Raw genomic sequence first — 144,179 nt, 5'->3', positions numbered from 1 at the left:
AAAAAATAAATTTAAAAAATTAGAATCAAAATACAAACTCATAGAAACACAGAAAAAAATGAACAAAACAAAGAGTGCCCTAAGAGAAATAGAAGGTGAAAATAAGGAATTTTTTTAATCGAAAAAATAGAACAAATGTCAGAAATAGTAAATATTTGAGCAAATATAGACTGGACTTCACCTCTTAGGTTGTTTAAAATATGCTTTACAGCTAATAGCAAAAATCACAGTATTGTCTTGTGGAATTTTCGGTGAATGATACATAAGGCAACTGAAACATAAAATAGAGAAAGTAAAGGGATCTATGAGGTGGTGAAATTTCTACATAAAACATTAATTCAAATAGACTGAGAACTCTATTATTATTAGGCATATTTTAATCCCTAGAGCAATTGGTAAAACAGCCATATATATATATATATATATATATATATATATATATATATATATGTATATCTAGGGAGACATTGTAAACTATACAATTGATAAATTAGAAGGGAAGGTTTTTAAACGTTCACATATCACAGAAGAAAGGAAAGAGAAAAGGGGGAAAAATAAGTAAAAAGAAAGCAAACGGTGAAAGGGTACACCTATATCCAAATATGTCAATCATTATATTACATGTATATAATCTAGAGACAATAATTAAAGACAGAGATTGTCAGAATTAATTTGAAAATGACACAGCTATGTTATGAGTGTACAAGAAGCTCACTTCTATAACATAGGAACATTAAAAATTAAAAAATTAAAAGCATGGATAAATAATACAGGCTTTGCAAATATAAATCAGAAAAAGGCTGGAGTGGCCGTGTTAATATTAGACAAAGTATACCTTAGAGCAAAAATTATTAGCAGGGTTAAAGAGGGACATTGCATGTTAATAAAAGATTAATTCACCAAGAAAACATAACAAAGTTAAATGTTTATGCATGTAACAACAGAACTTTAAAAATACATGAGGCAAAAACTGAAAGAACTGAAAAAAGAAATAAATAAATCCACAATTAATGTTGGAAGCATCAACACTCCTCTCTCACTGATATGTAGAACTAGTAGAGAGAAAATCAGCAAGAAAATAGAAGAAATAAACAACACTGTCATAAAATGAGATCTAATTTACACATATAGAACTTTCTAATCCATAACCACAGAATACACATTATTTTCAGGGCACACAGAACATTCAGCCAGATCATATCTGGGTTATTAAACAAACCTCAACAAATTTAAAATAATTAAAATTATACATAGTATGGTCTCTAAATATAATGGAATGACATCAGAAATTAACAGCAGGAAAATAAAGGAAAAATCTCTAAATACTTGAAAATTAACACATTTTGACATAATCTGTGGATCAAAGAAGACATTTCAGGAGAACAATAGAAAATGTTTTTAACTGAGAAAATATAAAATCTAACACATCAAAATTTGTAGGATGCAGGTAAAACTGTGCTTACTTGGAAGTAATGCTTACATTAGAATTAAAAAATGGCCTCAAATCAAGAATTTAAGCTTTCACTTTAAGAAACTAGAAAAAGAAGAGTAAAATACACACCAAGAAGGTGGAAGGAAGGAAATAGTAAAAATAATAAGTGGAAAAGATAAAAATGAATTTAAGAGAAAGGGACAATGGTAACGATAGTCAGAGAGTGTTCAATAAACAGATAATGAGAGTTCCCCCCAAAAAAAAAATCAAAGCAAAATGCAAAACAAATAATAAAAACCATAAATCAAAAAAACTTTTTTATGAACTTAAAAAAATTTGAAGATACGTATTGCGAGAACACACTATGTGTTTAAGAGTTGATCCATTGGAAGCCATTATTCTTAGCAAACTAACACAGGAACATTAAACCAAATACCTCATGTTCTCACTTATAAGTGGGAGCTAAATGATGAGAACACATGGATATGTAGAGGGGAAAAACAGACACTGGGGCCTGTCAGAGGGCGGTGGGTGATAGGATGGAGAGGATCAGGAAAAATAATTAATAAGCACTAGGGTTAATACCTGAGTGATGAAATAACCTGTACAACACACTTCCATGGCACGGGTTTACCTATGTAACAGACCTGGGCATGTACCCAATAACTTAAAAGTTTAAAAAAAAAAAAAAAAAGAATATTGACCCAGAATGACCACAATAAAGACATATTCTAATAAAATTACCACATTTTAAAAAACAGTCACTTTTCTTCCAAGGGCTGAACACAGAATTACCATATGCTCTGTAGGAGTACAAAACAACAGTGAGGCAAAGAATAGATGATCTGACTGTTAACAGCAATAATTTATGCCGGAATAAAATGGAATAATATACATGAGGAACTCAAAGAAAAAAATGTGAGCTAAAGATTTTATATCTAGCAAATACGACTTTTAAGTATAAAGGGCATAGATCATCTGCTGTCAAATTGCAAGAACTCCAGGAATTTTGTTCCCATGATTTCTTCTTGAGTAATCAAGAAACCAGCTTTATTTTTTTTCTTATATTTATGTATTTATTTATTTGAGACTGAGTCTCACTCTGTCATCCAGACTGGAGTGCAGTGGCGAGATCTCGGCTCACTGCAACCTCTGCCTCCTGGGTTCAAGCAATCCTCCTGCCTCTGCCTCCAGAGTAGCTGGCATTACAGGCGCACACCGCCACGCCCAGCTTAGTTTTGTATTTTTAGTAGAGAGGGGGTTTCACCATGTTGGCCAGGCTGGTCTTGAACTTCTGACCTCAAGTGATCCACCCGCCTCAGCCTCACAAAGTGCTGGGATTACAGGCGTGAGCCACTGTACCAGGCCAGAAAACCAGCTTTAGACAACCGAAATGACTCAGGTCGCATGGGAATAGGGACTGGGGCATAAACATGTAGTTACTAGTAGAACTAAGAGTTAAAGGGGTTACATTATAGAATGTATATTACGTAATAGATTTATAAATTAAGAATAAAATTAATTTTTAAAATTTATCAAATATTTATAAATTGTTTCAAATTTTATTCAATTCTTTTCAAAAACTGGGAAAGAATATTGAGATTATGGACAAAACCAACTTTTTAAACTATTCTCAAAAACTATAATGGATGGCTATGATATATTGTTATACTGAGGCTTTCGTCTATGTAATGTGTAATAAGGTAAATTAATCATTATGGATATTCCAATTCTATGATCCCCTGTGTCCTTAAGAACCATGATTCTCAGTGTTGAAGAAAGAAGGTAGCCACACAATACAAACAAAAATCTTGTTTAAAAAGCCTGTACTTGTAAATTTGGATTGTAAATATTGGTATGAATTTATGGGATGTTTTATTTTACGTGTGCTCTATGTGTATTTTCTAGTTTTATTTACTGAAGAGATCTAGAAACAATGACCAATCAAGGAATAGAGAACATCCCTAGAGTCCACATACAGGTCTTGAAATATTATTTTCTATTAAAAGAAATCAAGGTTTTTTGTTTGGTTGGTTTTTATCTTTTTAGAAACAGCTGATCCACATCTGTGGCAGGAAATGTATGGGATTACCCTGGAATATCTTTCACACCAAATGTGTGGGTACTATCCCAAACTACAAGATTCATGTAGAAAAGGAAGCGGAAGCTAATTTGAAGACATTTTCACAAGTCAAAAGTGAACAATTTGAGCTTTGATAACAATTGCAATGGCTTGAAACCCATCAAAAATTTAAATCCTTGAACTCATATTTTTAAAAACCTAATAAATCACCTGTGGAGATGAGTAGGGAATATATTAATCATTTAAAACTGGTAAATCAAGGAAAAGAACCTAGCATTTATTTTGTCTTTTCTGTATGAACTTTCACTTAAGGTGTCCAGTGGTAGATGAGGAGTAGTACCTATTTGTAAGTGTTTTCCACTAATAAATTACAAATAAATAATAGAATATTACTATTTTGCAATCCCATTGAATTAATGAATCTAAGTTGTAAGCATCAAGAGTTGCTCAACATCATAAAAAAGGGACTGAGATACCATGTTCCTCCTGATAAAAGAGCCCAGCTCCACTTCCAGTCTTACCATAGGGATCAGGCTAATCCAGTCCCAGTCTAACGGACAACAACATGCAGGAACTCCAGAGGGTAGAGGGCATGATGAGCTGCCCCACAGGAGTGCAAAATCAGAAAAATCCAGACTGCGGGAAATTGCACAGGTCCAACAGCCTGGGTTCTTCAACAATAAATCGTAAGGGAAGAAGGGAATGAAAATCTGTGTAGTAAAAGAGATTTAGAAGACATATCTTTTTTTTTTAATGGGCAATACTAAACTCTTGTGTCTTGAGTTGAGCATGTGGGTGATAAAACTGTAAAGTAACACAAGGAAGGAAATAATGATATAAAAATTAGGATAGGAGTTACTTTGTGGGGAAAAAGAAGGGGCCTAAGATTAAGATGGGGCATACGGAGGGGCTTCTGGTATGGGCGGCAAAGTTAAATTTCTATACATGGGTGGTGGTTAAAAGGATATTCACCTTACAAGCTTTATATTCATCTGTTTGGTTTTTTTTTTTTTTGGTATTTATGTTTTATTTTACTGTAAAAATGGGTTGGAAATACCATTATTTTTCTTGTAGACCTTGCCAATTGTGGCTCACTTTGAAGATCTCCCTGAATACAAGAATTAATAAGTATTTACTTATATATTCTTCAGCACACTTTAAACGAGTAATTTCATATTTAAACTATTTAATATATGTTTTACTTTTTAAATTTTTATTCTTACAGATTTAGTGGTACACATGTAGTTTTGTTATGGATCTATTGCATACTGGTGAAGTCTGGAATTTTCATGTATCCATCACCCAAACATTGAACATTGTACCCAATAGATAGTATTACATCTCTCACTCCCCTCCCACCCTCCTCCAATGTCTATTATTCCACTCTATATGTCACTTACAAGCTGAAGCCACCCATTGTTTAGCTCCAACTTGTAAGTGAGAACATGCTATATTTGCCTTTCTGTCTCTGAGTTATTTCACTTAGGATAATGATCTCCAGTTCCATCCATGTTGCTACAAAAGACACAATTTCCTTCTTTTTTATGGCCAAGTAGTATTACCACATTTTTAAAAATCCAATCATCCGTTGTAGGACACTCACATTGACTCCATATCTTTGCTATTGTAAAGAGTGATGTGATATACATGTGAACACAGAAGTCTTTCTGATAAAATGATTTATTTTCTTTTGCGTAAATACCAGCAGTAGGATTACTAGAGGGTAGTTCTATTTTTAGTTGTTTCAGAAAGTTCCATACAATTTTCCATAGAGGTCTCCATACAGGTTGTGCTAATTTACATTATCACCAACAGTGTATAAGCATCCTCACCAGCATCTGCTATTTATTTTTTGACTCTGTAATATTAAAGAGGCTGACTGGTATAAGAAGGCATCTCACTGTGGTTTTAGTTTGCATTTATCTGATGACTAGTGATGTTGAACTTCTTTTTTTCTATATGTTTCTTGGCCATTTTTATGCCTTCTTTTGAAAAAATATTGTTCTGTCTGTTGATGTCCTTTGCCCACTTTTTAATGAGATTTTTTTTTCTTGTTGTTTCAGTTCCTTATAGATTCTGGATATTAGCCTATTGTCAGATGCAGTTTGCAAATATTTTCTCTCTTTCTGTAGGTTGTCTGTTTACTCTGTCAATTATTTATTTTTCTGTGCAGAAGCTTTTTAGTTTAATTAAATCCCATTTTTCTATTTTTGTTTTTGTTGCATTTCCTTTTGAGGACTTAGTCATAAATTCTTTGCCTAGATGAATGTCCAGAAGAGTTTTTTCTAGGTTTTCTTCTAGGATTTTTATCTTTTCAGGTCTTACTTTTTTAACCCATCTTGACATAATTTTTCTATATGGTGAGAGATAGGGGTCCAGATTCATTCTTTTGCACATGGCTATTCATTTGTCTCAGCACCATTTACTGAAGAGGCTATCTTTTTCCCAGGTGTATATTTTTGCTGTTGTTGTCAAAGGTCAGTTGGTTGTAGGTATATGACTTTATTTCTGGGTTATCCATTCCGTTTTATTGATCTTTATGTCTATTTTTCATATTAGTATCATGCTGTTTTGGTTATTATAGCCTTGTAGTATAATTTGAAGTTAGGTAATGTGACACTTTCAGTTTATTCTTTTTGCTTAAGATTGCTTTGGCTATTTGGGCTTTTTTGTTGATTCCATATAAATTTTAGGATTGTTTTTTATAATTATGTAAAGATTGACATTGGTAATTTGATAGGAATTGTGTTGAATCTACAGATTGCTTTGGGTAGTATAAATTATTAATCTATCTGGAATGTATGCTTAGTATATGGTGTGATGTAGGGATTTTATTTTACATTATTTCACTCTCCATAAATATTTTCAAGTTGTTTTTTACTACTGAAAAAATAATGTATGCACATGGAGGAAAACCATAAATGAAGCACAAGAGAAAAGAAACCCTTCCTTCCATTTATAGCTTTATCTGTCTTACCAAAGACAACCAGTCTTCCTATTTTTTGTTATTGTTGCTGTTGTTGTTTTGCACTACAGTAAGTAATTTTTTTTTTTTTTTTTTTTTTTTTGAGACGGAGTCTTTCTCTGTCCCCCAGGCTCTAGTGCAGTGGCGCGATCTCGGCTCACTGCAAGCTCCACCTCCCAGGTTCACGCCATTCTCCTGCCTCAGCCTCCCGAGTAGCTGGGACTACAGGCGCCCGCCAACACGCCCGGCTAAGTTTTTGTATTTTTAGTAGAGATGGGGTTTCACCGTGTTAGCCAGGATGGTCTCAATCTCCTGACCTCGTGATCCGCCCGCCTCGGCCTCCCAAAGTGCTGGGATTACAGGCTTGAGCCACCGCGCCCAGCCTGCACTACAGTAAATAATTATGTTTTCCATGCAGTGTCTTTAATAATTTAGCTTTGCATAAAGCATCCCACTTTAACTCAGTTCATGTAATTTTTGTGGATCTGATTTTAACCCAAAGTTGATATGGTTCTCTAGTCCAGAAATTGCATCAGGAAAGGGAATAGGATATATAAGTCAGGCCAACAAGAGCCAACAATACTCAATTTTAGGAGTTTTATCTCAACTACTGAGCAAGAAAAAAAAAACAACACTTTAAATTTGCTATAGTCAAGATGTCATCTGGAGCTGTTAGAAATCACACCATGTAGAGCCCAAGAATAAAACCAACAAACAATGCAGAGCCAAGATATGGAGGGAATCAGAGACTGATAGTATGGTTTTGAACCCTGCCCAGTTACATTTGAAGTCTAATTTTATACTTTTCAGTTTATAAGAGATAAGGAATTCCCTGGTTGCAAACTTGGATTGAATTTTTTTCCCTTGCAATCAGAATCTAGCTGATAGTATATTCTCCTGAGAATTAATTATATCTGTATAAACACATACACTTACGTGTACACACACAAGACTGTCATGGTCAGAACTTGGAATCCAAATAGATCTAAGTTGTGTTTTATAAATCCTCTGATTTTCTTCTATCTGAAACTCAGAAATAAAATAGATTTGAGTAATATAGAATCTCATATGTGTTCTCTGAACTCTTACTGTTTGAACTGGTGTGTGTGTGTGTGTGTGTGTGTGTGTGTGTGAGAGAGAGAGAGGCAGAGAGAGAGGGGAGAGTGGGAGAGAAAAGAGAGGGGGGCATTTTATATACTGTCTTGGAGATCTTTCACATCAGCTCATAGACATTAAGTGGCTATAAATTTTTTTCTATGTAGCGTGTGCTTAACCAACATGTATCCCATTGAAAGATATATGTTTGTGTACAATTCCTTGCTATTCCAAACATATATATTTTATCATGAATGTATATGAATATATCAAACAATAAGTTCTTAAGAGTAGAATTGTTGATCCAAAGGATATGAACAACTTAGCTTTTTATAAGAGAAAATTAAGAGTTTGGTTTGGACTTGTTAAGAGTACTGGAATAGGAGCAGGTCTTGGAGAAAACATCTTTATTATATTAAAGATGTATCCTAATGTTTATGTATAAATGTCTTATTTTACCAACAAAAAAGCCTTTAAAATTTTTATGGAGTCCTCAACTTTTTAACCTATTTGAATGATTAATTATATTAAAAGTTTTCCAGATATTGAACCATCTTTGCATTACTAGAAAAAGCCTATCTTGGGCTTGATGTGCTACACTTTTGAAATACTCTGAGATATTTAATTATACTTTTGAGGATTTTTACAATTTTTAAAATATGTATCTACTTTTCTGTTGCATCTTTTTCAGGTTTCTGCAGTCGTCTGAAGTAGGATGATAATCTTAATAGCTTTTGATATCAAGTGAAACAATTTATATAGCATGAGAATTATTTATGATGTAAACGTTTGCGCATAAATTTTTTTGAGCCAAGGATCTCATTTGCAGATAGTTCTGTAGAAGAAATTAAATAAACTGCCGTTGCCACTAATTTAGTACAGTTTTTCAATTTTTGAGTCAGTTTTGGTCACTAATCTGCAAAATATCTATTTGAAATAGAATTTTTATTAGTATATATAAATTTTTCAAAATTTTATATTGTACATTTTTTGTTAAATATTTCTTATATTCGTATCATTATATATTCTTGATTAGATATGACAAATTTTTGTCACTTTTTCATGATACGTCAAAGAATAAGTTCTGAATTGATAAATTCTATTACTCTGTCTTCTAATTCGTTACTTTTTTTTGTTTTCACTTTTCTTCTTTACTTCATTGACCTAGTTTTGGTAATGAATATGTTTACTTTTTTTCTTTTTATTTTAATAAAATTACAAGGCAATGAAATTGCCTCTGACTAAATGTTTGGTTGTTTTATGAAATATTTTTTCAAGTCGTGTTTGTTGCTATTTTTTTCTGAGTGGCTCATTATTTCTAATTTAATTTCCTTTTATCCAGGATAAATTTGAGACATATTTGTGTTTCTTTCTTGTAGTTTGAAATTGCAAACAAATTTATACACATTTAAAAATGTGACAAGTAGTATAAGTTTTTGTTGTTGTTTTGAGCTGGAGTCTTGCTCTGTCATCCAAGCGAGAGTGCAGTGGCACGATCTCGGCTCACTGCAAGCTCCGCCTCTCGGGTTCACACATTCTCCTGCTTCAGCCTCCCGAGTAGCTGAGGCTACAGGCGCCTGCCACCACGCTCGGCTAATATTTGTATTTTTAGTAGAGGTGGGGTTTCACTGTGTTAGCCAAGATGGTCTCAATCTCCTGACCTCGTGGTCCACCCACCTCGGCCTCCCAAAGTGCTGGGATTACAGGCGTGAGCCACTGCACCCGGTCATAAGTTTTGAATTATGTTATACTCTATCAGCTAATAGGCTAGACAAATTTTATTATTTATAAATTAATGGATTAATATGCACTCAAATTTTATAACTATTTTATTAAAAACCAATCAAGAATAAACTGTGAATATGGTGCAACATTCCCTGCTGTGAGATGCTTGGTTAAGGAATTCTGTTTGTCTTGTGTGGCATCCATTTGAGGAAACATTCTGCCCATGAGAGTCAAGTGGGCTACAACCCATACATGCTCCTTTACTTGCCTTTCTCCCTTTAGGGTGACACAGGCTTAAACTGAGACAATCCAGCATGGAACTTGCAGGAAGTACTGGGAAAGTGCATTTTCTTTCTATGAGGGTTGCCAAACTGGTAGCATGTTAGCTGAAGCTACCTGTAGTCATTTTGTGGCCACATTGGGTGAGATGGTCTGAGAAAGCAAGCCAACTGAAGCAGAGCAGAGAAGATATTCTACCAACCTAGTTGGAGCCCTGGTTCCAGCCTTGCCTGAAGCTAAATGCACCTCTATGCTTCCATTTTACTGACCCAATAAATTTCCCTATTTGTTTAGACAAGCTTGATACGAATTTTTTTCACCCAGAGACTCTTGATTCATTTTTTTCTTAATTATGTGGCCTCTCACAAAGATGAATACTGATGAAGTATACTGCCAGCCAAGAAGCTCAGGGCTCTGATTTGTAGTCTGAAGACATGTGGCATACATGAAAGAGTAAAGATCTCCACTGGAAGCTTTGCTCTGTTAGCTTATTGAGTTTTTGTTGCTTAAAGGGAGAAGAAGCTTGCTGAGTTTTCTAGAATAGCACAGTGTATTGTTTGAATACCTATCTTTGACATGGCACATATTGCAACATGATCCCAATTCACAGCAAAATCAATGGTGCCAAGGTTATCATTGTCTCAATATCATTGGACCTCAGAAATTTCACAGGGGCCCTAGAGCTTTCAGAGTAAAAACATCAATCATCCATGCAGTGATGCAGGATTAATTCACATGTTCAAAAGCATCTGGTCATAACAAAGTTGTGCCTTCAGAGGAAGACTTGTTGTTTGAAGCTCATCCTCCAGCAAGATCAATAAATGTCCCAAACGCTGAGGACTCACTCTTCTCTTTTATGTTTTCCTTTGCATAATGACAAAAACAAATCTAGGGACATTTGGAGCAGTTGTCTGTACTTAGAAATAGTCCTTTGGGGCTCCATGGGTAAATGCCTTAAATAATAAGCTTTAAATATAATGGATACTTCTTGTTCAGAAGAAGAAATAATGTTCTTTTTAAGCATCAGCTGCAAAAAGGGGGAATCAAAGAAAGAAAACTTCATTGAACTTAAAAGAGAACATTGGGAGAAAAAAATCACCAACTATGGAACCACTATAACTTCTAACAATGTGGCATGAATATGTCTAAGTTTTCACAAAATAACACATTTAAGAATTTTAACTAGTCAAAATACAAAATCAGTCAACTTATTGTTTGAAATGCCTTGTTATTGAACTTAACTGACCATATAATTCAACCAGACACATACTTACTATGTGTACATGTGCCTGCACACCTGCATGCGTTTGCAGATCAATAATCTGAAGATAGTTTGCAAAACCTTGAAAAGTTTACAGAATCCCTTTGAAGCATTGAGTAAATCTTTATTTAGTTTTGGAGTCGTTTGGAGCCGTGGTTCACTTTATTCACATCAGACTTTTGCTTTAGCAACAACAAAAAATGGACAATTTTCTACCAAAAGAAAAAAATAAATAATTTTTTTGAAAAATGTAGTTTTATTTGCTCATGGGAGTTCACCAGGAGCAGAAATATGAACTCCTTGAAAGTCAGTCTATCTGTGAGGTATTAGGGAACCACTTCTTAACCTTCAACCCTATGCTGTAAACTTTACTTTTTTGTAATAAGGTTAAAAGAGTGACACTAATGGAAGTCTCTGAAAATAACCTACAGCCTCTGCAAAGACTGGGTGTGTTTGCATAATCTAAACTGAGCAAACCTTAGAAGAAATGTATGAGCACACATTCGAACACCTTCAATTAAGTTCTGTTAAACTTCCAGAGACTATATATCTTCTATAAATGGCGAGGAAAGTAGTTGATTCAGACAGGCTACAGTGTTGGAAATGGACTAGTCACTGTATTTAATCTTTTGAGGGTTTTATTGTTTCAAGCTAGTTAGACTTTGAGCTCGAGCCTCTAAACTCTTCAAGAAGTATAGAAAGAAGTATCTGAACTCTTACATAAGATACATTCTATATGCAAAATACCAGACAGCTATCACGACTTTCTCCAAAATCAGAGAAAACTGGAAATAAAGGGGAGGGTGTTTTTGTTTGTTTGGTTTGGGTTTATTTTTTGCAGGGTGCTGTGTTGGTGGTGGTGTTTGGATCTCTGAGTTTTCTGAAACCCCAACCCTCTGCCTCACCCATGACTGGCAGCGTGTCTCAGAGACTTGCTCATTATGCACCATGAATAGCAACGTCCCCTGGTTATTGCAATCAGTGTCCATCAGTTGGAGAACCATGCAGATGTAATGGCTGATGAATCACATTTTATGATGCAAATGGCCCTGGGAGGAATTGTGTTCCCTGTATCCCAGATCCTTTCTCCTTTTAAAAATCTCATTTTCAATGTCTTGCATGTAACATTTTAAAAGTTATTTTTATTGTTTTTGTTTCCGTAGAGAAAAGCCTTATTGTAGAAGTTACAAAGCTTGCATGACCAAATCACAAAAGAAATTTAGTTCTAAAAAGTAACAAAATGAGGGAATCTTTTAATTTTCTTTTTTTTTTTTAAGTTTACCATTGGCTTTGGGGAGAAAAATCACAAAAGATTTCATTAGGCTACATGGTCTGGAAGCCTTCAAAGAGAAAAAACAGTTCTTTTAATACAGGTCTAGTAACTAATATTTTGAAATTTTATAATGTGTATAACATCCAGCTATTGCAAGAAATATTTATTGTGAGCCTCTCTGAACTTGACAATATAGTGGAGAATGTTAGAGCAAAATGACTTTTCTTTCCACTTAAAATAACATGAAGACTATTTCTTTTCTATTTTGTCAAATTATCTTGATGCTATAGATTCTTGATAAGAATCAGGAATTCTTATGCTCTCAGAATTTGCATATCTCAATGCACAATTTAGGGTAAGCATCCTTGGGCACCAAGCATTTTACATTGTCCCAAAAGTCTCAGCAAGTCCTCAGCAAAGTCCTCTTATCTCTGTCTAGCTGCCTCTTCCTACACCCCAACTCCCCTGCCCTTGATTCTGTCTTCCATTTCATCTCTCCTTCTCTTTTTCTCATGTTCCCAGTAGATTCGAACGTTTGGAGGTTTCTTTTCCTACACCCTCATTCTCCTGTCTTTGTTGTCTTACAAACATATGTGAACCCCTCATTGTTATTAAACTTTTTCCCTCCCTAACCTCACTTTCTCATGTGACAAACCATCCTGTCATCAGTTTTAAGTACCTTCTGTCTGTCATAAAATAGGCCACTCTGAAATTTTTTTTAAATGCCCATTTGTCTTCTGACTACATGAGCAGCAAAGGTTCAACATCTATCCCTACGTTCTTCCAGAATTTGTTACACTATATTTATTTCCATCCATTCTCTCTCTTTACATATAAATAACAGAGATTGGTCTGTTTGTAGTATCTGAGGTTTTCTGTGTAAGATACACACGTCCTGTCCATTTCAGGACTCTCCTGTCTCTTGCCTGATGTTTGACTGAAACACCTAGCACCTCTCAGGACTAGGTGCACATCCTCTTAGGATACAGTCTTCTTAATAGGGGACTGAGCTCTGATAATGTCCACTACTGTTGTAACTAGAAATCCTTTTCTGTGATTTCACTGTCAATGCTATGAGCTCATTCAATTCCAAATGTCCCATAATTTGGATTGTTTATAGTCTAGTCAGGAATGAGCCTTGCCACACCCACTCCACTTATCAGCAACTGGAGGAGCAAATGCATATCTCAGAACTGTGAGGTCATTTGATGCCAGACTTTCTTTGGTGTCACCAAGTTGAGGTTTTATGTGCATTTTTTATCTAAACTATGGAGTCTGACTGCAGCTGCCCTCATTAGCTTTGTTCTGGAGGACAGGGCCTGTCTTTCTTCTGCACTGACTCTTCAATGTGCATCTAGGTCATCTATTTGGTTCTATTTTTTTCTTTTAAAGGATTCAACTGTTTACATTTTCCTTGAGCTGCTTCCATTATTTCATAAAGTAGACCTTACCTTTGTAGTCCTACAAATTCTAATTATTAGATAATCATAATCATGGGATTGGATGTCTAAAATTTTTTTTCCATAAATACCTCCTGATTTCAGTGTGCATATCCTAAACGGAGACAGCCGATGTTACACAGCTTTTTGTAGGCAGTAGTCCCTAGCACAGCTCTTCGGACACAGCAGACAGTGATACTGTTTTAATTTTAAATGGGGGCATTGGTTTTTATTCATTACGGGTTTCTACTAGCTTCAGGCCAAAGCCTAAGGGCCTATTTTGTCTAAGCAAAAATCGCCACTGTCATTTCCTGAATGCTGAGTCAAAACTACTCTGTACGCAAGAGATGGAGGGCATCACTTACATAATGTAAGGGGAGGGGAACTTGAATGCTTTTCTTCCACTCTATTTTTTTCCACTATCCTGCTATGCTTTGGTTTCCCAAAAGATACACTTTCATTAAGCCCCTCCTGAAATGCACGTGTGAACTAGAAACAGAAGAAAATCCTTGGTACTTGTCTTCTACCATTTACAAAATCAGCCATCATCAAGATCTGCATAGTCTGGGGATTACTGTGGGTAACAGAGAAAAGCTATGTTATTTCAAACATAAATTTATATTGGGTCATCCTATAGGTGGACAAAATGACACTAAATGATAATAAATACTGTGGATTCTGTCCAGGCCAAAGTGAATGTAAGGAGGCTGAGGAGAAGGACAAGACAAGAGAAGCACCAAGAAGGTGGGAAAAGAAGATCCCAAAGAAGACAGGCTTATAAAATTTGAGCCAGGAGGGAAGAGGACAGAGGAGACACAAGTTCAAGACTAGAACCCATCTGGTGTGTGTGATAGAGATCAGTGGGGCCAAGAATCTTGCAAGCCTCAAGTGATCCAACGTGAGAAGACTTAAAAGGATGAAGTCTCAGATGGCCTCAGAGAACCCATTTTTAAATTAAATTCAGTGTATCTCACTCCAATCATAAAGTTTCTTAATCCCTCCCTCTCCTCAGGACTATAAGCTGACAGAAAAAGACCAGATTGTATAGGGTTGAAGGAATGAAGCAAATTCTGATTGAGAAACAATCATAGGTATTGAGCTGAGCAAAGAAAGACAATGTGGTCTCCACGCCAAGTCTCTTAATTTTTCTACCTGGATATGAATTATAACCTGAGTTGAGGCACCATAAGAATAATACAATACTCTATGCATTCTAACTGGTGACTGAAGTGCAAAATGGATGAATGAACAGGTTTTGGAGAGTATGAAAATCTAGGTCATCATTTCACTGTCTAAAAAATTATCCTTTTTATGTCTTGAGTTTCACAACAAAAACTGTAGAGACTTTGTGGCCAACATGGATTAGGTGATGAGGTTAGCAATTTTTTACCTGAGGATCAATCATGAGGCACAGACACATCTTGATATGTGTTAAGGATGAGAATGAAAAGATTATACAAGTAAACAAGCTGAAGAAAGAAGGCTCAGGTGGGTCTCCACTGGGCGTCAGGTGAGCTTTTAACACAAAGACGAGTTCAGGGGAAGATGGCGTTAGACAAAAGTTCCCTGAAGTCACTGTCACAAGCACTAGGTTACATTCTGGTTACACATCCATGGATTCTGTCCATGGTTTTATTTTGTGAACACAAATGCTTTTTATCTGTGGCACATTTTTTGAGAAGACAAACTTTGATTGCTATTAAACACAGAGCTAAAGGCAAGTAAGAGGCGATTCTCCAAAAGCATTTCCTCAGCAAACAGCATGTCTGTTGTGTATGGGTTCTTTAATTGGCTGAGAACTGAATTTCACCTTTGGCATTAAAGAGAAGTGTTTATTTTTACTGTCTTCACTGTTTTAATGTTTAAACGAAATCTAAATACTGAGGTGAACTCTATCATAAAACAAGTGAAACGGCAACATAGGTTGATCCAGAAAGAAGCAAATTCCAGCATGGTGGGCACTATATGTTTCAGCTCATCAGACAGTTATCTGAATCTTATGGCTCTAAAGATGGATGGATGAGAATACATAGGCAGAAGCTTCCTGGTGAGGCTGGTATAACTCTGTTGTCCTCATATCTTCAACACTACCCTTCTACCTTCAGGGTTGCTGTTGAAGGTTTTATTTCTTTGGCTTCTGTTGCCAGTAATGGAAAAGGACCACATGGAAGACTGTATTTATGTACATCGTGTCCAAATAAAATGTCCTATGATAGTGAATCTTGGAAGAAAGCTTGAGAGATGTGGCCGAGCACGGTGGCTCACGCCTGTAATCCCAGCACTTTGGGAGACTGAGGTGGGCGGATCACGAGGTCAGGAGTTCGAGATCAGCCTGACCAACATGGTGAAACCCCGTCTCTACTAAAAAGACAAAAATTAGCCAGGCGTGGCGGTGCGCGCCTGTAATCCCAGCTACCCAGGAGACTGAGGCAGGAGAATTGCTTGAACCCAGGAGGTGGAGGTTGCAGTGAGCCGAGATCATGCCACTGCACTCCAGCCCTCCAGCCTGGACAACAGAGCAAGACTCTGTCTCAGAAAATAAAAAATAAAATAAAAAAAAAAACAGTTTGAGAGATGTATATGAGGACTGATTACCGAAAGCGAAAGGGTTTAGTACATCTCATGATAACAGAGCAGTCACAAGTGACATAAACCACTCCCTTGGAAATTTGTAATCTATCAACTTCTTTATTTAAAGAGAATGGTAGGTTTACTGTGAAACAGAATCATAAGACAGATTTCCAGAAAACATAACAATTCAGAGCATGTATTTAATTCCTCCTCAATCCAGATCCTTGTTGAAACAATGAAAGAGTACAATATACTGCCATGAAAAGTACTGAGAAAAGTCTACAGGTGGTGACATGGAAGAATAGAAAAAATATATTAAATGGATCAAACTAGTTATATAATTTATATCTCATTTCTGTAAAGTAAATTTAACATTTATAAGCGTATAACTTTGTTCTCACATTGCTATAATAAAATACCTGAGACTGGGTAATTAAAAAAAAAGAGAGATTTAATTGGCACACAGTTGTATAGGCTGTACAGAAAACAGTGGCTTCTGCTTCTGGGGAGGCTTCAGGAAACTTCCAATCATGATGGAAGGCGAAGAGGAAGCAGACACATTTTACATGGCCAGAGCAGGAACACGAGTGTGAAGGGAAGTGTCTGTTCATATTCTTCACTCACTTTTTAATGGGTTTGGTTTTTGTTTTCTTATAAATTTAAGTTCCTTGTAGATTCTGGATATTAGGCCTTTGTCAGATGGATAGATTGCAAAAATGTTCTCCCATTCTGTAGGTTGCCTGTTCACTCTGATGATAGTTTCTTTTGCTGAGCAGAAGCTCTTCAGTTTAATTTTGCAAGGACATGGATGAAGCTGGAAACCATTATCTTCAGTAAGCTAACACAGGAACAGAAAACCAAAAACAAACAAACAAAAGCGTGAAGATGGAGGTGTCACCCATGTGAGAACTCACTATTGTGATGACAACACCAAGGGGAATGGTGTTAAACCATGATCCAATCACCTCCCACCAGGCCCCACCTCCAACACTGGATATTACAATTCAACAAGAGATTTGGGCAGGGACACAGATCCAAACCATATCAGTAAGTATAATAAACATATGTTAATAAATATGTAAATATATGCATACAAGTTAACAAATGAACCAGTTGGTATGGAAGTATGTATAGAAAGGACCATAGCAGTTACATTGGAAATTAAGACTTTCATTAAGTTTTGTATATTTATTTTCAGTTTCATAGGTATAAAGATTTTATAAAACTTAAGCAATGTAAGGTCACACAATAAAACATCTAAGTCTTTATTTATCTCTTACCCTTTCAACTCGACATCCATTTTCTAGATTACACATTTTGGAAATGTTTGGATTGTTTGCAACAACCATTTTTCTCTTTTTTTCTGATTTTTTCTAATCAGAAAAATAAATATTAAAAATAATATATAAGCCAAGAAATATAACTACCAGATAAGTTTTCTATCAGAATTAGAAACTATGGAAGAGTTCTATCCATATGTAGAAATTCAAAAGTATTTCTGCTCTCTGTATTATGAATAAGACCAAGCCAAGGAAAGATTTGGCCAACTGGCAATTCACCACATACGAAGAAATAACTCTCCTGGGAAGTAAGGGGGAGAAAAAAACCACTGGACAAGTTCTCCTTAACATTTCCTAAGAGCAGTGGCTGGTAGTGAGGGCTCTGTGGGAGGCAGGCAGTGAGTGATGACCAGTGACCTAGGAAATGGACCTGCCATTGGGATTCATACATCCTGCTGGGTGGATTTCCTCCTGCCATTTAGTTCTGCCAGCTCTCCTCGACAAAATGGCCAGTTAGAAGTAGCCACCAAGGTGAAAGTGGGGTAGAAATAATTTTTAATGTGTTTATTGATCGTGAGCATTTCTTCTGTGAATTTTCTGGAGATAATTGAATCTCCCTACTGCAGTTAGCTTGGACCAATGCATCTTTTGTATTTGGGCTACATGTTCAGCCCTGGAAAGCTGCTGAAGCTCTGACCTTGTTGAAGAAAACAGAAATCAAACTAGAGGCTTCACTTCTCATGCAGACCTGAAAAACTCACATGGGGCCTATAGGATCCATGAGAGAACCCATCTCAGCTTCCAACATTGGACAAGCATAGACTTCCCTCCCCAAATCTGAACATTTGGGACATAGGAAGCAACTGAAATGGGGACAAATCTAAGACATCTGATCAAATTCCCCTTGACAGAACCTCTCATTTATCAAAAGGTTGTAACATTTTTGAAAGTAAAACAAGTCATCTGGATGTAGGGATGACCTCATGAGGTGCTCATTCAATATTCCATGTACTCCCCAGGTTGGAGCTCAGGACTAGCTCTGGCCAGCCAGCTGAAGTCATATGCTCCAGGACTGAAGAAGCAGCGGAAGGTCTCTGGATTCTCACTTCATCCTCTACAGCCACCATAGAAGTCACATGTTAAGATAGTAGAACTACAAAATAGAAGCAATCTTAGATCTGTCAATCTTTGCTATGAAGGGAATCACCTGAAAGATCTGAATACACCAGACTTCACTTGTGCAAGAAATAAAACTTAAGCCACTAAATGTTGAAGTTTGTATAACTGCAGCATGGCTTAGCTATAACAGTAAAAGTGATCTGAGATTATTTATATATTTTATAGCATATATTTATCAAAATAGAGAAAATACCAGAAGAAGTAATAGAGAATGAATTAAAGAAAATTCTTTTAAGTTCAGAGGATTCACTAATTGCCAGATAGAAGTAACAGACCCTAATTCAGCCACATTCCCGTACAAATATTTTTCTAATTCCAAAGATAAAACAAATGATTGTGTGTGTGTGTGTGTGTACGTGTGTGTGTATGTACTGAGGAGAGACACCAGCAATAAAATTCACGTAAAATCAGATTGTCTTTTAAAAGAAGAAAAAATTGGTTTGGCATGAAAGCTCTCTTTTACAATACTAGTGGATAATGTCCCATATTTTGAGAAAAAGAAAATATGACTGAGAACTTTATAATCAGTCAAACTATAATTTGTAGGAGAACAATAGAAATACAGTCTTGGACATATAACACAAGTTAAAGAAAAAGCTTTAAACAAAATAAATTTAACAGACTTTCTTTGATCAAAGAAAGATTCATGAATGGGCGTCACTCAGAACTGGAAGAGGTTCCAAGAGCTCTGCTGCAATCGCGTAAGCAGTGAGCTTTTACAGGCTGATGTGGAAGTAAGAGAAAGAAAACCTACTTGATTGGTTAGAGTGAAAAGACCCTAGTTAGAGGCTAGTTGCTGTTTTCTGATTGGTAAAGTCCCTTGTTTCATTTCACTGTTTACACTGAGCTTCAGTTTGCTTACTTGAAGCACTGGAGCTACCCAGCCTAATGACCTCCTAAATTAAAAAAAAATAATAATAATGAATAGAACATATGACACATAGTTCTTACCGTTCCTGAAAATTTCATTCCACATGTAAGAATCCTAAATTTCAAATACGATACCCATTCATTTAATATACAATAACCATTGTATGTATGGAAATTAATCCTATCCATTACTGTAATCCCAGAGCCTGCCTCAATACTTGGCTCATATTAAATTCTTATTGGATATTTGCTTAATCATACGTTAAAATTATTGAGAAATACATTGGAACTAAGAAATTAACAGATAAAACAGGGTATAAAAGAAGTGATGGGGAGCAATAAAATAGGTGAAAATTATAAAACTGAATGTATCTGGGATTTGTGTGATATGGCTTTTATTTGAAAATTTTCTTGATCAGAACATTCCAGAATTATTTATTGAAACTAGGAAGTGATAGGATAATGAGTGAGAGGTAATGAATAAGGTATTCCACATCTCATCTTTTATAAGGTGAAGTAAGTAGTTACCATCTGTCTTTATATTGGTATGTAGGAGGAAATTGTTATGAATAACAATAAAATAAAATCATAAGGTAAAATTTTAAGACCACTAAAGAAAAATGATCAAGTAAACTTGGTCCATATAACAAAACCAGGGGAAGCTACTTCAATAAAACATAAATAAATAAATGAATAAGTAAGTAAATAAAACCAAATTCAAAACAAAATGAATGAGGACCTAAAAATTTGTTATAACAAATGAGAATGAATTAAACACTTATTAAAATACAGCTTTATTGATGTATAATTTACATAACAAACAGTTGATTTTTTAAAAATGTACAGAATTGTGTAATTTTAGGACATTTGCATCATTCACACAAGACCTGTCATGCCCATTCCAGTTATTCACTACCCATTCCCATCCTAGCCCCAGGCAACGAAGAATCTACTTTGTCTATATATATTTGCTTTTTCTGGACATTTTAGTTAAATTCTTTAATAAGATAATCTGATTTTTCTAAAAAAGAAAGATGGCTCTAGTTGAAAATAAAGGTACCATGATACCAGGAAAATGTAAACTGAAAAGAAATCAGATGTAGACAAACATAACGTAAAACATGGAATTCAAGGCCATTGAATGGTTTAGGAGTGAAATATGATCCAGTTCCTACTTGAAGCAAATACTCTTGAAGATCTAGACATTTTTTTCTTCATGGATAAAAAGATACAGGGAAATAATATGGATTTCATGTTTCCTTTCTCAGTCATATCATGTTCAGTTCACATGTGATACTTGGAACTGTGAACAGCTATATTAAGAACACAAGGGGGATTTTAGTACAGAAGGCAAAATGAAAAAAACAGAATCTGAATCTGTGGTTAATTGTTAAATTATTGAATTAATCTTGGAGCCAAGGTACTTATTTAAAGGTATATTTTCAATATTATTGCATCCATTTGAGTCAAGATTTTCTGATAGGTGCAGTCAAAATAATCCCAACTGAAGTATGAACTTAAGCAAAGTACTCTTTGCTATTATTTGCATGGATTCTCTGTATTTCTTTTTTGTGTGTTTGCGTGGCTGACCGACTTTTCTTATGGTCATGTTCTGTCTATAAATATGTTATGCAATATTTCCCTGCTGGAGCACCACTGAACATGCGGTGCCAGCTCTCCCTCCCATTACCAGCACTATAGACACCACTCCAGGAGCATCTTCTAACCATTGACCCTCACAATAGTAACCACCACCTGATGTCTTGCACCCTAGAATAGTTTTGTCTGCTTTTGAAATGTGTATAAATTAGATAAGTGTGTATGCTTTTCTGTTCATCTTATTTCTGTCAACATTAGCTTTGTGAGATTCATCCACACTATTGTATGCAGTTGAAGTTAATTTGTTTTTGGGCAGGAGCTCACGAAGAGATCAAACATTATTTGAAGAGTACTGACTTGTCATTTTCGCAAGAGCGTCGTTTGTTCTGGCAGCATGTCTGAGAGCAAGCTGTCCTTTTTGCATTTGTGTAATTTATACCTCCTTAACAAAATATATATTTTTTCACTCTACTGGGCTTTGAAGGTATGCAAGAGAAAGAGATTAACTACAGCTTCTCTTAGAAGGAAGTCCTAAATTGAGTTTCACATTTTTGCTCCTCTTCCACAACCCCTCTCTCCTACTACACCTCTCTTTTATGCCTTCCCCCACCATACACACACATTGTGGAAAGGAAGTTCAATAGGTTTGCCATTTCCTCTGGGAGCCCATAAAATAAGGAAGATGAAAGCAAATTAGGGACGTACATCAGGGAAGATGGCAAAGTAGGGTGCTCAAAGAATGGTCCGTCCACTGAAATGGCCATAGTTGGCAAAAAAAATAACAATCAACTTTTTTTAGAATTCTGGATTCTAATAAAAGAATGGCAACAACCAGGAGAGTCCTTGGAAAAATATAAAAAAAAAAAAGTAAGTGAATTTTAATGAAGAGTACTGTGGCATCATTGCTTGCCTGCTTACCATTCTTAGTTCCCTAGTACTGTGGCAGCAGTCATGATGATTACAACTCACATTCCTGATGTGTCTTGGTGGTGTCAAGAAGATAATATTGACCTACTCTTTAAATTTCAGTGGTTATGCACTTTTACCTGTTTGGCAGTCCTGTTTTGACACACTTCCTCAGGCTGCATCTGGCTTTTGGGAGGCATCAGCAATGGTCTCTGCAGAAAGATTTAAAACATACACTACCAATGCCCACCTGGATCAATGGATGACAAAGCACGCAGCAGGCAAATGCAAGAGCACACAGGAAGGAGAAGGCTAATGAGGGAGGTTCTTGAGAGAACACAGATTTAGAAAAGCCTTTGAGTGTACTGAGGAAGATACAGTGCATCATGTAAGGCCAGGACTGGACACATACTCAGATAAAATCTGAGAAGATCTTGACTTGCACTTCTGACAAATTATGAGCTTCCTGCAAGCAGGAGGTGAAGGGTAAGGTAGAGTTGTAGGAAGCCTGACTAAACAGTGAAGGAGTGCCTCAGCCTAAGAGTCAAAATATAAAGATTGAGAGAGCAATAACTTTTTTTTCTTTTTGGCTCTAGATAATCAAATTTCTATAAAGTCATTGGTTGATTGCTGGGATAATTTAACAGCCACCTCAGTGAACACATGTGACAAGAATTACAGTCTTCAGAAAAAATGGTTTGAAAAACGACCAGATGGCCATAGCCCTTAACAAATCAACATCAGAAAACCATGGGGAAAATGGAGAATTTGAATCACAGGGTCACTACATTATAATATTAAACATTTCCATTTTTCAACAAAAACAAATTACAAGGCACACAAAGAAGCAAGAAAATATGGTCCATTCAGATGAAAAACCAAATTGATAGATGCTTTCCCTGAGGAAGCCCAGACATTGAACTTGTTAGACAAAGACTCATTGATCAAATTGTCTTAAATATATTCAACGTACTACAGGAAAGCATGGGCAAACAAAGAAAACCAGGAAAATGATGTATTAAAAAATAGAGTATCAGTAAATAGATAAAGAAGAAAGATTAAATAAAGGTAAATAAGGATTATGAAGAGATACAGAGTGTAAGAATGAATCTGTAACTGAAAGGCACAGTAACTAAAATGAAAAATTCACTAGAAGGGTTTTATAGCAGATTTGAGAAAACAGGAGAAAGAATGCAAAAACTAGGAAAAAAGACAACTGGATTTGTGTTCAGAAGCAGAAAGAAAAACTAATTTAAAAAATGAACAGAATGTAAGTGGCCAGTGGAACACTTATCAAGCATACTAAGATATGCACTATGAAAGTCCCAGAGAAGAAAGATACAAAGGTGAAGAAAAATAATGGCAGGAAACCTTCTCAAATTTGGTGAAATACATAAAGCAACACATTCAATAAGCTCAATGAACTCTTAAGTAAAATAAACTCAAAGAAGTCTATACCAGAACGCATTGTAATTAAACTGTCAAAGCTAAACACAAAAAGACAATCTTAGAAGTGAATTGTCACATATAAAGGATCCTCAATACAATCAATAGACAATTTTACAGTAGAAGCCATGGAGGCAAGATGGCAGTGGATAAAATACTGAAAGTACTGAAAGAAAAAATTAACCAAGGATTCTTTACTGGCAAAACTGTCCTTTTAAAAATGATGGAGAAATTAAAACATTCCCAGATAAACGAAAGCTGAGGAAGTTAGTCAACTAGCAGACCTGCCTTATTAAAAAATGCTGAAGTTCTTCAGGTTGAACTGAAAAGACTCTAGTAACTTGAACTCATCTAAAGAAATAACTCTGGTAAAGCTAACTACATAGGTAAATGTAAAAATTAATACTATTATTAGCTTGTAACTCCTCTTTTTGTTTCCTATGTGTTTTAAAAGAAAAATAAATTCAACAGAATATTGAGGATTCTATGCCATGACCAAGAAGAGTTTACACCAAGAAAACAAGAGTAGTTCAAAAAGGAAATTAGTCAATACAATACACCACATTAATAGAACAAAAAAATTAGTCTCAACTGATGTAGTAAGAGCATTTAATTAAAACTAATGCCCTCTATAATTAAAAAAAATCAGAAAACTACAGATAGAAGGGACTTTGTTTAATATGATAGAGTATTTATCAAAACCTGATGGCTAACATCATATTCAGTGATGAAAGACTGAAATTTCCTCCTAAGATCAAGAACAATAAAAAGATTCCCACTTTCACCACTGTCATTCAACAGGTACTAGAAGTTCTAGCCAGAACAATTAAGCAATAAAAATAATAATGAGCTATTCAAATTAGAAAATGAGAAGTGAAACTATCTCTATTCTCAAATGACGTGATTTATATAAAGAAAATACAAATGAATTCACACACACACGAACTACAAGAACTAACAAGCAAATTCAGCAAAAAGCTTCAGGCTACAGGATCAACACACAAAATCAATTGTGTTTCTATACACCAGCAATGAATAATGGAAAAGTAGAATTCTTTAAAATCTAATTACAACATCACCCAAAAGAATAAAATTCTCTTGAATAAATTAAGCAAAGGTGTAAAAGACTTATAAATACTACAAAATTTTGTTAATAGAAAGTAAAGAAGATCTAACTAGTGGAAAAATGTCATGTGTTCATGGATTAGAAAAGTAAATACTCTTAAAATGAGAATATTACCAAAAGTAATCTACAGATTTACCAGAATCATCATCTTTTTTTTTTTTTTTTTTTTGAAATGTAGTCTTGCTCTGTCACCCAGGCTGGAGTGCAATGGTGTAATCTTGGCTTACGGCAACCTCTGCCTCCTGGGTTCAAGCGATTCTCCTGCCTTAGCCTCCCAAGTAGCTGGGATTACAGGCACACACCACCACATCCAGCTAATTTTTGCATTTTTAGTAGAGATGGGGTTTCACAATGTTGGCCAGGCTGGTCTCGAGCTCCTGACCTCAGGTGATCCACCAGCCTCGGCCTCCCAAAGTGCTGGGATTACAGGTGTGAGCCACCACCCCCAGCCTTTTTTTGAGACATGGTCTTGCTCTGTTGCCCAAACTGGAGGGTAGTGGTGCAATCTGGGCTCAGGTGATCCACCTGCCTTGGCGTCAAAGTGCTGAGATTACAGACGTGAGCCACTGCACATGGCCGATTTACCAGAATCTTTATCAAAATTCCAGTGGTCTTTTTTTCAGACATGGAAAACCTAATCCTCAAATTTATAGGCAATTGAAAAGCATCTCAAATAGTCAAAACAATCTTGACAAAGAAAAACAAATTTGGAGGACTCATACTTCTCAATTTCAAAACTTACTACAAAGCTATAGCAATCAAACAGTGAAATAGTATACAGCCTTTGCAAAGAAGGAAATTCTATCACTCACGAAAACTGGATGAAACTGGAAGACATCATGCTAAGTGAAATAAGCCAGGCATAGAAAGACAGTGTGTAATCCCCTTATATGTAGAATCCAAAAGAGTCAGTCTCATAGAAACATAGTAAAAAGGTGGTTACCAGAGGCTGGGGACAGAGTGGCAGGGGGTGGGTGACTAAGGAAAAAAGAGATGCTGAACAAAGGGTGCAAAGTTTTAGTTAGACTGTAGGAGTAAGTTTTAGTGATCTGTTGCTCTGCACGGTGACCACAGTTAATAATGACTTAATATCTATTTCAAATCGCTGAAAGAATAGATTTTTAATGTCCTCACCACAAAAATGATAAGTTGAGGTGTTAGATATGTTAATTAGCTTGATTGCATCTTTTCACAATGTATGCATAGATCAAAACATCACATTGTACCCCATAAATATGCACAACTATTTGTAAATTGAAAATAAATTACAAAAAACAGTGTGCTGCTTGCATAAGAATAGACGTAGAAACCAATGGAATAGAATTCAGATTCCAGAAATAGACTCATATGACTATGGCCAATGGATTTTTTACAAAAATGCTAAGACCATTGACTGAGAAAAGAATAGTCTCTTCAGCAAATGGTGCTGGGACAATTGGACATCCACATGCAAAAGAATAAAGTTAGACTTTGCTCTTGAATTGTTTCTTAACACATGTGAAAATTTACTCAAAATGGAACAATGACTTAAATACAAAGACTAGAACCATCAAACCCTTAGGATAACGTAAGGATAAATCTTCATAGCATTGGGTTTAGCCATGGATTCTTATATATGACACCAAAAGCACAGGCAATGAAAGAAAAAAATAGATAAGTTTGACTTTATCAAATTAAAAAATATTTGCTAGATAAGGGTCTAATATCCAGAATTCATAAGGTATTTTTATAGCTCAACAATGTAAAAACAAACAGCTTAATTTAAAAATGGGCCAATGACTTAAATAAGCATTCTCCAAAGAAGGTGTACAAATGGCCAGAAATCACATGAAAAGATGCTCAACACTACTAGTAGTTAAAAAGATGAATATGAGAACTATACTGAGATGCCACTAGGATGTACAATACATTTAGGTGCCATACCCATGAGGATATAACAAAAAAAGGAAAATAACATGTTGGCAAAGATGGAGAAAAATAGGAACCCTCATACATTGCAGTGGGAAGGTAAAATGGTTCAGCAACTGTGGGAAATAATTTGGCAATTCTTCGAGAAGTTAAACACAGAATTACTGTATGACCCAGCAATTCCACTCCTAGATATATTACCAAAAGAACTAAAGACGGGCCAGGTGTGGTGGCTCACACCTGTAATCCCAGCACTTTGGGAGGCCGAGGCAGGCAGATCTCTTGAAGCCAGGAGTTTGAGACCAGCCTGGGCAATATGGCAAAAGCCCACCTCTACTAAAAATACAAAAAAAAAATTTAGCTGGGCATGGTGGTGCACACCTGTGACCCCAGCTACTCAGGAGGCTGACTCGTGAGAGTCTTTTGAACCAGGGAGGTAGAGGTTGCAGTAAGCCGAGATCACGCCACTGCACTCCAGCCTGGATGACAGACCAAGACTCCATCTCAAAATAAATAAACCCAAATAAATACTTACACAGGAATGACACTATGAAGTGTCACTGTTCACAGTAGTGGAAAACAATAGCCAAAAGTTGAAAACAATCTAAATGCCCATCAAGAGAAGAATGAATACATAAACTATGGTATATACAAGGGAATATTATTTGGCCATATAAATAAATGAAATGCAGATAAATTCTACAACATGGATGAAACTCAAAAACACTATGTTATGTGACAGAAGCCAGATACCGAAGGTCACACGTTTTATAACTTTATTTATAGGAAATATCCAGAATAGATGAATACATTCTAGAAATCAGATTGGTGATTGCCAAGATCTTAGAGTGAGGAAGCAGTGGAGATAAACTCCTTCATGGGTATGAGACCGTATCTGGGGGTGATGAAAATATTTTAGGATTAGATAGAGGTGATGATTGCATAATATTGTCAAAGTACTAATTGTCTCTGACTCATTCTCTTTAAAATGGTTAAATTTATGTTACATGAATTTCCTCTAGATTAAACAACAACAAAATAATCTCCGTTCATCAGGATGTCAAATATCACAAGGGTTCTCACCATTGTTCCCCATCTTCAGAGGCGATTCCTAGGGTCAAAGGGCTGTGGGAGCCAATGCATGATGGGAAATTAAAGTGAGTCTTCCCCGGCTCAAGTGTGAATGCTAATGAAATAAAGCATGTATTGGCCTATTTTTTTTCCCCTCATGGAGACGTGGAAAAACACAAATGTACCCTCAGAGTTCTTTATCTGCTTTACTTGTACTCAAGGGAGCGTTCTCATTACGTTGGGTTTGAAGAGATAAAACTAATAACAAAGAAAAATGAGAAGAGGCTGGCTAGGAAAGACTCTTCTTTGAAGTAAGCCAATCTATCCTAAATTCATAGGCAATTTCTATTCCTGGTGGGTGAGTGGCAGAGAAGAATTTGATAATTAAAAGATGAGGAAAAACATAAAACAAAATATTTTTTCACAGCCAGTGATGTCATTCTTCCTTGAAATACTGCCTCCACAGATCAAAGATAAACAAACAGCCCAGGGGTGGGAAGGAGGCACGGGCAGAAACCAGGAATAAAATGCACCCTGAAAGCCAAAAGTATCTTTTCTCTCCTCCTCCTAAAAGCCAGAGCCTTCCATTTGGAATATAAATGTTTTTTAAAACTCTTGATAATTACAAATGTAAAGAAGAGAAAAGAGCTTTCTTCGCAGTGGGGTTTCTTATCTACACTGACCTCTAGTTCCTTCGGATGGGGATGTGGGCCCCAATTCTCAGGATTTTAGAAAAGAATGTGTTAAAATGGGGGTGGGTGTGGGTGAGAGGAAGCTGAAATGTGTGCGGATGGTTTAACATGCAAATGTCCTTACTTTCTTTTAGGTGGAGGATCAAGGTTTGGCTATTTTCAACTTCTTTTCCACTCCCCCTCTCTTCCCATCCCAGTTTAGTTGCAAGAGAACTGTGAATGTGACAAGGGCTTTGTGTAGGGAATTCAGGCGAATGAAAGGACCAAGGAGACCCAGTTGAGGGAACAAACTTTTGAGGGTCAGTGGGGTCAGCTTAGAATAAATGTGTGGCATTGTTGGTATTAAGGACATACTCTCAGCAGGGTGTCCTGAGCCGGGCACACAACGTGCAGGCCTGTTTATTCAACACTGAAATACCTACGGATGGGTCTTGGGGAGAAAAGGGAAACTTCAGCAGCAAAAGCCTGCACCTTTCAGTGTCAGAGCATTCCCCAGAAGCACAAAGTCCTGCTTTTTTTTTCCCTTCTAATTACAGAGAAGAAAGTGCCTGTGCATAACCCAAAATTAATTGATTAATTAACCAATGCATTAAAAGAAGAGATTCCCGTAGCAATTTTTTTCTTTCTTTCTTTCTCTCTCTCACTTTTTTTCCCTCTTCCACACATGGACAATCCAGGTCATTGAAAGCCTAAGATAGAAACAGTTTCTTAACAGTGTTTGAAAACAGCCTTTGTTTCCGTGGAAGTGGCACAGGCCCTCTGTGGTTTCTTTCCAGAAAACATTTACCTACCTCAGAGGGGTTTTTTGTGAGGATTAAATGAGAGAAAGTGCTTAACACAGTCTGAGTACATCGTTAGAGCTAAATAAATATTAGTTGTTGTTCGAATGTATTGCTCTTACGTGGCTCAGTCATGAAGAGGTCAGGAAGGAAGATGGGAGGATGCAAGTTGAGCTGTCCCAGCTGAGGCGGAATCAGAATCAGATTAGAGAGGACGCGGAGGGGGAGAGGCTGGGCTCACTCGCGAGGATGCAACCCTTAGGCAATTCAAAGGTGGAGGGAGACTTGTCCAAAACCAGAGTGAAAGAGTGACTCAAAAGATTAAGGAATAAATTCACCTGAAAACTCTCTCTAAGGAATTTTTTCAAAGGCGTATGAATTTGCCTAGATCTGGCTTGGGGCAACAAGACTAAAATACATGAAATATTAAAGACGTGAATGCTAAATTATTTTTTGCAGACCTCCTGAATTTTAGGATAGCAGAGGAGAAGATGGACAAGATTAACACATGAAAATTATTTCAAAGCTAGTAAGAGTGAAATAAAGACACGATGTTGACAGGAGTTTAATGAAAGGAGAAATTAACATTGGCAGACATGGACAGAAGTAGCACCTGAGAGAAGGTGGTTTGTGATGGAGGCAGTCGCATGGGCAGGAAGAGATGGGCTAACACCATGGGAGACATTAAGTATTGACTTTGAATTACAGAAAGCAAGATTTCAGGAAGTTGAATTTGGGGGTAGAGCACAGGATGCTTTAGCATTTCAAGAGTGTGCCAGCAGGGAGATCAGCTAAAAATCTATGAAGGTACCCAAGATACATGGTCTGTATGTAAGGCAGTGTGGTGGTAGTGGTCAGGTGTGTGCATTCGCATGAGTGTTTATGGACTGAAGAGATTACAGTAGTGCTGGAGAAAGAGGTTAGAGAAAGAATGTTCAAGAAAATATTCAACACAGGTGACTAACTGAAAAAGGGGGATAGGGAAAAAAAGAAACAAGATAACTCCAAGTTTTCTGTCATAGGAAACTATAGAATAGGGACATCATTGGAAGAAATGTGAAATTTGGAGAAAGTCCCTGTATTAAAGATGAAGTTCATTTTAACTCGTGGAATTAGAGGTGATAAATATTGGATAAGTAGTATTGGGAAGAGGAGGAATCCATTATATTGCAGGAGGGAAAAAATACCCAGGTTTGGGAAGTGGGAATAAAATATATTATTGGTAAATTGAAGGAGGTTGGTACAGGTTATTAGTAAGACCTCTTGGAAAAACCAGAGGAGGAAGCTGCAAAATGTTTCTATTCTTAAAACTTTGGTGTGAATGCAATGACTCAAGAATGGAGACAAAATGCAAATATTTGTCACCAAGAGCCCACCTTGCATGCATTATCTTGGGTACCTTCAACACGGCCCCTTCTAATAATGATGGGAGGAGCCCCATGCAAATGACATAAAGAGTCATGAAAGAAATTACAGTCCAGCTTATTCCACCTTGGGGAGACATTATGTGGGGATTAGAGATTGTACCACATACTAAAAATGAGACTATGAGGAGAATTTGAATTTTGTGTACAGAAGGAAAAATCGGTCCTGTTTATTTAGATATATGATAGGTTTTACTGGCCTATTATATTCCTATTGACCTTGGCTATGGCCACTCCAAATAAATAAACTCATGTACATTTTTATATCTATATTGCCTCATCTGATGCCATCATTACAATGAAAAAAGCCCTAGAAAGGAAGATGAGCAAGTCAACCCAAAGGCATTAGGTTATTAGAAGTGCTACTAGGGGGCATGAGTCAACAGTTAGGTTTAATGCCTCCTGAGGGCAGATACTGAGTCTGAGGCATTCTAGTGCTCATAACAGTGCTTGACAAAAAGAATGTGCTCATTAAATAAGTGAGCGGAAGTTTAGAAACAGCACTGGCTCCAAAATGACCAATACAAGAGAGAAGCATGCTGTCAGGCCATCATTTCTACTATAACTGGTGCAGTCATACAAGCGATAGTCTACAGTATCCATGTGGCTAAATAAGAACCTAGTGTCAAATGGTTTCCAGTCCATAGAAAGATGATGGACAGTGGACTACATTCATCACCTTGGCTGTTGGGGCTAAGGTAGGGTAGAGAAGTATGGAGGTATAAGATAGAAGGATAGCTAGGACCTGATGTTGAGTGTGTACATTGTAGACACTCTTTCCAGCATGCAGGGTCAAACAAATGAATTACTTGTGCCAATGAATAAATAAATAAACCCTGTGTTACCTACATTGCTTACCATCAACTCTGCCCCTGTGATTCCCTTACCTTGGCATCCATTAGTTCAGCTATTTAGCAAATATTAATGGCACTTCTGTGTAGCAGGAATGTGTTGTTAGTGATGCAATACAAATAAAATGCAGAATTGTGCCTGTTGAGAGATACAAACAAGTAGATAGTGTGGCAAGTGCTCTAATCTAAAGAATCACAGGATGTCATGGCACCCATAGAACAGGCAGTTATGCCAGACATAGCCTTCCTGTCCCTCCTCTCACCATTTTTATCTCTGTATCTGTTGCTGTAGAGGAAGCAATGACGGCTGTTTTATTGTCAGTGTGGTAAGAAAAATCGAGAGACACAGATCTTACAAGTGTCTCCATCAGAGGAAAGGTAAAAGCAAAAAACTGTAGGACTAAAAAGTCCTCTCTTCGAATGTCCTCCCTAAAACCTTGCCAGCAAACGAAGCTTTTGCTGCAAACCCAGGAAGAAAAGCAGCATCACAATTTGCAGGGCAACCTTCTGCTAACAATACAGCTGCTGGGGCTCAGCCAAGTCCCAGAGTGGCTGCCCAGCCAAGTCCATGATTAATGATGTCATAGCAAGCGAGATGAGGCCTCAGTTGAATGGGCCTTGGCTTTTAACAAAAGCCTTGACTAAGCAGTAAACTGACCAGAGGGATAACCAACTGTGGAGTGCCCCAAATATCACTGACATGGAGTGTAAACAGGAATCAAAAAAGAATACCAATCCAGGGTTGTAGGCAGATGCAGAATTTGATGGGAGAGAAATGGCACCATTATTTGGGGATGTCTAAGTTTGTGTCTTTTATTGTATATGGAGAGTACATAGCCAGGGTAGTCTCATTTTTCAGATGCAGAAAACTGAGGCCCAGGTATTAAGAGAAATATTCTTGAACACAGTAAGTTGGTGATAAAACCAAGATTGGATCCAGGGCTCTACTATGCCACACCGTTATCATAAAGCTCGGCAAGGTCTTATATCCAAGCAACACTATTTGCTTCCTAAGTCTGGAAACTAACTCCTCAGAGGCATGAGTAACTTTCAGCTTTTTCATTCATCATTGGTTGCTAAATTTCATCAAGTAAAATTTGTTTTTGTTTTTTTTTTCAAGGAGGAGTCATGGGTACAATACTTCCTAAGTTGTTTTGCATTTGAGAATGACTGCATGCTACCTACACTCCTGAACAACTTAGCTGGGTATAATAGTGTTGGGTCATGCTTCCTTCTCTTAGACTTGTAGACACTACTCCATTTTCTTACAGCGTTGGAATGACCTTTGTGGAGAAACCTGAGACCTACATGATAATTTTCTGCTTTAAAGAAGGCAGTTTTTTTTTCTAGTTTTTCTTTAGCCTTGACTTTCATTAGCATAACCTGAATATATCTACTGTTGGTAGCATTTGTCACTATTTCCCTGAAAGTGATTTATTCAACCTGGAGATTCAGTTCTTGATTTTAATGAAATTTCCATTTTTTAATTTTGATCTATATTTTCTATTCTATTCTAGGGCTCTTCAAGAAAAGCAATGATCTCTTCCAGCTCTGAGGCCCTATGAAGAATAGAATCAATGTGGGCCTGGTCATTAGTCTTTGGTAAAGGGTGGCCAGTAGGGCTGGGTAAGTAATCCACCTGCCTTCCTTTCTGTCAGAGGCCACCCCATAGTGGAACCTTTTATTATAAATGCACATCTTGTAAGTGATACCAAAAAACAAGTTGATGAAGAGAAGGGCCAGAACCAAAGTGACAACAGAATTCGTTTCTTACTAACTTTTGCTAAGGATGAAACAGTTTTCTGGCAAGTTAAAGGAAATTTAGACAATGTGAGTTACGATTTTTTTTTCTTTTCCTTCAATGAGAATTTTAAACTGTAAGTTATTTCAGAGAATGAAGCAATGTTGACCTTCTCTACTACTCTATAACCAATGCTCACCATTGGTCTTGACAGTTTAAGCACCTAATATTTGCTAAATAAATATACAAAGGTAGTAAACTTGAACTGATGAGTGTTCAAGCTTGAAAATAAAGAAATGCAATATCTTCTATCACCATGAAGTCTCTATGTAACCAACATGCACACTTCAGTCTGAATGACTCATGTGTTTTGGTTTAACTGTGAGATCACTAGTGACCCCTTAAGATTCTTTGGCTTCTGTAAATCCCTAAAGAGTCAGTGCTTGTAGAAAGAGACATTCTGGTGGCTCACAGTCTTGTAGTATGGGGAAAGGCTGTGAAGTAGTAGAGGGCACTAGGACCACATTTGAATCACGACTTTACCATCTAAGTGGCCTGAGATAGGAGCCCTAAATTTCCTTGAGCCTTGGTGTTCTTATCTGCAAAATGGAAAACTAATTCCTCGTAAGACTGTTGTGAGAATTAGATAAAACCAGTTAATGGGAAGCATCTAGAATGGCACCTAGCACAGAACAAGTATTCAGTCAATGGTGTCTATTAGTCCTAATTATTAGGAATAATAATATTATCATTAGACACCATTGATACCCAAGTCCAGAAATAATATTCAGCTTACTGAGTATTCAATTGTACCTCTGCTTCTTGACATGGGTTGGAGAGAGAGAGGGCAGAAATCATGATGGCTGTACAGTTATGTGCAGTGGAATTCCTTCCTTTTTGACCCTCCCAAACTCCTCTTAACACCTAATTTCCCCCCACCAATTGTAGCATAAGTCTGAGATATGGAGCAGAGAGAAGGGCCTCACTCATTCTTCCAAAAGAAACATTAGGTTTTATTTTAAGAGAGACAAAGGAAATGTATTAAACTTGTCCTCCCAGAGGATCTAATAACTTTAATGAGTGGGCAGACCTCATCACATACCTTGGGCATCCCAAGATGTTTCACAGTCCCATGAGACTAATTGATTAAGTTGCTTTTGCTCGTCCCTTTAAAGTCAATTTCCAGATAATATCCTAACTCATCACCCACAACTCGTCTATGCCCTCCATGTGACTCTGCTCCATAGAGTTTTATGGCAGAAATAACCTTAGTGAGGGACTTCTGGAGTCCCAAGGGAGAGTCAGCAAAGGCAGGTGATTTGTGCTTATTACGCAGCCAGACCAAATTTGTCTACATGTTGAGGAGGAGGCAGGTACACCCCAAAGCCATTCAAACCTTAGAGTTAGCAACAACTGCAGCCTGCAGCTCACTCAAAGAAAAGAAACGTCCAAAGGCGATGAAGACATTGAACTCCCTCTGAAGAGAAAGTGGCTTGCGGATGCTGTATGACAACAGGCTTAAGGAAAGGTTCCCTACGCACAGTTCAGAGGAACATTTCTCTGTAGCCTGACTTGAGTACCTGTTATGAGTTAAAGACCGTTCAGAGGGTTGGAGAGAAAATAGTGAAAAAGGAAGATGAGGTCCCTGCTTTCATGAAATACACATTCTAGTCATGGGAGTGGTTTGAAAGACAAAAGTAAATACAAAATTGAAAAAATTACCAGTAAGTTACAAGGGCGATGTAAAGAAATAACACAAGCTGATGGAGTAAAGCATCGGTGGGTGACCACCTAGTTCCACTGGTCAGGGATGGCATCATGGAGGAAGAGCTGATATTTGGAGGGGAAAGACCCAGCCATGAGAAGATCTGAGGCAAGAAAACTGCAGGCAAAGGGAACAGCTTGTGTAAAGGTTTTACGGCAGGGATGAGCTTACAGTGCCAATGAAGGGCACTAGTTCAGGCGGTGAAAGTACAGGCAGAATTTGGCGCAGATCAGTCAGTAGCTAGGGGTTAGATCATGCAGGATTTTGTGTATCTTGGTAACAGGTATGACTTTCCCTTTAAAACCTTGTCTCCTAGAGGTGGTCTAGGGTAGAGAAAAGTGGAAAATATTAGCTCAGAAGAACAAAGGCGTGCCTGAGAAGCAAGAAGGCAAAATGGGCTACATAAGTGAGAGCCAGTCTAAACCCCAGTACTAAAGCCAATCTATGTGTATGCATTTGAGTTAAACCCTCTGAAAAATCTTCATAAATTAATCTCATTGCTCCAGTGGCTCTGATGTTATGATCTGGGTTCCCACAGGTACTGGTTACAGGGGATTTCCTACTCAGAAGTGTTAAATGCGTTTCCCATCCAAAGGATTAAATAAGTGGTTTTGGGTGTGTGGTCAGCAGTGGGTTTTGGTACCCAATGTTCTTTTAACTAACTGGGGAATCCTGGCCAAGACCTTTGCATCCGCTGGCATCAGTCTACTCATCTGTATACTGACCAGTGTCTACTAATGATCACCGTAGTCCCTGCTAACAGTCTGAGGTTGTATAATTCATTGACATCTGGCATAAGTTCATAGGGATGTGTTAAAAAAAATTAAACACATTTGGCATAGTCACATACGAGGCCTTACAAATAGCTGAGAAAGCCGCATGCCAGTCGCCAAATTGCGATGGATGAACCAGGCAAACAGTGCCAGAATTAATAACGTTTTGCTTATAATTTATTCCAATTTTCTATGTGAAGGGGAAGCTGTGTTTTCCTCTCTTACACAGCCCCCCAAATCCCCACCACCACCTCTAGGCCCCGCAGGCAGCCATTTTCATTTACACAATGCGAGACAATTGCAAAATGAAGAGAAAAATGGGTTTGCCTATTCTGTTAATTGGCAGCTTGAAAAAGTACAAGATAATAAATTTGGTACCTCAGAGCATGGAGGGAAGTTTCTGAGAAGACTGCTGATGGTTAGGCGCCCTCTACTGGTAGACTCGACAGAAAACCACTAAATGCTGAAAGATTTTTTTACAATCCTGGGATCCTTGCTCTTCCTGAAATGACCTAGAATGCAGGTGTTTGTCTTCAGGGATTTACAAATGGCAAACAAGCTCAAATCAGGCCATACCTCATTGAAGAGAACTCTTTTCATGTCTTTACAAATCCTGGAAGGTGTCTTTAAAAAATTGTAATAGAAGTGAGCACAGAGTACCCTGGTCTCAGAGATGGCAAACACTGTTTTTAGAAGCTTTTCAGACGGAATGTTCGCATCCACTAAAAATGAAATCTTTTTAGAATTTAAGGATATTTATAGAAAATTGAAATAAATTATAAGCAAAACGTTATTAATTCTGGCACTGTTTGCCTGGTTCATCCATCGCAATTTGGCGACTGGCATGCGGCTTTCTCAGCTATTTGTAAGGCCTTGTATGTGACTATGCCAAATGTGTTTAATTTTTTTTAACACATCCCTATGAACTTATGCCAGATGTCAATGAATTATACAATTTATGTTTAAAATTACAGACTTTGAGGTTGTATGGAAGAAAAAATGTTAGCACCCCCATGATAAAAATGGAAAACATCTTAGAGACCCAAGCAGCATGCTAATGCATTGCCACCTGTTTTTTGGCCTCGAATTGAGCCTGGAATGTGGTGGATGAGGGCACAAGATTTACAGTTATACCTGGCTTTGAACCCTAATTCTTTCACTTACTGGAGAAGCTACTTAAAGCCCCTAACTTTCCTTTATATAACTCTCTGTTAAGTATTTCAACACAGCATACGGATTAAGTTCATGAAATTCAATCTCCCTCCATCAGCATCATTGTACCTATTCAACATGAACACAGAAAAAATGTAAAAATACTAGAGTGAATTGCAGAGTTTATTTATTCTCTCTGTATTTATGGAGTGGCCTCTCATAAGAACACTGGATTGGGAACTGGGGACAATGAATTTCACATAGACTCTGCCCTCAAAGAGCAAAAACAGTCTAGTAGAAAAGATAAGATGCATAGACAAATAGCTATGATAAGTCAGAAAGGTTCAGGACGGTGAGAGATACAGTCAAGGGGAATTCTCAAAGGAGAAATTATTTCCAGTTCTGAGAAATCAGGAAAGGCTTTCTTTCCAGTATTATGCCACTCCAATGACTTCTGAGCTTTCCCTAGCACCAATTCTTGACCATAAGGAAAAATAAAAATTAGTAGTTTAATAATTGCATTACATATTTGGGGAAGTATTAGTAATAATGATATAAAAAACAAAAAAATGTTAAAAAAGACAATTACAAATTTGCAAGGGGAAAAACATTACATAAGAAGACAAATATGGCCGGGCGCAGTGTCTCGCACCTGTAATCCCAGCACTTTGGGAGGCTGAGGCGGGCGGATCACGAGGTCAGGAGATCGAGACCATCCTGGCTAACACGGTGAAACCCCAACTCTACTAAAAATACAAAAAATTAGCTGGGCATAGTGGCAGGCGCCTGTAGTCCCAGCTACTCGGGAGGCTGAGGCAGGAGAATGGCGTGAATCCGGGAGGTGGAGCTGGCAATGAGCCAAGATCGCGCCACTGCACTCTGGCCTGGGCGACAGAGCGAGATTCCGTCTCAAAAAAAAAAAAAAAAGACAAATATGTTTATTTACAGTATACCACATGGCTTAGTAATGAATACTACACTATCACAATATTAATAACATAAGGACAAACTTCTGAATTTGCCAATGAGCATGATTTAGCTATACTGAGAGGAGAGAAGGGACAATAAGCATATGTGAGTATGTAAAAGAATTGGATGTTCACTTTCAATTAAAAATTTAATAATGTCTACAATTATATTAAGAAATACAGCAGTGCCAATATAGTGTTTGGTAATATGGAGGTTTAGACTAGAAAAATTGGCTAAAAGTTGAAAGCAGTTGTCTTAGGGAGCAGGGTACACGGAAGGAATAAGACTTGGGACTGCTGATTTTCATTATGACTACTGTAATGCTGTTTAAGTTTTTAAAGCATGTATGTAGGTATCATTACATAAATTTTTAATGAACAAGAAGAGAGGATGATGTAGTGAACACGTTTCTTTATTTGTTCAGTTATTTGTTGTTGGTTGGTTGTTTGTTTTTTCTGTCCATTTTCTCCCCATGATTATTCTAAAAATGCAAACATTTCTTTTTCAGTAAATTTTATTCCTCCACTTTAAACACATGGTTTCTATGGAGGGTTACATTTTTTAAGTTAAGCTTATTCCTTGGCTACAATTGATTGATCCAGAATTGGGAGGGAGAGAGGAAGAGAGAGAAGAACAGGAGAGAGGAGACAGAGAGAGAGACAGAGAGAATGAAATGTCACATAAAGATAGGGAATGATGAAGAAGAGTTGTAGCAATGTTGAAGTCCCTGGTTCCATTTATTCCTGAGGATCAGCATCACCCTTGCCTTTCCAGTAACTTGGTTTTTAAGTTTTACTTCCTATGGGATACCTCCTACATCCTTCATACTTTTCTTCACAGCTAGTTTGATATTGTTTGTTTGTTTGTTTCTGTAAAGAACAGTAACCACAATCGTACTCTAAAAGGGCATCTCAGCAGCAGCCTCTGGTGCAGTTTCTCAAAGATTCTCAGGAGATCTCGGAGATGACAGAGTGGATGGTTTTAAAAGGTGGACTTTCCTGTGACTAGCAGGCAACTGCATGCCTGAGTCTGGGAGGAAAACTTGAGTGATGAGGCAGGTGAAGATGGATTGAGAAAAGCCTTCATCTGGTGAGAAGGAGACCCTGAAGGGAGAGGGAGATATGCCATCAGCAATCCAGGACTGGGCTGGGCGCAGTGGCTCACGCCTGTAATCCCAGCACTCTGGGAGGCCAAGGCGGGCAGATCGCCTGAGGTCAGGAGTTTGATACCAGCCTGGCCAACGTGGTGAAACCCTGTCTCCACTAAAAATACAAAAATTAGCCAGGCATAGTGGTGCGTACCTGTAGTCACAGGTACTTGGGAAGCTGAAGCAGGAAAATCGCTTCAACCCGGGAGGTGGAGGTTACAGTGAGCTGAGATCATGCCACTGCATTCCAGCCTGGGTAACAGAGTGAGACTGTCTCAAAAGAAAAAAAAAAAGCAATCCAGGACTGATGCAAACCAGAACTCTGAGGACCCCAATGGAGAGTACCCGAGAAACGTCTTTTGAGACACCAAGAGTGCAGTTGTTCCCTTCTCTCTCTCTCCACTTCACCTCCTGTCTTTCTAAAATCTATTTGGAGGTTAAATCTCCATGAACAGTGGGCATACAGTGGTGACAATTATCTATGGTGCAATACATGCTAAGAGGAAGAGCCTGGCAAAGGAAAGGAAAGATAAAGACACAGGAGTGGGCAGAGCACGGATGGGACCCCAAAGCCAATTCTATTTCTCCACAAGGCTGGAAGATCAGGAGGATCAGGGGAACAGTGGAGGACAAAGATGTCAGACTTGTAGAATGGAGCTTCCTTGGATGAAAACCTCGAATTATTATTTGAAAAGTTAAAAAAAAAAAAAAGGCAGAAGATAGTTGATGCTGCAAAACAAATTAAATCCATGCTTAAGGATACAGAGGGAATGGTCTGAAAGGAAATACTAAGAAAGGAAATAACAGAGATGAAAGACCAGGAGTAAAGATCAAGGGGAGAAATAAAGCATAAGCAATTATCAAAGAAAAAAATACAAATCAACCCTTCATTGGCCAAGGTTAAAAAAAAAAAAAATGACCTCTGTGTATGGATAGCAATTCCCATGCTGTCTTAGGCAAAATAGTATGAACATGTTCATTTAATTTTGGAATACTGTTTAAGTTAAAAGGATCAATATACCTAAAAACTATTTCAGCAAAAAGAAGGGGCTATGTAGAGGCTGGGCACGGTGGCTCACGCCTGTAATCCCAGCACTTTTTGGGAGGCCGATGCAGGTGGATCACGAGGTCAGGAGATCAAGACCATCCTGGTTAACATGGTGAAACCCCATCTCTACTAAAAATACAAAACATTAGCCGGGCAGGATGGCAGGCGCCTGTATTCCCAGCTACTCGGGAGGCTGAGGCAGGAGGATGGCGTGAACCCAGGAGGCGGAGCTTGCAGTGAGCCAAGATCTCACCACTGCACTCCAGCCTGGGTGACAGAGTGAGACTCTGTCTCAAAAAAAAAAAAAGGGTTATGTAGAAAAGGAAAAGCAAATTAGAGGCTATCTTCTAAGTTCTCATCTGCAGTATCAATCCCACAACGTGGTGGAGCAACAGTTACAGTTTGGAGCAAAAACTATTGAGATCCAAGTCGTCTTTTATCAATGGAAGTGATTAAAAAAAGATGTATGTATTAAACAAGAACTCCAAAAAAATCCATAGGAAACAATTATTTAAAGATTGTCTCCAACTATTTGAGAGATACTAAAATATTACAAAGTGAAAAATGGAGACTTTGCATTAGATTTGACAGGATTCACCTCTAAAACTAAATAAACATGCTTCATATTTATCTTGTTCTCTCCAGGATAAATGTAAATCTAGTTGTAAAATGAATCTAAAATCAAAACATCTGCTCCTTTTAAAATAATGTAAAATTCGTGATTCCATGAAAAAAATCTGAGTTTAAAACGTCAGCTAATATTAACAAAGCCTGAGAAATGTGGAGAGAGGAGAGCATGGAGTATTGTGTACTCAAAAGATCCTTTCCTTCTTGACTCTGAGAATTAGTCAAGGTGCAGCCAAAGAGGCTTTTGAAACATTAAAAGATAAACATCAAAGAAAGTAAAAGCAAAGAAAACATGGTTTATAGAGCAAATAGGAGTCACAAATGAAACAGCATAAAACAATATTTAAAAAGTATAAAACTATATGTTAGAACATGAAATAGGCCTTTTGTAGTAGTCAGAGCTGATGTTAAACGGCTCTTAAAAGGCAAAGACTCTTGAGGTTTTTTTTTTTTTTTTTTTTTTTTTTTTTTTTTTCAAAATTTAGCCAATTACTGTCCACAAGAGAACATCTAAAACAAAGGTGTTCAGAACGTGAAGAGAAAAATATTAGACAAAGATACATCAATCAAAATCAAACAAAAGGAAGGAGAAGTACAAGCATGAATATCAAACACCAACTTCAAGACAAAAATATTGAAGGGAGCAAAAGTTCACTTCTTTTGATGAGTGGTACAAACATGTATGAGATGAATAAAATAGCAAGGCAGATTTAACAAAACCTCTGAAAAATGGTCACGCAGTAATAGTTGGGGATATTAAGGTATATCACTATTCATGATAGGTCAAACAAGCAATGATGAAGTGTGCATATAGAAACTACAAAATCTATTCAATAAGTAACACAGATACCTCTTACAAATGGGCAATATACCTCAACGTTCACCATCATCTATAGAATACATTTTTTTAAATTGAGCATTTTAGGTTACAAAAAAAATCTCAAATTAAAAAACCAAAAACAATAAATGAATGGTACAGCCTTTCCTCTCATCCTTTTTTCTTACCAGAATAAAATAAAACTAAAATTGATCAAGTTAAGTCACAGAAATAAAAACCTTGAAGTAACCTTCTAAAATAATTCACACTGCAATTACAAAATATAAATAATATAAATTATCTCCTTGAGATTTTTAAAAACACATCCATTCAGATGTGTGTCTTCTGAGCAAACATTATTGGTGGGAAATATATCAACGTGTTAAGAGTAATTAGCGTTGGGTAGTGTTTATTTTCTTTGATGTAACAATTTGTACGCATGCATTGATCTTTAAAGGGAACAGGTACTTGATAGAGGTTGTATCTTTATGTTTTCAAAGTTAGAAAACTGTCCTTGGGGCCATTGCAAGTTCTCGCCTCATTTTTAAGATGGAAGATAGAAGTTATCTTTAGGGAAGACAACCCCTCTTGTAGCATAGCTGTGAAACCAACATGTAACCAATGCTCTCTAGAATCGGTGAACTAATTTAAATGTAGATAACTTCAGACTGAGCAATGTTAAGTTTCAGTTCAACTACATGAACTAGGTAAAACATTTTTAGGGACAGGATTAACACAGAATTAGAGACTTGTTTTCTTTAAATTAGATTTAAATTGCTCTGTGCCTTAAATATATAGCTTGTTCTTGAGAGATATATTTCTGTTTATATCCAGACTTTTATTGGAAAGCTGCATTACGACTGGGAGGACGGGCTCCTCTTGCTAGAGCAATATTTCTCAGCCTCTGGGCTGGGACACAGGCAGAAGGATATGCCCCTGCTTGTGCACTTTCTCTGGGAGTGGAGCAGCATGGGGGAAATGGTAATTATAAGAACTGAGGAACTGGGTGGCTGAACACCACTGAGGCTTTGAAGAGAGAAGATGAGAGGTTTAGGGTGATCATCAAAAATTCAAAGTAAAATCTGAACACCAAAGGACCTATTTGGCATCCTTTAAAGAAATGCTTCTCTCTTATATTTGGAGGGCTGGTCATTCTGAGAATCAGGCTCAGGATCTATCTGTAAGAGCACCAGAACTTGAGAAAAGGTTGACGAATCAGGCCCAGCAAGTCTCCTAAACTAAAGTCTAGGTCTTTATAGGGTGGGATACCGAGACTTTGGAGAGGACATCTGGGTGGGCGCCCTGGAGAGCCTTGAATTGTCTGGGCCTGTAGAAGTGGACTGCTCCTCCTTGTTAAAGGATAGGCCCCCAACCACTTTGAGAGCCATGCAGAAGCTTTAAGTGAGACAGTAAGGACCACTGTGCTGGAGGACAGACTCACAGGAATTAAACTGAATTTGATGCTGGAGTACCCAGATTAACAGTGTTGCTGAGAGGCTGACCATGCCACACCTTATCAGGACACTGTTGAAGCCTGGGAGTGAGTTTTCTATGCTGTGGAATGTAGACCATATCCTGTGAGTGAGGAGGAACATCTTCCCTGAATTAAACTGAAATTTAGTTAGTAGTATTAGTGAAATTCAATTAGTACTGTGATTGTGACTGAGCAGTCAAGGAGACCAGGGTCTCTCCCCAAATGCTAGGGAATAGTTAGAAGTAGGGGTCAGCAGTAGAGGAAAGTGGCTGTCCTTAAAGTTGCAACACATCAGGGTCAACAGGAGCATAAGCAGCTACATAGTAGTAGCCAAAGAAGGAAGATGAGGACAGTCACAGGTGTGAACTATTAGCCACAGTACTTGCAGGGGCCGAGGGGTGGGTTTGCTGGGCAGTAAGGGGAATGTGGCATAAGTACCAATAGCAACCACTACAGTCCACTCCTTCAGCTCTCAGCCCTATGGGTGCTTCTGACACTAAGTTCTCCCCCATCTGGATACAGCTTCTCCGTGATCCTGCTTGGTCGTAAATTCTGGGGAAACTGATAGAAATAGTGTAAATCATACCCCTGCTGCTGTCCTTGATCTCAAGGCTTTACTTGATTTTATCGTTTTCCTTCTCTATACCTGTTTATAGTTATAATTGGGCATGAGAGTGCCCGGAGGTACCCCAATGGATCACTTCCCTGCCTGCCTTGTTTAATCACAATTCTACCCCTTCATGATGATTAGGCTATAACCCCTCACAAGACACATGGTAACTACTTTCTTTAATTGCTGGCCTATTGGCACGAGAAACCCAAAGTGACCATGTGGTAAATGCAATTTAAAGTTCAGCGTGATGTTTACTGGGTCCTTTGTTGGAAGCACAGGCCTTTTGAGAACCAGAACTTGAGACTCACACTCAGGGGCAGGAAGCACAAGTTCCTTAAGAGGGCCTCTGGGAATGAAAGTCATAGGAGGCTCTCCTAAGTCTACTGCTTGGTTCCTGGACCCATGTGTTCGCTAGAATAATATTGCTTCCAGTAGCTGTATTGGAGACGCACTCCAAACATTTTTAAAAGCTCCATCCTTAGAGGGTGTCATCTCAAAGCTGATGCCTCAGCTGCACTTTCCAAAGGACATTCTACTGTTCTACCAGGCTGGTAGCTTCTACATGGTACAATATGTGGTAAGACCAGCGAATACTATGCACATGTGCCCACTGCTGTGCCTCTCTTTGCCAGTCTCTTGGACTGAGGACATACTCTGAAAGATTACATGTTGGAAGATCAAGCCCTCTGTGAGCCTTTGGAATAATGGTACTGGCAGAGCGACTTCAGACAGAAAAGGTAAACTGGTATCCAGAATACATGCCAATTGTGATTAAGATGAATTTCTATTTCCAGAGAAGAAGGGATCTGGTGTAACTGAATGGCTAATAGTAGTAGCTGGTTAGTCTTACTGATGTCATGATACCATATAGTTGCTCAATTTGGTCTCTTTTACTGGCAGGTTGGATGTTAAACAGTTGAAGTCCAACCTGGCAAGTCTCAATCTTGGCGAGAGGAAGCCAGTGTTGCTGGACAGATGCATAGCCTCTTTTCTACTATGATGGCAGCCCCACTCACTACTAAACAATGGAGTGGTCAAGGACTGAGGTTGGCTGCCATTAACTGGCTGCATCAGCCTTTCCAGTTGGGTGTTGGTGCCTCTTCTTTAGCGGATATTCTATGGTGGGCATAAAATGCAGTACAAGGATTATCACACTTGATGTCCATTCCCGCATGTCCATCTGCATAACTCTTCCTCAGATCTCTTTGTCTTCTCTTCCTATCTTGCTTTTCCCACTTAACCAACCAGCTAAGCCATTTTCATTGGTCCTGAGTCCATATATATTCTAATCTCAGGTCAATTCTATCTCCACACAAAACAGATGGCAATGAGCATGACCTGAAGCTCTGCCCACTGAGAAGTTTTCTTCTCATTTCTGTTTTTCAGGGCCACCTCTAAGTGGGGCTAGAGTGAAGAAGTTCGTCTCCAGTTCATACAAACCTACCGATCTGAGTCCATTTATGTATTAAGTACAGGAGATTTTCTCTTCTGCCTTCTGAACATAGAGAATGATTCTTGAGATGAAAGGTGTGAGCTGTGCGAGAGGCATTGATATAATAGAGGAAACTGACATGGGATCTGATGTCTAGGCCACCTGTACTCTCTGAACCTTGTCCAGCTCAATCCAGAATATACCACTCCTATCTTGCAGTGGCCGCCCCAATTTTATGACTTGATGAGTCTGACAGTCTCCACTTCATTATGTGTAATTCTGACTCCATGGCCATTTGATGTCTTATAGTAAGACGTGGTGTCTCTGTCAGGGTTCAGTAACAGATGAGTTTGAGCATGTGTGTGCACACATATACATGTGGTTTTAATAGCATATATGTCTAAGTTGCAGATGGTATTCTTTCGCTCAAGAACCTAGGAGATCATAGGAAACCCTATGAGTTCTCTATTGGGACTTGCTAGAAACTCCATAAAGCATCCCAAGTGGCAGGGTTGCTTACAGCGCAGACTAGACCTGCTTCAGAGCCCTTTTTTGCTTTAGGTCACCTTAAAACATCAGCATTACCAAATAAATGGGTCACACTAGTATTCTCAAGAGTGTAATATGCTGTATCTAAAACCCAAAGAGGCCACCTAAGCCCTGTGCTGCTTTCTCAGTGGTAAGAGGTACATGGTGCAATAGCCTGTCATTTACATTAGAAAGGATGACCATTTTGTGCCAGAATACAGGGTCCATAAATATTTAACTGATGTATCAGGACTCTAAATATTTTTAGAATTTCTGTCTCTCCTTCTAGAGTGCATGTGTTTTACCACTTCTTGCATATCAGGGCCAACTTACATGATGTCAGCAATATGGGTGAATGTGGTCATCTATAGAATGTCCAGATGGCCCAGATCCTTTCAGACAATATAGGGACAGAGAGAAAGATAATTAACATATCTCTGGGGCAAGACCATGAATGTATACTGCTATTCATCCCATATGAATGCAAATTGCTTCTGTCTTCCTATTTGATGGGTATTGAAAAGAATGCATTTGCCAGATCAATAGCTTCATGCCACTTGCCAGAGTCTCTAATAAAGACACCATTTCCAGAACAGCAGGTGCAATTGGCTGTACTAATTGGTTAAGTTTGCAGTGGTACACTGGTATTCTCCATAATGAACCTAGTTTTTGCAGGACCGTTGCCCCTGCATCCTTTAAATCTTTGTCTACCATTTCCCCAAAGATATAATGATTATTTTACATTTGCTATCTTGGCTGGACATGAAGGAAGTTTCAGTTGCTTGCACTGAACCTTTCTTACTAAACAGCTCTAGTATAGGTCAATGAACCAATGTAAGGATTTTGCCAACAACTTAATGTGTCCATTTCCGTTACATATTCAGGAACTGAGGAAATCATCACCGGGTGGTATCTGGATCCAGTGGACATTGTGAGATAGACCTGGGTCAGGACTTCATTTATTACATGACTTCCCTATACTTTTACCCTATTGGAGGCCCAGATGGAGCTTTGGGTCCCTGTGCGTCAGTGTCAACCTGAACTTTGTATCTACAACCCTCAAATGGTATGGGTATTCCATTTTTCTCATTGTGCTGTTACCTGAGTAAATGACCAGTGTTCTTTTGAGAGAACTGGGGGAATCAATACCATATGTATTTACCATGTGTCTCACCCAGTTCACTACAGGTGAGAGTCTTCTTTTTTTTTTTTTTTTTTTTTTTTTGAGACAGAGTCTTGCTCTGTCACCCAGGCTGGAGTGCAGTGGCGCAATCTCAGCTCACTGCAAGCTCTGCCTCCCGGGTTCACGCCATTCTCCTGCCTCAGCCTCCCGAGTAGCTGGGACTACAGGCGCCCACCACCACGCCCGGCTAATTTTTTGTATTTTTAGTAGAGATGGGGTTTCACCGTGGTCTCGATCTCCTGACCTCGTGATCCGCCTGCCTCGGCCTCCCAAAGTGCTGGGATTACAAGCGTGAGCCACCGCGCCCGGCCGAGAGTCTTCTTAACTGAGCTGCTACAGCAGCCAGGGACTATCACTCTGCACCTACCACCGATGATAATACCTCCTTTAGCAGAAGGTTCAAAGTGATCCAACTTCAGAATTTCATCCTTAAAGTCAGCTTCCTGGGACTACTCCTGGTACCAATTGTCTCGGCTCAGGTTTCCCAGAAGTAGAGTCTGAGACAGAGATTCACATACTGTTAATATACAGAATGCTCTGTAGAAGAAAAAAAAATGTTAGAAAGTGAGGGAAGCAAGCTAGAGCAGCAGAAGGAATCGAGAAGAACGTGGTCTCAAGTCAAGTCTAGTGCTGATTTGGTCCATGAGAATTCCAGAGTGTTTTGCATATCACAGTTGTCCAGCCTTGAGGCAAGTGATTGGATTTGGTAGGTTATTTTCTGAAGACCACTGATGTGAAGAGGAAATCTTTTACTTTGCATACAACAGAAGGCAAATCTTGCCAAGGAGAAAGTCCTTGGTACAGCTCATGCCTTCTGTACATAGGCTGAAGGGGTTAACAGATGAAGACCAGAACCACAGGCATCACATCAGCCCTTTCTAGTGCAGACACCGACAAAGCCCAGTGCAGAGTTTGTGGTGTCAAGCTGTGAATTCCAATTCCACTACTTGCTAGCTATGTGACCTTAGACAAATAATTTAACTTCTCTGAGACTTAGTGTCATCAGCTGAAAAGCTATGTAGTAGAAACATAACTATGTCATGTGATTGCTGTGAAATTTTATAATATAACATGTGAAGTGTTTGGCAGTAAGTTCTCAGTAAGGTAGTTGTTTTTATCTTCATTCTTGTCATAAATTTTCAAGTCAATTTGGAAGTGAAAGATGTTTTCTCTAAGAAGGCAAGAAAAAAGAGGCCATAGAAATAAACTCCTTTCTTCCATAATCCTTTGTAAGCAAGGAAAAATTCCTAAAGAAGACAGACAAAGGAGATGGATTTGTTGAATCAGAATCATCTAGTTCAGCTGGTGACCTCTTTTTGACTGGCTCATTCCTGGGAAAACCAAGATTCTAAGACTCTCAAATCCTTCTGGAAGCTTGGTTACAGAATCCTGTAGAAATGAGTTTCTGAGCCCTGGCTATAAATTTTGATTGACTTTACTTTTGCCTAATGTTCAAACGAAAGAAAGCTAGCTTCATATTCTCTGGGACAACCTATCCAGAAGTTCAGTGAAAGGGGAAAATTGCTGTTGACTCTCACTCCAGTAAGTCAAGAGCTAGAAAAAAAAAGTGGATATTGATGTGGTGGAGCCAGAAAATCATTAGGCAGGAATCCAGGAGACCTAAGGTCTATATTCCAACTCAGCCGCATCAAGGCCGTATGATCTATAAAATACGTTGGCAGAAGGGGAGAGGAATTTGAAGTTAGAAGTACCTGGGATTGAATCCCAGCCCCACAAATTTTCAGCTGCAACTTTACAAAAGTATTCAACTTTTCTGGTATTCAGTAACCGCATCTTGAAAATAAAGAACATGGAATGATTTTCAATTTTGACTATACATTAGAATCACCAAGGACATTTTTCAGAAATGCTGGCCTACCCTAGACCAGTTGAATCGGAATCTCTGGGGTGGGGCCTGGACATCTGTCTATTTTAATTTTCCCTCACATGATTCTGCCCAGATGATTCACATGCACGATGAAGGTTGAGAACCACTGGTTAGATCACCTCTCAGTGCTGACATTGATGTACTCCAACATGGCAAGTAATCCAAACACCTCCATTGCAGGCTTTTAAATGTGCACTTGTACTGTGAGCTCCATCCCAAAAATAAGGTCAGGAAAAGTTCACACTCTTGAGATTTTTTTTTTATGCTTTCAATGGTATCTTTGCGGCCTGAGTCCACAGTTGGGTGAAATAAAGAAGTCTTTGCAGCTGGTCGAAGAACAGGACTACTTTGTCTTGGGGTGAAGGCTGATGGGACCAGTGGAATTTTCTTATAATCTTAGCCATGTGATACTTCAGGGAAAGATGCTTCGTTGAGGGTTGGGTGCAGTGGCTCATTCCTGTAGTCCCAGCGTTTTGGAAGGCTGAGGCAGGGGGGTTGCCTGAGGCCAGGAGTTCACTTAACATAGCAAGACCCCATCTCTACAAATAATAATAATAATAATTAGCATGGCTTAGTGGCACATGCCTGTAGTTGTAGCTACTCTGGAGGCTGAAGTGGGAGATTTGCTTGAGCCCAAGAGTTCAAGGTTATGGTGAGCTATAACAGCACCACTGCACTCCAGCCTGGATGACAGATGGAAACCTTGTCTTTAAAAAGGAAGAAAGAAAGAAAAAAGGAAGGAAGGAAGGGAGGGAGGGAGGGAAAGAGAAAGCCAGGGGAGAGGGAGAGAGGAGCGACAGAGGGAAGGAGGGAGGAAGGAAGGAAAAGAAAAGTGCTCTGTTGGCATCAGAGTAGAAAATTCACTTGAAATCAGATTTCAGAATGATAACCAGTGACTGCTTGTTTTTTCTGGTACTGGAATTTTTTCTTTCTTTTTTTTTCCTCCCTGATACTGATTTTCCTCAAAACCACTCACTGTCATTTGTCTGAGTGGCCTTAAAAAAAGCCAGAGCCATATGCTGTTTTTGCATCTTCCTGACCTCCCATCAGTCCAGTAGTTTGGACCATTTCCTCGGTGAAAGGGGAATCTCCAACTCTGCCCAAGAAAACTGGGGGTCAGCCAGCCTCCTTCTGCTTATTGCCTGTGAAGTCGGTGTTCTACCTGGCTTAGCTAAAGACATCAGGGTCTTAAGCTAACGCCGCTAACTGACACAGCCAATTAAGGCAAAGCATGGCTTAAAACAGCAGAATTAGAAATCTTGATCGATTCATCTTCTGGAACATCTGCTTTGGGAGAAAACTATGAGTCTAAGGCTATTTTCACTAACAAAATAATCTCAAATTCTTTTCTTTTTGTCAAAATATAAAGACTATAGCTTAAGAACTCCGTTGCTCCTGAGGGGTCATAGTTTGTATGAAAACCCCAAGATGGCTTACAGTGCCAATATTTTTACTTGGATCCATCAAGTTGCCTAAATGTCTTGGTTTTACATCCAGGTTGCTCCATCTGTACTGACCTAGCTTTTCTCCAGGCAAAAAGTTTCTTACAAGGGGCCGGTAGGCAGGCAAAGTGATTTAGGAAGAGAAAGCTAAAGCAGAACAGAAAGCTAAAAATAGCCCAATATAGTTAATATTTAACACTTTGTATTTTCATGAAGCTGGTTGAAAATTTAAGCTCCACCAGTGGCTAGGAAAGCCAAAAATATTTCTTTAATATTTTAGTACCTGAAACCACTTAGCAGTAGGGGAAAGGCTGCCTGTTATGAAATGTGTTTAGTCATGGAGGACAAGGCCAAATTTCCACTGTTGGGAGAACTAGCCACCCATTGGCTGTTCACAGACACAAGCCAAAACCACCAGGCTCAGAATGTAGTTGTGAAGCCTACGGTAGTAAGAATGTCTCTTTGTCCTTTTTCACTTTCCTAATGTGATTTTCAGTAAAGGAGCATCCCAGTTCCTACAGGTTGTTCCTCAATGATACCTGGATCTCACTTCAGGGGCCCTGATTGCTGTGGAAGGGTTTTCGGGAGTCCAAGGAATGGTGCTCAGCTGGCGTCTCTGGGTCCTTGTCTTGTGGCTACAGGAGTCTCTATCACAACTCGCCTCTCCCACTTCTGGCACCTGCTCTGCTACCTCCCCACCTTCTACCTCACACCTAATCCATGCCTATGTGTACTTGGATACATGAGTGGAGTTGAATTACTTAGCTCTTAAACCCTCCCAAGAGGTGAACTCTAAGCCAAAAATCCTGGGACTTTCAAACTCATTCTGCCTCATCCTGGCTTCCCCCAACACATGTTAATGAGTTTTTACCAGCTGTGGTACAATAAATAAATAAGTGAATGAATCAATCAATTAATTTGGTCTTTGTCTCTGGTTCCTGGCACAGAGCATCCAAAACCCCTGGAATTTCGTGGGTGACAGAAGTATAATTTGTGATTTATAAAGAGGCCCCTTTTGACCATAGCCATGTCTACGCTAATGAGGTAACTCTTGGCAGGATGGAGGACCTAATAGCTTCAGGATGAGGGCTGGTCACCAGAAAAAAACAACCACATGGCTAGAGGGTTAAAATATCAGCCCCACCAGCTGGGCACAGTGGCTCACGCCTGTAATCCCAGCACTTGGGAGGCCAAGGTGGGCAGATCACCTGAGGTTGGGAGTTCGAGACCAGCCTGGCCAACATGGTGAAACTCCATCTCTACTAAAAATCAACAAATTAGCCAGGCGTGGTGGCGTGCGCCTGTAATCCCAGCTATTTGGGAGGCTGAGACAGGAGAATCACTTGAACCCTGGAGGCGGAGGTTGCAGTAAGCTGAGATCACACCACTGTACTTCAGCTTGGGGGCGACAGAGCAAGACTCCATCTCAAAAAAAAAAAAATATATATATATATATACACACATACGTGTGTGTGTGTGTGTGTGTCTGTCAGCCCCCCTTGGGAGAGAGGACAGAGGCAGGAGATTGAAGTCAGCCTCCAAGGACCAATGATTTCATCAATCGTGTCTGTGTAATTAAACCTTAATAAGAAACTCAGAATGAGGAGGTTTGGAGCTTTTTGGTTGAACACATCAAAGTGCTGGGAGGATGGTGAGCCTGGGAAGGGCATGGAAGCTCTGCACCACCTCCCTCCCCATACCTTGCCCTGTGCACCTCTTCCATTTCCTGAGCTCATCCTTAATAATAAACTGGTAACAGGAAGTAATGCCCATTCCTGAGTTCTGTGATTATTGTAGCAAATTATGGAGCCTGGTGAGAGCAGTTGCAGAAAACTCCAATTTGTAGTCAGCTAGTGCAGCAGTACAGGTAGCCTAGGGATGTCACTTGTGGCTGGCATCTGAAGTGGGCACAGTCTTGTGGGACTGAGCGCTTAACCTGTGGGGTCTGTACTAACTATGGGTAGTGTCAGAATAGAACTGAATGCCAGGACACCCAGTTGATGTCAGAGAATCAGAGAATTGATTGTGGAAGCACACATTTAATGGTTAGGAAAAAAATGCACACCAGCTGAAGAGGAATTCCTGTCTCTGCCTGTGGAGTACAAAGGCTAAGATGGTTTCCCCACTCACTGCCTCTGAAGGCGGTGTCACTGCTGCATCAGGAGGGAAAAATAGGGTTGTCAGCTTAACGACACGAGCTGTTTGGGCCATCTAAGGGGAAGCACACTTAAGATTCGTTACTGGACCAAGACCCTGCCTTGGAGCACCTACTTTGTGGGAAACCAGTGTGAGTACCCAGTCACTGCCACTCTGCCACATTCTTGGCTGCCGTACAAAGAGAAATTATGTCTTGGAACATCGTCTGGCATGTTGGGGCTGAGGTTCACTGAGGCTTGGTTATGCCTGGAGGGCCCTGGTGCTGCTTTGATGCTGTGATTCATTCATTGATCTTAGTCAGTTCCACAATTTACATGCTGGTGTCAAAGTCTCACCCAACATAACCACAGAGGCTTTCTGCCTTCATCCATAAAACAGGCTGGGAGATCAGGTGAGACTTTCTGGAGTTTTGATATGGGGAGACAAAGATACGGGACATTCAGGGACTTTATTGGTGTGATTCATCCATCAGATGGGTCCGTTTATCCCTCAAAGAGGATATTATGGAGCCTGATGGGCAGGGAGTTGTAGGAAACTTTAATTTGTAATCAGCTGTGGCAGAAGGAGGGTGTGATCGTCCTGGAATGCCACAGATTCTGTGGCCTACAAAAGCTGATCATTCTCCACTGTTCTGATTCCCAGGGACTTACATGTTCATAGTATCCTTGCTTCTAGCTTCTGCTCCCACACGCTCTGTGTAGCTCTACACCTCCAGACCCAGAACTCAGCCTCCGCTTCTTTACTGGTGGTGGGAAAGACGTAAAAGTGAAGAGCAAAATATTCTTTTAAAAAATTTTTTCTGAAGTTTATTATGGGAAGGTATTACATTGACATTGACATTATTCCTCTTCCATCTGTTTGATCCTCCTGTCCTCTCCTCTCTCTCCACTGCCATCTCTCTTCCATGCTCCTTCCTTTCCAATTCAACTTCAGAGACTATCTGTTGACATTACTATATGTAATCTCAAAGAAATATTTAGTGAAAGGCCAGGTGCGGTGGCTCACGCCTGTAATTCCAACACTTTGGGAGGTTGAGACGGGTGGATCATCTGAGGTCAGGAGTTCGAGACTAGCCTCACCAACATGCTGAAACCCTGTCTCTACTAAAAATACAAAAAATTAGCTGAATGTGGTGGTGGGCACCTGTAATCCCAGCTACTTGGGAGGCTGAGGCAGGAGAATTGCTTGAACCTGGGAGGCAGAGGTTGCAGTGAGCCAAGATCATGCCATTGCACTCCAGCCTGGACAACAAGAGTGAAACTCCATCTCAACAACAACAACAAAAGAAATACTCAGTGAAAAAAACTAAGCGGTAAAGAAAATTGTGTGTGTGTGTGTGTGTGTGTGTATATATATCTACCTATATATACATACATATAAAATCCTGTAGTTTATCTTTTTTAAAAAATAAAAAAACATTTGCTTATTTAAAAAAATGAAAAGGCAAACCATAACTTTAAAAAAAAATGGTTACCTAAAAGAGAAGGAGAAAATAGGGTGGAGGGGATAAGACTTAGTTGAAAATACCTTGTTTTGTAGATCTGACTTTAGAACCATATAAATATTTTATAAGATTATAAAATAAAGTAAAAAAGTAATCTTTAAATATTGAAAGTAAAATTAGATAAATGAGCCTTCCTATGTGTTAACATACAGTGGGTGGTAAAACCACTCAGTAAGAAATTAATCTAAGTGACTTTAAAAGATAGTAATTGGAGTGTAAAATTTTTGTGTGAGATAGCCTAAGGACTAAAAGAACTGGGGAAGAAACTTTTTCAGAATCATACTGTTGGTGGTGAAGTTGGTATCATTATGCTGAGGCTGATACAGTGAGAGATATATGTATTGCTTAATGTGTTGCTGTCATTGGGAACTGAGAATTAGTATAGTTGAAAGAATAGACAGATGTAAGATTTATCAGGTTAAGTAAAATTTCTATAGTTTTTAATTAAAATGGGAAGTATGATTCTGAACTCATGATATCTTATAACTTAATGAATATGTGTTTCCTAGTGCCATCCATGGAAAAGGCCTATAAACAATGACCAACCCATCAATGGTAAGCACTCAAATTAAGGGCTCTAAATACCATTTCCCACATAGAAACCTCAGAGGAATGGCTAATTTCAGGACTGAGGCAGGAAAAATACAAGATGAGTCTGGAAATAGTTGTCATTTCAAAAATCAAGAAAACTATCAAACACTGCTAGGTTTCTGTCACAAAGACTCCATCTATGGCTTAGGCACCTAATGGCTAATGAGGGGACAATTGGAATATCAGTAAGAATAATAATAACTGAGACAATCTGAAGTTCATCAAATATGTTTAAATTCATGAGTTTATAACAATTCTCAAATCAAACCAAACAAAAATTAGACTATTGGACTTCTTTGGAGGATGCTAAGTAACAGTCTTATTATTTTTGAGATGAAGTCTCACTCTGTAGCCCAGGCTGGAGTGCAATGGTGCAATCTCAGCTCACTGCAAGCTCCACCTCGCAAGTTCAAGGGCTTCTCCAGCCTCAGCCTCCCGAGTAGCTGGGACTACAGGCGCATTCCACCTCATCTAGCTAATTTTTGTATTTTTAGTAGAGATAGGGATTCACCATGTTGGCCAGGCTGGTCTTGAAGTCCTGACCTCAGGTGATCCACCCACCTCGGCCTCTCAAAGTGCTAGGATTACAGGCGTGAGCCACTGCACCTGGCCAGCAGCTTTATGTTTTAAAAGAAGCTAAAAAACGTTTAAAAAGAAGGTTGAAAGAATCAAACATATTCTGTCTGTCTTATAGAACCTGTAGTAATCAACAGTTGACAATGGGAGTTTTTAAAAATAAAAGTATTGTAGCTAATAAGTGAAAAATGAATGACAAATTTTGAATGCCATCATTTTTTGTCCTCTAATAATTTAATGGATCTAGATCGGGGTCAATACACATTTTCTGCCAAGAACCAGAAAGTAAATATTTTAGGCATTGTGGGACATATAGTATCTGTCACAAAGGCTCAACTCTACCATTATGGTGCAAAAGCAGCCAAAGATAATATGTAAACCAATGGGCTGTGTTCCAATAAAACTTTATTTACAAAAACAAGCAGTGGGCCAGATTTGCCTTTTAGATTTGCCTACCCTTGATCTAGGTAATGATTATCAATGGCTGCTAATATCATCAAAAATGGCACATTGTGTACCTCCAGATGGAAGTACATACTACCATCTATGAGGCAGACTTGATGGGGAAAAAAGCAAACCAGGCTCTGATCAGCCTCTAATTCTAAATTCTACATTTCAGGGAATCAATAGATACCTACCACCACGAGAGTGCAACCAGCAAAATACAGATTTTAGGAAGTTCTGTAGGATGAAGGACCTTGTATCCTCAATAGGCAACTGCAAGGAAAAAAGAAGATAGAAGAATAATGTATTGATTAAAAGACACTTAAGAGACATAATAGCCATTTAAAATATAAATAAAAAGAATTGCCCTCAAAAGTCTAAATTCTTGACTTGACTTTTATGTAGAGCAGTTTAACTAACATAGCTCTTCTCCTAGTGTTCAATTCCCAGGGCCATCAAGATTCTTCCTCAGAAAGTCTCCATCCTCCCTAGAAGGGAATTGGAAGCAATATTTTACCCAGTTTCTCTAGGAAAGAAAAATTATCCAGGAGACAGCAAAGAGGGCAATCCCAAGACACTATGGAGAATGAAACTCCCCTTCCACTTTTTTTAGTAATATTCTGCTGTTTGTTTTATCTAACACACATTTCTCCAGTAGGATGTATAAAAAATAGCTTTATGTTTAGATGAAATGTAAATATTTTAACAATCTCTCATTTAACAAGTGAGGACACTGGAAATCTTCTAAAAATGCTTTATTTTGTATATAGCATTTGGTAAATTGATTACTTAACTTTTACTTTCTCTTTGGCTTTATTTTCTCACAAAATAATCATTGCCGTGTGGAATGCACAGTCATTTTTACGTAGGATGCACAATTCAGAGGGCTATTAACTCCTTGAAAACAATGGGCTGCTAATATATACATTTTTTTCTTGTTTGGATTTACTTCTCACCAGAGAACTATAATGTATCCCAATTAACTGTGAATCTCAGACTGTGGTAAACTGCAATAGCCACAGCCCTTGTCAAGTCTGAAACATATGTGAGTTCTCTGCAGGCTAGAACTAAATTACTGTCTCAGTAATGAAAATAAATTCGCTAATTAATTCACTTAATCAAATCTGACTGAACTTTGTTCTCAAGCAGCACACACCTGAGAGTCTTAAGATATTTGATTCTTAGAGCTCATTACTGCAGGCAATTTTTTTCACTTTTCATCAGAGAACAGGCTCTGTTCAGGCTCCTCCTCACGCCTTAGAAGGAATTCTCTATGTAGTCAGCAGTAATACACTATCATACAAGAAATTAGAATAACCACAAGACCCGATGGGGCTGGATACTAGGCTGGGTATAGCAACTGGATGAGAAGTTAGCAAAGTAAAAGATCATGGAAAAGAAATAAGTAGACATAAAGTTCCATGCTTCACCTTCCATGTATGAAAAATAGAACCATAAAGAATTGTTTGATCTGACCCAAATGTGAGCTAAACTCTTTCCCACATTCCCCAGCTTGTGACAGATGGCAGCAATTCCATCAGTCTCTGATTTTAGTACATGTCCCTTTTCTCTAATTGCACACTACCCAACTCAAGCTTTTGCTAATTCATTAGGTTTCCATTCCTATGCCTACTGCTAGGATCTCCCCATGTATCTGCTCTTCACCTGGTGCCTCCTCTCCACATGTGCAATCACTGGCTTTGAGTTTCAGATTCCCTGGCTCCCAACACTCTGAAGCAAAATATAACCATGGGCAGGAAGGCTTGAGAGAAGCCATGCATTAGAAATCAATTGCCTCAGGATTCCGTCTCCAGTGTTGTTACACAGAGCCTGGATCTCTGGCTAAAACTCTATATTCTTGTTTTTCATAATTTGGTCTGAGATTGTTATTTGGATTATCCAGAACTTCTGCCCAATTTCTTCTTCTGTCTTCCCCTAGTTTCTTAGCTTTGTTTCCTGAGCTCCAATACCTGAATTCTATGAACCAGTGAACTTGTACTTACCTAGAACATGTCTTTCTCCTTTCCTAAGCCTATTTTACAGAACACGATTTTTTTTTAATGGTGAAACAATGTATATTTAGAATTAGTCAGTTGGACTCAGTTTAGATGATCCCAATCTTGTTGGCAACATCCAAAGCATGATAAACAGTGGAATGTATGCCTTCTTCTCTCCACCAGGCCTGATTAGGTTATTGACGTTGGCCACATCAATGTCACAGAGCTTCTTCACAGCCTGTTTGATCTGGCACTTGGCTTTGGCATCCACAGTGAACACAAGCATGTGGTTGTCTTCTGTCTTCATGGTGGACTCGGCAGCTGGGAGCCTGATGATGGACGGCATGATGATCAAGCTTGTTTCTCCTGGGGGTGCTCTTCTGAAGACATTTGAGCTACCTCTGGAACCACAGCATCTTGGGTCCCAGAAGGTGGGTGACTTGTGGATCTTTTTTTGTGGCTGTGGATGCCTCTCATCTCTGCCTTCTTGGCTTTCAAAACCTTTGCTTTTGCTTCAGCTTTGGAAGGGGCAGGAACTTCCTTCTTCACCTTCAGCGCCATCTTGTGAAAATGGCCCTTAGTATTTCTTACCTGCCTGGCGTTCTGGTCTTACCTGACCTTACCTGATTTAATTAACCTCTCCAGATATTTCCTTTACCTGACCTTATCTGTCTTTCTGTGACGAAATACCTGGACAAAGGTACAGAAAGAGGATGACTAGACTCAGTTATTGTCCCAAGAATGCATTCTATTATAAATTAAGCTAACAAATCAACGTGTTAGAGTTCTTATTTTAAATTAGCTCCCGCTATACATAGATTTTATAGTAAAGCACAAAAGTCAAAAGAAAAACATAGATGTCCTCTGTCACCTAGTAAGAGGAAGTCTTTGACAGTAATCCTGGCAGAAGAACTATGGCGAAGTGGTTAGGCAAATGAGCTACTGAGTTCAACAGATGGTAATTAAAACCTTGTCTTGTAGATTTTGTTGTGTATCAGCTCAGAGACTTTGGGCAAGGTTACCTAGCCTCTCTCACTCTCAGTTTCCTCATCTATAAAATGGTACTCACCCATATTATCATAGGAAGATATTTCGTCTTTGTCCCCAGTTCCTGGCACAAAGCTCCTAAAACCGTTGGAATTTCCTGGGTGATAGGAGTATCTTTTGTTCTAATGAGGTGATTCTCTCCAAAACCAGAGATAGCTTCAGAATGGAGGCTGGTCACCAGAAAGACCAAGACTTTATTAGAAGCTTGAAACCTTCAGCGCCACTCCCCAACCTCCAGGGAGGAGAGACTAGAGATTGAATTAATCAACAATAGCTAACTCATTAATCAATCATGTCTACCTAGTGAGAGTTCCATTAAATTCCCTAAACAACAGAGTTCAGAGAGCTTCCAGGTTGGTGAACATATGGAGGTGCTGGAAGAGTGGCAGGACCAGAGAGGGCATGGAAGCTCTGTGTCCCTTCTCCACACTTTGCCCAATGCATCTCTTCCATTTGACAGTTCCTGAGTTGTATCCATAGTAATAAACCAGTAGTAGTATGTAAAAACACTTTCCTGAGCTCCGTCAGCTATTCTAGCAAATTGTGGAAACTGGGAAGGGGCCTAAAGAAACCCTCTGAATTTATAGCCAGTTGATCAGAAGTACAGGTGACAACCTGGGACTTGGTGACTGGTGTCTGAAGTGGGGGCAGTCTTGTGGGAAGGATTGAACCCTTGATTTGTGAAATCTGATGCTAACTGCAGGAAGACAGTGTTGTAATTGACATGAATTGTAGGATACCCGGCCGGTGTTGGAGAGTTGGAGAAGTGGTGTTGAAAAGGATGCCACACATTTGGGGTCAGAAATGTTGTGAGTAAAAACAGTTCATTGCCACCTCACAGGGTCATTACAGAAATACAATCAGATAATGTCCATAAAATGCTTTCAGCAGTGCCTGGGTCTTGATAATGACTCTATAAAAGGTTATTGTTGCTGTGGTTGTTACTATTATTGAATAAGGTTGACACACTACACAAAGATGAAAGAACCTGGCCTAAACAGAGATGCGAATGCTTAGCCACCCATATCTGCACTAAGATTTTCTTTAGGACTTTGGGGTCTTGTTTAATCACTTGAAAGCAGCCTGTTTTCTAAATCATATGCTTGATTTTTATTAAAAATACCATTAAGCCACGCTCTAAGACAGCAGTCAATGAAATGAAATAAAATGTTTTCTTGGCCGGGCACCTAGCTCACACCTGTAATCCCAGCACTTTGGGAGGCGGAAGCAGGCAGATCACTTGAGGCCAGGAGTTTGAGACCAGCCTGGCCAACATGGTGAAACACTGTCTTTACTAAAAATACAAAAATTAGCTAGGCGTGATGGCACATGACTGTAATCCCAGCTGCTCGGGTGGCTGAGGCAGGAGAATCACTTGAACCTTGGAGGCAGAGGTTGCGGTGAGCCAAGATTGTGCCGCTGCACTTCAGCTTGGGTGACAGAGCGAGACTGTCCCAAGACAAAAAAAAAAATTATTAAGCTGGAACCTCTAGTGCGTATATTTTTGTTCATAAATCATGTACATGTACCATGTCAATCACAATATTATATAGTGGCAATCCCTTTCTAAATTATTTAGATACAAGATAAAAAGAGATTCTATTTGTTTCTTCTCTCACCCAAATGGATTGTCAGGCATTCGCTCTGGAGGGAGTGCATCCCATTTGGAGGTCACTACTGCAAGGGCTTGGGTCAAACCACAGCTCTCCAGACAGTACTGGGGTGGGGGGTTTCCTGGATGAGCCTAAACTGGAATTCAAAGGCCAGTACTGTTTGCAGGGCTGGGCCACCAGCAGCTCTCAGCCATATGTTTTAAGAAGTTGATTTGCATGGGAAGAGGTGACCTGCAAGGAAGAAATTTATGTTTGCCTGGAAATAAGACAGGAAAATGGAGAGAACAATGCGATATCTATTTACTAATATTACTCCAAGGAGAAGATCTCAGCCCCGCAGAGAGAGGATTGACAGACAGCAGCCAAGGGAGATTTCCAGTCTCCAGTGAGACCTAGGGAACCTGAGACAGCTGAATGTTGGGGACCTTCTCTCTGCTTATGCTCTTTCTGCTTGGCATCAAGGAAGAATGCAGAGAATTCTTTGGTACCTCAAGAGTTGGCAGTTTGGATAGTCTTGAAAGACAGCCCCAACAGAGACTTCACATTCTCCAAGAAAATACCAGGGTTGGACCACCCCACCAGGTGGCTCCAGAGGCAATTTGCTTCTGCAAACAACCTGGAACAAAACTTACTGTGAATACACTCCCAGGGTACATTCCAAGGCATTCCCTAAGTGACTAGGTTGGAGGTGGCCTGAATTCCCATGTCGGGTAAATGAAACACAAAGTGCCAGTCCGATTTACATCTTCGCCAAGAGCCCACCACCTCCTTCATTTTATATTCCTGTTCTCCAGCCTGGGTCCTAGGGCCAAGTCCTCAGGGTGCAGTGGATGGTCTATGGCCTGGATGAATGTGGAAGAAAGTGTCTGGCATTATAAGGTCATGGTGTCAAATCCTCCAGCTTGCAAAGGGTAAGTTCAAGTTCCACAAAGTCACAAAGTCTCCTTTGTTAAGGAGAAATATCAGCAGTAATAAGTTTCTTATGTGGCCATAGCAGAGGTCACAGACTGGTCATATGTAGCCTGCCTTGGGTTGTACATGTCCAACACAGCGTTTTACAATTTTAAGCAGGAATACCTTTAGATGGAACATGTGCCCTGCCCTGCAACACAGCCCAAACCACTCCTTTTATATTCAATTTCTTTCACTCAAGTGGTTTGCCAGGCTCCCGAAGTTCCTTGATCTCTCAATGCCTTCTTTATTCCAGTTCTCATCGCACCATCGTGAGAATGCCAACATATTGATGACAAGAAAGGTTGAAGATGCCCAGTTAGGAGAACGAGTGGCAGGCTGGGAATTCTCAATATACATTTAAAGTGTGAGTTCTTCTATCTGGAGCAGTTCGTTCAAGTGTAAAGTGAACTTGCTGTTCTTCTAAAAAGCCCCTCCTCCTTTTTGTTCCTAATGTGCTGTAATCTCAGAGTTCTTCATGGTAGATCAGTGGGCTGACTGGCAAAATGAGAGTACGTTAGGCCAGGCGTCAGGACCTGTGCTTTCCAGCTTCTGCTTTGCAACTAGTTCACGCTGTAACCTCACACCAAATGCTTTGCCTCTTCAAATCATAAAGAAAATGAAGGGGTTGTGTTGGATGATCTTCAAAGACCCTCCAGGCTCTTTCCTTCAGTGATTCCATTTTTCTACATAGGAAGGGGAACATATTTTGCTGGTGAGAACCATTGTGTCTGAAGAGAATTACTGTTCCGTGGCCCTTGTCTGGAATTTATTCTTCTTACAGATTTTGAAATGCTTCAGCCGGATTTATGCTATTTTTTTCTGGCCCAAGACTTTCTATGAAAAGTAATTGCCTGCAAGATCTTATACAATTTATTCAGCATGTCCCAGAAAGCTATGGAAATCTGGACCTTCCACAAAGTTTGGGTAGAATTCTTTTTTGAGATGGAATCTGTAATGGTCCAAAAAAGTATGGTAGCAGCAAACAGGGATTCCTCTAGAATGACCACCACAGGAAGCTTGGGGATATCAGTCCTTCTCCCCTGACAAAATATCTTGTCCCTGAGGAAGCTCAATACAATATATGAAGCCCTGCTATCATGTCACGAGGTATAAGTATGCCATATGGTGGCCTAGGAAACCTGACTCTATAGTGAAAGTAATGAAAGGAAAGAGACTTCCCTGTCACATGTGAAATGAAGGTTGGGTTAGAGGTTTATTGTGAGGACAAAGAGCAGCTATTATAAGGTTATAGTGCCACAATGCCAATACACTCACCCGCAGGCTTCTCGCTCTGATCATAAAAGGATGTTGGTCCCCAAGGGCATACTTCTCTGTATTTTAGGAAGAAGAGCTAGGATGTCTGGGGTCCTCTCCCTGGGGTCTAATGTGGCCCATGCCACCCCTTCCCTTTCACAAATGCTAGTGTGGAGAAACTTGACCATGCAGAACGTAAGACAGCATAGAGAAAGAGAACCTGTACCATATACGGCCAGCATTGCCAAAGCTCAGTATCATGCTGGGGGTAGAACTGAGAATAAGAGAGAGAAAGAAAAGAGAAAAAGAAAGAATGGCAGAGATGGATTCTGAATTCCCATTTGTCACTGTTAATTTGTTGTTTTGTTTGTTTGTTTGAGACGGAGTCTTGCTCTTTCGCCCAGGCTGGAGTGCAATGGTGTGATCTCAGCTCACTGCAAAGTCCACATCCCGGGTTCAAGTGATTCTCCTTCCTCAGCCTCCTGAGTAGCCGGGACTACAGGTGTGCACCACCATGCCCAGCTAATTTTTGTAATGTTAGTAGAGATGGGGTTTCACCATATTGGCCAGGCTGGTTTCGAACTCCTGACCTCATAATCTGCCCACCTCGGCCTCCCAAAGTGCTGGGATTACAGGCGTGAGCCACTACGCCTGGCCACTGTTACATTTGAAGAAGGCAGTAAACTGTCCTCCCGCAGGATTCAGCGTCATGTATCCTCAGTAATGCAGAAATCACCATTGAACTTGGAGCCTTATATGAAGGGAAGTGAGGCTTCATTGGTGGAACAAGCCACCGGAAGTGCATACAAGAAATGCCAGCGATGGGAAAAGGGACTTGCCCAAGAGTCAAATCTGAGGAATAACCACCTTCAGGCAGGTGGGGTCATTTCTATGGCTTGGAGTCATTGCAGACAGGACCGACTTATCAGACCCATTAGTCGGATGGACAATCAAACCCAAGCTGTATGCTTCATTCAACAACTATTTACTAAGCACATTTAATGTACAAAACTCTGCTCTAGCCTTTGGGAATAAAGAAGTGAACAAGCTAAGCAACACACCTGGTCTCAAGGACTTTGTATTCGGCTGGGGATATGATACAATGTAGAAAAAAAAAATTGAATGCACAGGATGGTTTCAAACCTCTCCTACTACAAAGACATCAAAATGAAGTAGTGTGATGGGAAAGGAAGGGGGGAGGGGCTTCCTTCTTGAGCAGTGATGCCATTTACCAACTACATAACCTTGATGAATTACTTTGTGAGTCTACGGCCCCATCTGTAAAATCATGTTAATAAATAGTACCCATCTCAAAACATTGCTATAAAAGAATAACGGAGATAATGCACGTGCATAGCACAATGCCCGACTGAGTGTCTTTAGTCCCATGTTACCGCAGTTCCAGGCACACCTGACAGCAGGCATGTGAGCAACCTGAACCCAAACTGCCCGTCTGAATCCTACAGATTGCTGACCCACAGAAACCATGAGAGGTAGTAAAATAATCATTGTGGCTTTAAGCCACTAAGTCTTTGGGTAATTTGTCATGCAGCAACAAATAATTAGAAAAATGTTATTTTATCTGGAAAGGTAGAGACTTTCTTTTATTATTTTTCCCTGAAGGAGAAAAACTCTTCCAGAAGGGTTTGTTATCAGGAAAGCCTGTTCTAAAATATAATGTATTAATTAAAAATCTGAGGTTCAGTAAGGCTGACTAATCAGGAGAAAACTGCCATTGAAAAGATAGTTTGTTACTCACAGTTCCCAAAAGTGGGCAAACCATGCAAGAGGCGCCACACAGGGAAACTCTAGGGTTGATTGAGTCACAAGACTAAGGGTGAGTTTTGGGCAAGAGTCTTTATTGTGATTTCTCCGGGAAGGAACAGGCAAGACAAGGCAAGCAGGCTTAGGATTAGCAAGTTTGAATAATTTCAGTGAGGTCTGGGACATAGGGGCTATTTCCTAGTGTGATTAGGGCAGATAGAGAGGGGTCCAGAGTATTACAGACCCATAAAAGATGTGGTTAGAAATGTGTGGGCTCTGAATCAGTGGGTTTACATTGAAAAGTGGGAGAGTTGTCTCCAAGAATTGGCTAACCCTAGGAAGGGCAGTCCCCCCAGGGTCAGCAAGTCCCCAGATACCAAAGCATCAGAATATAGGAAATAAAAGACATGGTTAGTACAGAACCCACCAAGCAGTATAGAAGAAGACAATATCTGAATCTCATGTTCCTGGGATCCCTTGTGGCCAGGGCACTGATTTATGATCCATTCGTAGCTTCTAGGACCCAAGGAGGGAAATATGCTAGAAGAAAAAGATTTTGATTCTGAGGATGATTTTCTTCCTTGATAAAAGAGAGAGACACTTGCACAAGAAGAAGCCCTGTCCTCCTTTCCCATTTTGAACATTGATATATGAGGACTCCAAGCTTGCAGCTACCACCCACATTAGCTTGTGGCCAGGAGAAGATGACCAAGAGGATCACAGAGAAGGCAACCTGAGGTCCGATACCACTGAGCCCCAGTTCAACTCTGCCACCCTATTTTTATTTAAGTAACATGGTTTGAGTTTTTTTTGGATATTTGGTTACTTGCAGCCAGAGCATAACTGACATACGATGTTGGCCAGCAATGAGTAACACCATGAGACAATCACTTGCTTCTAATTCCCGGACCTCCTGTAACCACCATGCTTGAAACAGAGAGGGGAGAAGTTTAGTTACCTTTCCACAATAGTAAAAATATTACTTGAGAACTCATGGTTGACAACTGCCAATTTGTAAAACATGAGAAGGAAGAGCTTGGTTAACTCGGGGGTCCACTTAAGTGAGAAGAGAGACAGATGGGGAACAAAAGTGAATGCTGGAAGCCCTGAAGACCAGAATCCACTTCCACATGCTGCCTTGGGCAGTGGCTGCCTGCTGGGGGCCATGCCTGGTGTTCACTGCACTGGGACATATGGAAGCTGTGAGGAGTGTTTCATGTGGTCCGTGGATGCCCTTCATTCCAGCTTAGTTGGAAAATACAGGATTCAGATGGCTGTGATTCTGAGCATCCCAGCAGTATCTGCTAGTAGAATAGGGAAGAATCCTTGTAATACAAAATCAGAGGAAAAAAAGGAGGATGAGTACTCTGAAATTTTAATTGGTGAAATAAGGATGTGGGATGTACGATTTTGGTCCACTGGAAAGGGGTGGATGCATGTTGCCTCAACCTACTGAACTTCATTGAGTGTTTCTTTTTTTTTAGAGAGTCTTGCACTGTCGCCCAGGCTGGAGTGCAGTGATATGATCTCGGCTCACCACAACCTCTGTCTCCCAGGTTCAGGCAATTCTCCTGGCTCAGCCTCCCAAGTAGCTGGGACTACAGGCATATGTCACCACACCCGGCTAATTTTTGTATTTTTAGTAGAGAAGGGGTTTCACTACGTTGGCCAAGCTGATCTTGAACTCCTGACCTTGTGATCCACCCACTTCAGCCTCCCAAAGTGCTGGGATTACAGGTGTGAGCCACTGCGCCCGGCCAAGTGTTTTGTTTTTGTTTTTTTTTTCAAATAGAGCATTCCTAATCACAGGGATTGATTTAAAGATGTTATTTTATGTTAAGTGAAATATAGTTATCTTGAAGTTGCAATCTGTTGGTCACGGGGAAGAAAATATTGCTGAAGAAGGGGAAATAAATGCAGAATTGGTAAAATAAGGAAAAATAAAAATCCATTATAATTAGGATACCCACGTCTAAACCATCACCGAATTCTGCCTGGACTAGTCTATTGACTGTCTTGAGTGAAAATGGTTGGGGTGATGGGATGTATTTTCCTTCCATGCTGGAGGATTTTCTTTCCATCTGCACTGTTAAAGCTGTTGGGTTATTTCACCCACTTCCACGTCTGTTAGGCTCTCTCTCTCTCTCCATGTTTGCTGCATTCCACACAATTATTGGTAGTGTGTGCCAGATACAAGCACTGGGGATATAGTAACAGATCAAACAGGCATCATTCCCAAGGTGAAACTATGTTTTTGGACCTGCATAGCCAGTTTGTTTCATTTGTTGTTGTTGTTGTTGTTGTTGTTGTTGTTGTTTGAGATGGAGTCTTGCACTGTCGCCCAGGCTGGGGTGCAGTGGCGTGATCTCGGCTCACTGCAACCTCCGCCTCCCATGTTCAAGTGATTCTCCTGCCTCAGCCTCCCGAGTAGCTGGGATTACAGGCGCCAGCCACCACACCTGGCTAATTTTTTTGTATTTTTTTTGTTTAGTAGAGACAGGGTTTCACTACATTGGCGAGGATGGTCTCAAACGCATGACCTTGTGATCTACCCGCCTCAGCCTCCCAGAGTGCTGGGATTACAGGTGTGAGCCACTGTGCCCAGCCATAGCCAGTTGATTTTTTGCTACTGTGTAGATAAACACAAATACAAAATGCCTATTATAATCACTATTTCCAACTGTACTTGCTGAGGTAGTGATCATGTAACCCCCAACCCGCAGCCCTCTCCGTTTGATAGGCACTGTGTTTTCTGTTTCTACTTTGACAGGAAAGTCCAAGGAACAGAGGAGCTCAGAGAAGACTAGAACTCTGTATTCCGTACCAGTAAACAATTTGTATAAGCAAAAAAATCTTTTTAACTTTCCTCATCCCAATCTGCATTATATTTCCCTCTGGCCATTTTGCCACATGGCCTAGGAGTTGGGGCTGACTAAATGCCAGCTCAGGAATGTGTCCTAGACTTCCGGTGAGGGGAGGACAGCAAAGACATGATGCCAGTGCTGTTGCTTTCCTTCCCTCCTGGGATGGAACTTGAGGGAAGAGACAGGCAAGGTGGAAGAAATATTGCCATAAGCAGAGTGAGCATTTGGTCATAGAGGGAAGAACCAAGGGACAGTCACAGACCCCAAAGGAAACCCCATGCTCTGCCTATTGCCACCCCAACAGAGCATGGCCATGGCCGTAACAAAGAGGAGGCTGAGTATGGGACGTTAAGAAGAGAGAGGGCCTGAGGTAGTACTTGTGTGTCTCTCTGGGCTCTAAAAGCCCATGAACTAGTTATCCAGAAGCTCTTTAGGCAGCCAAACAACAACATCATGAGGATGTCCCAAGGGGGCAGAGAGGAGCAAAGCAGGAAACCAGCAGAAAACCTACGACGGAGCCATCTAGGCATGGGGCACGGTGCCCTGACGCTGGGGTGAGTGACCTAAACCAAGACACGGACAGAGGATGGAAGGGGGCTACCAGGACCGCTGGCCTCAGGAGAACCAAGGTGGGACTAAGTCACCCAGAAAGGACATGGGGCCTGCAGATAGACTAGGCGCGTACCAGCTGCCACAGACAGAGGAAGCCCAAGGACACCATCACCATAGGGATGGAGGAACCGCAGAGAGCTCCGGGACATGGATGTACATGGAAACTAAGCCTTCTTCCCACTGCTGTCACAAGGCCACTGGGGCTACCAAGGATGCCTAGATGCCATCTGGAGAAAGAGTAGGAGGAAGGAGAATAAACAGAAAGACTGGGTAAGCAAGTGGGATACCGCGAGGACTATTTCATTCAGAAGGAACTAAAATGCCATTAAATGGTAAGTGGTGAATTTAAGTCTTATCTCCTTTCCCTTACCCTCTACTTTTATTAAGCACAGTGATTTTTTTCTTATATGAGTAGAATGTGTACATTTCAACCGTGCTGCATACATAATCACCGAATACCTACTAGAGCAAAGTCACTCCAAGTGTGGCCACCTGACCAGCTCCCAAGACAACACTGCTGGTCAGTGGACCATACATTGAGGGTCACTGTCAGGAAGCATGCAGCTGAGCCTGTAGCTAGAGATGAGCAGGTCTGCATCAGGCAGCTTCAGAGGAAGGCAGACACACCCATCACTTATGATTTATTTCTTCTGTTAATCATCTGGATTATGTGGAAATCATCTCGTTTATTAATGTGGGCTCAACTGCACAACTGAGGCATGAACGATGACCCTTGAAGATTCAGCCTAGTTTCATTGTTACTGAAAATGATAGTAATGACAAATTTCTTTATGCCTACATCCCCCTATTTACTCTGCATCCTCTGTGTCCTGCTAGTATTGAAAAAATAAAGAACCCAGTCTTATGCCTGTCCCATAAACAGAATACAAGGGTCACCTGGTCTCCCGAAGTTCACCTGTTCACTGACATTAGGTCAGTACAGTCGTTTGCACAAGGAATTAGTTCCTGGATCCCTACCTGCAAGGATACCAAAATCCCAGGATACTCAAGTCCTCTGTATCCATGGGTTCCAAGAATATGGAGAGCCAACTCTATGGTTCCCCCATGAAAATAATTAGAAATGTGGTTGGTTACATCAGGGTAGGGTAAAAGCGTATGATTCGCCTTAAATACCTCAAAGATGTTATGCCCTCTAGGGTCACTGGGATGCCAGACTTTTTGGTAAGAAAAAGGCACTGCTCACATCCTGGGATGGGCAAGGAGAAGAGAGAGCAACTGCAGGAATCTGTGTGGGAGTTTGGGATGATTCTGATTGGAGCAATGGGGCTGCAGCTGTGTGGGTTCAGCCAACCTCTTCATTCTGAAGGGAGACCCAGAAAACCACAGAGCAGGGACACAGTGGGCAATCAGCTTAGCTATGTACGAGAAGAGGCTTTAAAGCTTCCCATTAGATTACACTCTGTTTCTCAGTGATGCTTGGAAAAAAGCCAAGCCTCTCAAAAGATGCATGTTGGCATAAATGTCTTCTTTTGAGAAGTGTCTGTTAATATCCTTCGCCCCACTTTTTGATGGGGTTGTTTGTTTTTTTCTTGTAAATTTGTTTGAGTTCATTGTAGATTCCATGCTGCTTTAGTGAATTGACATGCATCTTATTTTTTTAATTTTAAATTGATTTTTCTTTTTCTTTTTTTTTAAATTTTATTATTATTATACTTTAAGTTTTAATGAGAACACATGGACACAGGAAGGGGAACATCACACTCTGGGGACTGTCGTGGGGTGGGGGGAGTGGGGAGGGATAGCATAAGGAGATATACCTAATGTTAAATGACGAGTTAATGGGTGCAGCACACCAACATGGCACATGTATACATACGTAACAAACCTGCACGTTGTGCACATGTACCCTAAAACTTAAAGCATAATAATAATAAAATTAAAAAAAAATCAATTAAAAAAAAAGATGCATGTCAATTCACTAAAGCAGCATGGAGGTGGGAGTGGAGGGAGTCTGTTAATCATCTACATAGATCCTTGCTGCTCAGACTATGGCTGGGAGACCAGTAGCATTAGCCACATACTCAAGGATCTTCTTAACATTGCAGAATCTCAAGCCTCATTCCAGACTACTGCATCAGTATCTGCACATTAACAAGATCCCAAGTAATTAGCATATGAAAAGTTGAGAGGTACTGCTGTTCTCATACCCTAGCTGCACATTGTAACCACCTGGGCAATTTTTAAAAGGCATGCCTAGGAGTGAAGCCCAGGTCTTATAATTTTTTTAATTCCATGATTTTAATGTGTAGCCAGGAAGGATCAGTGGTTCTCAAACATTAGCAAGCATCAGCATCAGCTGGAGGATTTGTTGCAGGTACTGAATCAGAAACTCTGGGATAGGGCTGTTAGGCTTTAGAGTTTCTGGTTCAGTGGGTTTGGGGTGGGAGCAGAGAATTGGCATGTCTAACAATCTCTCGATAATGCTGAAGATCCTGGCCCCGAGACCACACTTTGAGTACCTTGACCTTAATGGAGATAAGAAATGCCAACTGTGGTTCCAAAGTTCCCAAACTAGCAGTATCAACATCACCTGGGAATATATTACAAATACCATTTGCTACTGAATGCTACTGAATTAGAAATTCTGGGGGTGGGGCTTTTCAATCACTTTTAACAAGCCTTCCAGGTGATTCTTATGCAGCCTTAAGTTTGAGAACCTCCAGTTGCGGTGGCTCATGCCTGTAATCCCAGCACTTTGGAAGGCTAAGGCTGGTGGATTGCTTGAGTTCAGGAGTTCAAGACCAGCCTGACCAACATGGTGAAACCACATCTCTACAAAAATTACACATAAAAAATTAGCTGAGTGTGGTGGTATGCACCTGTAGTCCCAGCTACCTGGGAGGCCAAGGTGGAAGGATCACCTGAGCCCAGGAGGTCAAGGCTGCCGTGAGCCATGATGACGCCACTGCACCCCAGCCTGGGTGATAGCGAGACCCTGTCTAAAAAAAAAGTGTGAGAATCACCGGTCTGGGTGTTTACTTACAAGCTGCTGAATAGTCAATAATTGGAAATAGATTTTTTTTAAAAAACTGCCTATGTTTGCCTACCTTTCTCCATGTGTTTGATCTTTGTAAACCAAGTAACCTTTTGTAACCTGACTTGGCTAAATGGTAGAGAGCCTTGAACTCTGGCCAGACCTCCTGGACATTTGTCCACTTAGGGCACAAGAGCAATAAGAACAATCATTCACATATCTATATGTCTATATTTGCATATCTGAATGTATATATAAATATAAATATATATGACTTAAAATTTCACAATGAGCCACATCAACCCTGGCAGATGAGCATGACAGGTACTAGCTTCAATTTCACAGGTGTGCCTCTGAGAATTGAAGGAAAGCAGAAAATGGTTCCCTAGCCATCATCTTTTTCCTCATTCATTTGGTCCATCAGAAACCCAATACTGTTCAAGAATCCACTCTCTTCCTTATAATTTAAGAGAAACTGATGAGTAGATTCTAATCACTCTTAGCCAGTGGTTCTCAACATCAGCAGCCTGAGGAATTTTATAAAATATTGATACCAGATTCTGCCCCCAGAGGTTGATTTTATCAGTCTTGGGTATGCTCTGGGCATTGTGGTAGTTAAAAGATTCCCCAGTGGATTCTAATATGCAGCCAAGGGTTCAAACCACTGGTATAAGCCAATTGTGGTAACCTCATGCTTTTCACCGATAATTGGCTTAAGGGAGACTTGTGATGTGGTCTGGCCAGTTAGTCGTGCTCAAGAGCTGCTAGGAAAAGGGCTTCTTGTTTTTAAAGAGAAGAAGATAGTCACTGTACTGCCTCGGGATGTTGTTGAATCTAAATGTGATGGCTGGAGTTGCTGCAGCCATCTTGTTGCCATCCTATAGATGAACCCAATACACAAAAAAGGACAACGCCAAGGAAACTACAGATCCAGAGCCTAGGGCCAGCACTCCTAAACCTGCCCGTTTCACATTACTTATAGTGCATCAGATGGTAAATCTTATTATTTACATTCTGGTGACTTAGGGTTGTCTGTTCCTGGCTGCCAAAGTTGTACTAGCAGAAACATTAGGTGATGCAGCTAAAGTCACACATTTAAGATAAATGTGGATTCGGGTCTTCTGATTCCAGCTGCAGGGCTCTTTTCACTAAATTATACTGTTTCTTTGTAGAACCCTGGGCAGGATATTTTTCCGTGAAAACTGCCCAGGAACTCACTTTGGGCCAGCAGCTACAAAAGAGAATTACCACCATTGCATCTTAAGGATTGAATTTCCTTGCTCTTACAAAAGTGATGGAGGTTGTTTGCCAGCAACTTTCAAGTTAAGCACATTAAACTAAGGGTAGGGTGGAAGTGACAGAAATCACGCATTTTATTTGTCCTGACTGGAAATTGGGCATGTCTCTATTTAAATTGAAGAATAACTAAATCACTTACAGGATTAATGAGGAGAGAAGACCTTTGGGAGCCAGAAGATAATGATGTACATAGTTTTCTGGATATACACAAAGGGATGGTTTACTCTGGAAAAACCAAGTAATTAAAAAAAGGCTATGTTAATTTCAGGCTTCCTTAGGAACACTGGGGGGTGAAGTACACCAGTGGATAAAGTTAGTAGAAAATGAACACATTGGTGGAGAGAATGAGTGACACAGAGGAGTGTAATTAATCTTATATAGGGGCAGGCAGAAAGGGGAAAGTCTCAAACAGTGAGGCAATTTGTCAGAGGGTGAAGCCAACAGAGATGGATGACATTTTTGTTTCTTACGTGAATAAACTATTGTGTCCCTGGAGGCACAAATTGAAGGTGGAATTATTTTCAAGGATGATACTCTGATCATTTCAAAATATGCAAAGCACCAAGTACTGCACTGCATCTGTCATCATGGGGGTACCATCAAGATAAAATAAAAATAGGTTGTGCATATACAATGGGGAGAATGAAGTAACCATCCAGGTGATGTGCTTTTGTGTTTTGCATTAAGTGAGAGTATGGTTAAATATGAAGGCAACAGAGCAAATTGTTGATCAGCTGACTTACTCTAATCGATTAAGACAGTTGTAATAAACTAGTCATTAGCCATTCAGTATACTCATCATCTTGCCATCTAATTGGGTCAATTGTTCATTAATGTAATTCACTGTTCAGGATTCTACCAATTAATAACCAAACGGGCACCTCATCCCCCTCTACACTCCAATCGTCATCTCTTGAAGGGAATGGGAGTCTAACAAAATCAATAGAGCTATGGAATATATATGAGGAATATTTGGTAAAGATGATTACATGCACCAGGAGTGTGGTGTCAAATGTCCAGTCATAATTGTTATTATTAGCCCATAAAATTAATTTCAAGGTTAGGACTGTCCATTAGTGAAAAGACCTCATCTAAGGAGCCCCTACTTGTAAGCAAGCCCCGGCACCTAGGAGCTGGCTAGACTCTGTGGGGATGTTATGAGGACCCTGCATGGTAACAAGCAATGATCTAACTTATTCATCTATAGGTGTGTTCCTGGTGGTCTTTGGCTGGAACCTATTGACACTGGCTAGATAGAAAATACATGAAAATTTAGTGCCAAATATTTCTAACTGTGTAGGACCTTATTAGGAAAAAAAATCTGCATTTGTGAGAGAATGTTTACTTCAGTGCCAGGTTAATGAGAACTGGCTATTCTTACTCCATTTTCCAGCTGTCTTTGTAGAAGCCTCTGCTTCTGACCATATTTCCATGGTTTGTTCACAAAAGCTCAGCAGTTCAACCAAACAGTTGATTTATGGGTCTTTCTTAGTGTTGACTCTCCAGACACCCTACTGAACAGCTCCAGTTGCTCAGACTCCAAATCTTGGAGACATCCTTGACAAATGTATATAAATAAATATGTATATATACATGGAGATATCTATATATGTATTACACACACACACACACACACACACAGACGGCATCCAAACTTTTAGCAAACTGAGCTCGATATTAAGAATGTTGGCCAGGCACAGTGGCTCATGCCTGTAATCCTAGCGCTTTGGGAGGCCAAGGCGGGCAGATTGCCTGAGCTCAGGAGATCGAGACCAGCCTGGGCAACACGGTGAAACCCCGTCTCTACTAAAATACAAAAAAATTAGCCAGGCGTGGTGGCGTGCGCCTGTAGTCCCAGCTACTTGGGAGGCTGAGGCAGGAGAATTGCTTGAACCCGGGAGGTGGAGCTTGCAGTTAGCTGAGATAGTGCCACTGCACTCCTCTAGCCTGGGTGACAGAGCGAGACTCTGTCTCAAAAAAAAAAAAAAAAAGTTAACGGAAAAACCATTTATTCTGAGCCAATGGGTGTGAGCATGACCCAGGAAACAGTCTCAAGAAGTCCTCAGAAAATGTGCCCATGGCAGTCTCATTAGTTTGGTGTTATACATTTTAGGGAGACGGGAGTTACAGCAAGGACATAACTCAATACATGAAAGATAACATTGGCTTAGCCCTCGAAGGGAGGACATGTTGAAGTTCGGACTTACAGGTTATAGCTGGATTTAGAGATTCTTTAATTTGTAATTCGTTAAAGGAGTAAGGCTTTGTCTGAAATTTTGGAACCAGCAGAAAAAAAAATGTTTTCAGATAAGGATTTCTGTTAACCAATACATTGGGTCAGAGTGACCTCTAAGGGGGTGTGACTCAACCTTTGCCTTGCCTGACCTTAGGCCCTGTTTATAATTTGGTATCTTTTGTCTCAGAGTCCACTGTAGCAGTCTTTTGATTTCTATTTTAACATTAATGCTGGTCACTTGTGCCTAAACTCCAAAAGCTCCGGAGAGGGTATAATGAGTTGTGTCTGACTTCCCATCTCTTCATGGCTGGGAATTCAGTTTTTAGGGTTTTTCTGGGGTTGCCTTGGCCAAGAGGGGATCCATTCAGTCAGTGGGGGACTCAGAATTTTGTCTTTAGTTTGCAAGAGAATATCCCAAATATGGTCACCTCTCACCACCCCACCATTACCATATGGATGGGTCTCACCTGAACTATTTCAATGGTCTTCCAAATGTCCCCTCCCCTTCTGGCCTAGTCTTTGTACAGAAGGCAGAGTGTTGATACTCACTAGATAGTATCACTCTGTGCTTGAAAAACACTTCCCATGTCATCTCGATTGTTTTAATCTCTCACCATTGTTACAAAGTCCTACATAAGCTTTTTGCTGGCTACCTCTGTGACCTCATGTCCCACAGATCTCTGCCTGGCTCACTCTGTTCTAGGCACATCACCCCCCAGGACTATTCCTTGATCACTGTGGGTGCTGTCCCACCTCGGGAACATTCACTTGCTGTTTCCTCAGCCTGCAACCGTCTTCTCTCAAATATCTGCAAAGCTGGCCTTACCATCCTGACAGAGTTTACCTTCTAGCGTTTGGTGGTGGTGGTGGGGCAAAATTTGTTGGGTAGTGCAATCAACAAATACTGATTCTTTGATCACAGCATCTTTATTTTTTTTTATTGTACTTTAAGTTCTAGGGTACATGTGCACAACGTGCAGGTTCGTTACATATGTATACATGTGCCATGTTGGTGTGCTGCACCCATTAACTCATCATTTACATTAGGTATATCTCATGCTATCCCTCCCCCCTCCTGCCACCCCACGACAGGCCCCGGTGTGTGATGTTCCCCTTCCTGTGTCCAGGTGTTCTCACTGTTCAATTCCCACCTATGAGTGAGAACATGCGGTGTTTGGTTTTTTGTCCTTGAGATAGTTTGCTGAGAATGATGATTTCCAGCTTCATCCACGTCCCTACAAAGGACATGAACTCATCCTTTTTTATGGCTGCATAGTATTCCATGGGATCACAGCATCTTTAAAGAACCTAAAGATTATCTTAAAAATCATCTCATTCAACCATTTTATTCTACAAGATAGAATAAAAGGAAGTTCATAGGTCAAATGTATCATCTGAAGTCACCCAACCAGTTAGTTGCAGATCAGGGTCTACAACCCAGTTCTCCTGGCTCTTAATTAAGTGCTCTTTGCACGAATCATTCAGCAGGTCAAATCTGTTAAATTATGAAGTAGTATTTTTATTTATTGGGACAAGTTGATTTGATCAGCATTACTTGATACAGTAATGCTATATTACTAAATTTCAGAGAGTTCTAGGTTGAGAATTTTCATTTATATTCTAAACATATTACATATTTATGTGATCAAGAAACTTTCTCAATTACTTTCTATACTTTCTATTTCCTCCAAAACTTTTTGACCTCCTATATACTTATTCAATAAATATTAAAGACCTAGCAGTCTAGAAGACAGCTCGGATGTGTACATAAGTAATGATTTTAAATAAAAATTTTAAGAAGTCAGCTAGTATTTTTAGGTGGTTTATAATGGGAACAGCATGAGAGCTGGAGACAAGTGAGAGAGGAAAAGTTTCTTCCAGCTGTGAAAACAAGGGAAACCTCAAATGGAAGAGGTGGCATTTGGACTGAGAGACGACCAGGATTCGGACTCTAAGGGGAGGAAAAAGCAAATCGGCTAGAGAGAAGAGTACAAGTAAAAGCAAAGTGTCTGCACCAGCCTGGGCAACATGGCAAGACATTTCTATGAAACAAACAAGCAACAATTAGCTGTGCATGGTGGTGCATACCTGTAGTTCTAGCTACTCGGGAGGCTGAGGTGGGAGGATTGCTTAAGCCTGGGAGGTCAAGGCTACATTGAGCTGTGATCGTGCCACTGTACTCCAGCCTCAGCAACAGAGTGAGACCCTGTCTCAAAAAACAAACAAAAAAAAGTGTTCTACAACAGAGGATTCGCTGCTGTTCCAACTGTTTATATACACGCTGGAAACAGAACATGGTGAAGAAGAACTCCCCCATTTGCTCTGTGACTCCCTCCCCCACCCACCTCAGTGAACTCCAGCAGGTATTTAGTTTCACAGGATATTCCTGGTCCACAAAGTGCCCTTTTCTTAAACTCTTGGGAATAGTTAAAATACTTGCCTCAGGATTGTTATTCACTTTAATTTGCATAAAGTGTCAAATGAAACATTTAAGTGGTACAGTTACAGAAATACTGAGAATTCCTGGTCAATCTCAATCTGAAGAATACAAATCAAGTCAACCCACTCACCTCACTTGGAGGCACTGACATGTTATCCCTTCCCTGGAGGGTGGCTGGGGGCCATTGAGAAAGAGAAGTGCCCTCCTTTCTTCCTTCAGGCCAGGTGGATGTCCATCTTTGCAGAATGCCACCTGAGTTTTATCCTGAAAAGGCCCACACCACATGGAGGCATCCTCTGTGAGCCAGGAGCCTCCGTCCCTCAAGCTAACCCTCACTCAGGGGACAGCCTGAGTCCTAGGCACTGGCAGGAAGCCTCAGGCTCTAACCACCTGACCTGGCCCCAGCATTTACCTGCCAGATGCCTGTCTGTCTGTGTAGGGGAAAGAAAATTCTTTCTTTTCCGTCTTAGGTTTATGGATGAGGTGCTTAATAACAAAAGACAGATTAACAAGAGAAGAGCATACATATTTATTTAATGTAAATTTCATGTGACTTGGGAATCTTCAGAAATGAAGATTTCAAAAATCAGGAAACCTGTGTATTTTTGTGCTTAGGTTTGATAAAGAGTGGACAGTCATGCAGGAAGTACGACTGGACAAAGGGGGTGTGATCTAATGGTAGTAGACTAGAGGGACTTAGCAGGGCCTGTTTAGATTTATTGCCACCCATGAATCGTTAAGGATCTTGCCTCCTCAGAGGAAAAATTCAGCTAAGGGGCAGAAGTAGGTTTAAGGCAGAGCAAGAGACCAAGGCACATTTTAGAGCAGGAATGAAAGTTTACTGAAAAGTTTTAGAGCAGGAATGAAAGGAAGCAAAGTACACTTTTTAAATTATTATTATATTTTTCCATAAGTTATTGGGGTACAGGTGGTATTTGGTTACATGGGTAAGTTCTTTAGTAGTAATTTGTGAGATCCTGGTGCTCCCATCACCCAAGTGGTATACACTGCACCATGTATGTTGTCTTTTATCCCTCACCCCCCTCCCTCTTTCCCCCCAAGTCCGCAAAGTCCACTGTATCATTCTTATGCCTTTGTGTCCTCATAGGTTAGCTCTCACATATCAATGAGAACATACAATGTTTGGTTTCTCATTCCTGAGTTACTTCACTTAGAATCATAGTCTCTAGTCTCATCCAGGTCATTGCAAATGCTGTTAAATCATTCCTTTTTATGGCCCAGTAGTATTCCATTGTGTATATATATATATATACACCGCAGTTTCTTTATCCACTCATTGATTGATGGGCATCTGGGTTGGTTGCACGATTTTGTGATTGTGAATTGTGCTGCTATAAATATGCATGTGCAAGTATCTTTTTCAAATAATGACTTCTTTTCCTCTGGGTAGATACCCAGTAGTGGGATTGCTGGATCAAATGGTAGTTCTACTTTTAGTTCCTTAAGGAATTTCCACACTGTTTTCCATAGTGGCTGTGCTAGTTTACATTCCCACCAGCAGTGTAGAAGTGTTCCCTGTTCACCGCATGCATGCCAACTCTACTATTGTTTGATTTGTAGCCATTCTTGCAGGAGTAAGGTGGTATCACATTGTGGTCTTGATTTGCATTTCCCTGATCATTAGTGATGTTGAGCATTTTTTTCGTATGTTTGTTGGCCATTTTTTATATCTTCTTTTGAGAATTGTCTATTCATGTCCTTAGCCCACTTTCTGATGGGATTGTTGTTTTTCTTACTGATTTGTTTGAGTTCCTTGTATATTCTGCATATTAGTCCTTTGTCAGCTGTATAGATTGTGAAGATTTTTCTCCCATCTGTGGGTTGTCTATTTACTCTGCTGACTGTTCCTTTTGTCACGCAAAATTTAGTTTAATTAGGTCCCAGCTATTTATCTGTGTTTTTATTGGATTCCCTTTTGAGTTTTTGGTCATAAAATCCTTGCCTAAGCCAATGTCTTGAAGGGTTTTTCCAGTGTTATCTTCCAGAATTTTTATAGTTTCAGGTCTTAGGTTTAAGTCCTTAATCCATCTTGAGCTGATTTTTGTATAAGGTGAGAGATGAGGATCCAGTTTCATTCTCCTACATATGGCTAGCCAATTATTCCAGCACCATTTGTTGAAAAGGTGTCCTTTCCCACTTTATGTTTTTGTTAGCTTTGTCAAAGATCAGTTAGCTCTAAGTATTTGGGTTTATTTCTGGATTCTCTATTCTGTTCCATTGGTCTATGTGCCTATTTTTATACCAGTACCACACTGTTTTGGTGACTATGGCCTTAAAGTATAGTTTGAAATCAGGTGGTGTGATGCCTCCAGATTTGTTCTTTTTGCTTAGTCTTGCTTTGGCTGTGTGGGCTCTTTTTTGGTTCCACGTGAATTTTAGAATTGTTTTTTCTAACTTTCTGAAGAATGATGGTGGTATTTTGATGGGGATTGCATTGAATCTGTAGATTGCTTTTGGCAGCATGGTCATTTTCACAATATTGATTCTACGCATCCATGCACATGGGATGTGTTTCCATTTATTTGTGTCGTCTGTGATTTTTTTTTTTCTTTTTGAGACAGAGTTTCGCTCTTTTGCTCAGGCTGGAGTGCAGTGGCGTGATCTCAGCTCACTGCAACTTCCACCTTCTGGTTTCAAACAATTCTCCTGCCTCAGCATCCCTGGTAGCTGGGATTACAGGCACCCGCCACCATGCCTGGCTAATTTTTGTATTTTTAGTAGAGACAGGATTTCACCATGTTGGCCAGGCTAGTCTCAAACTCCTGACATCGTGATCCACCCACCTCAGCCTCCCAGCATGCTGGGATTACAGGTGTGAGCCACCGCACCATGCCTGTCTGTGATTTCTTTCAACAGTGTTTTGTAGTTTTCCTTGTAGAGGTCTTTTGACTCCTTTATTAGGTATATTCCTAAGTATTTTATGTTTTTTGCAGCTATTGTAAAAGAGGTTGAGTTCTTGATTTGATTCTCCAACTTGCCGTTGGAGTATAAAAGAGCTACTGACTTGTGTACATTAATCTTGTATCTGGAAACTGCTGAATTATCAGTTCTAGGAGCTTTCTGGAGGAGTCCTTAGGGTTTTCAAGGTAAATGATCATATCATCAGCAAACAGGGACAGTTTGACTTCCTCCTTACCAATTTGGATGCCCCTTATTTCTTTCTCTTGTCTGATGGCCCTGGCTAGGACTTCCAGTACTATGTTGAAGAGGAGTGGTGAGAGTGGGCATCCTTGTCTTGTTCCTGTCCTGAGAGGGAATGCTTTCAACTCTTCCCCATTCGGTATTATACTCGCTGTGGGTTTGTCATAGATGGCTTTTATTATGTTAAGGTATGTCCTTTGTTTGCTGATTTTGCTGAGGGTTTTAATCATAAGGGGATGCTGGATTTTGTCAAATGCTTTTTCTGCATCTATTGAGATGATCATGTGTTTTTTGTTTTTAATTCTGTTTATGTGGTGTATCACATTTATTGACTTGCGTATGTTAAACCATCCTTGCATCCCTGGTATGAAAGAAACCCATTCGATCATGGTGGAGTATCTTTTTAATATGTTGTTGGATTTGGTTAGCTAGTATTTTGTTAAGGATTTTAGCTTCTATGTTCATCAGGATATTAGTCTGTAGTTTTCTGTTTTGATTGTGTCCTTTCCTGGTTTGGGTATTAGGGTGATGCTGGCTTCATAGAATGAATTAGGGAGTGTTCTTTCTTTCTCTATCTTGTGGAATGGTATCAAAAGGATTGGTACCAATTCCTCTTTGAATGTCTGGTAGAATTCTGCTGTGAGTTCATCTGGTCCTGGATTTTTTTGTTGTTGGTAATTTTTTAATTACTGTTTCAATCTCGCTGCTTGTTATTGGTGTGTTCAGGATATCTAATTCTTCCTGATTTAAGCTAGGAGGGTTGTACTTTTCCAGGAATTTATCCGTCTCTTCTAGGTTTTCTAGTTTATGTGTGTAAAGTTGTTCATAGTAGCCTTGAATGATCTTTTGTATTTCAGTGGTGTCAGTTGTAGTATCTCCTGTTTCATTTCTCATTGAGGTTATTTGGATTTTCTCTTTTCTTTTCTTGGTTAATCTTGCTAATGGTCTATCAATTTTATTTATCTTTTCAAAGAACCAGATTTCTGTTTCATTTCTCTTTTGTATTTTTTTTGTTTCAATTTCATTTAATTCTGCTCTGATCTTGGTTATTTCGTTTCCTCTTCTGGGTTTGGGTTTGGTTTGTTCTTGTTTCTTTAGTTCCTTGAAGCGTGACCTTAGATTGACTGTTTGTGCTCTTTCAGACTTTTTGATGCACCTAACACTGGAGCTCCCAAATTTATAAAACAATTACTAATAGACCTAAGAAATGAGATAGACAGCAACACCATAATAGTGGGGGACTTCAATACTCCACTGACAGCATTGGACAGGTCATCTAGACAGAAAGTCAACAAAGAAGCAATGGATTTAAACTATGTTCGGGAACAAATGGACTTAACAGATACATACAGAACATTTCATCCAACAACTGCAGAATACACATTCTATTCAACAATGCATGGCACTTTCTCCAAGATAGACCATATGATAGGCCATAAAATGAACCTCAATAAATTTAAGAAAATTGAAATTATATTAATCACTGTCTCAGAGCACAGGGGAATAAAACTGGAAATCAACTCCAAAAGGAACCTTCAGAACCACACAAATACATGGAAATTAAATAACCTGCTCCCGAATCAGCATTGGGTCAAAAATGAAATAAAGATGGAAATTAAAAAATTCTTCAAACTGAATGACAATAATGACACACCCTATCAGAACCTCTGGGATACAGATAAGGCAGTGCTAAGAGGAAAATTCATAGCCCTGAACACCTACATCAATAAGTCAGAACCAAAGTACACTTGATGAGGGTCTAGTGGGCAACTGGAGAGATCCAAGTGCCCTATTCATCCCCTGACTTGGGGTTTTATATATTGACATGATTTGAGTGGTTTGTGTTTCTTCTTCCCTGATTCTTCCCTTGGGGAGGGCTATCTGCATGCACAGTGGCCTGCCAGCACTTGAGAGTGTGCAGCTTGCATGTGCAGTGTGCATGTGGAGTGTGTTTACTGAAGCTGTACACATGCTAATTTGAGGCATTTTTCCCTTACCAGTTGAACATCCCCAGAGGAAGATCATATACTGGTTAAACTCCGCTATTTTGCCTCTTAGTGAGCATGCTGGAGCCTGCTCACCCAACTCCTGAGATCTTATCCAGAAGCTGCTGATCACCAGCTTCAGGTGTTTTCTATCCACTGGGGGACTGTTTTTCCCTGGTGCCAGCTGTGACCTATTGTCATTTTAGAAAGACAGTTTAACAACCACCTGACCATCACTTGATGGTCATTTGACACTCCTGGGCAGGGACCCTCTCCTACCCTGCTCATATCTGCCTAACCACCTACTCTAATTCTTCTCTGTGTCTTCAGAGAGAAGGAAGCCCCTTTGCTCTGGGTATAGGGAGGGCACTTCTCACATGAGGACCTTGTGATCTGCTTCAGGAGAGAAGGGTGGAAAAGGAAAGTCAGACCTTCCTGCTTATGCTGTTTTCTCAAATGCCATGGTGCCATATTTTGGGATAGTGTGTCCTGAACTCCATCAGTTGCTTCCTTGCAATCCTGATTTTTACTCAATTACGTGTTTCTGGAATCCCCTCCAGTCTCACCAAGAGAGGAACAAGACTAGTAATTGCCAGTTTGTTTTTCCTGGGCCCTGTGGTCACATCTGTTGCAGGTCACCATTGTCTTCCCCTGTTGACTTGGAGCTCTGGTAAACCTCCTTCCTCGAACCCAGTCTCCCTCTCCTTCAGCGCTCTATTAGGTTGCTGTTACAACAGCCCAGTTGCCTTGATATGCAGCAGCCTCTGCTGTCTTGATGTGACTGTTGATACAAAGCAGCTTTCATTTCTAGTTCTTACCAGTTTGCTCCTCAATCTTAGAGTGTTTTTCCTGGGAGTAAACCAAGTCTCCTTCTAGCCTTGGAAGGAGGATGTGAAGGTTGAGAGTTTGAGTTTACCATACAGAAATGTGCAGGGAGGCTCTGTGCAGGACCCCCCCCAGATGGCTTGCCTGGTGGGCCCCTAAATGTCATATCTGCAACACGGAAGGACTCTGCAAATGAGCTTCTCTTTCTGATTATTTAACCTACCTTTTCAGTGATCTTAGCAATTACTTATGAGCTCTTTTACTTTTTTCAGTTTTGCCTGTTTTATTAAATCAAAAAAAGTGTGATCTTTTATACTGATCATAGGCCTAGACCAAATCTAGATGGAAGAAGGATTTTTAAAGCCTTTGGATATTTAGAAGTATAATTTTCCAACTTAATTGGAGTTGATATCTCAGTGCCATATGCAACAGGGAAATTACTAAGGAAAGTGTTGAGATTATTCCTCTTAAAATTATTTCTGTGTTAGCATCTACATTTTGCAGATATATATTGAGATTTTTATATTTAGCTCCTTTCTCTTTCTGGTTTTATAAGGTAATGCACATAAGCAACTGAAATAGTGTCTGACATGTGCTAAGTGGGCAATAAATGTTAGCTGTTAAATTATTCTGCACTGCTGTTTAGATGGGAAGGCAGAGGTGAGAAGACTTAGGAACAGTTCCTTTCTTGTGTTTACATTGTTCCTAGAAGAAATTTAACATGTGTGCAAATCACCCAGCCAGGGATGAGTATGTGTCCCAGTGAGGCTGGTGTCTGCTGTTTGTTCGTTTTCAGAATCCTTGTGCTCAGGAATCAATGTGGAGGCTCCCCTGGGTTGGCAGTCACAGCCTCTCTCTGAAGTGTGAAAGGCCACATGATTCATCTCTACGACCCTCAGTGGTCAATGACAAGAAAATGTTAATGCCAGTTCTTAGAGAGCTTAAGAGTTGTTGTTGTTGTTGTTGTTGTTGTTGTTGCTGTTGCTGTTGTTGTTTTGAGATGGAGTTTCGCTCTTGTTACCCAGGCTGGAGTGCAATGGCACCATCTTGGCTCACTGCAACCTCCGCCTCCCGGGTTCAGGCTATTCTCCTCCTGCCTCAGCATCCTGAGTAGCTGGAATTACAGGTGTGAGCCACCATGCCAGGCTAATTTTGTATTTTTAGTAGAGACAGGGTTTCACCATGTTGGCCACGCTGGTCTTGAACTCCTGACCTCATGTGATCCACCCATCTCGGCCTCCCAAAGTGCTGGAATTACAAGTGTGAGCCACCTCACCTGGCCTTAAAGAGCTTTTCATGTCAAAGTCTATCTTGGGAACTGGCCAGCTGTATCCTACCCATAAGAAGATGCCTTCAAAACCTCATTTTTTCATCTGGCACTGCCCATTTTTTGAGCGTGAGAAAGTCTCTAATTGAATGATGCAGACTAAATACCATTATCTAATTGTTAATATGTTTAATATCAGCAGGGTTATTTACACCAGCATTTTTTAGAGGAGTTGGTCACTTGATCACATTTCTTAATTTGGAAGACTATTGTTCCCCCTACTCCATCTTCTCCCTGCCCCTAGTAAGAGAAAAGAGATGCATGTGGACATGTGTTCCAGGGCCAGGTGCATCCTGCTTAGTAGGAAGAGGCCATCTGGAAACACTGGGCCAGATATTGGAATCTGCATGGTTAAAACACAACTAAATGAATGATAATATACTAGATATTTAATACCACCCAGTTCCATTTTCTTTCTTATTTGTACTAATAAGCATGGAGTACTGTGCACCCAAAGAGATGAAGGTAGATTTCATTTATACGCTCTGGTGCAGAATGGCTCTGCCCAGACCCGGGGCCCCTGGGTGCCCACCTTTGGTTCTTCTCAGAGTAGCCCTTTTATCTCAGACCACAATGTGTGCACCTCCCTAGAGGTGAGAATTTCCCATCACATGTGTTGGATGTTACAGAACATGTCCCGGGAGGCTGGCAGCAGTTTCTTCTCCCATTCACAGCTAAGGGGTTTCCAGAAGGGGGACGCAAGCAGCTGGTGTTCTCCGAAATTCTAGCAACAGTAAACTGAGCATACTCAGGGGGACGGGTTGCCAGTCTTATTTCCTTTTGCCCGGTACTTTGCCACTGTCAGATTCTAAAATGCTGCATTTCCAGCCACATCCCAGAACACTTTTAGCTCAGTTTCACAATTTCTTTAAAAAAAAAAAAAAATCACTAGATTCTTATGCCCCTGCCCCCTCTTCCCTTTGGGCTCAAGGTTCTTTCCCCTGGCTGCTGCTGCACTGAGATAAGGCTGTGGTATTTTCCCTGCCATTCCACAATCATACATTATCATAAGAAAGTGCCAGGCATCCATCAGCCCACAGCCCCTGATTTATGCTCAAAGTTGGGATTATCTATTCTGCACCAAATCCCTTCAAATGGCCAACCTGATCAAAGAGAATCACATCCACCAGATAAAATTCGAATATAGCTCCATGCAATAGAATGACAGGCAGGATTTTTTTTTTTTTTTTAATCTCCGAACTGCTTCAACCTCCTCATTTTGTCAGGAATTGTTCTTTATCCACAGTGCAGGACACGCTGAGCAACCTTATTGTCCTTCTGGCATCCTTCCCGCTGGGTTCTGCGTGGGGAGCCATTTATGGAGTTTGCTCCTGGGGTAGGAGTCATTGTCCACCAATAATTCCCTGGCTGCAGCTTCCAGCAACCAAGTCTAGCTCAGCCCAGAGCCAGGTAGAGGAGAAACATTACAGTACATGGATCAGTCGGACTTAACAACCAGTTGCTAACTATGACAGTGTGTAACCGGGAGAAAGCCAAGATTAGAAAGCAGTGTCTTTAATACTGGGGACCATCTCAGTGACTAAATTAAATTGAATATCCTCTAAATCCAATCATTCAGTTCATTCACTCGGCAAATATTTATTGAATGCCTTATATTCAAGGCTCTGTTGAACCCAAGAAGTATAGCATCAAGGAACTTGGTATCTAGAAAGAAAAGATGTACCCGGCTTATAAAATAAATAAAGCATAGCAGAGATCTCTAGTTCAAAAGAGGAATCTGAGCCCCATGAACTCAACTATACCTTCCTCCCACCTCCCACCCCAAATTCCTTGTGAATTGACCAAAGAATCTAGCATAGAATTTAGAGAGAAATCCACATCATTACTGAAAACTAAGAAAGGATTGTATCCACTGCCAGAAACCTTGAGGGATTTCTAGAAAATATAAAGCAGGTAAGTCTAGATGAAGGTAAGAGCTTATTAACACACAGGTCACCACGTTTGGAGGGCAAATGTACTAAAAGATTAAAGAGAAGAGGAAACCTTACAAGGCAAAATAAACCACAGAGAAATTGGCTGGAAGTAAGAGGGGAGAGCAGACAAGCCAACACACTCTGAGTGCATCCATCTCCCAATACCAAATAGGACCTAGGAAGCCTGGAGAAAAATCACCAAACAGGAAGTATGCAGTTCTATTTCAAAAGCTAGAAGGTGATCCAAAGGCACAAGAGTCTAGTGTTCTTTTTGTGACAGATTTCCTGAGAGAAATACAGTAAAAATTCACAATTTTGAAAATGTATGCCTCCAGTAGAATTTTATAGGAAGTAACTGGATATAACTGGTATTTAGAAACTGAGATCTATACATTGGGTGTGATGTTGCTACTGGAGTATCGTTTCCAGAACCTCTCAGCAGACAGAGCTAGGATGTATGTATATGTCTACTAACCACTGTGTACACACATCAATAGTTATTTCTGTAGCTATTCTCTGTGTGTTTAAGCTAAACATGAGTTCATATTGATATCCTCCCCCCAGTCTGGTGTCATATGGCTCATTCTAGACTTTGCTCTTTGCTGATTTGTAACGTCTCTCTCCAGCAGTGAGAAATCTGGTTCTCGCTATCCACCACCCATTTACTTCCTTGTTCAACCCCTAATATATAAGTAAAGCAATCTCATAGTTGTTAACCTGTATCTCCACAAAGAACAATGTTATCAACAAGAGTACAGACTTTATATACAGTTCCTTTTGTCTTCAGCCCTACAGTACCCAGTCAAAATATTGTTTTTCAAAGTTACTTAGATCAATTTCTTGTTTTCCTCCAGCCCCTCAGTGATTCCAACTAACACATGTAATACAGTTAAATTCACTCATCAGTCTACATTCCATCTTGGATCTCTTGTCACATAGGTTTATTTTCTGAATATGCACACAATGAAGTCACTTTCATGATGTTTAGTTATTTGGGTTTAGACAAACACGTAAAATCATGCATTCACCACCTTAGTATCATAGAAAAATGGTTTCATCACCCTAAAATTTTTTGTGCACCCTGTTTGTAGTCAAAGTTGCCTGCTACCATTGATCTGTTTTCCAATTTGATGGTTTTGTCTTTTCCAGAATGTATATAAGTGGAATCGAATACTGTGTGGGCTTTTGGGTCTGGCTTCTTTCTCTTAGCTAAATGCATTGAAGATTCATCCATGTTGTTGTGTGCATCAATCACTCAGTCCTTTTCATCGCTGGATAATATCACTTCGTACAGATGTATCACAATTTAGCCATTGGCCTTTTCCAGTTTTTGGTGATTATAGGATACAGCTGCTATAAGTATTTTTATGCAGGTTTTTGCGTGGATGGAAGCTTTTAATACACTTAGGAAAATACCTAAGAGTGGGATTGCTGGGCTGTATAGTAACTATATATAGCTCATAAGGAATTGTCAAGCTCTTTTCCAAAATGAAAATATAATTTTTCACCAGTTCATCCACTAAATTTCCTTTTTTGTTCCAAGGTCCAATGCAGAGGACCACATTGAATTTAGTCTTTCCTTTTTTATTTCTAATCTCAGCAAAATTCAATGTTGACAAAACAGAATCAGACCATGATGAATAAAGAAAATAAATTGGAGAATGGAAAAGAGCAAAACAACTCAAATTAGTGCATTTGGCTATCAGTTCATAAAACCCCTCCAGAGAATAGATGAAGATAACAGATAAATGTTATGAGAGAAAAATAATCAACTTCATGGGTAGAGCCCATTAATCTAATACATATCCTTACATAAAACAGTGTCTCCCAAGGGAAGAAGCAGACACACGCAATACAAACAATTATAAAGTCCCTTAATTAAAGTAGAGAAGACCAGGAGAATTCATCAACTGACTTAAGAACCGTTTCCAAAAATAACGAAGCAGTGGAAGCATACATTCTATTCTAATCAGGAAATAAAAAAAGAACATATGAATGCACAAATTAAAAATAAAAATAAAAATGAAGGAAACACAAACACACAAAATTAGAAAAGACATGCAGAGAAAATTTAATAAAACAATGTATAGTTTGTACAAATCTATTTTGATATATTTTAAAATGTAGATAAAATAGGCAAAATTTTTAAAATATATGTTTTTAAAATTTACTCATAATTAAATTAAAACTCTAAATATAGTTGTAATTATAAAAGGAATCTTAAAAATGTATTAAAGTGCTTCCTTTCAGAACAGCACCAGCCCAAAGGAATTTATGGGTACTTTCTATTTCAAAACTTCAAGCTCCAGATAATTCATATGCTATTTAAATTGTACCCAGAACATATTATAAGAAAGAAGATTCTTGGTTCTCTTCCAGATCTAATATGACTAATTCAGTAATTTGTCAAAACAGAGAAAGAGAAGTTGATCCTCCATCTTATTGTGAATACAAATGTAAACATTCTAAGTTAAACACTAACAAATTGACTCCAGAAGTGGATTAATAGAAATATACATCATCACCACAATCAGGCAAAACCAGCTCCAAGATTCTAAGGTGCTATGGTTTGAGTGTGTCCCCAAAAATTCATATGTTGAAACTTAATGTGATAGCTTTAAGAGGTGAAGCGCATAAGAGGTGATTAGATTATGAGGGTGGAGCCTTCACGAATGGGATTAATGCCCTTATAAAAGAACGAAGGGGAAACTAGCTAGGCTCTTTCTACCCTTCCGCCAGAGAGGACCCAGCAACAAGGTACCATCTTGCAAGCAGAGAGAACTGCCTCACCAGACACCAAATACAAGTGCCTTGATCTTGGACTTCCCAGCCTCCAGAACTGTAATAAAATAAATTTCTGTTCTTTATAAGTTACCCAGTCTCAGATATTTTGTTATAGAAGGCCAAACAAACTAAGACATATGGATATTAGAGCTTGTGGTAATATGACTCATCCTATTATTAGATAAAGAAGAGTATATTCCATCTCTACAAAGGCTGAAGTGCGTTGGATAAAATGAAAAATCTATTTGAAATTAAAAAAACTCTTAATAAACGTGATATGATTGAGAATATTTGAAATGATATGCCAAGATTGTACCTGCAGGTGAAACATTGAATGTATTTCCACTAAATCAAAACATGACCTGCCTTCTATCTCCTGTATTTTATTATTTTAGAAGTGATGTAAAATATAATAAAACAAGAAAGAATAAAATTTTGAGTCAAAAATTATATTGTATGTTAATGTTCATTAATTAATGCACGTAATTAATCCTTCTACTGAAGAGGAGGGCTATCTCAATGTCCTAAACACTTGGGGCATTAACTTGTATTGTGTATTATTTCCTCAAAGGTTCAGTAATTTTAGAGAGATTGATAAATGTACCAGATTTAAAATTGAGAGGAAGACTAATGAAAGTGTAGAAGCGTCCGTGCTCTTGTATTTATTCAGTGAATCTGTCACTTGTGAATCCATCAAATAGAAACTACTTTTTTCTCACTTCTTTAAGGCTGTCATTCAACTGTCACCTTACTGGACAGGCCTCCCCTGATTATCACATCCAAAATACCACCCCACATCTCCAGCACTTTCTACCCCCCTTGTCCTGTGTTATTACTTTTCTGCATAAGGACTATGATTGCTTGACACAAAATACATTTCTTTTTATTTGTTGATTGCATTGCCTAACAAATCCTGTGTGACCATCACCATCAAACACTAGAAAGTAAATGCTATCAGGATAGTGAGTAAGCCAGCTCTGCAGACATCTCAGAGAAGACTGTTATGGACCAAGGAAACAGCAATGATGTCCCTGAGGTGGGACAGCACCCACAATGCTCAAGAAAAAGGCTGGGGGACAATGTGCCTAGCGTGAGCCAGATAGAGATTTGTGGGACATGAGGTCACAGAAGAGCCAGCAGCAAGTTTATGTAGGACCTTGTAAGCAATGCTGAGGGATTTAGAACTTAATCTAGATGAGATGTGAAGTATGTTCATTTGCTTGTGTTGTCATTTGTGGAAAACTAGGCAGAAATCAAGAGTGAAGTTTAATTAGATAATTCTTGACATGTCTGTGTCTCATCTAAATGGAGGTGTTTAAAAGACAATTGGATACAGCAGTCTCAAGTGGAGGAAAGAGGATGGGATTGAGAGATAAATTTTGGAGTTACCAGCTTTTAGATCTAAAACCACAAGAATAGATTAAGTCAAGAGGAATGAATGTGACCAGAGAAGAGGTCCCAGCACTGAGCCATGAATCACTCCTCCCTTTGGATAGGGATGAGAAAGTGACATCATCAAAGGAAACAGAAAAGGAGAGAACCCAGGAGCATGTGGTGCCTGGAAGTATCTCAGGGGGAGACAGAGTGATTAACTGCACTGAAGCCTGTGGACACATTTAGTGAGATGAAACAAGCAAATGACCTGGGATGGCAATGCAGAGGTTATTGACAGCCTAACGAGAAATTTCTGTGAAGTGGTCTGATTGGAGTTGGTTCCAGAGAGAATGCAAGGAGGCTGTAGATACAGCCACTACACAAAACTCTCCCAGAGAAACTTGGCTATAGGAGTTTGTAGAGAAAGAGGACAGTAGCTGAGAAGTCTGCATGGTCCATGGAGGTTCTTGTAAGATGGAAGATATGGTGTTCTTATATGCTGAAGGGAGTGAGCCAGCAGATGGGAAAATGATCATCTAAGAGAGGGAAGGGAAGCAGTTGTAGGAGCAATCCTCCTAAGTAGGCAAGAGGACCTGAGATTCAGTGCACAAATGGAGGCAGACACCTGGGATCAGGAAACAGACAGTTCACCTCTCACATCAGAAAAAAAAGTGGGATGTATGGGTAGAGGTGCAGGTTGACTGGCAGATGAGGAGGTAGAATATGTGGGCATCTTGCTTCTCTTCTTTGAGGAAAAAAAAAGGGAGAGAGGAAAAGTGAAATAGCTGTTAGGGAGCTTGAATTGACTGAAGAAACATAGGATCATTCGCCCATTTGATGTTTACAATTCTTTGTTTAAAACGAACTGAGTTGGCATTGTTCTGAGCTCTTCTGTAGCCATGCTGCTTTGCATACAGACAACGACGTTTGTTCTTAAATGTAAGTTTAGTAGGTGATGTTGTCTCCATTTCACAAATGTCATTACCGAGCGGAGAGAGGTGAATGAGACTGTCCAAGTCCCATTCATACTAGTGAAACTTGGTTTTCAACTCCTATCCAGATTGTACTTTGTATAACCAAATACCATAGGAATGTTGTCCATATATACGTTTGATTTTTATGTCATTTATTTTATTGTTTTAATACTACCCAATTTTCTTACCCAGGAAATAGAAAGTAGACTCAGACCACTCAGAGTAATGATACTCTGTGTATCATTACTGCCATGTTCAACTTTCTTTTGGGTTACTTTATGCAGGGCAACCATAAGATATGACACAGGCAGAAGGAGCCAAACCACCATTTATAACATTACTCTAAATTCCATGTTCCAAATCACTGGCTTTGAAATAAACTGTTGGTGTTAAATTCATGGGTAGGAGATCTCTATATATGGAAATCCAGTTAAGCCCAAGTGCCCACTACATCATGATTCTGGCTCCTTTCCAGTACATTGTCTTCTTCCATCCCAGTGAATGTGTCTCTTTCTACATCAAATAGTCCAGACCAAGCTGGGACGCAGATATCTGAGGCTCTATAAGATTCCTCTTTATGGTTTCCTCGGGGTCAGAAAAAAAACTAATTCACTAATGGGTACTAAACAATATTAATCAAAAAATCATTAGGTATATTTACATTAAACTTCATTATTTTCATTTTGAAAAAAAATTTCTTATATATAGCATATTTTTTTCTACAGCTTAAATGAAAACAAAAGTTGCACATCTATACATATACTTTTCACATCCCAAAGAGTGTCAGAGGAGGAGTTATGTCGGTTGTGGGTCAGGATGAGAATGACGATAATGATCCTAAGTACTGGAATTGATTTTTAGTTATTAAAAAAATACCTGGGCTGCAGGGTATATACACAGGATAGATCACAGGCTTCACAGTAAAAATGTACAGGATGAGACAAAGGCTTTAAGGTAAAAAGCAGAGGATAAGGAGCATTTCTAGGCAACGATGCACATAATCTCACCTCCTTTGTGCAGCATCACCTTAGTGCTCACATGGCCTCCCCATTTAACCAGTTAAACTGAATATGGGCAACAATCTGGTTTCCAGAAAGTATCCATCCACTAAAACGTGCATCCTTAATAATGTCCTTATCATAACCTTTCAATTTAAGTATGTCAGATTTCTTTTCATCCCTACCTAGTACTAATAGAAAAAAAGTAAGAGGCCAGAGATTTTAAAGATGAAGACTAGAGCGGGGATGATTGGGAGTGAGTTTAAGTGAAAGGCGGTGGTTGGTTAGTTTGACGCACTGCTCTGTGTGGTCTTGGTGGCAGTGCCTATAAGTGGTTTTCAGAATATTTCTTTTAGCAGTAAAAGCTCTTTAAATTTTGATTTTACACAGAGTCTCAAAATAGAAAATAGAAAAAAAGCAGTATTCATCATTTTTTTTAGTTCAAATCTACATCACTAATGAAAGAATGAAGCTATTTTTTTAAATAGAAATATTTAAAATCAGAGCTTAAGATCGAGTTGTGGCAACCAATTTGTCTCCATATTTTGGTTAGTGGTGCAGAAAAATCCAAAATTACATGGAAAAGTCATTGTATATAACAGGTCTGTCTGCTTGTTTTTGACATGTTGAGTCAACAAGCTCATGACAGTCTTCAATAAAATAGGTCCAGGGGGCTGAATGAGGAGCAGCAGAACTTGATTTATTAACAATATTTAAAATTTGCTCACATTTCTTATTTCTTTTTTTAAAAAAGTAAGAAAGTAAAATAGCAAGCACCTAAAACTTACAAGAAAATCAGTGAAATAATAACATCATTATAGGACCTGTTATCACACAACTGATTAGCACACAATGCTTAACACATGTGGCATGGGGTACACAGGATGCAAGAATGTACCACCTATCACAGTCATACCCAAGTGGGGCTTATGTGGGTTTGATCTTCTCTTTTTTTTTTCTTTTTTTTTCTTTTTTTGAGACGGAGTCTTGCTCTGTCACCCAGGCTGGAGTGCAGTGGCGCTGTCTCGGCTCACTGCAAGCTCCGCCTCCTGGCTTCATGCCATTCTCCTGCCTCAGCCTCCTGAGTAGCTGGGACTACAGGCACCCGCCACCACGCAGGGCTAATTTTTTTTTTTTTTTTTTTGGTATTTTTAGTAGAGACAGGGTTTTCACCGTGTTAGCCAGGATGGTCTCGATCTCCTGACCTCGTGATCCACCCGCCTCGGCCTCCTAAAGTGCTGGGATTACAGGCGTGAGCCACTGCGCCTGACCTGATCTTCTTTTTTAACTCAGTTCCAAGACACTACATACTTTACCAAAGACATGTCTAAGACATTTTCACATATAAGCAGATAGATGGTAGGGACTGTCTCATGCAGAGGAATGAGGAGACACAGGAGCAAAAATTAATATGCTCATTTTCATTTTGTTGAATTCGGCATCAAACAGTTTTCACCTGGTGTGTAGGTTTTGTTATAAATTACAGGTGACCCTTGAACAACAAGGGTTTAAACTGCATGGGTCCACTTACAGGTGGATTTTCTTTCGCCTCTGCCACCCCTGAGACAGCAAGACCAAGCCCTCCTCTTCCTCCTCCTCAGCCTACCCAACGTTGGGTAGGTAAACTGGGATTGCATGAAACGCTGTCAACTGCAATTTGGTTGAAATCAGAGAAAGGAAGGAAATCAGAAGAAAGGAAGGAGAAAAAAACAATTCCACCAGGACCTTCTGAGACACAAAACCTTCATGATGAGCCACTTCCACTTAATGAATAGTAAATACATTTTCTCTTGCTTATAATTTTTTTAATTACATTTCTTTTTTTCTAGCTTACTTTATTTTAAAATACAGTATATAATACATATAACATACATAATATGTGTTGTTTATTTTATCAGTAAGGCTTTGGGTCAACAGTAGGCTATTAGTAGTTCAGTTTTGGGAGAGTCATGAAGAATATGCAGATTTTTGACTGTGAGAGGAGCTGGTGCCCCTAACCAACCCCTGCCTTGTTCAAAGGTCAACTGCAGTTTGAAAAAGTCAAATCGTTAAAAAAGTGAAACACGGCCGGGCGCAGTGGCTCACGCCTATAATCCCAGCACTTTGGGAGGCTGAGGCGGGCGGATTGCCTGAGGTGAGGAGGTCGTGATCAGCCTGGCCAACGTGGTGAAACCCCATGTCTACTAAAAATACAAAAAAATTAGCCAGGTTTGGTTAAAATTTAGCATGTGCCTGTAATCCCAGCTACTCGGGAGGCTGAGTCAGGGGAATTGCTTGAACCAGGGAGGTGGAGGTTGCGGTGAGCCGAGATTACGCCACTGCACTCCAGCCTGGGCAACAGAGTGAAGCCCCATCTCAGACAAACAAACAAACAAAAAGAAACATAAGTCAGACACTTGGAAAACAGGCTCCATCAAACAGCTAAAAGAGCCGCTGGCAGGAAGATTTGGTGATGGAATTTCTGCCTCAAGGCCAGAATCAGCTCCTGTGCCCTCAGCTGGGGGTGGAAGTGGGTCTGGCCTCTGAGGGATACATCTTTCTTTAACTCTCATTATTCTGTGTACCACTTGAGCTGCGCAGCTGCGAACAAGAGCAAATCCAAGGTGTGCCAGGAGCCATGTGAGAAGAGAAATACCCTGGACCTACAACTTCTAGGTTTTCCTACTCACAGAAAAAAAAAAAAAAAAAAAAAAGTCTTAGGCAAGACTCACAGAGAAAAGTTAATAAGAAGAAGAAGAAGGAGAAGGAGAAGAAGAAGAAGAAGAAGAAGCAGCTTTGATGCAGCCAGAACAAGAACCTAAGTTTGACTCCTAATCAAATGCCAACACAATCATATTGGACAGGAAATTGCTTCAGTAACTTGCCATCATGTTTACATGAACACTCTACTTGTTTAAGTTTGGGTTTCCTCAAAAGCAAAGCCTGAGACAACCGAATTCATGTGGGAGGTGATCCCAGGAAGCAAGAATGAGAGAGCAGGAAGAGTGACAACACAGGGAAGGAGAAAAAAACAATCCCACCAGGACCTTCTGACACAAGCAAAATGCTTCCAGAATGGCCCACCAGCACGACGGCAACTGGAGTGTTATCCATGCCTCCTGCCCCTCATGATGGTGGGATGCCTCCAGCGATTCTGGCTTAGCTGCACCTGCCAGGTCAGTCTAGGGCAGAAAGAGAAAAGCCCTCCTCAGTGCTCTTAAGATAGGTAAACCGAGCTTGCATGAAACGCTGTCCACTGCAGCTTGGTTGAAATTAGAGATGGGCCAAGGAGTTGTGCTGGGGGCACCAGACATAACTGTTGCCCCATCCAATTCTACATGTGTCCTAGAGAGCCCCAGGGCACATCAACTGTGCTCCCCCATTATAAGTCAGTAATTTGTCACCAAGTCTGGTTTGGTTTTGGTAGTTCTTGACAGAGGCACGCACCCATTCATTCGTTCCTTATTTCTGATTTGAATGCCTACTATGTGCCTGGCACTGTCCAAGGCACTAGGGATGCAGCAGTGAACAAAACAAACAAGTCCTTGTCATTATGATGGAAGACAAAGAAATAAACAAATGAAATATATAGTTTATCATATCGTGATAAGTACCAGGAAGAAAAATAAGGCAGCAAAGGCATCAAAGGGGCTGCTTTAATGGTGCTTCTGGAAGGTGGGAAGATGAACAGAAGACACCTAGTATTTCATCCGGCTTGAATCTGTTTAACGTAGCAAATTACCCCTATCTGGCTGACCCTCAGAAAACCAATAAACAAGTTTATAGAAAAGTATACCTCTGTGTTGTCTCATATAAATATATTGTCTGATATTCAGGCAGATTCTACCCACAGAAATTGGTGTAATCCTGAGTGCAAATCCAAGTTGCAGATTCTCCAAACAAAGCCAAGAAGTCACACCTTCAGCCATCTGAGCCTTTTATGCATTTTTGAAATTAGGATTTCAGCTTCATGCACAATATTCTGGTATCAAAGGCCACCCTGCAAAAAATTTTAAAAATAATATCTCACATATTAATTAATTATCAGTGAACATCAAGATTCTACTCTGTGCTGAAGTTGAGCCTGGTTGCTGCCTTCAGTAAAAGCCACATTAACTTGTGGCCAGATGACCCAATAAGAGTAAACAATACCAAAGACAGCACAATTGTGCTTTTGTTTTTTTAATATGGATTGATTAAAAGTAAGTCCTAAAAAATTTGAACAAAGGCAGATTGTACAACAAAGGTTTCTCAAAAGAGCTGGGTTATCAGAAGGATCTTAAAGAATGGATCAATTCTAGCAGAGAGGGGTAATGATTGCATATTTTGTTAGTCAGGCCTGGCATAGATGGCAGTCAGGGAGGTCTGCTGCCTGATTGGTGGCTTCTCTTATGAAAAGGTGCAGACATTGGGTAAGATTGTGGTTTGGTAGGTCTTGAGAAGGCATCCAACATTCGCTCACCAAGCAGTGGTTGAGCACTTGATCTACCCCAGGCTGAAGATGTGACTTCTTGGCTTTCTTTGGAGGATCTGCACCTTGGATTCACACTGAGGATTACATCAATTTCTATGGGTAGAATCTGCCTGAATGTCAGCCGGTATCTTTAAATGAGACAACACAGGCACTGTGCTGAGACATGGGGAAATCACCTGTAGCCAAGGGGCAGGGGCTGAGACAGGCTGTGAGTAAGGAAAACAGAGAGTGCTTGTAGGGTGGGAGGGATCAGGGAGTCTGCCTGGGTCACACCAGCGTGACACTAGGGTAAGGACAAAACTCAAAGTGTGGCAGTGGAAATGGAGAGGAAAAGAGAATATTAGTTCTATGTAAAAAAGAAGTCAGCAGAATTGATATCTGACTGTACGTGGGGATTGAGGAAGACGTACACTGACCGTAATTCATTGTTTAAGCCTGAGAGAACATTGGCACAATTGGTAGAAACATAAAGCGATCACTTCAAGGATGACTCAGGAGGAAATACACTCACATTACTTTGAAGCCGTACTTCCATAGAGCTAACACCGTGCCCGGCACTAAGGTGACTACCTAGAGTAAATCACCACATATTCTCACAACAACCAAGGGAACGCAGGGAATTTCACAGTTGCCATCTCCATTTTACAGACGAGGAAACCTGAGCTCGAAGAAAGGAACTGAATGTATATCATTCAGCTAGACAGACAAGGGGAGGGTGGGATTCTATGCAAAGTTCATCTCATTCAAAAGCCTGCATTCTCTAAGGACTACCACTGCCACAGAGGTTAAAAAACTAATGTTATTTTCTGGCTATAAAGTAATTTAATATAGCTAGTAATTATTAACATTAAATATTTATATTTTTCTGCATGCAATAGTAACACGTGACTTGTAAAAATGTTCTAATATAAAAGATAATGTAAAGTGTAAAAAATTCCAGTAACCTCCTTCCCTCAGAAAATCATTATAAATAGCATTTAAATATTATTATAAAGTCTCTATTAATTCTAGTTTTTAAGTAAATCTTATTACCTTACTGCTACAACTTGTTTCTTTGTATAAAAGATCATCCACTTAGGTCTTTGAAATGAGTATTTCACATTTATCATGGCATAGCCTTAGGTACGTGTCAATGATTCAGTTCTTAATGAGGGAAAGGAATCTCCCTCTGAGTTCCCATTCTCTGGATAATCTAACTCTCTAGATTTAACTCATTTGTACCAATTTCCACATGTTCAGCCTTCAAGTCAAAGAATTAGCATCATAAATTCTGATCTTGTTCACTGGGCATGCATGGGCAGTTATTTATTCATGTCTGAATTTGTATGAACCTTCATGATCAACTTTCTAATTATTATCAGCCTATATCCCTCGACTTAGACAATCTCAGAAAAAAAAAAACTGATTCAGATTGAAAATACCAGGTATAAGGAATGTGTTGACATGAAAACTATGAATGTCCGTAGGGAGAATTCAGGGTTATTTTCTTAGTGGTGAACTCACCCTGATAGGATAAAAGGGTAAAAAAATGCGTTAGGTAAAAAAGTTCTAAGTTTCATTCAACCTGTACTTTGTATCGGTCAGTGCACAGGGGATGTGGCAGTGAATACAACCAACAGTCCTGTGCAGGTGAAGCTTGCTTTTCATGGGGAAAGACAAGAAGCATGGTATTGACAAATTGTGATCACGCAATGAAACAGTCAGCAGAGAAAATAGAACGAGTCAGGAAAGTCTCTTTAGAAAAAGGACCAGAAATAGTTCCTTTTAGCTGAGACCTGAAGCATACAAACAAGTTTGGTCTTCCACTTATCACCCACTCACTTCTTCAATCTCCATCTTGACTGATCCTGATCTGTTCTCCATTCCTGCAACAATGCAGCTGAAATTCACCAGATCAGATCATGTCTCCAGAGTGCCTGGAGTCACTTTAAATCCATGAGCACAAATGTCAAAGGAGCAACCCTAGAAATCCCTAGACACTCTAAAAGTCCTACTCAGCCCCCCAAATAGTGTGCTTTCTCACTCGACTTATCAAGGTCCTAGCAGAAATAGAGTACAACATAGATGTCTCAGAAGACTTTAGTGAAAAAACCTCTCAAAGAGATGTGGGCAAAATTAAGAGAAACACTAGGGATGTTAGGGCACTCAGAGATGAGCAGGAATGGGCAGTTGTTCCATCCTTAAATCTGAACAGGCAAGAGGAGAAGGAAGCAGTATTACTGAATCATGGAGAGCTCTGGAGCCATGGATAAAATGTCATCTGGTAGGAGCACCAGTTTTGGAGGGACACAGCCACTGACATGGAGGAACCAGGGAAAAAACACCTAGACTTTTTTCTCTCCCACCCCAGTCTCCCACTGATGCCTCTGTTGACAAATCCCACCAAGGGCCAGCCGACAAGGACATTAACATGATGCCGTCAGTGGAGGCAGGCTTCCAAGTCATAGAGCAGGGCAAAGGATGGAGATAGGGATGGGGGATAAACAGAAAACAAGGGACATTGCACTCCAAGATGCCAATTTCTTGCTTTCTCGTTTTGCCTCAAAACCTCTTAACCATGGTATGATCTCTTTGGAAATCAGTTCAGCAGTTTTCTATAAATGTAAACATAAATTTACCACATGACCCACTGATCCTCTTCCCAAGTAGAATCTTTCCTTTCCCAAGAAAGATGAAAGATGAAAGTTGAATGTTCACTCAAAATCTGTACATGAGTGTCCAGAGTGACTTTATTCAGAACCCTCCAAAGCTGGAAATACCCCAAATCTATACAATGGTATTGCACTCAGCAATACACATTGATGAACTACTGATACACGTGAAATGCAGATGAATTTCAAATGCTCCATACTATAGGATCCCTTTCATACAACATTCTCAAAAAGGCAAAATAAGGATATTAATCAGCTCAGTGACTGCCTGGAGGCCCAAGGGGATGTGGGATGCTGAAGGGTCACCCTTTTCGTTATTCCATTTTTCCTCAAGACCCCGAGGGATTGCCCCTTTTGCACATAAGCACATTTTGGGGTGTGGCTTTCTTATCCAAACTGCCTGGGTCTGGGGAGAGGAGAGGGGTTGACTACAAAGGGGCACAAGGGAATTGGGGCGGGGGGGTGATGAAACTGTTCAATATACTGATTGTAGCAAAAACTGTGTGTGTGTGTGTGTGTGTGTGTGTGTGTGTGTGTGTGTGTGTGTGTGTGTTAAACCTTATGAAACTCTGCATGAAAAGGGGTGAATTTTAACAGATGTAAATGATACCTTCATAAACCTGACAACAACAAGAAAGCCATCCCCATACCATCCCGCCCACTCTCAGATGATGATTTTACTTTTTATGTCAATGATAAAATGGAATACATCTTGAGAAGGCTGTTTTATAGTCTCCTCATCAAGTTCTGAAAACCCTTAGGATCCGTAATTTCACCTGTCCTTCCTGGCATTGAAGAGGAAGAAGTGATATCCTGTTGATTCGAAAGGCAAATGCTTCTTCAGGTGTTCTGTGTCAGGGATAAAATTCTTTCTCCTTCCCATCTTAGGTTCATGACTGATGCTTCTATCACAAAAGACAAATTAACAAAAAAAGTCATATGAATGTATTGAATATAAATTTTATGTGACACAGAAATGAAGACTCAATGAGACAGGGAAACCTGTGTTTTTTTATGCTGAGTGTGATGAAGTGGATGGTCTTAGAGAAGTATGATTGGACAAAGAGGGTAGAGTCTAATGGTGATTAACTGGTAGGAACGTAGCAAGTCCTGTTTGTTAAGATTCTTCTGTGTCCCTGCATCTTCCGGGATAAAGATGTTTCTTTCCTCTAGATATAGGGAAGGCACCTCTCACATGAGGTGCCTTGGGGAGTTTCTTTCCTCTGGATATAGGGAAGGCACCTCTCACATGAGGTGCCCTGGGGAGTTTCTTTCCTCTGGATATAGGGAAGGCACCTCTCACATGAACTGCTTCAGAGAAGAAGGTTGAAGGTGACCTTCTGGCTTCTGCTGTTTTCTCAAATGCCACATTTGGTGCCATGTTTTGGGTTAGTGTGTCCTGTACACTGTCGCATGTACTCCTGTCACTCCTCCAACTAGTCCTCCTTTTCCCATCTCAGTACCTCCCTTTACCAGATTATTTCCTTCAATATGTAGACAAGTCTCTCTCGATTCCATCACCCACCCTAATTTCTGCCCCATCTCTCTGCCCCTTCCACAACAAATATCTTAAGTACTTATCTACTCAATGCTTTCTCCACTTCCTCATTTCTAATCCGCTCTTTAAAATAATTCTTAAAAATTTCCAATGTAAAGGAAATGATAAATAATAGTATAATCATTATTCATGTTTTCAATACCCAGATTTCACAGATGTTAACACTTAGCTCTATTTGCTCAAGATCCTTATCTTTTTGTTTTTAAGAAATAAAACATTACCTGTATAATTGAATCCCCTTTTGGACTCCTTCCCAATCCTATTATCCCCTCATTCCCCAGAGGTGACCTCTATTCTGAATTTGATATGTACCATTCCCTCCATGGCCTTGTATTTTGCCACATCCACTTATGTCCAGAAATGACATGTAGAATTGTATAGCATGCATTTAAACTTGATACAACTAGTATCTTATCATACTTTATCAACTTGCTTTTTCAGTTACTTTTTGCATCCCATTTCTTTCTTTGGTTTTATTTATTCATTTATTTATTTTGCTGGAATATGTTCTTTCATAATTCTTTCAAAAAGAGTGTGTGGGGGGGATAAACATTGTTATTTCTTGCATGTCACAAAAATTATATATTTCCTGCAGACTTAAATTACAGTTTTTGAATACAGAATCATATTTTCAGGTTACTTTCCTCAGATGATTAAATGTATTGCTCAATTGTCTTTCTGTAGCCAGTGCTGCCAGTGACATGTGATCTGATCCTAAGTTTACATTGGATTTCTCTCTCTCTCTCTGTCTCTCTGTCTCTCTCTCTCTCTCTCTCTGCATGTGTGTGTTGTGTGTGTTGGCCTCTGTTTCTCAGCTTTAGATATCTTTCTCTTTGTACAGGTGAGAGTTCTTTTTCACCTTATACTACTCTTTACATTTGAAGATATTTCTTTCCTTAATTTGGGGAGACTCCGTCTCCAAAAAAAAAAAAAAGTTTTTTCTACTGGACCATCTTCGCATTCCACAGTGAGTGTGTGCTGTGCGTGTATCTTTCATCCTTCACCTTTCTCGGTTAGCACTTCCAGAACTATTTCAAATAACAGGAATCAGAGTGGGTGGCCTGCTTAATCCCCTTTTCTCATCATTCTGGCTCCTCCCCATCGTCCACAAAAAATGAGGAGGCTTCCAACTGCTTCAGTCCCCTGTGCCCCTGAATAGAGCTCATTAGATTAAGGAGAGACCCCTGACACAGGTTGCATGCATGTGCATCAGGGCCTCTTTTTCTAGAAATTTGAAGTAACAATCACACAGATACATAATTAAAAATTGCAATAAGTAAGATGGAGATCAATGTCAAGGAGCTGTAAGAGGCTGAGTTCTGAAGGACTTCACCTGGTTGAAGAGAGGAGAAGGGTTCCAGGCAGGGAGAGTACAGGTGAGGGCCATGGGAGAGGAGAGCACATGCCACCACTAAGGGGCTGAAGGAAGTCCAGGAGGTCTGGTGGGTGGAATCCCAGGAAGAATACCTTCCTCCTCTTCCTCCTCCTCCTCATCATCATCAGTACCATTGAGTGTCTGTACCCTACATTGCCCCAAAGTCCTTACAGGTCTTAACCCATTTAAGTAAGGAAGAAGAACTGAAGAGGAACCGTACTGTGCAGGACACTGATACCACATTAAAGACCTGGTTCTCTTGCATAAGAACAAAAGGAATTAATTACAGGTATGAAGAATGGTCATGTGACAAGATGTGCACACTAAAGGATTCTGACCTTCAGAGGTTGGGAAGAAGTTAGGTGAGATGAGAAGCAGGGAGACCACTCATGCCACTATTTCAGGGACGGTACCCTGAACTACTGACTTTAAGGAGAATGCCCTATTGTTACAAAACTAAATGTGGTAGGTGATTGTTCATTTCAGATAATTCTGTTAACCCTGTGAATGAAGGGGCAGTTATATTGCTAGATTACTCAGTCTTTTGTTTATATTTGAAGTCAGGCATGGAATTGAATTCTATAAAATTGACATTTTTTTGAAATGATTTTATTTATAACTAAAAGAGATTATAAATATGTTAAAATACATTTCTTATAAATCTAGGGGGAACTGCCTTGGTCATGTGGTATATTTTATTTGCTGAGATGAGAGAACTTCTAAAATTTATATTAATAAGAGAAACTGATAAAGAGTTTTCTTTGGAGAGGCATTCTCTGTCCAGTTTCATTTTGAATGTAATGCTAGCTTTTTTTTTGTTTTGTTTTTTGAGTTGGAGTCTCTCTCTGTCACCCAGCCTGGAGTGCAGTGGCACGATCTCGGCTCACTGCAGCCTCCAACTCCCGGGTTCACTCGATTCTCCTGCCTCAGCCTCCCAAGTAGCTGGGACCACAGGCACATACCACTACATCCACCCAGCTAATTCTTTTTTTTGTATTTTAGTAGAGACGGGGTTTCACCATGTTGGCCAGACTGGTCTCGAACTCCTGAGCTCATGATCCGCCCACCTTGGCCTCCCAAAGTGCTGGGATTATAGGCACGAGCCACCGCACCCGGCCAATGCTAGCTTTTTAAAACAGATTGGGTTGCTTACCTTCCTTCTCTCTGCCCAGTAGCAATTTAAATAGCAAAGGAATTTTATCGAATCCTGAAAAGAATTTATTCATGAAACCACCTAGGTACAGACATTTTGGCAGGAGGGAAAATGGTTCTTTGAAAACTTTGCTTATTTTTCCCCTTATTATTTATTTTCCTTTAATAAGATTTGAAGTCTTTGTAAGGTGCCCATATCTTCCAGCTTTTTGAAGTTATTAACGTAGACTGGAAAATAAATTCGGAAAATAAATTTTTCTTTCCTTAGTCTCTTCTACATATAAAAATTCCTTCTCTCAGTCTTAATTTTCCCTTATTCTTCTTTCCCTTGATTAATCTTTCTAGAGCTATGTCTATCTCATTATCATTTTCAAAGAAGCCAGTTCTTAGAATGATCAACTATGCAGTTTTTTCTGTGTGAAATGTATTAATTTCTGCTTACCTTCCTCCAGTCTCCTTACTGAAGTTGTTTTTCTACCATCTTGAGTTGAATATTTATTTATATTCATTTATATACATATATATAATTAATTCATTTAAAACTGTGTATCTTCCTGTGGTTACTGCCTTGACCATATCTTATATTTTGACATACACTGTATTTAATAGTCTTTTAAAATCTAAAGTTGCCTGCCGATTTCTTAATGTTTAAACAATATCAATTTTATTACTCTGACATTTCTTGATTTCTAATCCCCACAGTTTTAATGCAGGTTTAAAATACCATGTATTATTATTATTATTATTTTTTTTTTTTTTGAGATGGAGTCTCACTCAGTCGCCCAGGCTGGAGGAGTGCAGTGGTGCGATCTCGGCTCACTGCAAGCTCCGCCTCCTGGGTTCACACCATTCTTCTGCCTCAGCCTCGCAAATAGCTGGGACTACAGGCATGTGCCACCATGCCCGGCTAATTTTTTGTATTTTTAGTAGAGACGGGGTTTCACTGTATTAGCCAGGAGTCTCGATCTCCTGACCTCGTGATCTGCCCGTCTCGGCCTCCCAAAGTGCTGGGATTACAGGCGTGAGCCACTGCACCAGGCCTAAAATACCATGTATTATAAGGCCCTTCACTCTTCTGCCTTGAGAATAAAGCAGATTATGCTTCTCCTGTCTTCTTTTTCTTGCCTTTAGTTTCATCACATTACACAGATCATGTCTTGGTCTCCACTTCACAAGACATTGGTTAGGAGTCGTCATGCCGTCAATGTCCCAGCTCAGAGGTAAAACATCCCTTGTAGAGTAATATCCAGACACACCTTTTTCTCATCAGTTGCTCTTAAAGTGTACTGAAACCCATGATTAAAATAGGTACTTTTTTTTTTTAAGGTTTCAATACTCAATATTCTAAGAATGAAGTGACATCAGGAAAGTAATTGCTATGGTGCAAGATGTTGAAAGGGTGAATAATAAAAATCAGATGGATTTCTTGGAAGGAAAATACGTTTACAGTTCAAACACAGGGCCTGGGTGGAGATACAGAACCAGGGGAAGAAATTAAAACATATGAGAGTCAAGGGTAATGGTCAGAACAGCTCGGAATGTGAGACTGATGGAGCATGAGAGTCCAGCAAGACTGGAGGGCCAGAAGGACAGAGTTTCACTCTGTGGTAGGCCCATTAAAGGTCTTGTTCACCTGAAGATATTACAATAATTGAAATTGCGTATTAATTGGAAATTGCATATTAATAAGTCCAATTAAGCCTGTCTGCTTTATTCTATGTTTGCTTGTATTTGCATTACCACTTGGCAGCCTCTGGGCCTTTATGACGCATCTTTGCTGCTGGATGGGCTTGAATCTATAAAAGTTGTGAATAAAAATTTCTCAAACATAACGAGGGGATAGTCCTCAGCCACTAGAATAGGTAGCCATGTCCCTAATCCAGAAAACACTCATTCTTGGATGCATTCTGCCAATTTGGCATCTTTTACTCTCCGTCTTTCTGGTAGTGCTCTCTAAAGTGGCCTTTATCAATTCAGACCATTCCTGTACGTGCCTGCTGCTTCTTCAGTAAAGAAGTGGATGCTAATTCCCCTCTCCTTGGCATTAGTGACTTGCTTCACCCACAGAATGCAGTAGAAGCAGGACTTCTGTGACTTCCCAGGCTGAGTCATAAGAAGCTTTGCAGTTTCCACTTGAGTCTCTTGGATTGCTCGCTCCTGTAAAACATCCACCATGATATAAGGAGACCGTGCCACATGGAAATGCCATGTGTATGTGTGCCTGTCCTCAACCTCAGTTGAATTCTCATCTGGCATCAACTGCCAGCCTTTGAGTGGGACTTCTTGGCCGTTCGACTCAGTTGGACCTTCAGTTGAGTGCAGCTTCATCTGACATTTGTCTGCAACCATGTAAGCGTCATCAAATGAGAAACCAGCCAAACCCAATCAATGCACAGAACCATAAGAAATAATAAATATTTTATACCACACAGGTTTGGGGTAGTTTTTTTACATACACAACGATACATAACCAGAATAATCATCTATGTTTGAATGACCTAAATAGGTATCTTTCTGAGGGATGCAAACATTTCTTACTTCTTTGGCTATATAATGTATTCTTTCAGGTTAAAGTCAAACCATGCTTACTTGGAGCAATTATACCTTCAATATTTCTGCTTTGATCCATTATTATGCTATTTATTGCTCAAACAGCAATGTCATTTTTAGATTATTATTGAAGATGAAGATACCTTATGTTTGTTCCCACTGATCACCTAATGGTAATTATGGTGAAACTCCAGGCTCTGATTTTAGTAAACTGCTGAATTTACTGTTCAATTGAATTGCCACTCAACTCAACAGGTATTTATCAACTGTCTTTTATGCACTGTGATTGTGGCTGTACAACTTGCAAAATGAATGTATTTCTGTTCTCAAGGACCCTTTAGTTCAGGAGAGAAGATAACTCAAATACAAAAACATTGTAATTCAAGGAAGAATGTGGTGGGTCCTAAGCATAAGGGGCACATGTAAAGTCACATTAGGGCTCAAGAGAGGAACAAGGCAAGTATCATTCAGGAGACAGCATAGGGGAGGAGAAAGTAGAGAAAGACCTAGTTTGAATCCCGGATCTGCCACTAACCTGAACAAACTATATAAACTTCCAAATTTATAATATAGGGAAAAAGACACTACAGTAGCAAACATTCTTTTAGTTAGGTTTTTTCTGTTTTTTGAGCAACTATTGTACAGAATTGTGAGAATTAGATAAAATTAGGGAAAGAAACTAGTGGTAATCTCACAAAAAGGTACTTTATTGATGATGGCTGGTGTTATTATCATCATTATAATCACCCTTTTCAATATTTAATTAGTGGTTTCATAAAAGACTTAATGGAGACATGGCATATGAGCTGAGACTTTAAAAATGTTCTTACCTCACACCGTATACAAAAATTAACTCAAAATGGATAAAAGGCCTAAAAGTAAGAGCCAAAACTATACATTTATTAGGAAAAAAACATAATTTTTGTGACCTTTTGTAAATCTTTGTGACCTTAGATTTAACAATGGATTATCAGATATGACACCAAAAGCACAAGCAACAAAAGAAAAAAATAGATATATTAAACTTGATCCAAATTAAAACTTTATGATTCAAAGGGCACTGTCAAGAAAGTAAAAACAAAATCCCACAGAATAGAAGAAATTATTTTCAAATGATTTATATGATGAGATTCATATCTAAAATATGAATAATTAAAACTCAATAATAAAAGAATTCAGCCAATTAAATACAGGTAAAGCATCTGAATAAACATTTTTTTCCAGAAATATATACAAATGTCCAACAAGCACATGCAAAAATATTTACCATCATTGGTCTTCAGGAAAATGAAAATCAACTACAATGAGATACTACTTTACACCCACTAGGATGACTGTCATCAAAAAGTAAGGTGATAACAAGTATTGATGAGGAAATTGGAACCCTCATACATGACTGGTAGGAGCATAAAATGGTGCAGACATTTTAGAAAACAGACTTGCAGTTCCTCAAATGGTTAAACAGAGTTACCATATGACCCAACAATTCCACTCCTTGGGATATACCCAAAAGAACTGAAAACATGTATACAAATAAAAATTTGTACATGAATGTTTATAGCAGTGTTATTCACAATATTTAAAAGGTGGAAGCAACAGAAATGCCCATCAACTAATGAATGAATACATAAAATGTGGTCTACCATACCATGGAACATTATTAGGCTACAAAAAAGAATGAGGTACTGATATACACCATAATATGGATATACCTTGAAAATATTATGTGAAGTGAAAGAAGCCAACCAAGACTGTATATTATGTAATTCCACTTACAGAAAATGTCCAAAATAGGCAAACCTGTAGAGATAGAAATCAGGTTAGTGGTTTCCTAGAGATGGGGGAATCAGAAGTTTGGTGATACTTAAAGAGTACAGGGTTTCTTTACAAAGTGTTTAAAATGTTCTGTAATTGATTATAGTGATGACTGCACAAGTCTGTGAACATACACAAAAAACATTGAATTGTACACTTTAGATGTGAATCATATAGTTTAGAGGTGAATCATATAGATATCTCAGTAAAGCTGTAACCAAAAAATGATATCAAATACCTGAATATGTGGGGTAAGGAGTAGTGAGAGGAGGTGGGACACCAGGGATCAAGTTAGAAACCACATGTGCAATGATTAGAGGAGGGACATTATCAAGCAGAATATATTTGTAAGTCAAAAAGTTGGAAATTAGCCTCAGGCAAGGCAATACGATAGAACACAGTGAGAGCCACACATTCATTAAAGATTGAACCTACAACTGGCACAGCAAAAAAGCACTGGGGACCTGAAGGACTGTAGTGACAATAGAAATGGAAAGGAGGGGACACACCTAGGAAATACTGTCTGCCATTCTTGAATTAATAGGACATTAATTATGTCTGTTGAGTGGAGACTAAAGTGTATAGGAAACCCAGGTATGATTGTACGGTTTTGAATCTGAAAACAGGAAAAGTGATATCTAATACAGTGCAAAAGTCAGGAGAAGATGCTGCTTTGGCAAAGTGGGGTAGTAAAGTCAGTTTGGACAGACCGGAAGTGGAGAAAGTGAGAGAGAGATGAACACAGGCAGAACCCTGAAAACACTCACATGCTCAGTCTGTGAAATGGACCAACAATACCTCACTCTCACAGGGCTTTTTAAAGTTGTTGTTTGGTTTGGTAAGTAACTCGGGGGGTGGATGGGGGTTGGGAGAAACAGGTATTTATTGTTTACCATGTGATATGGTTTCAATATTTTTCCCCTCCAAATTGCATGTTGAAATTTGATCTCCAGTGTTGGAAGCGGGGCCTTGTGGGAAGTGTTGGGTCATGTAGGCTGATCCCTCGTGAATGGTTTGGTGCTATCCCAGCGGTACCGAGTGAGTTCTCTCTCTATGAGTTTCCATGAGAGCTGGTTGTTTAAAAAAGCCTGAAACCTCCTCCCCTCTCCTTGCACCCTCTCTTACCATAAGACACACCTGTTCCCCTTCCCTTTCCACCATGATCAAAAGCTCCTGGAAGCCCTCATCAGAAGAAGATGTGGGTGCCATGCTTCTTGTACAGCCTGCAGAATCATGAGCCAAATAAACCTCTTTTCTTTATAAATTATCCAGCCTCGGTATTCCTTTATACCAGTACAAAAGGAACTAATATACTATGCATCCAGAATTCCCCTATGTTGTTTAACTTTTTTTTTTAATATGCATTGTTTTATTTTTCACAGCAGCCGCATGGAGTACATATTACTTTCATTATCCTCTGATTTTGAAACCAAATCTATTTGGTTAATGATAATTTCTACTGTCCTTTGTTGTAAAATCAATGAGGCAGCATGTCTGAGAGCCTAGCCTAGGGCCTGGCAATCACAGATGCTCAACAAATACTAATTTTCTTCCCCATACCTGCATCAACCTGCCCTCCATTGTTGCTGATTTTGTTTAAAAGCCAGGATTTACATTTGCTAACCAGAATCTCCCTGCTCCTTCACCTCTTTCTTTGGCACAATGCAGTTGGTACCTCAAAGCTTCATTTCTCTGCATGGGTAACTTCCTTATCTCTGATCACTCCATTCCTTGTACATCTGCACCTCCCCTGTTCCTTTCAGTGCCTCCTCCTGACTCCACCAATGTCTCTTTCAGCTTTGGCTGAACCAGTGGGGTTTAATAAAGACAAGTGTGTATTGGATTTGAAGCTACGGTTAAGTGCTTGTTGGGAATTTGGTGAGGCCCACCCACACACCCATCTCATTTATAACTAATGTCGCTGGAATCAAGACTGCTAAAAACAGAAAGATTATGATCCCCCACCACCCTCTCCAACTAATCTCAAACACGAGAGAGAAAACGGCAGAAGGCTCATCTCTGTGAGATTTTACAACAGTAAATTGTAGCTCATCAGAGCCAATTCCTCAAGCTATTTGCTGTAATCTAAACCAGAATTTCTCATCTCCCCTTTTATGATTCCACTTTGGGGCTCTGTGATGAAGTTGAGCAGCATGTCCATATGTTATCATCCTAATGAAAACAATCAGAGCCCAGTGATTATTAATCACTTGGCCTTATCATCCATTAAAGGAAAGTCTTATTAACTAAAAGGCATGTGTTTTGGTCCAGAATTCCAAAGATAAAAACCCAACAGAGATGACAGAAGTGAACTAAAAATTCAATTGCATTGAAATTTTTAAAATGAGCAGTATCTTGTCAATGACTTCTTTAATTAAACATTCATGGAGTTTGAAATAAAATATTCAGCCCTAGATGTGGTTGTCTGAGTGTGGTTCTCTTTTTGTTCTTGTCATTCTCTTAGTTTAACATGGGTTCTGGAATTCCAGAAAAAATGAAGTAGCTTTAATCAGCTTTGTAAATAGTGTTCAGAAATTATTAGGCCTCGTAGAAACCATTCATAAACACCTAGTTGTATTCAGTTTAAAGTTTTTCATAACAGGAAAACAATGTATAAACCATTTTAGAAATGTGCTTTGATTAGAAGCCTGGTAGATGAGTTATAGAATAATTATAAGTGATTTTACAATGCTAATTTCCTTAGGCGAGGGCTGAAAGTAGGGCAAATTGATTTCATAGCAAGAAAACTTCTTGATTAGAAACAAGTTATCAGAGCAAAGACATGTAGGCAGCACACTTCTGTAACCTCTAGTTCACTACCAACTAAAATAGACATTTGGGCGAAGGAAAGTTACATGGAAAATAGTTTTAGTATCTATATATTATTTTGTTTTGCTTGGTATTTTAATGGAGAGTACATTGTATTTGAATCAGTATTTCTCAAAATGAGTTCCACAGAGCACAAGTATAATGTGATAATTCATAGGGGAAATGTTTGGGACGATCTACAGTCAATAATGTTTGGGAAACATTACATTCTTTACTCTTCATTGAATATACCACACACATTCACATGGTAGGGACTCTGAGAAGTCTTTCAGCAGAAAAAACTTCCAAGTTTGAATTTTAGCTCAAGTTCTCTGAAACTTATTTGACAGAGAAAATGTGTGTCCTTGTAATAACTATTAAAACGTTCTGGAAATAGTGTGTGTTCCACAAAGCCCATTTAGGGAAACATCTGCCCCCCTCCCCCGGCATGCTATGATTGAAGAAAGGATGCGGAAGTGGTCCATGTACCCACAGCCAGGCACTGGTATTCATCCTGTGACAGTGACCTAATTTTCAGGCACAACAACTTAGGGAGATACAATCATGGGCACATAGTAGGCACTTACTACTGCTTCCATGGGATAAAATTCAAGTTAATAAAGCTATTTAAACAACCCAGACCACTGACTGGCCGCAGCCCAACTGTTGCTTTCACTGGGACACATGTAAACTGTGTTCAAATTGGTGACCTGGCTACCACCTGACACAAATGGGCTTTGTCCCCAAATCCTTGAGACACCAGGAATCTCAGCGAGCTCTACATTATGTCGAAGTCCTAGACAGCTAGACTAGAAGATAAACAAATCATAGAGCTAGAGGATGGTCAATGCAACACTTAATCATGTGCAGCCTTGGGCATTCTCCCCCATTTGGACACATGTTTGATCCCTTCCTGGCCCACTGCATAGCGGGGAAAGAGCTTGTGCTTAGGCATCAAACAAAACCTAACTCCGAGTTCAGGTTTTGCTATTTATAATCTTGCAACCTCCAGCAAGTGACTTACATACTCTGAGCCTCACTCTCGTCATCTGTAAAATGTGAGTAAAAACAGAACCTACACTGGGCGCGGTGGCTCACACCTGTAATCCAAGCACTTTGGGAGGCAGAGGCGGCCGGATCACCTGAGGTCAAGAGTTTGAGACAAGCCTGGCCAACATGCAGAAATCCCGTCTCTACTAAAAATACAAAAATTAGCCAGGCATGGTGGCAGGCGCCGGTAATCCCAGCTACTCAGGAGGTTGAGGCAGGATTATCACTTGAACCCAGGAGGCAGAGGTTGCAGTGAGCCAAGATCGCACCATTGCACTCCAGCCTGGGTGACAAGAGTGAAATTCCGTCTCAAATTAAAAAAAGAAACAAAAAACAGAACCTACTTCATAAAGTTGTGAGGAATAAAAATTAAAAAGACCACATGTGTATGAAATAAAAAACAGTGCCCAGAAGACAAATGACCAGACAATTTTAGGTGATGCTGACCACAATGAAGATGACGACTCTTTGGCTGGGAATACCATGAAATCAGAAGTTCACAGTGGGTTCTGAGACCTAGTGAGAACATTAACCAAACAGGCTATATAGAATTTCCAGCCAATATCACATGGCATTGCAAAAATTTCCACTCTTTCCATTGACAGAGACTACAAGATACATAGCGGCCCAGAGGAAGGAAGAATAGCAAAAAAGAAAGTGAAGCAGTGCTCAGTCAGGCCTCTTGGGACTTCCAGATCATCCATGAGGGGGAAGGTTGAAGCTTTCACACTGAAACAAGAATTTGTCCCCAGGTACAGAAGTGTGCCAGGTTGTACAGCCTGAGCCTTGCCCCAAACAGTAAGGCTGGATTGGGTCACCTCTGGGATGCTGAGCATAACAAATAATATCCAGGTGCATTTAAAGGGAGAGATCTAAACGTTAGCAAGCCACAGAACAGGGACTACCCTTCCCCAGTAGATCTGCAGGAACATGAAAATGAAGCACATATTAGCTGGAACTTTGACCCAGACCCCTGTATGGAATCAAATGAACTGGGCTGGCCCGTTGGAGAGAGCTTTTAGCTAAGTGAGGTCAGTGTGAGAGGCCAGGAAGAAAGGGTAGGCATGTCTGCCCTGAAAAGCAGAGTGTGTGAGAGAGTGAGAGTGTGAGAGTGAGCAGTGGAGACCACGAAGCTCACACCAGTAGCAGAAGAGGCACCCAGTGTGTGCTTCCTGGGATGGGGGCGGAGTGGGAGCCGAGTCGCTTCCAGTCTCAGCTTACGTGGACATATTAGAGAAGGAAGAGCATCTGAAGGGGGAAAATAAAGAGAAAAACAGGGCTAGGCCTTCCCCCAGAAGTAGCCAGCTCAGACTTTCACTTACTCATTCATTCATTCATTCATTTCCTCAACAAATATTTACTGAATACCACAAACAGTTCTAGGCTCTGTGACTATATCAGCCAATACAACAATTACCTAAAACCCCTCCTTTTGTAGAGCTTACATTCCGCTGGGTGTGAAAAATCAACAATAAACATAACAAATACGTATATTATATATTGTATGTATATTATATTTTGCATTAGATGGTGACGCATGTTATGGAAAAACAAATAAGCATGGTAAGGGAGACATAGAAATGCAGTTAGCCACTTTAAATAAGGTAGTAAGTATGGTCCTCCCTGAAAGGCAACGTCTGAGCAAAGACTTGAAGGAGTTGAAACAGCAGGCCGTGTAGATATGGGGAAGAACATTCCTGGCAGAAGGAACAAAGGACAAAAGTCTTGGGTCCGGAGAATCCCTAGAGGTTATAGGATGCTGTATAATAGGGTCACCTATTATAGAGGTATGCTCTATTTATAAGGATGCTCTGTACTATAACCTAGAGGTTATAGGGTGTTTCTCAATATCTATTACACAGGATCCAGACTAAAGAAGGGAAGTCAGAGGAACAAGATGGACCAGGCCATCAGCTCCAGTGAAATGTCCTGGCCCTGACCACATCCATAGCACTCCTCCCAGGGTGGGTATAGGGGTAGGGTGGTAAGGTGCCGGGAGACTAGCCTCAAGCCCCGACAAAGTCCAGTAGCAAAGAGACGAGAGCAAGCAGCACCTTGGAGAAACAAGAGTCCTTGATCCTGATCCTCCAGAACATGGGCACTTGAGTTTTCAACTGGACGTGCTACGTGGAGCTGAAACTAGTGACAGCAGTGGATGGAAACAGGCTGCGTCTCAAGGGGGTTCCATAGGAAAGGTGCCAGCCCCAGATAGTAAACCTGCAGTTGTTTGGAGCTAGTTGCAAAGCTTTGCTCTCCCCTTGAATTAGGCAATCTAAGCCTCTGCTTAAAACCTGGAAATGTTTAAAACTCCTTCCCTGGAGATTTGATTCAGTAATGCTGGGGTCAGACCCAAGAGTCTTAATTTTTACAAAGGGAATATAATTCGCCTCCAGGCATAGAGCTGTACGTCCACGCCCTGTGCTCAGCTGCGTGGGGACCTCCAAAAAGGGTTGTCTCTAGCCTGCCACCAGCTTACCCCTTGATAGTATTATTCATGTCTCATTCTCCAATGAAAAGCTTTTGACCTTAGGGATGGAGGAATTTAATATAATCTGGAAGAGGCAAGGACTTTGTATTTTAGTTTCTTTGGCGCTAAATAATTCCCGTAAGTAAGATATCCAAATATTATGTTTTCCTGTGGTTTGCCCTTTATGTTTTAATTCACAACATCTCTCTGTAGCCCTCGTTGAATATCTGGGTGACAATACGTTTCTCAACACTTAGAAATAAGTCCTCCAGAGCCATTACAACTATAAAGTACAGCTGCTAATAGCATACGATCCAAGTTTCCCAGGCTCTCGGAAAACATCAAAGTTTTCTGTTGCCAGAAACTTTGGGTGGAAAGAAAAGTGAAAAGGAGCCTTCTGATCCAACGTGTGAGCTGAGGAATGGTGAGTGGGTTCGATTTATGAACTGTTAGCCGTCGTCCTTGGATGCCTGGATGGCCAAGAGTGAGGTCATCAGAAAGCAGGTGTGCGGCTCCCTAACAGGTGTTTCCAAAGAGACTTTTAGCCTTTTCTAGGCTGCTACCTGGAGTCAAGGGGTGCAGACATCGGGCACAGGAATTCTCAGCAATGGTGCTAAATCAACACAAATGTTCTCCTAAAGGAAACTGCTAAGACTTAAAATCGTGGTCATGTGATTGGAAAAATTATTTCAGAAAACTGACATGAATTTGAGTGTGTGCCAAATCTGAAGTCTGAGAATGTTATAAAAATTGGGAGAGTTATTCAAACGACAAAGAATACATTTCTAAAAATGTGTGGCCTTGTTGCTCTTGCCTTCTCTTGGGTTCAGGTATGAATGTGGAAAGGGATATAAAAGTCCAAAGTCATGGGTGTCCCACCCAAGAAAAGGGTACATGTGGCCCAATCTGCCGAGCCTGTCTTTGTGTCATGCACTGTCTTTCTCCCACTCTCAGTCTGTGGGGTTTGAGACAGCTGCCTCTACACCTGTGCTCCAAGATTGGACATACGACCTGCTCCAACTACAATCTGCAATCCCCTGAGCCTTTTGCAGAATTATTGGAAAAGGGCTCCTGAGGCACTTGGAAAGGAACCTTAATTAGCTGGGCCTATCTTTGGTACCATGGGTAGAAGGCCACCTTGAGGGCAAAGCCAATACAGAGAACACTAGAGGTGACAGAGAGAGAGCAGCAGAGTCTTGAAAGCACTGTTTGGGGCCCTGGTGCTGGCCATGCCTAATGATTCATCTCTGATTTGATTTTCATGAGATTCCTCTCTCGGCATAAGGCACCATTTCAGACCAGAAGATCCAGACTTCATCTTTTATCCCTCAAACAAAAACTCTGGGATGGAGCCCTGGCTTTTTGACTCCTGTGACACTCTTGGCTAATCATTTATACTTTGAATGCATCAGGTATCCTCATTTATTAAACCAGAGGGTAGATCAAGGTCAATTCTCAGCTCCTCAATTCGATTATCTTATTATGAACTCCATGATCTTATAACCTAACACCATCTTTAAGTTCATATAAATATAATTTCTTCTCTACACTTAATTGCCTGATGATATGGCTCACTTTAAATGTGTTCATTTGTCGAAGGAATAAAAAACTTGACCTCGTAAATTTTAGCAGCATTACTTTTTATTTGTGATTAATTCTAATTCCTGACAGCTAGTAGGAGAAAAAACAAGGATACTTCCAGCGAAACCTGTTACTGGAAGCAGCTGTCTTGTCAAAGAGCACGTAGGGTGTATCTGAAGATGTTTGATTGGGGTCCCTTTCCGTATACCCACATTTAGAGCCTCTCTCTCATCCTTAGACTCAAATCTTAGCCTCATCCTTCACGTATCTTTGAGCCAAGTGGGACAAAAATTCTCTGCAGACAAATGCAGTAGTGCCAGGAAGCATTTCTGCCTGTCTGTCACCCAGCTTCCATGTTCAGAGCAAAAAGATATCTTTTCTGTTCACAGCTTACAAAGTATTAATGTCTACTTGTTTCTTCACCTGCTGCCTCTAACCCTAGAATCCTGGAAGTATATCCTTATTGGATTAGTGGCAGCTAAATGTCTCAAAACGAATAAAATTACCCTAGTAGGAATTGTTCGTAGGTAATTTGTAAAATGAGGATGCCCTGACATCTTTCCCCTTGTCATTAGACAGCTGCAGAGACAGAGCCTGGCTTTCGTTTTAATAACAAAGCTCCATGCAATTCCTCTAAACACCCTCACAGGAGGAACTAAACAAGCCTATAGACCAGCAATAAATGTGGACTCACCTCACTGAATAGGCCTTTTCCCACTTATAAATCAGAGATAACGAAATTTGCCAGGTTTCTGCTTTAAGCTCCAAATGGGGGTGGAATTGTAGGTCAGGGAGTAAATTGCTATATAAATGCAATACATTGATTTGTGAGCATTTCGCATTTGGTTTGGGAAAGAGAAAAAGGGGGCTAATTCAATTTGTACTGAGTGTTTTCTTTCTCCTTTAAGCTGATCATTGGAAATTCTGGCAGTTGCTAGGCAAAACTTTGGTTGTTCTGAAAAATCTACCAGGAAGCTAAGGTAAGGAATTGCCGAATCCTGGGGGAGACAAGTTTGACAACTGAATGTCCAACAAACACTTGAGGTCAGAGCATTTATTCCCTGCTGGGCCGTGGTTTGCAATGGCTGTGTGCCTCTGCCCACGGCCATGTATCTGTGATGTGGGTCCTTCCCTTTTGCAGCAGTTCTCTCACTTTGCCCCTTTGCACGTAGAGCTGTTAATGACTTCCTGCTTCTGGTTATCCCTGGTGTACTGCTCTTCTCTGTTAGTTCACCCTTAAACTCTTTCTGGATATTTGGACCACCACGTGGACACAGGGACACATATTAATGACATAGATCAAAATTGTGAGCCACAAAACCAAGATGTAAGAAGTCAAAACAGCTGTCATTAGTCTGTCCCTCACTAAGTTGTGAATGGATCTCTTTTCACCTTCTATGTCTGTAATCTACATTATCAAAGATAGTTTTCTCAATTCCATGTGGTTTCAGCCCCAACACATCTGTGAGCACACATGCACACACCCACACATTTCCAATTTAAAGCTGTTTGCAAACACCAGGATGTTTAGTGACACCGCCCACCTCCTCTACACCCTGTAACCCCACCAACATCAAAGAACAAACACTCTGTCAATTACTAATCTTCCCAAACCTTAGGTAATCTACCACCCCCCAAACCCCAGGTTGCCTCATGCTTCATCCTTTACCCAAAAAGACTGTGATCATTAATTTTATGTGTCAACTCCTCCAGATCACAGGATGCTGGGATATCTGGCTAAACATTATTTCTGGGTGTGTCTGTGAGGGTGTTTTCCTGAGAGATGATCAGCATTTGAATCAGTAGACTTGAGTCAAGCAGTTTGCCCTCGCTAATGTCGGTGGACATTATAGAGCAAACGGGTAGAGGAAGATAGGATTCACCCTGTCTCCCTGCCTGACTGAACTGGAATATTGATCTTCTTCTGCCCTTAGCTTTCCTGATTCTCAGGTCCTTAAACTCAGACTGGAATCTCCACCATCAGTTCTCAAGCCTCCCAACTACACTGCTGGCCCTGGGACTCCAGGTTGCAGAGAGCAGGTAGTGAGACCACGTAGCCTCCATAAGCGCAGAAGCCAATTATCTTATAACAAATTTATTTATATGTATTCTATTGGTTTTGGTTCTCTGGAGGACTCTGACTAGTACAAAGACCAAATGTGGATGTCTCAAGACCCAAAGGACGTGGAGAAGCAGACACAGCGGACTGTGGCACCATGCTGTAATCACTGCCCCAGAGAGCGCGAACAGCTCCTGTCAGGGCACAGGAAGGTAAGTGAGGCAGGAGAATAGAGATAGGATAACATGAGACCAGTGGCCCAAAGAGCAGCCTCCATCAAAATTGCCTCTGTGTATTTGGCACCTAAGAGCCAAAGGTAGTGTGAAGATAATGTCTTATTGTAAAACTCGATGTCGGCTGGGCGCAGTGGCTCATGCCTGTAATCCTAGCACTTTGGGAGGCCGAGGCGGGCAGATTACCTGAGCTCAGGAGTTCGAGACCAGCCTGGGCAACATGGTGAAGCTCCGTCTCTACTAAATACAAAAATATTAGCCGGGTGTGGTGGCATGAGCCTGTAGTCCCAGCCTCTCGGGAGGCTGAGGCAGGAGAATTGCTTGAACCCGGGAGGCGGAGGTTGCAGTGAGCCGAGATCGTGTCACTGCACTCCAGCCTGGGCGACAGAGTGAGACTCTGGCTCCAAAAATAATAAATAAATAAATACATACACACATAAATATTTAAAAAATAAAGTAAAATCTGACTCCTGCCTAGACTTGCTGTTGGAAGCCAGGAAATCAGATGGCTTGCAGGAACTGTGGTCTGCAAAAGAATAGAATGGGAAGAGGTGAAGAAAGGTGCCTGCAGAGATGCACCAGAATCAGGAAACAGGATGTGGGACTTAGATAAGCCCTAAAACGTTCAGGCTTGGAATCCAGTGCTTAGCAAGCCTGCCTACATGCACGTCGTAGTCTTTCACTTCCCGTAGCCTCAATGACCCTTTCCTTTTAGAGCCAGCTTTGACTACACATTGGAATCATCCCAGTGCGGAGGCTGAAAAACACTGACTCCCGAGTCTCATCCCTCCTCCTCTCAGCCTTTAACCCATCTGTGATGTGGCTTTGTGTATTTGGATTTTTAAAAGCTTCTTCCAGGCTATCCCAGTATGCAGCCAAAGTTAAGCATCACTGTGTTAGAAATAGCCAGACTCACCTGTGCTCAGGGAAGTACGGAAAGGGCTTCTTAGCCATCTTTGTGTAGGTAAGAATAGGTACTACTGGCCCGGCGCAGTGGCTCATGCCTGTAATACCAGCACTTTAGGAGGCCAAGGCGGGTGAATCATGAGGTCAGGAGATCAAGAACGTCCTGGCTAACACAGTGAAACCCCGTCTCTACTAAAAATACAAAAAATTAGCTGGGCGTGGCGGCATGCACCTGTAGTGCCAGCTACTCGGGAGGGCGAGGCAGGAGAATTGCTTGAACCTGGAAGGCGGAGGTTGCAGTGAGCCGAGATTGTGCCACTGCACTCCAGCCTGAGCGACAAAGCAAGACTCCATAAAAAAAAAAAAAAAAGAAAGAAAGAATAGGTACTACTATAATCCTTAAGCTGGACTTAGTGGCAAAGGGATCGAAATGAGACTATACTTCAGAGGAAATACCAAAATAGTATCTGAAGAATGCCCAGTGATGCTCTTTTCCCTCTGAGCAGGTTATTTTCCTTTCCGACAGTGGTTCTCAAATGTTAGCAGCATCCAAATCATCTGGAGGGCTAGGGCTTGTCAAAACACAGACTGCTGGGCTCCACCGCAGGAGTTTCTGATTCCGAGAGTTGGAAGGGACCCTAGGAATTGCTTTTCTGACAAGTTCCCAGGTGAAGCTGATGGTGCCGACGCAGGGCCACACTTTGAGAACCACTGCTTTAGAGAAAGTTCCTCTCCATCCATCCCTTACTCTTCCCTGTTTTTTTTTTTTTTTTTTTTTTTTTTTGAGACGGAGTCTTGCTCTGTCACCCAGGCTGGAGGGCAGTGGCACAATCTCGGCTCACTGCAAGCTCCATCTCCCGGGTTCAAGCCATTCTCCTGCCTCAGCCTCCCGAGTAGCTGGGACTACAGGCGCCCACCACCACGCCCGGCTAATTTTTTGTATTTTTAGTAGAGACGGGGTTTCACTGTGTTAGCCAGGATGGTCTCGATCTCCTGACCTCGTGATCTCCCTGCCTCGGCCTCCCAAAGTGCTGGGATTACAGGCGTGAGCCACCGCGCCCAGCCTTCTTCCCTGTTTTATGTGGTTAAGGGAGCTCTTCCTTTACAGCTCCGTGAGAGCCTTCCCAATCTGTGACCACACAGAGGGAAACTTCCATCATCCTGGGCCAGAAAGGGCAGCAAAATCTTATCTATTTCCCCAGCAGGTGTTTGCAAACACAGCTGCCTGGGGCCATGCAAACACTCACTGGGAACTTGGGGTTTACATGGCTGTCATTAAAAATCGCGGAGCCTACACAGCAAAGAAGGCCCATGTGTCGGCAGGAACATTTCTTCCTATGATCACAAATGGTTTCCATTCCTGAAGAACACCCAGGAGACATGTGGGAAGAAAAATTGCCAAGTCTTAGCCCATCCCAAAAATGAAACAGAAAGGAAAACTATGGAAATATATTGGCTTTTCTCTACCCATTCTTGCACTCCTTTTTGGAACAAATAGATTTTTCTTGTATTTCTCATTTTTAATATTTGCAAGGAAACAGTCTCTTGAGAAAAGGTAGAGTATTTGGAGAAGATTCACTTTTATTAATACCTGAGTAGCCCATTTTTTTCCTTTCTCACAAACACAAACATCTTATCATTCTTTTTTAATTATTGGGTTATTTTCTTTTTATACATGGAAACACATTTTAGAGATAGAAAATACCAGTGGTGCTAATTTCCCTAGCCTCTGTAGAAGAAAATGTAGCAGCTGGGACAAGTGCGTGAATTCTACTGGGCTCTTCCACAGTCACCTCTTTACAAAGGCTCAGCTTAGCCACCCTGACCCCCCGGCCCAGGTGAAGGTCACTGTGATGGTTAATATGGAGTATCAACTTGACTGGACTGAAGGATGCAAAGAATTGTTCCTGGGTGTGTCTGTGAGGGTGTTACCAAAGGAGATTAACATTTGAGCCAGTGGACTCGGACAGCCAGAACTACCCTCGGTCTGGGTGAGCACCCTCTAATCAGCTGCCAGTGCAGCTAGAATAAAGCAAGCAGGAGAAGATGGAAGAACAGACTTGCTGAGTCTTTCGGCCTCCGACTTTCTCCCATGCTGGATGCTTCCTGCCCTTGAACATCAAACTCCAAGTTCTTCAGCTTTTGGACTCTTGGACTTGCACTAGTGATTTCCCAGGGGCTCCAAGGCCTTTGGCCACAGACTGAAGGCTGCACTGTCACTTCCCTACTTTTGAGGTTTTGGGACTCAAACTGGCTTCCTTGTCCCTCAGCTTGCAGACAGCCTATCATAGGACTTCAGCTTGTGATCATGTGAGTCAATTCTCCTAATAAACTCCCCTTCATTATACATTCATCCAACTACTTCTGTCCCTCTAGAGAACCCTAATACAGCCATGATCTCATGTTTGCATCTCAAACACGTGCTGAAGCTTTGAGTTCACAGGGTCTGAATCTAAAAGTTGTGACTTACAAATGGCAGGTTGCATCACTGGGTTCCTGAAATTGCTATGCATATGTGCCTAGGCCACCGAGACCAGGGATAATGGACACTGGACCAGAACGGACATGGTTCTGCAGGCATGATGAATGACCCCAGGGTAGCCTGAAATCTACTGCATGAAACAGTGATTCCATGAATGTCAGCTGTCACTGGAAAAAAAAAAAAGGTGCCATGGACACAGAAGTTTGGGAAATACTCATTGAGTTAAAGAAAGTGAATCATACTGGTTTCTTTATTTTAGGACTCCTCAGAACTTTTGAGATATTAATGTGCATGATGAAGTTTCAAGAGGGGATTTATTTGACCATAGGAAATGTATGACATCAGAGAGTGAAAAAGAGGGGGATTATCTTGGGATATTTCTGAGGACTATTTTGGGAAAAACAATATATTAGATAATATCTACTTTGGGGCTGGACACAGTGGCTCATGCCTGTCATCTTAGCACTTTGGGAGGCCGAAGCGAATGGATCACTTGAGGTCAGGAGTTCAAGACCAGCCTGGCCAACATGATGAAAACCGTCTCTACTAAAATTCAAAAATTAGCCAGGCGTGGTGGCATGTGCCTGTAATCCCAGCTACTCGGGAGGCTGAGGCAGGAGAATCACTTGAGCCCAGGAGGTGGAGGTCGCAGTGAGCTGAGATCATGCCACTGCACTCCAGCCTAGGCGACAGAGTGAGACTCCATCTCAAAAAAAAAATCTACTTTGGTCTTCTCTCACATAAATTCTGCGTTCCATGTTCTAAGTTTCTATGATGTGGAAATAAGTCTTAATGAACCAACAAAACTTAAAGGTGAGGTCTGAGCCAACCACAAGTCATGTGCTTATGACTTAAGAAGCAAAGCATGGTGAAACTTTCTCAATGTTCCTTCTATTCCCTTTCCATCTCCTCAGTGGGCTAAGAAAAGGATTTTGGTGAGAAAAAAAGAAAACCCAAGAGAGAATTTTGAAACACTAAGTTTCAACGTTTATAGGCATATTTTAAACATTTTCTTTCACTATCTTACATATAAAATATTTGGGTGCAAATACTCTTGCCAAGAGCTCTATGCTGCCTAGAGACCCTTACACAGGCCAGTGCATCTTGGTGGAAATCACATTTTCTTAAAGAAATATGTAAATGAGTATTCAAATGCAAAGCCCAGAATCAGAGACTGAGCTATCTCTTCTATACTAATTTCCCTCGCTGACCTCTTGTGCTATAGTAATACATCATTTAGCTTGACATCAAACCAAATCCATTAGTGTAAAATGTTTTTGCCGATTAGTTATATTGTTTCCTAACAATTTAAATGCTTTAATGCTCCAAAATTCTATTATATCATGCTGTATTAATTGTATCCTATTACCATAATGTTAATTATATAATTATATCATTGAATTCTCATAATATTACACTTATAAACTAAGTATTGTCAAAGTATTCCCCTTTGATAGGTAAGAAAACAAAGTCAGCACAAAGTTAAATAATTATCTCAGGTCACACAATTAGTAATGGCTGGAGCCAGGAGTTAGATCAAAATCTGTCCGAAACCAAAGCCTGTGGTCTTCACCATCACCTCAAGTTGCCTTTCATAATTATTGGAATAAGACTGAGAAAGAGGAAAAATGGAATCTTTAGGATAACTTCTTAAAGTAAATATCAAAATGCCCTTAACTTAATCAATCATTAAAAATTGGAAATAGATTTTAGTAAATAAATAGTAACACACAAGAACAGATCGGAAAAATACAGTTTTATGATCTGCAAATAATTACATCTCACTTATAATAGATTTTATACCAAATAAATAAACAGCTGTATAGATAAAATCTTATACAATGGGGCTATAACTCCTCAAAATGTACACTTTTTTTATTGGTTTGTTTTTGTTTTTGTTTGAGACAGAGTCTTGCTCTGTCACCCAGGCTGGAGTGCAGTGGCGCGATCTTGGCTCACTGCAAGCTCCACTTCCCGAGTTCACACCATTCTCCTCCCTCGGCCTCCCGAGTAGCTGGGACTACAGGCGCCCGCAACCACGCCCTGCTAATTTTTTGTATTTTTAGTAGAGACGGGGTTTCACCATGTTAGGCAGGATGGTTTCGATCTCTTGACCTGGTGATCCATCCTTCTCAGTCTCCCAAAGTGCTGGGATTACAGGCGTGAGCCACCGCGCCCAGCCCCAAAATGTACACTTTTAAAGATGCACTCCAAACTCTTAGAACCAAGGGATTGAAATAAAAAAAAAAAAAAAAAAAGAACTACCACCAAATTGGTGAGAGGAGAAAAGAACTTTACAGTTAACACAATGCAATTAATCTTCAAGTATGGTTAAACACACCCATTTGTACCAATTAACTTCATTATTCTATTTGGAAGATTTCTCTCCCTCTCTGTGTTCTAACCTTCTTCTAAGTTTTTAGTCCGAGCAATCTTTACTACCTTATGTCTAGTTAAGATTGCAATAATTTGTCATTGGTGTGCAGGCACTTTCTTAACTATTCCTGTGTTACAAATAAAAGAGCCAGTATTGCTCGGGAGGTTATCTCAAGGGCCCTGCAAAGCCATGCACTATAAAATGGTTAGACATTAAAGATGCGAAGAAAACCCATAAAACAACACATAAAAATGTGTCTTCCCATGCCATTTATACGGAAAGATGGTGCAGTTCAATCTTTAAAGCCAAAGACTATTTTAGAATTCAAGTTTCAATCAGAACTTTCAGAAAGGAAGAGGTTTCACTCTCTTTGACCCTCTTCCTTTGGTTGTAAAACTGCCAAAGTTAAAATCATGTGCTTTCTTGGCCTATTGGCCATTTTTGTTTTCTGTTTTTGTTTTTGTTTTTTTTGAGACAAGAGTCTTGCTCTGTCGCCCAGTCTGGAGTGCAGTGGCACGATCTTGGCTCACTGCAAGCTCCGCCTCCCGGGCTCATGCCATTCTCCTGCCTCAGCCTCCCAAGTAGCTGGGACTACAGGCGCCCACCACCACGCCTGGCTAATTTTTTGTATTTTTAGTAGAGACGGGGTTTCACTGTGTTAGCTGGGATGGCCTTGATCTCCTGACCTCGTGATCTGCCTGCCTCAGCCTCCCAAAGTGCTGGGATTACGGGTGTGAGCCACCACGCCCAGCGTCCTTTGGCCTTTTGATCTCTCGCTCTCTCTCTTTCTCTCTCTCTCTCTCTCATGAAATCTGCTTTTTCTAGCTAATATTATTTCTGGAAAATACCTGCTAAATCAGACCTCCAACTCCTGGAGAAAAAAAATATTTATTTAGGCAGGTTTATAATTAGAAAAAAATCTGAGAAATGTAGAGGTTCATACTCACTTGAAGAGCCGTTGAATTAACCATTCAAGGGAGTTGTTTTTTTCTTTAAAAGACTGCAATTCTCTAGGTGCATCAATCTTGACAGCTTCCAACCATGAACACCTATGTCTCTTTGAGTGCTTTCTCTAGTTATCTGAACCTTCCCAGAAAGCTGGAAGTGCCAAGGAGTTAACAGCTCCCCGCAGCCCTCAAGCAATAACTGACCAGAGTTAAAACCTCAGAGGGAACTTCCACACTGCCGCTGAGAGTTCCCCAACAGGAAGGCCTCAGTTGTGCGTGGTGTGTATTTGCTTCATTTCCTTCCCTGCCTTATATCCCCGCTCTTTACTGATGTTTCTTGGAATCACCTACCAGATAAAGTTCTTGCACTGGAATCCTTGTGCCTCCAGAAATGCAGCTGAAAATATAGGTCCACGCTGATAGAGAAAGGAAGGGAAATCAGAAATTCTAGAGTTATCACAAGATCCTAAAAGTGCCCCAATGTCAATGATCCTATTTTTGTGTCTCAGACATGTTAGTACAGATACCATAAAGCATATGTAATTCTACAGGAGCCAGGTCTAGTCTGTGGATTACCGAGGCCAATTTTCTCAGCCATGCCCCATCCAGGCAATCAGATGAAAAGAGTGTCTTTCTGTCACTTAGGGAAATCCATGAATTTATTGATTCATGGAGACCAGCGAGGTCTTTGCATGTGATCAGGATGGCTGGTCAGGATGCCTATCATGCATGCCATGTAAATGTTGCAACTGTGGGGCTCTGCAAAGGGTTTTAGGTGAGTAAGTGTGGAATGCATTCAAGAATGAAAATTATCAAGTATTCAGAAGGAGATGGACTCTGGGGCTCTGAGAAATGTTCTTTGTGAACCCTTTGAGAGTCAGGAGCCAGAGTTTTGAATCCTACATGTGGCTTAGTTTTCAGTCTGAGTGGAAACATCCATGGGGTGCTGGACAAGATCAGTGCCTGGGAGACTCAGGAGACTCAAAACCAGGACATGAACAAGGTACTTTGTTTATAAGGAAATTCCATGGCAACCTTCAGAAAGAAAAATGTGGTCTAACAGTAATTGCGTAGTTGGGGCTGGAGTAGAGCACCAGCAAGCAGCAAACCCATAGGAATGGGGTCCATTAAACCATCTGCAAATGGCAGGTGATGGAGGAAGGTAGAGGATAAGATCCTGTGGAGAAGTCTTGGGACATTTTCATGGCTGCAGAAACTGCTGGGACATTTGAGGAATATAAAGGAAGTCAATGTGATAAGAAAAATAAACACAAGGAAACTGACAGAAAATTAGATTGAAAGTAACATGAGAACCAGACATATAAAGACTTGTAAGCCATGATAAGGAGTTTGGGTCACATTCCAATTGCAATGGGAGACCATAGGAGCAGTTTTGAGTAGAAGAATGATAGGCTCACATTTAAATTTTGAGATCACTTTGGCTATAGAAGAAGATTGGCCTGACATTTACCAAATATACTAGAAACTGTGCTTATGATATACTAGACATTGTGCTAAAGCTCTCAGTGCATGTAATCCTCACTACATCTTGACAAAACAGGTCATTTTTATTATCTCCATGGCTCAGAAAAGATGTGTCTAACCCTGAGTCACCCACTGGTAAGTGATGGAGTTAGGAACTGAATCCAGACAGAGCTAATTGCAAAGACTGAACTCAAAATATATCTCAGAGTACTCTTGAGAACCTATATGCAAATTTTCTCTCTCCAACCCATCACCTAATGCTTGTTGATGTTCTCATGGGTTCAGTAAGTTATATCACAGAATCCACTATCTGTTCAATGGCTGCCCAGCATGAACGTGGAGTTTTAATGGAACAGGTTTTTGTTTGGGGACCCCACTTCTCTAGCGTTACAGGTGTGCCTTCTTCTACGAACAAATCTATTGATACTATTACTGAACTGAATTTGGGTCTGCCTGCTCAGTGTAGAAAAACTAAACACTGACATTGAGATTTGCAGTGAGAGATAGTGAGGCATTTATTGCAGGGAATCAACCAAGGAGAATCTGGCAGCTCATTCTTGAGAAAAGAATTCCCCAGTGGCTTAAATGTAAGGGTGTTTTTTGATACATAGTCTCGCTCTGTCACCCAGGCTGGAGTGCAGTGGCATGATCTCAGCTCACTGCAACCTCTGCCTCCTGGGTTCAAGCGATTCGCCTGCCTCAGCCTCCCAAGTAGCTGGGACTACAGGAACCTGCCACCACACCCAGCTGATTTTTTTGTATTTTTAGTAGAGACGGGGTTTCACCGTGTTAGCCAGGATGGTCTCGATCTCCTGACCTCATGATCTGTCTGCCTCAGCCTCCCAAAATGCTGGGATTACAGGTGTGAGCCACTGCGCCCGGCCACATGTAAGGGTTTTTAAGGTGGGGAAGCAGAGGTTACAGGCAGAGTCATAAACCAATACATGGAGGCTATTCATTAGTTTGACCTAAAAAGGCAGGACATCTTCAATCAGGGGCTTATAGGTCACAGGTAGATTCAAAGATTTTCTGATTTGTAATTGATTAAGGAAGTGAAACTTTGTCTGAAGACTTGCGGTCAGCAGAAAAGATGTTAGGTCTGAATCTGTAAGCATGACCTCCTCCAGGCCTCTCGGGAAAAAGTTTAGAACAAAGAATGGCAGTCCGGAGTTCAGTCCTCAGTTCCTTCTTACCTGGGGTGTATGCACCAGGGGATCCATTTGGTGGGGGTCTAGGTTTCTAGAAAACAACTCAGGGACACATGTTAAGATGTAATCTTGGTCGGGCACTGTGTCTTACACTTGTAATCCCAGCACTTTGGGAGTCCAATGCGGGCAGTTCATTTGAGGCTGAGGAGTTCGAGACCAGCCTGATCAACATGGTGAAACCCTGTCTCTACTAAAAATACAAAAAAAAAAAAAAATAGCCAGGTGTGGTGGTGTACACCTGTGATCCTAGCTACTCAAGAGGCTGAGGCAGGAGAATCACTTGAACCTGGGTGGCTGAGGTTGCAGTGAGCTGAGATCTCACCACTACACTCCAGCCTGGGTGACAGAGTGAGACTCCATCTCACAAAAAAAAAAAAAAAAAAAGGAAAGAAAAGAAAAGAAAAGACGTTATCTTTATGTCTATCAATGATGGACTGGATAGAGGAAATATGGTACATATACACCATGGAATACTACACAGCCATAAAAAAAGAATCAAAATCATGTCCTTATTGCAGCCGCATACATGGGGCTGGAGGCCATTATCCTAAGTGGATTAACATAGGAACAGAAAACCAAATAGAGCATTTTCTCACTTTTAAGTGGGAGCTACAAACTGAGTACACATGGACACAAAGAAGGGAACAGTAGACCCTGGGGCCTATTGAGGGTGGAGGATGGTGAGGAATGAAAAACTACCTACGGGTGCTATGCTGATTATCTGGGTGACAAAATCATCTGTATACCAAACCCATGCAACACACAATTCACCCATGTAACAAACCTGCACGTGTACCTCTTGAACCTAAAATAAAAGAAAGAAAAAAAAGTGTTATCTTTAGTTTCTGTAGGGAACCAAACATCTCCTGACTTTAACTTCCTTGGCTATTGTTTTAAGCCACTGTTACCTTCTTGCTTAATCGAGTTGCTCATTTGCTTCTCAGGGCTGGCTAGGTGTCTGGAATTTCCCTTGGAGGAACTCAAGATATTCCTTTATTTCCATGGTTGGGGGTTCCACAGGCCCCTAAGTGGGGGTCCGTACTCCATCTCATTACCTGTTTATAGGTGCTACATTCTCACCGAGTTTCGAGGGCGGGCTGGAGGGACAGCAGGACATAGCCTGGGGCCAATGTCACTTGGGGCCCTTGAGTCTCGGGATCTCTTTCAGTAGGCTCAGGCTGGTGCTAGGCTTTTCACTGGGACCTTAGTAGTGTCCTTGTAAAACCCTACAAGAGTCGTAAATGGTTCTTAAGGAGACATTTGCCCAGACCACTTTTTATTTCTGTAAATGTGAAAGACGAAAGTGCACTTTGGGGCATCTGTCCCTGCTTCCTGCAGACTTGCATTTTTTTTTTTTCATCTATTCCTGACAAGCATGTATCAACCCTGTCCTAAAATCTTTACAGAAAGTGATCCCACAAGTTTTGCATTACAGGAAAGTACTTCCATTTGGTACTTACAGAAACATTCCTGCTACCCAGTGCCACTTAGGAATAAGCAAACCCAGATCCACGCTGCAGCTTCTACAGATCCTTGCATGTCTGCCACCACATCCCAAGTGCCTTCATTTACTGTCTTGTTTATTTCATCATCTCAAATTCTTCACAAGTTTGATTGTCTGTAATAACAAACACAAATTGAGACTGCCTCCTGGCTCACAATGATTCTCTCAGTGGTGATCATTCTTCCACCAGAGCCTCCCTTCTTATAAGATGATCTGGCTGGGGGCGGTGGCTCACACCTGTAATCCCAGCACTTTGGGAGGCTCAGACGAGTGGATCATGAGGTCAGGAGATCGAGACCATCCTGCTAACACAGTGAAACCCCATCTCTACTAAGCGTACAAAAAATTAGCTGGGCGTGGTGGCGGGCGCCTGTAGTCCCAGCTACTCGGGAGGCTGAGGCAGGAGAATGGCGTGAACCCAGGAGGTGGAGTTCGCAGTGAGCCGAGATAGTGCCACTGCACTCCAGCCTAGGTGACAGAGTGAGAGTCCATCTCAAAAAAAAATTTAAAAAAAAAGATGCTCTGACTCCCTGGCCACAAGTGGTAAACAAATGACCCAATCAGAATTATTCACAGTGCCTCACCACCATCCCCTGCCATAGCTCAAGGCATGAGTGTGTGATTTAAGCCTGGCCAATCAGCGCACTTTCTAGGAAGTTTGTTTCTAGTTAAATTGGAAGAGGTACCTGGGTGCAGTGGCATGTGCCTGCAGATCCAGCTACTCTGGAGGCTGAAGTGGGAAGATTCCTGGAGCCTAGGAGTTTCAGGCCAGCCTGGGCTATATAGTAAGATCCATCTCTAAAAAAAAAAAAAAAAAAAAAAAAATGAGAGAAGCCTTTTCCCTTCTCCAGACATGGAGATGTTGCCATTGCTGGAGGCCGTATTATCAACCATGCAGTTGTGTTGCACTGTGACGATGTAGCCACAGGAACAGGGAAGCAGAGAAGGGAAACCGACAGGTTCCCGATGGTGTCTAACTCCCTCGTTACAGAGGTTACTACCCCTCCTCTGGGTTTGTTCATGTGGAACCACTAAATGTCTCTTCCTTCTTTAAACTGATTTTAATTCTGACAAGATCCAACTTTTCATTGAATAGCAAAGAAATAAATTGCAGAGAAAGGGGAAAGAAACAGCTCTATAGGAAGGGGCACCCTGATGGTGGAAATGATGGTTGATGATCCCACACCGAGAGAGAGAACTGGAGAGGCAAGGAGCAGGCAGAGTATGCACTTCCACAGTGCGGTGCGGGATGTTTATAACTCTGACCCTGAATCTGTGCCAAAAGTTCAATAGACTCTGTGTAAGTGAGGGATAAAATAATAGATATTTTAGAGATATTTTAATCCAAATGGTGAATTCTTTTTAGAGCTCAGGTGTTTGAAGGACTGGATTTAGTTCTTAAGATCTACATGCTGAATTCCAGATAAATAAAGCACTTTAAAAAAGATTTTTACCATATCAAATTCATAATTTTTCCCAATACTCTAAAATTATTTTCTCTTACAGACTCGATTTTCTATTCCAAATGCAAACACTTGTATAAACATGGATTTCCTTTCATTTCTTTTCCATTTTCTTTTTCTTGCTGTTTGATTCATTCCCCTTTCCACCATTTGGGCCTGTTTGTCCACAACTTGATCTACCTTCAGCACTGGCCATATCCCAGTCCTCAGAATTGAGGTGTTTTTGTTGTTGTTTTTGTTTTACCAAAGGTGCATTCATGCAAACTGCAGGGCCTCTACCTTCTGGTAGTTTATCTCCTGTGCTAGCCCTACGGCCCTACCGTCACAACCCCAGCTTGCAGCCCAGGAAGTGGTATGGCAGATCCATGAGTTAAGAGACTCTCCTGAGTCATGGTTCTAACCAATACTCATCCTCCTGGGACAGAGGCTCTGCTCAGCTCCTGCCCATCCCCCAAAGACGTACCTTTGGTAAATTCCACTTCAGCAGCTGAACTCTTGTGCCAACTCTATAGCTCTCCAATTATTGCCTTCCCCTGCTGGGTGTCCCTGCATATCCAGCAGGAGAGCCTCAAAGCGGGGCTTAGCCCACAAAAGTTCTTGGTTTGGGCCAGGAAAGAATTCAAAGGCAAGCCAGTGGTAGGGTGGAAGAAAACAGCTTTATTGAAGAAGCAGCGTTACAGCTCCAGCCGTGACACAGCTCTGTGAGGACTCCTGGAGAGCAGGACTACTCCGTAAGGTAATGTGCTGGGAGGAGCAGCTCAGGGCAGTTGCCAGTCATATTTATACCCACTTTTAATTACATGTACATTAAGGGGTGGTTATGCGAAAGGATGATCGCCGTGGAAAGGGGTGGTAACTCCAGGTGTTGCCGTGGCAATGGTAAACTGCTGTGGCACATTGGTGGGCATGTCTTATGTAAAGCTGCTTCCACTCCATATCTGTCTTAGCTAGTCCTCAATTTGGTCCGGTGTCTGAGTCCCACCCCGAGTCCAGTCCCACCCCCTACCTCACCGCCTCCTGCCAAATCACCTGGGTATAACCTATTTGAGTCCAGTTATACCTGTCATCTCCCACTAGGTCATATGGACCCCTGCTTACTCACTCGGTGTGTCTTTTTCCTGTTACCCGCTACTCTCCACCCTCTGCTAACTCCCATTAGTGCCCATCTGGGCTTATCATGCAGCTGCTGCTGCAGGTAACATTACTCTGACTCCAAGTTTTTCTGACTGTGTGCATTTCTACCATCCCACTGACCCCCAAATAGCCATGTCCCACAGGTATTTCTAATCGAGAATCCAGCTTTTTGTCTCCATTGGTGTTGAATATTATATCTGCTTCTTTTATTAGTATAGTTTCCTAAGTATATGATTTCCATACCTTTTGGCATGTGAATCTCCAAGATTTTTTTTTCTAATTCTTCTAAGCTTTATATTGAATTTTACCAATGACTTGTAATTTTTTTTTTTTTTTTTTTTGATGGAGTCTTGCTCTGTCGCCCAGCCTGGAGTGCAGTGGCATGATCTTGGCTCACTGCAAGCTCCACCTCCCAGGTTCGCGCCATTACGCCATTCTCCCACCTCAGCCTCCCGAGTAGCTGGGATTACAGGCACATGCCACCACGCCCGGCTAATTTTGTTTTTGTATTTTTAGTAGAGACAGGGTTTCACCGTGTTAGCCAGGATGGTCTCCTGACCTCATGATCCGCCCACCTGGGCCTCCCAAAGTGCTGGGATTACAGGCGTGAGCCACCGCACCCAGCCACGACTTATAATTTATATTTTATTATATCTATGCTGCCACCCCTTTAAGATATTTGCATAGTTCTGCCATTCCACTTCTATCGTATACTTGTGTTTTTGTGTAATATTTGCATATAACTTTCTTCTTTTTCCCTTTTGAATGTTCTTACTTTTTCAACATTCTGCCATTCTTGCCAAATTATGCATTTTGTAATTCTATTTCTTTCGCAAAGAGGGACTCCTACCGTTCAGTGTTTTATCTTAGGTAAATAAAATTTAAATATTTTGAGAATTTAAAAATTAACTGAGAACCTGTCCTTTTCTTGCTAATTAGTTAAACCATAATTTAATCAATTGAAAATAATTGTACATTTACTATTTATAGCTTGCTCTTACTCTAGTTTTCCAGTGGTAGGGATGTGAACTGTCTTTGGGCTACATTATTCTTATTATTTCATAAAATATTAAAAATAGTCTTCATCAATGAGACCACTTAACTGACCTCCAGAAAGCAGCAGAATTGTTTGACCCAACTTGTCTGGTATTTTCAAAATCTTTCACATAATAATTCGTCCTCCTCTTATTTTAATTTTTCAATTATTTTCCCATACCTGTAATCATTAATATATATCCATATATCAGATACTGCTGGCTCCTGAGTTTCCTTCCTGCTCCAGCCATTGGACCCTGCCTGTGATCCCTCTTTGCTTTGAGTCACCCTCTCTCAGTTTCACTGCTCAGTGCGGCAGAGGCGTCTATGAACGGTCCCTGGGGGAGCTTCACCTCACTTTCCAATAACAGTCTCACCTGGAGCACACAGTGCAATTTATTTTCCTTTCTATATATTGTGTGAATACAGAAGAAAAAAATGATTTTTCTTAAGGGAAACAGAAAAAAATGAAAACTGAACAGTAATAGAAAAATGGTCAAAGAACATGAAGAGGTAATTGACAAAAGAAATTCCCATGGACAATAAACATATGAAAAATGTTCAACATCAGATAAAAAATGAAAATTAAAATCATGAGATGCCCCTTTCATCTGACAGATTGGCAAGATTAAATACATTCTCAATGTCAGAATTTAGAAAACTTTCTAAAACATTGCATTCCCATTGCTGGAAAAGAAGATGAATTGCAATACTCTAAAAGCTAGCTCAGCAAAATGTATCAGATGCCTTAGGTTACAAGTAACATTTATGCATACGTTTCTAGAAATTTAACTTCTTGATTAAAAGGAATAAAGAGTAACAGTAAACTTTTATCATATGCATAATTATAACAACATTATTTAGAATAGTATAAAAAGGGAAACAATCTGAATGTCCATTGATTGACGATTGCCTGTATCAGTTTTATCCTGTCCATAATGGAAGCCATGAGGCCATTAGAAATCACACAGTGTAAGAATACAAAGAAAAATTTTACAGTATGTTACTAAGAGAATAAATCAAGTGTGAAAATAATATGGAGGGCTTAAATTATTATAAATTATTTTTGAGAGTTGTCTAGATGCATAGGACAAAATACCAAAAGATGACAAAATGAAAAGTTATTGGAGGCTATTTCTGGGGGTTCCGATGTGGAGACTTTTTCTGTCTTGTGCTTTTCTTTATTCTCCAAATTGTTTATGATTTTAAAAAACTTAACTTTTTAAAAAGAGTCAATCTTTGGAAACACTGAAAGTGTCCCATAATTCAACGTCAGCAGCTGTCTGTTTCCTTTTCTCTTCTAATTCATCTTATTTCCCCTAAACAGTAATGCTATGGGGCGGGGTAGGGGGGAAACGCCATCAGCCACTTTTTTCCTCTGTTGTTTTGTTGTTAATACTCCTTCAGTATTGCTCTTTGGTCATTGAAATATGAAGCAGTGGTTGAAATACATCCAGCATCTTGCCAGTTACTAGAAGCAACAATGAGAGCAAACAATCACGTGGTGTTTCCTGAGTTTCGGGAACTGTTCTAATAATGCACGTGTGTGTGTGCGCGCGTGTGTGTGTATTTAAATTCTCACACAACAGCTCCATGAAATAGATCTTAATAGCATGCCCCTTTTATGAATGAAGAAACTGAGAAGCCAAGTGACCTACCCAAAGACACACAGCAAGTGCGTGTCCAAGCCTGGATTCAAGCACAGTCAGTCTACCCCAGAAGCTGTGCCCATCATCAGCATGAGATGCCACTTCTACAAGGATACAAGATGCACACAGTATAGCTGTTATGTTTTCCACTCTTTGCCATTGCGCTATTTCAACCGAGGTCTGGGTTAAGTAAGAATTTTTGGGCTAACTTTGATCCTTAATTGCCATTTATAATATTACCGCTATAGAAAGAAATCACTACGCATTCTAAACAACTGACCTTCAAATGAAATTTCTCAAAAGTCTGTTTATAAGTTGGTGTCTGCCTGTTTATCTCCCAAGGAGATTATTGCCAAGGGAAAGACGTATTTCCATCCAAAAGAAATGTCTGGAAATTATTTGGCCTTTGGATCAACTCAGGCCATCCATCTTTAGCCAGGAGTTCACTCTGAGGACTCTTCATCAAGTGCTTAAACCATGAATAAAGACTCTTCGGAATGCTAACATCAAGTCACAGACATGGTTTTGGAAGCCCTAGAATTGTCTTTTTTTTTTTTTTTGAGACGGCGTCTTGCTCTGTCGCCCAGGCTGGAGTGCAGTGGCGCAATCTCGGCTCACTGCAAGCTCCGTCTCCCGGGCTCACGCCATTCTCCTGCCTCAGCCTCCTGAATAGCTGGGACTACAGGCACCCGTCACTACGCCCGGCTAATTTTTTGTATTTTTAGTAGAGACGGGGTTTCATCGTGTTAACCAGGATGGTCTCGATCTCCTGACCTCGTGATCTGCCTGCCTCGGCCTCCCAAAGTGCTGGGATTACAAGCGTGAGCCACCACACCCGGCCAGCCCTAGACTTTTCAAATGGGCACACACACCTCTGGGAAAAGAGTCCTTCTTGGCCACTTGGCACTCTTGAAAAGAAGGCAGAAAAGCATGAAAGCAGAGCATTTCCTGATCCTTTCAGAAGTAGATGAATGTTCAATGAAGACAAAATAATCTAGAAGAGGGAAAAGGCTGAAGGGCAGGAGAGATTTAAGCTGGCATAATTTTCATTGTTCCTAAATATATTCTAATATATGCTTGGATTTGCCTGCTAGAAGTAGACCACGTAATCAACAGGTTGCAAAAAAATTGCTTACTGAGCTATTTCAATCCAATTTCTAATAGCAATAGACAGAATACAGTTTTGCTCCATTTCCCTTTCCAAAAGGTAAAGCTGTCAGAGAAGTTTATGTAAAAGCAATACAGCAATATCATACTGTATCCTTAGAAAAATGCATATTTGTACACATTTTCTCCTTCATCAGTAAGAGAAAATAGGGAGACTCAGAGGTAACAGGAGAAATCTCCCTAGCTGAGAATTAAATCAGGAAAAACTGAAGATACAGTTTAAAAGCTTTTTATACAAAACCCTCTCATTGGGAAAACCAAAACAAGCAACCATTCTCAAATTGCAAGGACACGAACCACGTTGTCACAAACTGGAAATTGTATAAGATTAGGAAATAACAAAATCTAATCTTCCCGTGGAAAAGAAATCATAGTCATCTGAAGTTCCACAAAGAACGCTGCACAGCTTTATTACTCTAAGGAAAAATTCTGAATAGAAAGTAGTGACATTTTCTGGTCATGGCGATAAAGCTCCTTCTTTACATGTGATATACATTCGGTGAGTGTTTGAAAACAGATCCTACTATAGGCACATAATTTTGATACATGTGTTTATCACTGATTTAGTTTTTACACATAGCAGACTTGTATTACATCTGGTTCTCGAAGTTGAGAGATTCATAAATAATCTGCATATTGCGTCGTTGGTTCCTTTTGTTCTGTTTGATGAAAAGAAAGTGTGTTTTTAGAAGGAGAAAAAGAATTTAATCATTCATCAGCTCTGTTAATAAGCACTCAAAATCCTAGAATGTGGGCTTAGATTTCCTAAAGACCTTAATGGCATAATATTTTACAATTATTCTTCACTAAGGTGTCATTTTATTGTATTGACATTTTTTTTTCTTTCCATGTTTAAGTCCAAAGATACTGATAACAGACTAGAACTATAGAACTACACTTTCCAAGGTAATAGCCCCTGGACACATATGGCTATTAAGCCCCAGAAATGTGGCTGGTCTGAATTCAAATACACTAGGAGAATAAAATACACACTAGATTTGAAGACTTAGTACAAAAAAAGAAGAATGCAAATCATCAACATCATAATTTTTATGTCATTGACATGTTGAAATGATACTCTTTTGGATATACTGTAACATAGGAAATATATTTTTAAAATTCATGTTATCCATTCTCTATTCTCGGTCCCGTCCCCTGCCCCAGCAGGCTGACCTCTGAGGACTGAGTCCCCCAGGCTTCCTTGATGGCAGGTTCCTGGTTGAGTTCAGCCAGTGGATGGCCCTGGCAGAAGATCTGCGTGTGAGAAAATGGAGCAGGCAAGACAAGCCTTTACTCTTCTCCCCTCCCAACGTTAGGTCCATGTTTCTTAGAGAAGCTGGGCATCACGGTGACAACAGCTCTAACTTGGTGGCTCGTCCTCCGGGACGCCACCTTCCCTGGGTTCTGCAAACACAGTGCCCTGCTTCATCACTTAGGGAAGTAGCACGTCCCACTGTTACTATTCTCTGGGTGCCTTGTCACCCTTGGTTGGTTTCCTTAGCCCTGCCACTCTTTAGTCCATCCCTGTATTAAAACCTATTAATGCATTAGGCTTTTATGCATTAATAGGTGCATTTGAAGCACCTGGGGTGAATTCTGCCCCCTGCTGGGACCCTGCCTGCCTGATACACAAGCCCATTCTTTTCTCCTATATAACAGTAGAAAAAGCCAAGATCCAAGACCCACTGAAAAGATATCTTAGATTATGTTAAAATGAGTTTAATGCATTGAAATCAGCATATGTACTCTTTTTCTTAGTGATGCAATAGCTCCTTGGTGACACAATAAAGCCAATATGATTTAAACCCTGCCCACAGTGGCCAAGCCACCATCTCACTTCAAGAATGTGAGCAAATGAGGAAAGTCCACAGAAAACAAAACTGTGCAGCTGAAATAGTAAGTGCCCACAGAGCTACAAACACAGTGCTTCAGAGTTTAGAGGAAGAAGAAATGTATGGATGTGGTCTGCATTTCCCACTCAGTCTTGCAATCATTTTTCTAGCAAACAGCAGGAAATGTGAACATTGGCTGAAGCATAAAATCTGGGTACCACGCAGAGTGTTGCAGACCTGTAGTCCTGGCTACTCAGGAGGCTGAGGGGAGAGGACACCCTGAGTCCAGGAATGCAAGGTTGCAGTAAGCAGTAATCGCACCACCGCACTCCAGCCTAGGTGACAGAGTGAGACTTCATTTCTAAAAACAAACAAACAAAACAAAACAAAATACTGGCTAAGGCAGTAGCAGGTGGTCATAATAATAAGTGTAGCTAATGACTATCTAGTAGCTCCTATTTGCCTAACATTCTGCTAAATACTTTACACAACTATTGCTATCACTTCTGAATAGTACTTGTCATTTTCCAGGTACTTTTTATAATAACCACTTTACCTCTATAAGTTATAATAACCACTATATATATATATAACCACTTTAACTCTATAAGTTATAAGTAAATTATATAATATATATATAGCCACTTTAATTCTATAAGTTATAAGTAACTCATATAATCCTCTTAACAACCTTAGAGAAAAATACTATGGTAGTCTCCATTTTGCAGATGCAAAACCTGGGGTGCAGACTTTAATCAACTTGCCCAAGGTCCCACAGACAATGACTTCTGGAGCTGGAGTTTGAGTGAGGCAGCCCAGCCCCAGAGACTTCATTCGTGGCTATTATGCCCTACACCTTCCCATAGGCTGAGTTAATCTTCACAACACCTCCATGAAGCTCAGAGGAGAGCAGAGGTTCAGAATTGCTTCCCAAACTCACCCAAGATCATGAGACTAGTCCCCATGACACTATACTGCCTCCCAAATAGACCTGGATAATGAACTAGGGCCAAACTGTAGAGAGCTTGGATGAAAACCTTAGCACAAAGATGAATACTTCAGTCAATCTGTCCTTACTCCTTAACTTCACTCGTCTTCATTGTCCCCCATGCTTCGTGCTCTTATCTTTGACTCCTTTTCCACATCTCACTCCATTATCTGACTTCCTCTCTCCAGTAGTTTACCTTCCATCCTCATCTTCCTGCATTAACTTCAACAGTACCAGACATTTCACAAGTGGCCAACTGTTATCCACTTTCTCCATCCCTACCTTACATGTGGAAGAATGGAACTAACCCCAACAAGCTTCATCAGCCACCTTTGATTTCCCTAAGCCAATCAGCAGGGCTTATCTACCTATTCACAGGAATTGGTTCAGGGACAGACCTAGCAGACTGCTGGAGCCAGCTCCCAGGGGCTTCAGAGAGTCTGCTGTGGGCCCCTCTACCCAACGCTGTGTCCAGGAACATCACACTGGTAGTTTGAAATCAGCCATGGTGAGAGAGTTTATGCCATAAAAATCAAACGCTGCATATCAGGGTTTTTTCTTTTTTTCATTTTTACCTCTTTTCTTTTTCTTTTTTGAGAGAGACAGACAGGGAGAGGGAATTGCTAGACATTCATCTGTACACTACCTGGATGAACAAGACCTAATTTAGGTCCATGAGACGTGAGGAGATATTTAATCAGGGTTTGGAGAAACCATAGAAGAAGATTCTATTCTTTTGTGTAGGGAGAGTTATAAAGAAATTGGATCTGAGACTACTAAAGCCATTTTGGCCATCAAAGGACCTAACCAGAGGGTAGAGTTGACACACAGAGAAGAGCTACTCGGAAAGGATCAAAGAGGTCTGGCGTCAGAGCGCTGATGGTGTGGACTTCTGAATCCACCCCCAAAGCCCGTATGCCTCTTCACTCTTCAGTTAAATGAGCCAATAAAGTCCCTGTTTTAAAACCAGTTTGAATTGGGATTTTTATGGCCATCAATTGAAAGATGTTGAGTGGATACACAGAGTTATGACTTAGGAGCAAGGCCACCCCTATTGCACAAGCCCAGGGGCACCATTCGCTTTGAAGTCTTTGTAAAGGGGAGTCCTTCCTTGGAGCCAGCAGGGCCCAGCCTGTGCAGCCACATGTGGCAAATGTAATGTTGTGCCTAAGAAACAGCCTATTCCCCTCTATCGTTCAACAGGAAGCCCAAATTCCCTGCTAGTACCTCATTGATTCCTTTTATTTCACTGCCGATTTTCATTCATCTCTTCTTATTACCCTGCCGCATGGAAGACACCATTGCCCTATTTTAATTTTCTCACTTCTTCCAACAGCCAACTTTTACTGCTTTCTACCCTTATTCTCTGTCTTCTATAGCCTTTGGGAATTCCTAAAAAGAATAAACAGATTTTTAAAATGCAGGCCAGCTCCATCGATTAATCAAAGTTTTCCCATCAGTCTTGCAAGCGTTTATCCTGTTATTTTGCTTTCCATTCAACCCATGTTGACCAAGCTGGCTCATTCATCATCCACCAAATATGTCCAACAAGTATGTGTTTCAGCACCTTTGTGTGCGATGCTCTCCTTGCCTTGAATTCCAAGATCCTTTCATCTTCCCATATTGAAATCTCATTTCCAACAATTCCCAATTCAAATCCCTCCCCCTTATGATTGTCTTACTCCAATATTATTATAAGAAACAGAATTTTTAGCCAAAAAAGCTAAATGTGTTGAATAAAAAAAATACAGGGTTAACTCACAGAACCTCAGGCGTAAAATGCAGCCAGGTCTCATATGAAATTGGAGTAAGAGAAACCAGAAAATCAGAAATGGAAGTTATTCTGTCCATCTCTGGAGCACCCCATTCTCACTTGTCTGCCTCTCTATTCATATCTGTTTCATTGTTGTTGCTCTCTTCATATCTGCTCTCTGGATTTTGCGTATATGAGGTGGTTTAGTTGTTCCATCAATTCCAGAGTCCAGTGGAAACTGAGTAGGTTCTCACTATGTCTCAATTTCAAATGTCTTCAAGGAAAATCTAATAGCCAAGCCAAGCCAATGGGTTGTTTTCCCCTGGGTCTGATGTCCACTCTGTGACAAGTCAACTGTGAAAGAAGGTACATGACTACATGGCACCTTTGACTGTTCCTTCCTGGGATGTGGAAAGATCAGACTCTCTAAAGAGGAGGTGTAAGGGCATGGAAGAAGGGATTGGCATCCCTAATATGCTAATCATGCCTTACAGAGTGATTCCACATCCCCTACTTCTGACTACATTTATCTAATACTATTGTAACTTAGATTCATGCCCTACTTTCCCCACTAAGGTACTAGGAACAGAAATTAGTTTATCTGCATCTTATGTAAGGATCACTATTGTAGTTGGATTTTCCAGAAAGCAGACTCCGAGATACAGGTTAGCATGCAGAATATTTATTAAAGAATATCTTTGGTATCAAGTTCTGTAGAAGGAAGGGGAAGAAAGCAGGAATGGTCAGAAGGAAACTGTGAGCAAATTCTTCACAATGAAGTCCAAATCCAAATGACAGCCTCAGCCTACCCTATGGGGAGCTCCCGAGGAAACTTAGCATTGTCCTAGTAAGGCTGAGATCCCCAGGCCCGTATCCTGCATCTACCAGTCACTGGATGTGAACTCTACCAGGGATGGGGGCATGTATTTGGGTGAGGGGTCGTTCTGCAGCTGAGGCAATCTGGAAGGGCTAACAGCTGGATGCTGGGTGCTGACAACAAGCTCAGCAACTGCAGCAATAAGTATTTTAATGAAAGGGGGTCTGGATGGCACACCACAATGATCACAAAGATGACTGCAGCCACCATTGTGCCTTACACAATGCATGTGCTTACACATCTGTTAGCTACTTCAAAGCGGCGGTGGGGGGGAGAATAAAAATAATTGTTAAATGAAAGATTAGAATCGATTTTTTAAAAATCCCAAGATTTGAGGCTAGCAATGTATACAAATTCCACATCTGCCTCTTACTTTGACTTTAAACAAGTTACCAAGCTTCTCTGTAACTTCCCTTCACTGCCCTGAGATGATAGCAAATATGCTCCATGCATGTCTGTCCCTAATATTTGTGTGACCCAGGAAAGGAATACAAATGAAGTTCCCACCCCACGTTAGTGTGTAAGCACCTCAACCCACATGCCCAAGTCCTGTTCACACTCTTTCCCTAGCACTCCTCTTAACAGCAGCCCCTTGGATCAGCCCCTTGGATCACTCTCTGCTAAACACACCTGGAAAAGAGGCCCTCGCAGTCTTTGGAAATGGGGTTGAGGCCGTTTGCTTAGGGAACCTAATACCCCAGTGCCTGAGGTGGAGTCTAGAAAGAGCAGCACAGCTCTGAGTGGGACTCCCCTGGGCCCCAATCTCCTCACTTCACAAGGAGAAGACTAGGATGCCGAAGTTAAAATAGGTCCCCCAGGCCAGGCGCAGTGGCTCATGCCTGTAATCCCAGCATTTTGGGAGGCTGAGGTGGGCAAATCACCTGAGGTCAGGAGTTCGAGACCAGCCTGACCAACATGGTGAAATCCCGTCTCTACTACAAATACAAAAATTAGCCAGGCATAGTGGGGAGTACCTGTAATTCCAGCTACTCAAGTGACTGAGGCAGGAGAATTGCTTGAACCGGGAGGCGAGGCGGAGGTTGCAGTGGGTGGAGATCGCGACATTGCACTCCAGCCCTGGGCGACAGAGTAAGACTATGTCTCAAAAAAAAAAAAAAAAGAAAAGAAAAAAAAGAATATGCATTTACCTCTGTTTCTATGCCTTTTCCTGTAAGTATATTTATCCTGGTTGATGTTTACTGATTTTTTGAGTCTGTAAATTTATGTCTTTTAACCAATTTGGGAAATTATCAACCATTAGTTTTTGTTTTATGTTTTTTTTTTTTTTTGAGATGGAGTCTCACTCTGTCACCCAGGCTGGAGTGCAGTGGCGCGATCTCCGCTCACTGCAAGCTCCGCCTCCCAGCTTCACGCCATTCTCCTGCCTCAGCCTCCCGACTAGCTGGGACTACAGGCGCCCACCACAATGCCCGACTAATTTTTTTATATTTTTAGTAGAGACGGGGTTTCACTATGTTAGCCAGGATGGTCTCGATCTCTTGACCTCGTGATCCACCTGCTTCGGCCTCTCAAAGTGCGGGGATTACAGGCGTGAGCCACTGCGCCTGGCCTAGTTTTTTAAATATTTTTTTTCCTGCCCCATTATCTCCCTCTTCTCTTCTTCCGGGATTCCAGTCACGTGTAAGTTAAATCTTATGATATTGTCTGTGGGTCACTGAGCCAACATTTTTATTTTTTAATCTTTTTCTCCTTTTGTTTTTCAGACTGGAATTTCTATTAATGTATCTTTAGAGTCACTGACGCTTTCCTCGTTCACTTTCATTAAGCCCATCCAGTGATTATTTTTTTTAATTTCAGGTATTGTATTTCTGGTTCTAGAATTTAACTTGTGGTTTTTATTAATAGTTTCTATTTGTCTGCTGAGATTTCCTTTCTGTTTATTGATTATTTGTATATCAGCATTGAGCATAGTTATAACTGCTTTAAAATCCCCATCTGCGAATCCCACCTTCTGAGTTCTCTTAAGGTTGGGCTCATTGCTGTGTTTTCTCTTAAGAATAGATTAAATTTTCTTGTTTCTTTATGTATTGAGTAATTTGTAATTATATCCTGGATGTTGTGAATTTTATGTTGTGGTGACTCTGGAGTGTTATATTATTCCAAAGTATGTAAATTGTCCATTTCAACAGGCAATATACTTGGTTGCTCAAGTTGCAAATTATGTCTCTTGGGTAGCATCTCAAATCTCAGTTCAGTTCTTTAATACTTAAGCAGCATTGAGTCAGTCATACATATCTAGTTGAGGGGGTTAGCCAGAGATATGGGCAGAGTTTATGTGTAAAATTTGGACTTCTCTCTGGCTCTCTTTTTTCTTGAATTCCATGTGCCACCCCTCCTCCTTTCTAGTGGTGGTAGTTGTCACAAATTCTGTTCTCTGGTTTTTGAGGCCAGACAGACTATGGGTTTTCTCTTGGAATTTAGTCAACCTGCATGACACTGATCTAGCCTACTCACAAGCTAGAAGCCTTGGAAACTCACCGGGTGCCATTTCCTTCCTCCAAGTGCCAACTCCCCTTCAGAGTCCGCTACTTTGGCAGTTACTTCAGTGAACCGCTTTCTGTAATGTTTCTAAAAGCTATAGTGAAGATGTTCAGGAGGATCAGTCCAGTGGGAGTTTACCAAGCCATACCAGAAATGGTGCCATCTTCTACAGCTACATTAACAAGAAAAGAGGACTCACCTCATTTCCTTTTCCCTAGTCTTTCTTTCTCCTTTTTTTTTTTTTTCTCTTGAAGTTGTGTCTCCCTCCCTATGGAAGTCTGCAGCCTTTTTAGGTGAATCCTTCCCCAGTTTCAACAAGAGTACCTGTTGAACTCAGGTATATATACTTCCTGATATTAGATCCCCCAAGGCACACAATCCTGGTTGGCCACTGCTCTTTTTGTCCCTTTTTACCTGGCTAGGTGGTAAGATTTTTATCTCCTCTACTTCCTTCTCTATATATGCCTCCCCGAGCTGTTACACAAACTTCTGTGATCTCTGAACCTTCTCACTAAAGTGGTTAGTGCTCCAGTTTTTGTTTCCTAACACTAATGAGAAAAAAAGTTTTTCTAGATAAGTACACGTGGGGTAGACATAGGGTATATTCTTTTCTGAATTTATCTTTCCACCAGTAAGCTAAGAATAACATTGAGGTTATGACTTCTATTTCATTTCAAATACTCAAGAGGAGTTTATGAAGCTCCTTCCTTTCTAGGTCATCCATGAAGACCCAGTACATTTATTCTGCAGGAATTCGCATCTGCAGAAGGCTGGCAGTCATCTTCCATCTGTAAGTTTTAGAAAAGAAAACAATTCTTTTTTTCTTAGTCTCAGTGCCTATAAAATGATTCTTCATTAGTTATCACATTTGGCTGCCACTTCTTACTCAGGGACTCCGAGCTGCTTCATTGGGGAAAAAGAAACTACTCTGTATATTTGAACAATAGGAATTCAATCAAGGGATTTGTCATAGAGGTAGTGGAAGACCTGAGATACAACTGCAGGAAGCCGCTACAATCTCTGTGTCTGGAGAGACGAAGAAAGTGGTACTACTGAAGCTCAGGTCCTGCAGAAACTGGAACAAAGTTGGAGTGTGAAGGAAAAGACAGAGGCACTGCCTGTGGAGCTGCAAAGATGGAAAAATACTCTGGATTCTACCTGCTTGCCACCCTCCAATCTCTCCTCAACATCTCTCATTAAATATAGCTGCAATACAGAGCAGAGCAAGGGAAGTGTCAAAAAATGATTTGAAAGCAAATATTAAGATAAATGACCAGCATAAGAAGTATAGCGAATGTAGTAGGAAGTCTGAATTTACTTAAGCTGAAAGATCTTAACATGAATCTAAAGTCAAACTGTAGGCCAGGCGTGGTAACTTATACCCATACTCCCAGCACTTTGAGAGTCCAAGGCAGTAGGATCACGTGAGACCAGGAGTTTGAGACCAGCCTGGGCAACATAGCAAGACCTTATCTTTAAAGATAAATAAATAATAACAAATAAAAATAAATAAAATCAAACTGTAGTCTCTTTAGTTGGGGTGGTTATGGAGGGA

Source organism: Symphalangus syndactylus, chromosome 20 (assembly GCF_028878055.3).
Source record: "Symphalangus syndactylus isolate Jambi chromosome 20, NHGRI_mSymSyn1-v2.1_pri, whole genome shotgun sequence".
Lineage (NCBI taxonomy): Eukaryota > Metazoa > Chordata > Mammalia > Primates > Hylobatidae > Symphalangus > Symphalangus syndactylus.
Note: the sequence above shows the minus strand (reverse complement) of the source record.